Consider the following 119,062-nt stretch of genomic DNA (forward strand, 5'->3'; position numbering starts at 1 on the left):
ACGCTGATGCCGGCGGTAGACGGAGGTCTCTGGAAAGGACATTGCCTGGGTTCAAGCCCGGGAGTGGATCATTTCTAAGGGGGGCTTCCCTTTTTTTTATTCATCTTTTAAATGATAGATATTATCTTATTTTGCGTTAACACACTCCTGATTTTTTTTTCTCTCTTGTTGTTTTGACTACAGTGGTTAGTAAGAGAAAAGTATTATCTATGGATAGCTGGCTCATGTATTGGTGGGGATCTGTTATGGTTAGTTTAAAATGTATGATTGTCACCGAAGCCCCCTTGCAGCTCAGTGGTTAAACTCCTTGGTTTCAGTCCCGGAGTATTGACGCTGATGCCGGCGGTAGACGGAGGTCTCTGGAAAGGACATTGCCTGGGTTCAACCCCAGGAGTGGATCATTTCTAAGGGGGGCTTCCTTTTTTTTTTTTTTATCTCTTAAATAATAGATATTACCTCATTTTGCGTTAACACGCTCCTCATTTTTTTTTCTCTCTTGCATGCCTGTACAGTACCTTTTGGAAGACTGCTTGCTGTAGCTGAACTGGACATATATCTAGCCAAGATCAGATGACCTAGTCGAAGATCGGCATATATCATTGTTTTCTCCCTCACGAAGACGTTCTTAACTTGCTTTCATCTACGCTAACCCGAGATAATAAACCTGTGTTCTACAGTACTACTGTCATGGAATACGCCAGGAACTTTCCAAGTACGGCGATGATCAAGAACCTATGTTGATTGTAATATTTCTATGTAGCAAGCAACTTAGCTTCCACAATTTTCATCTGTATATTATCTCAGCTATCCACCATATACCTAGACGTACATGTAGGTCTGTTAGCAAAGAAGTATTTCAGGCGTTGGTGGTCTGGTCTTCGTATTCAAGTTCTGCGAGAAGGTTGAAGTAGATGTCAGCAAGGCCTGATCTGTGACTTGGGCTGCAAAGTGAGGGTCAGTCTGTTATTTATAGCACGTGAACCTGCCTTTGGCACGGATACTCCTGCGGTAAAGAGACATAAGAGTCTCGACAGAGGCCGGATGGGGGTGCCGAGATCTTGTAAGTGACGGTGAACACTAGATACTAGGCTGATGATGCTGGTAAACTTCTGTGTACCGATTCAACCTTTCAGTAGTTGCTGAAGTATTTGGCTATTTGGCGTAGGCAGCGAAAACCGTTCGGCTAGGAACTCGAACAAGCCATGGCATTCGTAGTGCCAGTCCATACATCGATTGGTTCCGGGTATTGGATGCTCCCAGTCAGCAGGCAATCCCAAGTCTCCCAATTCTTTGGGTTCTCGATACAGATGTTCCGATCACCTAACCAGGCGCCTGGACGTTGGGACCATGAGCGAAGTCAACCAGAGGGTTTGAAGTTGCGCAGGGTTTATCCAACCAGAGAACCCTTGTCTCGAAGCTGTACTTTCTCTGCGTGGCGAACACCCCAGACTCAGGCGTTGCTTATGTTGGCCCTCAGACTCTTCGCGGAAATTCGGAACGGCCTTGCGACCAGGTAAACTGATGGGGTCTACTAAACCAGTCAGTTGTTCTGCACTTTTCAGTTGTTCTGCACTTTTCATCAGGGAATAACTTACTCGAATGAAGTTGAACATTTCGGACAATGAATTTGTCGAGCCTTCTGGAGCTTTCAGAAGTGTCCCAAGTGCGATGGTGGTATTCTTGATTCCGTGGTCTTCGTCAAGAATATATGTTGATAACGATATCATGAAGTACCGACCCGGTTATACAGTGAACCGGCATGGTAACGACATCGGAGTTTGAATGTCATTCCGAGACCGCGGTAATGTGGAGGAGTCATTCCGGCTCCCATTGATGTTGATAAGTCGGCCAGAGTGAGGAGGTTATTGAGAGTCCAGCGAATATCGGTCTCGCTCGGTGGGCCATGTCCGAAGCCGCCGCCATAATGAGGATTGAAAGGCTTGGTCGTTGCTGCGCGATGGAACTGCAAAGGAATCAGATTAAATGTCAACGATCAGTTCGTGGAAGGCTGAAATTCGGTGGATGGAGCGACTTGAAAGTGACAAAGTCAAGCATAAAGCAGGGCAAACCTAGAGAACTGAGGATTTCAGAGGTGGTAGGTGTAGTAGTGAAGTAAATGAATAGAAGTTCAAGTAGGAAATGAGCAGGTAAGAGGAGTCTGGAAGGAGCGAGCGTAGTATAAGCTGGAATCACAAATAGTACATCCCACTTCTGCCATGGAACTATTCAAAGAGGATACGACAAAGAGCGTTCAAAGGAGATCTAATGATACATATACTAAAAGTTAATGGAAAGAGTTTAGAAGCATATTGAAAATCACAGTTAAGAAAACACCCAAAAAGAAATCTGATAGACATTGATACATAAGAACTACATGTGCCTACACAGGGAAGCCTTGTAAGACAACAGACTATCTCTTACACTGTTGACATAGATGGAACGCGAGAATATAGGCCGGATAAGCATTGAAATATAATTGGAATTGGGACTAGAGAAACCAAAATTGGGACTAGAGAAACCAAACAATCTACCATAAATCATAACAGAAGCAACAGTAGGCACATGTTCGTGGAGGTGTGGCCATGTTTATCCAATTGTACCAGACAATAGCAACAATGGCAAGGATGGGGCCCACAGTTGAGCCTCATCTAAGCCCACTAAATGAAGACCAACTGCCCATTGTCATTCCCAATGCGCTCGGACAGGTTGATATCCGCTGGGCATCCGTTTCCATCCACGTCGTTCAAGGTAGCCCGCAGAATAGGGACGTTGTCATCTCCCTCGAGATCGAAGCTGATATCCTCGGCGGTGGACTGGAAGTCACCACCATCCCAGTGGAATCGGCCTAACAAAATCAGTCAGAGAGCCATTGCTATAGGACCGAAGTAGACTGAACACATACCATTGTCGTTCCCGATGTGATCATTGAGGTCGATGGTGGACTCCTGCTCGTCACCATCCTCAGTGCGAAGGGTAGCCTTGAGGATGTGTCCATCCTCAAGCTCAATGTTGGAAGCAGATGCGTGGAAGCTCATATTTTGGATTTGGGAGAGAAAGATACAAAGTAGAGTGTATAGACTATCTATCATAAACTTCCTGGATGGCAAAAGGAGACGGGAGAGGGGACCCTTCTTATATACCCCATCGGGCCAGGCTAATATACCCCGAATCGCGATTTGGCCTAGTACAAGGAATGATGCAGCAAGCCCCGGTTCTTGTCCGACACTTGTCGCCGACTAATTCGTCGCACTGCATCTCGATAGTGTCATGGCGGTTGGAAGAGGTGGGGCATTCATTGGGACGACGGGTGTTCGTAAAGCGGGGAGCCTGTACTCCCAATAAACGGGAATGTTGTTCAAGACAAAGAAAGCTAGCGAGTCGGTCTGTATTCCATACACGGTGTGCAATTGTGGAGAGGACGGAATGGGAGTATCCACACTCGTACACGTCAGTTGGTGGAGTAGACCCCATGTAAACATCTCGGACTGTCATCTTGGCTGGATCTCCGGAACAAAAGAATATCAAGCACATCATCTCAATGTCCAGTTATCGTGGCGCATGGCGACATACCTTCCACAGGCTCCAGCCACAGGATTGACAACATCTTGTGATGTTGCATTGTATATGCATGCCAATGCAAGATTCCGTGACAGCCCTAGGGCAGAGCCACAGGACGTGGGCCGAACATGACCAATGGGTATTGGACTAACTGAGGAGAAACGTTGTTGCCTAATGGAGACAATGCAGTAGACTGGGGCTGATACCTTGCCAAGTCAATTCTGGCATGCAGCCTCATGTTGTCAGTCCTTGGCAAAATATTTGAGAGCGTTTTGTTCACAACCAGTGGCGTTGAGGGGAAGTGTGGCTGGATAAGGCTAGCCTTGTGACTTGGAGGGTTTTCTGGAGGGGCCGAGGTGGATCGGAGGATCAGACACTTCGTTTCATGAAATGTCTCTCATTCTTGAAAAGCCCAATTGAGAGAAACAAAAAAAAAAAAAAAAAAACTACACATAGTTCAACAGTTTACTCCATATAATTGAAACCGTCAGGTCGGTTTTATTCTTTTAAGACGGACACCGGGAGCAGGTATTTATACCCAGCGGCTTTATGTACTAGGGAAACTGTGAGACTCGAGAAGTCACCACCTCTAACAATGAAGTCTTGTAAAAATGTTCAAATATGTATGCAATTGTTCTTAAGAACCTCCAATCCCAATATTAAACGCCCTTAACACCAATTGCAAACTCCCATGCCTTACAAGATCGACAGATGCACAGAATCGACAACCCATCCCATACCAGGTGTATCAACAGAAACACATTAAAATCATAATAAGTCACAGATTAAACACCATTACGGTAGATTTGAGATCCACCAGAACGGATTTGGATGGTGTCACGTCGCTGCAAGACCACTAAGGCACGATTCAGTGCCTGCTCGGTATAGTTCTTGCCATCAACAAAGTCCCGGCGCAGGGTTGCCAAGCTTGTACTCCAACCAATGGGAAGGCGACGCTTCAGCTCGTCTTCAATCTTGCTGCTCTGCTCCATGAGTTCCTTGCTGCCTTGGCCCTCACCCTGGGTGATGGCGTCCATGGTAGATGCCAAGAACAGACGGATGGCCTCATCCACGTGGGCTTCTGTGGCGATAGGAGAAAGGGAGAGTTTGGCGAGAGACTCGGAGATACGGACAATAGCCTCGAGCTGACGGACAGTAATGGGGATCGATGATCGAGCATTGGATTCCATTTCGGCACGGTGGACTTGCTTTCGGATGGAGACGAAATGGGACGAGAGCTTTTCGGCAGCTTCAGGTGACAAACGCGGCGCACAACGACTAGATAGGATGTTAGTATGGGCATAGTTTGAATCAGTAATGAGTGCCAACATACCTGCGACAGTAGCTGATGTAGCGCTTCATCTGCTCAACGGGAATCTCGGCTTCCACCTGCTCCTCCACACCGCGACCACCCATGTGCACTCCCATAACGTGGCGAGCAATCATCTCATCACGGCCGCGCTCGTGTTCGTCGCGGACCACAAAGATCATATCGAAACGGGACAGAATGGTGGTTTGGAAATCTATGTTCTCGCCGGGGGTCTTAAGATCATCGTATCGGCCGAAGACAGGGTTGGCTGCAGCCAGTACAGACGTTCTGGAGTTGAGGATTGTGGTGATACCGGCCTTGGCAATAGAGATAGTCTGCTGTTCCATAGCTTCGTGAATGGCAACTCGGTCCTCATCACGCATCTTATCAAACTCATCAATACACACAACACCACCATCAGCAAGCACCATGGCACCACCCTCGAGGTAGAACTCGCGAGTGGTATTGTCTCGCTGAACAGAGGCTGTCAAACCGGCGGCAGAGGAACCCTTTCCAGAGGTGTAGATGGCAATGGGAGCAGCCTTCTCGACGAACTTCAAAAGCTGAGACTTGGCAGTACCGGGATCACCGAGCATAAGTACGTTAATATCACCACGAAGCTTCATCCCGTCGGGAAGAATCTTCTTTGATCCACCCATGAGCAGACAGACGATGGCTTTCTTTATATCCGCGTTGCCATAAATAGATGGGGCAATGCTTCGAGCGAGTGCATCGTACAAGTCAGGTCTGCGGCTGAGCTCCAAGAATTCTTGTTCCTCCTCCTCCGAGAAGACTGAGGCGCCCTTTGCTGTCTGGTCGACGTCGGAGGTGAGACCCACTGCGCGAAGATAGGGGTTACGGATAGCCACAGCAGCCTCCTTCTTGACACCCTTTGCTTGGTAGATAGAGAAGATGCCCATGACTGTGCAACGGGAACCAGGAACAACGCGGTTGGCAAGGTAGCGATCGGCGGAAACAAGGACGTGTCGCGGCATCTCACCCACTGGCACCTGGTCGGGGGCTTCTTGAAGCTTGAGGACTTGCTGGTCCACAAATTGACATTTCTCGTGGTGAACGACGTAAGGATCCAAGGGACATTGCTCGTTGGGCTGGTCATTTTCGTTCCTAGGTCTACCGCATCGACGTGGCAGCGAGAGGCCAGAGAAGCCACCGTCGACCTGCAGGTTCTCGCTATGGTCGCAACTCTTGCAGCGGATATGAACGATTGTTGATTTGGAAGATATTGTTGAAGCTCCAATGACAATTCCGGGAATGCGAACGAGATGGGAGACATTGGTCGCATTGAGATCACGGATTGAGATGTGCGATGCCGAGGAGTGTAGGAGCAGTTGGTGGGAGGGTAGTATGATATCTCTCTGCCCGGGGAAAACAATTCGTGCAGTACATTGCTTCAAGGCCAGCTCGAACTACTTCGAGTTAGCGAGCGCTAGTATTAGGCGGATGAGAAACTTACAAGTGGGATGATATCGCCAGGCTCGGTGGTGAGTTTGTGGGCCAACTCTTCGTTATAAGAAATGAGATGGGCAATGTCAATATCACAGTAGTATTGTTTCACAAGAGCATTTTGCCGTAATTGATCACTGTTGGATTATAAATTAGCATCCATTGTACCTTGACGGCTTTTAGGTGCGTACCGGTAGACGAATGCATTATCCAGCTGAAATTCTAGCACAAAATCCCGCAGGCGGTTTTGAATGGTGGTGCGATCTTCATCAGCACCATTTGTGCTAGGAGCAAGAACGCTCAAAGTATAGGGGGTGCGTCGATCCATGGTGTAGAGAGCCGCAAATGTGGCAGGTTTGGGGGGTTGATGATTTCGCGGAAGGGAGGCTTCAAGAACTTTTGGTTAGTGTGGCACTAACGCGACGCGTCGAGGGTTCACGCGTTAAGTGGTTTCTGAGTCAGCTATGGCCTTAGGCAACGTTCCGCTGAGTCAGCACGGGGAAGCCCCCGGCCTTAGCGCACTGGCCGATTGGGGAGCCATGACAAGCTTGATGGAAACAAAGCCACATCACAGGCATACGGCACCCTGGTCCCAAGCGAGTCCGGACCAAAGTTGTGAATCGCAGAAGCTGACTTGATCAGCATTGGTCCCTGTACCTGAGCCCGCCGGTGCTCTACTGTCAGGAGTTTATCCACTGTCATGATCAGATAACACGGAACACATCAACGATCGACCCTTCCCCGGTGGCTGTCCGATCCAGCTCGTGACAGCCATGTCGTCAACCAGCCCACGAAAGTCAATTGATAGTTTGGCGTCTGGGGTCTCGTCACCTTCAGTCTCTTATTCAACAAGTCAGCTGGAATCTCCGCGCGCGGCCCCTCAGCGATTCCCCCTGAGGAGGGGATCAACCGCGAGCTCGATCGTGAGCATTGGAGGTGTCCTAGACTCTTCCCATTACCATGGCTCAATCGCAGAGTCTGGGCAGAATGGTTTGTGATCTCAAGAGCTCCCAATTGCTCGATGATTGACCCGTTAACGTCCATCTAGCCATTTCGACCCTTCTCCAGCCCCCAATCATCCGCACTGGTATGACGACCGGTAGTGCCACAGCGTCCGCCAGCTTCAAGCCTCCTTCGTCTCGCGATATTCCTCCGGTGACCCTGACAAATATCAAGCATGTGGATGCAAAGGTCTTCCAGCCATATTTGTCGCAGGTGGGCACATTGTACGATGTGTTTCAACAACCAAAAGAAGGCACAGGGGAGGATCCGCAACCGGTACAGGCTGCCAAATCTCCCAAGCCAGATTCCGATCGCGATTCGTTAATGCCATGGTCGCCTGACCGAAGATCTTCGGTCATATCGACCAGTTCAAGATCAGGTTCGCCATATGATACTCGCGGCCGACGCCACTCCACTGCCCGTGGTCGCGCCCCCGCAGTGACTCCTCTTTCCACCATCCCTCCGGTTTACTTTGAAGAGGACTTTCACCTAGAGAATCCCCGTACGTTCGATGTGATATCGGAGAAATCAGATGTCGTCCGGCCGCCGAGGCCACCGACCAAAGACGACAAACATACCAATGGATTAGTTGCAGAGCCAGTACAAACTGGAAGAAAGGCACTAGCAACGAATGCTATTCTGCAAGAGAAGCTCTCATGGTACATGGATACTGTGGAGATCCATCTTATTTCGTCTATCTCAACTGCATCAAAATCCTTCTTCACTGCGCTAGGATCTCTCCGAGAGTTGCACGCGGAAGCCGCCGACTCGGTTAATCGGATCCAAGTACTAAGAAGAGACCTACAGAAGATCGATAAAGAAATGGCTCTGGGCGGTCTTAAGATTGTTAATTTGAGACGGCGAAGAGAAAATGTACGAATGTTGGCAGCTGCCGTGGCTCAACTTCGCGATGTTGTAGAATCTGTCTCTCGTTGTGAAAGCCTAGTAGAGCAGGGCGATATTGAGGAGGCTGCCGATGGACTCGAGGAAGTCGAGAAATTGATGGCCGGTGAAAAGCTCCCCGACCGTGCCGCTTCGGAGGACGAGGAGGGTGCCCCCAGACGCATTATCGACCTGCGAGGCATCAAGGCCCTTGAGGGAGCATCCGATGATCTGGCACAGCTCCGCCAACGCATTGGCATGGGCTATGAGACCCGGTTCTTGAATGAGCTTTTGGGGGATTTACGAGAGCATGTTCAAAATGTACCGTCGAATGTTACCCTGCAGCGCTGGGGAAACTCATTCCAACGGCAGCGCGGTGGTAACCGGTCTGGAGTATCGGTATCGCCTGCCTACATGGATTTCAATAACGAATTGCGGTCCCAATTGAACACCCAGCTCAACGGACTCGCACGTGCTCGCTATACCATGTCAGCGGCAACTTCTTTCAAAACTGCTGTTTTACGAGAAATGAAGGGCCTTATTCGCAAACACCTTCCCAGTTCTAGTGATGATGATAATGAATCTATGGTGTCGCTATCAACACATGGCGGCCATCAGCTAAGCCAGCAGGAAAAGTCATCAATCCTTGCTCGCAATTTGCGCGCACTTGACTCAGATGATGCTTATGCGATGTTGATAAACGTCTACACTGGAATTAGCGAATCGCTGCGGCGACTTAGTGTCCAAGTCAAAGTTCTTCTGGATATTGCTAGTGGCCTGGGTAATTCGCCAGCTTCCGGTGTCAAGTCACCACCACGGAGCCCCAACCCGCAAAGTATGGATCAAGCTATGAAATCTCCACAGACCGGGCCAACAGCCTCCGACATGGCTCAGGATGAGATCCTGCAGGTTTTGGATATGTCGAGTCTACTTGGCCAAGCAGTTGACATCGCCCAATCCCAGATAACGAAAGTGCTAAAAGTACGATCTGAACAGACCGCCCAGCTTTCCAAGGAGGAGTTCCTCAAATACTTCACTCTCAACCGCCTGTTCGCCGATGAATGTGAGGCTATCTCGGGACGCAGTGGTGCTGCTCTGAAGACGATTGTCGGAAACCAAATCCGCGATTTCATCACCCGTTTCGGTGATGGCCAGCGCCATCAGATTGTCAACGTAATGGATTCCGACCGATGGGATGCACGCGATTTCGGAGATGCCGAGAACACTATTCTTACTCGGATTCTTGATGCAAGCACGAAAGATATCGAACCCTGGGTTGAGGTTTCTAAGATCTGGACTCAACCTGCTGAAAGCGAGGGAGACAAACCCGTTGATACTGCTGCTGCAAATGGCACAGACAAGTCCAAGGTTCGCAGTGCCGTTATCGACGAGCAGAAATACCTCCTACCTGACTCTGCTGTTGCCATGATGCGCAGCATTGAGGAGTTTGAGTTCCTGATGTCAAATATCCCCAGTGTGATCCAGGATATTGCGCCGCACCTACTAGACATCCTGAAACTTTTCAACTCGCGGTCATCGCAGTTGATTCTTGGGGCCGGCGCTACACGTAGCGCAGGCCTGAAGAACATCACAACTAAGCATCTCGCGCTGTCATCACAAGCATTGAGCTTTGTCATTGCGTTAGTGCCCTATGTACGGGAATTTGTCCGTCGTCATGGACAGGCAAATCCCTTAATGGCCGAGTTCGACAAAGTCAAACGACTATGCCAGGAGCATCAGAGCGGTATTCATGAGAAGCTAGTGGATATCATGAGCTCGCGCTCTTCGATCCACGTGAATGCTATGAAGAAGATCGACTGGAATACCACGGGAGCAACTCCTGCTGTGAATCCTTACATGGAAACTTTAGCCAAGGAGACAGGCACTCTCCATCGCGTCTTGAGCAAGCATCTCCCGGACATGACAGTGAGTATGATCATGGTACCTGTATTCAACAGTTACCGAGATCAATGGACGAAGGCCTTCCAGGAGGCCGATGTGCAGACAGAAGCTGGAAAGAAAAGGTTAGTTAGAACTAATCTAATCCCACTCAGCTCATACTAACCACATACATAGGATGGAAACCGACGTCGAGCATTTCCGAACTAAACTGAGCAAAATCGAAGGTGCCAGCGAGGTTGGCGACAAGCTCCTAGAAGTTGTGCGAGCGAAGCAGATTACCATTACCAGCGAACCCGAGAAGTCCGAAACGAATGAGAAGCAGCAAGATCAGGAAGATGGTTCCGATTCCACCAAATCCTGAGTTGCATTGTCACCTTTTTACCTTATACATATAATTTTGTTCCTGCATGTTCCTTTCTTGCGCGCTCATTCTTGAGCTGTACACCTGTCATTGCCGCTGCTACATAACTGTCTACTTGCATTTATAGAGCTAGCCCGGCGTTTGTGGAGATATAAATAGCAGATGTGATTTTCTAATATTTCGGTTTACGCGTTACTGAACCTGACGTCCATTACCTGTTCATGAACTTCTCTACCTCATTCTTTCTACCCCAAATCTCAAATTGACATGGAAATATCGTGTCTCATTCATAATATGTGCAGCCCATCAAAGACCAAGATACTCATACAGGATAATCGCCATCCATAATGGCAAACTTCATAGCAATTCATTATTTCCCAGTGTCCATCTCAGTGGAAGCCATTACTTCCCAGCAGTGTTCTTCTCATCAGTGGAAACAGGCTTCGCAGCACCACCATGAGGATGCTCTGATCCAACAGTGGGAACACCAGGGTAGACATCGCGGGAAGAGCCAGTCTCTTCGGGCATGGCAGCGGCCTTGTGTGAGCGACTCAAGTCTGCAGGCTTTGGGATGTTAGATTGAAGTGGATTGGATTGGGATTTCAACGGGACATACCTCATTGCCGATGCCGTGGGCCTTGTTGGGACCGTTCTCGATTGGGTTATCGCTCTGGGGGATACCGTTATCGTAGTCTGCGCCGCGAACCATTTTGATTTTGATTGGAGATGTGGTTTTGTAGAATTGGAGTGTTTGTAGATAGAATTGGTTTGTGGAATGAAGTGTAGAAGTGAAGTGTTTGTGAAGAGAATGAAAGGTGATGGTTTAATGTTCTACTTATAGTTGTTGGTTGCCGTGATGACATTCTGAAATCATAGTGGGGATTATGACTTCATGGCCGTTGGATATCAAAATCTTGGCAGAATTACCTTGAATTTCTACATTCATTTCCAAGGGAAGGTAATTAGTGGGGATATGATGTTAGAGATAATCTCACTTGGAAATATTTCAAATTGTATGTTTATTTTGTAGAATACATAGAATTTAATGGAAGCGTTGTGGGCTTGGTCGAATATGTATCCACCGTTTTCCACTTTGTATACATTTTTTTTCACATAGAATGCACTAAACAGTTGTAACGTATTAAAATAGCTAATTTGAGATATACAAAGAAATATACTCACTACCTATGCCATGGCTATAACAGCACAATGAGCATTACAAGTTGTTTTAGTACATTAAGCCATAATACCGAGGGACTGCTATTCTAGAATAGATCCATCTTCTAGGCCTTCATACAATTTGATGACGTCGATTCCTCTGCTATCCACTGATTATCCGCAATATTCGCGGAGAGACAATGCTGTAGACAAGATTGAATCTCAACATCAGGAACATGATATGAAATGGTCATGTATTCTTGTGATCCGTCTGCTCACAAATCCCAACCCTAGCCCGGACCCAAGTCTGAAAACACCCACAAACAGACATAAGAAACAAGGACCAACTTGGGAAACATAACAAAAGAAATCGGATGTGACCGGTCAACTCTCACTAAATGTGAACATGTGAAGACCAACTTGTCTCTTAGCGGTATCTTCGTTTTCGCGCAGCCGATCCCGCACTCAGACACATTTCAAAATTCTCGTCGAGATGACCACCACCCAAGGGAAAGCCCTCTTCAGAGGCAGCATAGAAGCCCATGTGGCCTGCAGGGCCACCCCAAGGCAAGTTGGGTGCGGCGCCTGGGATGGAGATGGAGGCACGATGCAAAGCCCGAGAGTTATTCACTCTCCGAGTACGACCCAAAACCTGGGGAGAGACCACTCCAGATCGACGGGTCGTGCAATGTCGGCACTGTGGGCCAGACCTGAGCGAGGATGGCAAACTGTCGCTGCGAGGGAGGAGGCTGGTTGGCTCTTGGGGAGTAACTGGGTATGGGAGAGGTGGATTTCCAAGCTGAGGGCTGTTGTCACCGCGGTGATAGGGATGACTGTGGAGGGCGCGGTTGCGTCCTGCCAGACAGCCGCCGCACATTGAGGTTGGCCGGTTAGGGTACTGTTGGAGATCACTAGGTGATGCCAACTCCGAAGAACGAATGATTGATGAGATGCCAGCTTCCTGAGAGGTGGGCTTTGCTGCAGCTGAAGGAGGGGATGAGGTACTTGGCAGATGCGAAGTAGATGTTGCCGGAGGCAGAGAAGGCAATGGACCATTTTTGATCTTGCAGTGGAGATTGTATGGTTGGTGGTGTACTGGTGGTGTCACATCATCATGGGCTGTGTCTTCGGGAATGGACATCAAAGCATCATCCCCGGTTTTGTTGCGGATGGCCTTGCACACTTTGCGAATGATGAGTGGCCGGGGTACGATATTTGATGGGATATGCCAGCTGTTGAGGGTGGCATTTCGCCTTGTGTATGTATGGCGCATGAGGACTTCTGCAGTGGACTTCCGGGCACTAGCCCTTGTGTCCGATAATCGTGGCCAATCTGACGAGGGAGCATGTTGAATTAGTGGATCAGCAGCTTGCTGGAATTGTGTGCATGAGCAGATACCGTTCTCAAAAAAAACTGAGCTATCTCGGAGAGCTGATGTGATGAGGCAGCATAATGGTGGATCAGGTTGATGTGTGAAATACAAATCTGGAAGTTGGGGAGGCAAGTCTTCAATCACTGAGGAACTGGCCATCCCAGCATTGAAGGCGGCGAAAGCAGAACGTACCTGCCGAGACTGTGTTTCTTCACTTAATTCGGCAGGTAAGACTGGGCTCATTGACCTAACTGCGGAAAGCTCGTACGTATTCCTATGAACCTCAAATACAGAAATCATGTCCTCAGACTTCTCATCATCATTATTAAACACAGACCGGTCCGGGTTCGTGATTCTTAGAATAGAATACCCATCCCCTTGCCAGCTTCCACTGGGATCGTCTGGATTGTTAGGGTGGGTGGGAGTCTCATCCTGACCGACTCCATTGACCAGTGGGCCTTTGGCCACACATGAATCCAGCTTAGGAGACTGATGTTGTGGACTATCTGCCCATGTGGACGTAAGAGTCAGATCTAACAGAGAGCTATCATCTGTGCTGATCAAGGATCTCCTCCCTGGGCTCGATACCTGGAGATCACTGTGATCCCGAAAAAAGCGACTCGGATATCGATCATTGAGTGCCCCACGAACGATGCGATTGAGCTCACAGTCTGGGACAATTCGACAGCGCTTCCACTCAATCTTGTTGATCAATCTGATCCTCACGTTGCCGAGAGGAGTGAATACCCAACTTCTCAACCAACGCTTTACCTTGGCCCGCTTGCGTGTCTTTCTCCTTTCAAACATGCCTAATGTGGTGGGTGATCGAAGCTCAGAGCTCGCAGTTAGAAGAGAGGAATGTCGGCGAGCGGGATGCTGCAGAGGCTCTCTTTCTTGAGGTTTCATCTCGCTCAGCCCTGCTTATATATATCTGGTCTGGTATACTGGTACTTCAGAGATCGACATCAATGAGCCTTTCATTTGATGCATTTCGAACAAGTAACACAACATTGTCATGAGGACTCCATCTCATTTACAATGAGGTTGCGAACAAACATGTATTTGAGATTTTTGACATTCTTTGTTCATGATGTTGTCAACAACGATGAGCTCTTTGTTCGTCAAGGATCTCTACTCTGATGACTCAACAGCGGTGTATTACATACCCATGGAGGTAGCAGGGTATGGTAAAAGAAACATGGTCTTACCATGCTGGAATTCATTGCAGAATCTATATCTTGAATGACCTGTTTAGTGCTGGATAGAGTCGAAATTTCCCAGATAGACGCATCTTGGTCAGGCATTTCAAAATCTCGGAGATATTCTTCTTCAGGGAGATGACTAGGTAGTGACAAGGAACACAGTGTTGTACAAAATAAGCAGTTTGTATGTGGAATGTAGTACGGTATAGGTATATTTCAACACCAATGAGGGAGTTGGACCAAAATGATCATCCCCCTTCAACATGGTCCTAGCATTCTTCTCACCAATAAATATTGTTGTATGCAGCCATCTGAAGCCATCTGAAGCCATCTGAAGCCATCTGAAGCCACGTGAAGCCATTTGTGCCTGTCTTGGTGGTTGTTTGTGCCGATCAAAAGCTCTGGCGGGGCTTCCGATGGTCAGTGGAGGATATGACATCATTGAACTCCAGCTTTCCCCAGATCGGATGAAATGCAATTGAATAGGCCATGACCTTTGTATGTGTAAACTGAGATGGTAAATAACTCCAACATTAACCGGAGAAACCGGAGAAGCATAAAGACAGTAAGGGGAGAGAATATCGGAAGAGAGAGGACAGAGCAGGGTAGAGCAGAGCAGGGAAATCCCACTTTGGTACTGTTACTCCTGGTTCCACTGTTACTACAGTTACATAGGAAGTACCAGGTACATCATACCATAGACAATTCTTAATTTAAATATGAAATCTCTTCAAAATATTTAAAGGTAATTTTCTAAATCTCGGGTGAAATTTCCCTAGCAGAGACTTTTTTAGCCTAAGCGCGCAGTAGCTTCTAAAGGTCACACCCGTAGACCAGTCCGGAGAAAAACTCTTGACACACCGGGACAAGGAACGGGAATCCTTTGCTATTTGACCTCTTCAATCTTCAACCTTCAATTGATCGACATCCCCTCCCCTCCAACTTCCCCCCAACTCCTCCCCCCAGCCACTCCAGAAGCTCTCAAGTCCAGGGTCCACTTCTCCCCGCACAGACCGAGTCCGACAGCTCTTCCAAGGTTGTTGCGCTTCCCCCCCCCCTCTCTCCTCGCTTTTCATTTCTCTTTCGCTTTTCTACCTTTGGGCATAATGGAAGAAAACGGCGAACCTATCAAGCGTGATGTGCGCAACCACATGCTATTCGAGGTGGCCACTGAGGTGGCCAACCGAGTAGGAGGAATCTACTCGGTCCTCAAGTCCAAAGCTCCTGTGACCACCGCAGAATATGGTGAGCGGTACACCCTGATCGGTCCACTTAACAGGGCTTCAGCGGCGGTGGAGGTTGAAGAGCTTACGCCGACCAACCCGGCTATGCGGGAGACAATCCAGTCTATGAAGGAGCGCGGCATTGACATGGTCTACGGTCGCTGGCTCATTGAGGGTGCCCCTCGTGTTCTACTCATTGACACGGGCACTGGCTATAAGTGGTTGGATGAGTGGAAGGGCGATCTTTGGACTACTTCGGCCATCCCCTCCCCCGCTGGTGATAATGAGACCAATGAGGCCATCGTTTTTGGATACTTGGTCGCTTGGTTCCTAGGAGAGGTACGTTGCCAATTGTTCTCCATGTTGGATAAAGTAAAAGCACATGACTGACCCATGTTCCGTATAGTACATTGCTCACGATCGTCGCCGCGCGGTCATCGCCCATTTCCATGAATGGTTGGCGGGTGTGGCTCTGCCACTGACCAAGAAGCGACACATGGACCTCACAACGGTCTTCACTACCCACGCGACATTATTGGGTCGTTACCTCTGTGCTGGCTCGGTTGACTTCTATAATAACCTCCAGTACTTTGACGTGGATGCGGAGGCCGGGAAGCGAGGAATCTACCACCGCTACTGTATTGAGCGGGCTGCTACTCATGCCTGTGATGTCTTTACCACTGTATCGCACATCACTGCATTTGAGAGTGAGCACTTGCTGAAGCGCAAACCTGATGGCGTGCTGCCTAACGGTCTGAATGTCAAGAAGTTCTCTGCCATGCACGAGTTCCAGAACTTGCACTCCCAGGCCAAGGAGAAGATCAACGATTTCGTTCGTGGACATTTCTACGGCCACAACGATTTTGACCTGGATAATACTCTATACCTCTTCACTGCCGGTCGTTACGAATACCGCAATAAGGGTGTCGATATGTTCATTGAGTCGCTGGCCCGCCTCAATCATCGCCTGAAGACCGCTGGGTCAGCTATGACTGTGGTCGCTTTCATTATTATGCCAGCGCAGACCTCTTCATTGACAGTGGAAGCGCTCAAGGGACAGGCTGTTGTCAAGTCTCTGCGTGACACCATCGAGAACATCGAGAAGGGGATCGGCAAGCGCATGTATGAGCGTTGCCTTTCCTGGAAGGAAGGTGACAACATGCCCGATGACAAGGATCTCATCACCAGTCAAGATCGCGTTATGCTTCGCCGTCGTTTGTTCGGCATGAAGCGCCATGGTCTACCCCCGATTGTCACGCACAACATGCACAATGACAGCGAGGACCCCATCTTGAACCAGCTGCGTCGTGTGCAGCTGTTCAATCACTCGTCCGACCGGGTGAAGGTTGTCTTCCACCCCGAATTCCTCAACTCTGCCAACCCTGTATTGCCCCTTGACTATGATGACTTTGTTCGCGGAACCCATCTAGGTGTCTTCCCCTCTTACTATGAGCCATGGGGATATACTCCGGCCGAATGTACAGTGATGGGCGTGCCTAGCATCACCACCAACTTGTCTGGATTCGGTTGTTATATGGAGGAATTGATTGAGAACTCCTCCGATTACGGAATTTACATCGTGGACCGTCGCGCCAAGGGCGTTGACGACTCGGTCAACCAATTGACCGACTATATGTTCAACTTCACGGAGAAGAGTCGTCGCCAGCGCATTAACCAGCGTAACCGTACGGAGCGTCTGAGTGATCTGCTCGACTGGAAAAGAATGGGCTTGGAATATGTTAAGGCTCGCCAGCTGGCATTGAGAAGAGGTATGTTACAATTCCTGGCTTTGTTTGTGTGGTCATAACTAATTATTTGATACAGCTTACCCATCCTCCTTTGAGGGCCAGGAGGATTACTTCGATATCATTGGAGGAACTGAACAGAAGCTTTCCCGCCCGCTTTCTGTTCCTGGATCTCCTCGGGATCGCTCGGGAATGATGACTCCCGGTGACTTTGCTTCTCTGCAGGAAGGTCACGAGGGATTGAGCACCGAGGATTATATTGCCTGGAAGTTGCCGTAAGTTTCATTTTATCATTCTATTTTTTTTCAAATACTAATACATTCCATAGTGAAGAGGAAGAACCCGAAGAGCACTTCCCTCTTACACTGCGAACTCGCAAGACAGGCGAACGTGCTGCATCCCCACTGGACAGTGTAACAGTCAGTCGCCGAGCCAGTGAAGACTCTCGGGCAGAATGATTGGAATTCTTTTTGCATACCCCGTTGGAGTGGGCATATATGTGTACTTGTTTTTTAATGCTATATTTTCTCAATGCATTTGAAGCCTTTTAATTACAACATATGACATTTAAAGAAGATATGCTGTTAGATCCCTTACGGAGGGATGACCTCCGAGTCTACCCACACTGACGTTTAGAGTTCAAACGGTGAGCCATTTTGTGATGATTCAGCCATTAGGTACGAAGTATAAATACACAACCATTTCTACCCCTCCTACCCCTCTTCTTCCTTTTCACAACTTCAATACATACAACACACAACATACAACTTACGTCTACCTTCGGTACGACTCTCCTATGGAGCCGCGCACGTCCAGTACCCTGCGGGGTTGCAGGACTATGTCCTCGCTAGGATGAAGAGAAGGATCAAGGTATTTGTTCGTATAACAGTCGATGCCCACGCATGACAGGTGTTCGGTCCAGTCAGTTGATGGGGAGAAACTATAAACCTATCCAATCTAGGATTCAAGTGTTTCTTCTTCCCACAACTGGCTGGCTGATCTGAGATTATACTGTCAAAACTTGATCTAGACAATACTAGCGAAAGGACATGCGTGACTTTGATTGTTCCCCTGTTTGTGTTTTTGTGTCTGGCTCTGCTCATGCTATGCTATTGACTATTCAATTGAATACATAGATTGAATGGAGACTGTATGGACAGAGCAGAGCTGGATACTTTCTCTCTTGGCATACTGACCCAATGAAGTATTTCAATAGCTTGACCTTTCTGCCATCATGTCTACCGACAAGATTACTTTCCTGACAAACTGGTATGCTGACATTATCCCAGAACCCGGATTATCGAGCTCTCAATGCTCGATCTCTTGTAGTTCGACTTGGCTAAGTTATTTCTTTTTAAAGGCACGCCACCCCGTACCACGCCCCCCTCTACCTCGCTCAGGCCAGAGGTTACTTCAAGGATGAAGGTCTCAAGGTCGCCTTGCTCGAGCCTAACGACCCCTCCGACGTGACTGAGATCGTCGGAAGCGGCAAGGTCGACATGGGCTTCAAGGCCATGATCCACACCCTCGCAGTGCGTATATCTCTCCTAGATATATCAAGTATATCAATACTAATACCATATCCAGGCCAAGGCCCGCAACTTCCCCGTGACCTCCATCGGCTCCCTTCTCGACGAGCCCTTCACCGGAGTCGTCTACCTGAAATCCAGCGGAATCACCGAGGACTTCCGCTCGCTGAAAGGCAAGCGAATCGGCTATGTCGGCGAGTTCGGCAAGGTGTGCATTTCATCTCCCTGTCAATCCTATCCCGGCAATCCCTAACCAATCCTAGATCCAAATCGATGAACTCACCAAGTACTACGGCATGACCGCCGACGACTACACCGCCGTTCGCTGCGGAATGAACATTACCAAAGCAATCATCCAAGGCACCATCGATGCCGGCATCGGTCTCGAGAACGTGCAGATGGTCGAACTCGAAGAATGGCTAGCCGGTCAAAACCGACCTCGCACCGACGTGCAAATGCTCCGAATTGACCAGCTCGCCGAGCTCGGCTGTTGCTGCTTCTGCTCGATCCTGTACATCGCGAACGACGCCTTCATCGCCGCGAACCCAGAGAAGGTAGCTGCCTTCATGCGTGCCGTGAAACGCGCCACAGACGATGTACTTGCTGACCCGGCTGCCGCGTACGCCGAGTACATTGACGTCAAGCCCATTATGGGAACTGATGTTAACCGCAAGATCTTCGAACGGTCGTTCGCTTACTTCTCTCGCGACTTGAAGAATGTCAAGCGTGACTGGACCAAGGTTACCAACTACGGAAAGAGATTGGGTATCTTGGACGAGGCCTTCGTCCCCAACTATACCAATGAGTTCCTTTCTTGGGGCCTTGATGCGGATTCTACTGATCCCATTGGTGATCAGAAGCGTATGGCCGCTTTGCAACAGGAGGTTGCTGCTGAGGGTGGTTACAAGCGCCTTGAGGTTAAGGCTTCGGCTTAGGTTGGCATTTTACTGCTTGACTGCACTACTTGGTGAAGATTATTGCCCTAGGCTTCACTCTTTAGCCTCGGTCGTTTGAGATAAATTGAAAAAATCTGCCGTCTTGGTACAAAACTTATCTTGTAAATCATGTAATGAAATCAGCAGAACAGTAGCCAGTCAGTATACATTAAAAAGTCGTCAAAGCGACATTTCTAGTAAATTGGCTCATTGATAGAAAATCCATTGATAGGATGATGGATATTGTAAGAATTCGCTTCCAAGGTCATTAACATCAAAGTCATTATGCATCATGTCTCATAAGGCATCGTGTTTAGTCAAGGCACAGGTGAGGTTTCACCTTCATTCCCTGGACGATCAAGCATAGCTCGTAGCCGACCCTCCGCGGACTGCAAAGCAGGGCTAGATTCCGACCCAGCGATACTCGTAGTCCACTTCAGCCACCCAAGGAGGGACTGGATGATTTCCGGAGTCGAATACCCGAGGGACAAATCATCACCCAGAGTAGGTTGGCAGGGAATGGATTCAGCAGACCCATCATTTGCAGTCGCATCTAGATGAACCTCCGACACCACGGCGGACGTGACCATCTGGAATGACAACCGTTCCGCACTGCCAGGAGCATTCTTTGCAAGTAGATCATGACCGCTGTGTTTCGGTCTCGATACGAATTCGCGCGTGAAAGGAGTTGATATAGTCGGAATAGCCACACCTTCCTCAGCGTCTATGTCTGGCGATAGTGGAGGAAAAGGCAATATCTGAGTTGCTTGGTCGTCACCATTCTGTTCCAGAGACGCAGTCTGTCGAATATTTTCCAGATACCGATGAAACGAGAACGGATGCATATCACGAGCTGGATCAACAGGACTAGCCTCCTCATCAACAACCACATTACTATCATCCCGTCGTTCACCTATGACCTGCTCGACAGACGCTAACGCACTCGGCGCACAAATCTCGCCTAACGGCGCAATATGACTTCCATATTCATTGGAAAGACTCAGCTTACTCCGCCCGCAGATCTCAGCAATGGAGTCCAGAGTCCCACGGATATCAGGCTCGATAGCCTGCAGTATACTCTCAATACTGAAGTCCTTATCAGACGGCAATGCAACATCAGACTGCGATCGAGGAGCTCCGCTCCTACTGGAAAACGACAGAAACCGACGCGCAGACATAGAAGACGGTCGTGGAGTTCTCTGCTCATCGCCCGAATAAGCCCTGACAAGCACGGGACGTGTAGCGAGTGACGAGCGCCGCGGAGGGTTATCAACTCGGGGACGGGACTGCGGTCTTGGGGAACCGTTTAGCTGGCGTAGAGCCGTGGCGCGATATGCGGTAGCCGGGTCTTCGGACTCGTATCGCTGTTGGCTGGGTGCGACGTGGGATGTGGATCGGGGCCATCCTCGTGGGAGGGACGATGATGGCCGTGGACTGGTCAACGTATCCGATTCCATTGTACTGGTTGTGGTAGTGTGCAGCTTTGGTGGTATGCAGGAGACAGCGCAGAGAATGACCCCGCTCTGGAGGGCACAGGGCTCTGACACTAGGTTCGGCTCACGAGGGATGTATCCACGTATGCGTAATGCATATTCTCTGGCATGTGTTGGGTGTTTTGGCTGTAAATCATTCGAATTGGTAGTGGAGAGATGGGGGATGTGCTGTTGCGCGGGCACTGAAGGTGTCAATAATGTCCGTGGTCTTGGTACGTTGCACTATTGCAATTATGAGCAGTTAGTTATGGCATAATATGCCCTCCAGACCTTGTAGGAAGGCGGAATCAAAAGCAAGAAAAAAAAAAAAAAAGGAATGGTTCTGCGAGTACACCTTAACGATGCGTCAAGCAAAAGGCCATCCTGAATCTCCCAACCTTGGAAGCTTGGCGTTCTTATTTAGCACCGAGGCACCACCTTTCCCCGTTCCATTATCCACCACGTTGCACCATGAATCGCTTCGAAGTATGAGTCCATGCCAGTCGCATTGGTACCTGATCTAACCACCTATAGTTCGGCGACTCCGACGGGTCTTCCTCCGACTTCGATGAAGACCCATCCGGTCTCCCCTTCCCAGAACCGCTATCCCGCACCTCATTCCTCGCCCCTGACTTCGATCCAGCCACCTTCCTATCGTCATTGACGAACCGACACCAGAGCCTTGAGGACCTCCGACAGGAATTGCGAGGACTAGAGCAATTCCTGAACAAGGAGCTGTTGGATCTTGTCAATGAGAACTACCAGGACTTTCTCTCGTTAGGCAGCGCACTCCGCGGGGGCGAGGAGAAAGTCGAAGGTGTGAAAGTTGGTGTTCTTTCATTCCAGCGCGATGTCAAAGCTATCCGGGACAAGGTCGAGGCGCGACGACAGGAAGTGGAGGAGCTGTTGAACGAGAAGCGACGACTACGTGCGAACGCGGACGTTGGCAAAGATCTGTTGGACTATGCGGATCGGGTGGAGGAATTGGAACACCATTTGATGATTCACGACAAGTCATCTGAAAATCCTTCGGACGAATCCGATTCCGAGTCTGATCTATACAGCAGCGAGAGTGGTGATATGGATGATGATGAGCTGGCGGATGGCACACCTGCGATTTCGTTGAAGAGGATGGAATGTCATGTGCAGAAGTTCATCTTTTTGGGCTCGATAGCTGACCGGGTCGGCGAGAAGCATCCCTTCCTCCTTGCGCAGCAACCACGAGTCGCAAAGATTAAGTCCACGGTACTCCTGGATCTTAAAACTGCCTTGGGACAGGCCACCGCGGCAGGTGGTAAACACGGCAAACGTGACGCTAGGACAATGGCAATTCTGCGCCTCTACGAGCTTATGGGCGAGGATGTCAGTGCTGTCGCCGCGCTGAAGAACCTAAAGCTGTAAAAAACATGCTTCGTCCTGAAAATTGGCAATGTGCACTGGTTTGCATACATAGCGTCGGCGTTCGGTTTTATAAAGTTCTAATTCAACAATGATACCATGATACACCATGTCCTTTCCTAATAAAACAATAAATTTGTACACGCCAAAGGATATAAGAAAATTGAGTATGTTACATGCCAGTCAAGGCGGAGGTTGGGGGGGAGTTGTCGGAGCGGAACTCGCCGTTGAGTGAGAAGCCGGGTCCGTTCGTCGAGCTCAGTACCTAATTTTGTTGTCAGAGGTCAATTTCCTCAAAAAGAACCAACCAAAGTACTCACCACCTCGTAAACCTCCTTGTTAACACGGTCGGTCAACGCGGAAGCATCCTTCTTAATTTGATCAAGGGTCACGCGCATGTTGTCGCGCAATTGCTCCGGAGAGAAGGCCAACTGCCCGACAGGTAGACGGATAACGGCATCACGCTCACGGTACACAGTACCACCACGGAGCATTTCCACACGCGAAGCCACGTCTTCCACAACGGTACCAGTCTTCGCACTGGGCATCAAACCGCGAGGACCGAGGATACGACCTAGCGCGGCCTTGTTCAGGGCCGGCAAACTGTCCGGGTGGGCGAGACAGCGATCGAACTCAATAGTGCCTGCCTTGACAGCGTCAAACACTTCTTGTTCACCGACAAGAACGGCACCTGCAGCAAGCGCTTCCTTGGCTGCTCTCGAACCGGGAGGACAGATGACACAGATGCGGGATTCGGTCTGGACGGCGTGGGGGAATCGGAGCATGTTACGGATAACAGGGCCGTCGCGCTTTGTCCGCAGTCGGATGTGCAGCTCGTATTTTTGAACAGTGGGTTCGCGACCGACTTCGATGGCCCGGATATATCTGTAGAAAGGGTGTCAATTGATGATCCGGCCATTGACTGATGCCGCCGTTGTCAGATGCTCAGTACATACCGCATAGCATCACACAGAGAATACTGCGGCATATCCTTCAAATTGATTTGCCGGTACTCCTGGGGTCCTTTGCGGCTCTTGGTAGGCTGGTCTTTCCCCTTCTTTGGTTTGTTCTTCAGACCTCGGACCTGCTGGAAAGTCGAGAGAACGGAGGCAATTGAGGTATCTCGCAGCGGACTCCGACATGCTGAGAGGATTCCTCGTGCCGCTGTGGGCAATACCGAGCCGTAGGACGACATATTGGCAGTCGTTGATTTGAGCTGATCGACTAGATGAAGCCATGGAGCAATTGTTTTCTGCCGGAAAGCTGTTGGCCTCGGAGAAACGTAGGTCCGACCGGGGACTAGAGATAATGACTCTGCCCCTCCAGAAACTCACTTTGCTTTCCACACCACGCAATGTCTGCACACGAATTGAAAGTTGCCACTCGCGGCAACCACGCGGCTCTTTTGCCCGTGGTCCTCATCGTCACCTCTATCAATGAGGCCCGCCCTACCCCCGTGGTCACCATCACCTACGAGGACACTGCTCTTCTCCAGGATGGCGACAAGGCCATTGTGCAGCTCATCAGTGGCTCCGACTCCGTCTTTGGTCCTGCCAATGTTATCCAGGAACTTATGAAGCACTTCCCATTCCTGGCTGGCAAGGATTCCAAGGTGGTGAGTTACTACTACTTCTACCCCGCGATCGAGTCATTCGTTTCAAACCGAAATGTCCCTAACACATTTCCTCAAACTAGGAAGCCGAGTGGATCTCTCAGTTGGATTCCCTTACCCCCCTTGATTTCAAGGCCCTCGACCCCGTGCTCCAGCGTATTGACACCCACTTGTTGATGCGCTCGTTCATTGTCGGATACTCCCTGTCTACCCCCGACATTGCCATTTGGGGTGCTATCCGGGGCAACCGCGTCGCCGTTGCTGCCGTGAAGAAGGGATCCTTGGTTAACCTTACCCGCTGGTATCGGTTCTTGGAGGAGCTCTGCCCATGGACCGCCGCCGCTGTGGAGTCTATGAACGCAGTTGCTAAGGAGAAGAAGGTGGCCAAGTCCAAGGAGGGTGCTAGTTACGACATTGCCCTCAAGAACACCGAGAACGGTGTTGTCACCCGATTCCCTCCTGAGCCTTCTGGATACCTCCACATTGGTCACGCCAAGGCCGCCCTTCTCAACGACTACTTTGCGCACGAGAAGTACAACGGTACTATGCTCCTTCGATTCGATGATACCAACCCTTCGAATGAAAAGCAAGAGTTCGAGGATGCCATCGTGGAGGACCTTGCCCTCATGGGCATCAAGCCTAACAAGATGACCTACACCAGTGACTACTTCGACCAGCTGTACGACTACTGCATCCAGATCATCAAGCAGGGCGACGCCTACGCCGATGATACCGATAAGGAAACAATGGCCGCCCAGAGATGGGATGGCTTGCCCAGCAAGCGTCGCGATCTCTCCCCCGAGGAGAGCTTGGCGCACCTGGAGGAGATGAAGAAGGGCACCCCCGAGGGTCTCCGTTGGTGCATCCGTGCTAAGATCTCCTTCGACTGCCCCAACAAGGCCATGCGTGATCCAGTCATCTACCGCTGCAACCCAGCAACCCACCACCGCACCGGCGACAAGTGGAAGATCTACCCGACCTACGATTTTGCCTGCCCTATTGTTGATTCCATGGAGGGTGTCACCCACGCTCTGCGTACCATTGAGTACCGCGACCGTAACCCCCAGTACCAGTGGATGCTAGATACTATGAAGCTGCGCAACGTGCAGGTGTGGGATTTCGCCCGCATGAACTTCGTTCGCACTCTCCTCTCTAAGCGCAAGCTGACCAAGCTGGTCGAGACTGGTCTCGTCTGGGGCTGGGATGATCCCCGCTTCCCCACCATCCGCGGTATCCGTCGCCGCGGTATGACCATTCCTGCTCTCCGTGAGTTCATCCTCAAGCAGGGCCCCTCTAAGGCTGTTACCAACTTCGACTGGGGTCTTATCTGGGCTACCAACAAGAAGTACATTGACCCCATTGCCCCCCGTCACACTACCATCTTCAACAAGAACGTTGTCAAGACCACCGTCACCGGCGGTCCGGCCACTCCTTACTCCGAGGAGAAGCCTAGACACATCAAGAACGCCGCTGTCGGTATGAAGAAGGTTGTCTACAGTAGCTCTATCATCCTCGAGCAGGAGGATGTCAAGCTCTTCAAGCCTGACGAGGAGATCACCCTTATGAACTGGGGCAATGCCATCGTCCGCAAGGTCAGCACCAACGCTGAGACCGGTATCATCACCAACCTTGAGCTCGAGCTGCACATGGCCGGCGATGTCAAGAAGACCGAGAAGAAGGTCACTTGGCTCGCGACAGAGGGACAGGACCTCGTCCCCGTCGAACTGGTCGATTTCGATCACCTTCTGACCAAGGATTCCCTTGGTGAGGATGATGTTCTCGAGGACTGCCTCAACATGCACACCGAGTTCCGTGAGGAGGGTCTGGCTGACTGCAACGTTGCTGATCTCAAGGAGAGTGATATCATTCAGTTCGATCGCAAGGGATACTACCGTGTTGATCGTGCTTACTCTCCTGGTAAGCCTGCGGTCTTCTTCAACATTCCTTCCGGCAAGTCTAAATAGATACTGGTCAATTATGATGTGAGGCATGTTTTATGAGTACAGTGAGATATGAAAGAAGAATGAAAAGTTGTTTATATGCTTCTACTTTGCGTCTAGTAAAATGACAATCATGGCATTATCTACTAGTACCATGACGTGGACCACCATCGTTACTCTGGGAAGCTTTGTTGCTGCTGTGCTGGCTCATGTAGGGCTAAACAGGGTCACGTGTGGCCGAAGCCAACTGCGACGATCCCCCTAGGTAAGTTGTTCATTACCATGCGTCTAATACTTTCCATTTCCCAGACTATCTCTGGTTCAACAAACATTTAATCCATCCCGACAATTTGTGAAACTGGCGTCGAATGGATGTTAATTCCGCCGCCCGGCTGTCAGCGGAATGGACGCGCATGACGTCGAAGACCTCCATTCAATTGACATCCGGACAGCCGATCTCCACACGCAGAAAGGGGCCTAGCTGATTCGTTCATGTATCAGTGGCTCTCACTCTCGCTTCGGGTTCCTGGATTTCGGCGGGCATCATGGTATTATAACTGAACAAGCCTTCGGATATTGAACGCCCAATAATGGGATACACTGGTTGATGACGGTCTTCGCGTGGTTTATCTATAATACTTTGCAAAGCAAGATTGTACGGCAATATGACACACGGCCAGACGCCCTTTCCCAGTCGTGAGGTTTGCTCTGGCTCCTGCCAAGGGAACATCTATCGTATCCATGGGTGAACGTCCTATTGGCTCGTCAATTCGGGTACCTGCCTGGACCATGAGCTTCTTACGACCTTAGCGTCGACCGAAGTGTTATTGCTCTCGTCGAGATTGGTTGAACCAATGTTGTATGCATCAGAACCAGAGGGAGTTCTTCGGGTGGTCCGCGGCTCGTCCCTCTCGAGACCTGGTTCCTCAGCTTCATCTTCCTCCAAGTACCGAGTATGAAGACCAAAACACTAAGCATACATGTTAAATGTCTCTCCCGGGAGCTTCCTAGCTCGACGTCAGCATGGTTTACTTTAGAAGGGAAATTTTCGTTACGCTAGCAGCTTCTTTCTTCTCTGCTCCAGATAAAACCGCAATCATCTTCGATTCTTCGCCTACAGGTTCCGAGGCACAAATACAACATTGGAAATACTTATTTCCTTTGGTGTCATTGGTTCTTCGTTTCTATATCCCTTCGATTCCTGCATTCGTTTTATTATCATCAATAATTAATAATATTGTCCCTTTGACAGGTATGTGTGTCTTTCTGTTCCATCATTGTCAAAGAGCTTTTATCTGACTTCGACAGCCAAACATGACCGGCGAGCCAAAAGCCGAGCGTGCCGACGCTCGGCGCCGCAGCTCACGTATCTCGCGAGCATCCCTGAGCGGGGACTGGAACAGTCTGGACGAGTATGGCAAACTCGTCAAGTATGTGTCAACATTCCGCGATCCTAATGCAATGGATGAAGATCGGGGCGAACTCACCGAGAAACGAGTCTGGTACGCCCCATGGATGAAGCGAAAGGTCCGCGTCAAAAGCGTTGAGGCAGAGACCGGCAAATTCCCCGATGAGTGGACTATGACGGATGTCCGAGAGGGACTTTCTAGCGATGAAGTTCCACTCCGTCGTCGTCGCTCTGGGTGGAATGAGTTGGTATCCGAGAAGGAGAATCCCATTGCTAAGATCCTTTCTTACTTCCAGGGCCCAATTCTCTACGGTAAGCACATATAACCCCCATTCCTGATTATCGCGCTAACGCGAGCATAGTAATGGAGTTGGCTGTTTTGCTTGCTGCTGGTCTAGAGGACTGGGTTGACTTCGGCGTCATCATTGGTATCCTGTGTCTGAACGCGGCAGTGGGCTGGTATCAAGAGAAACAAGCTGCCGATGTCGTTGCGAGTCTCAAGGGTGATATTGCTCTGCGGGCGCAGGTTATTCGTGACAGTACTCAGCAAGAATGTCTTGCTAGAGAGTTGGTTCCAGGCGATGTAGTAAGTCGCTTTTTTGTAGGGCCCAATATTTGTATCAGACTCTGACGGATTATCTAGGTCATTGTGGGTGAAGGCCAAGTCGTGCCTGCCGACTGCAGGGTTATCTGTGACGTCAAGGATGAGCATGGCTGGGAAGAGTTCAACCAACTTCAAGAGCAGGGTATGCTCGGTGGAGGGTCCTCTTCTGAAGAAGAGGATGATCCGACCAAGAAGACCGATAAAGAAAAGGCCGAAGACGATGGCAAAGCTAAGGAGGCCGACGAACATCAGGCAAAGAAGGCTCGCAGACGTGGTTATCCTATTCTGGCTTGTGACCACTCTGCCATCACGGGCGAGTCGCTAGCCGTGGATCGTTATATGGGAGATATGATCTTCTATACGACTGGGTGCAAGCGCGGCAAGGCCTATGCAGTCGTTCAAACGGGTGCGAGGACTTCTTTCGTTGGTCGTACTGCTACTATGGTCCAAGCTGCTAAAGGGGCTGGTCACTTCGAACTTGTCATGGACAATATCGGAACCTCTCTCTTGATTCTTGTTATGGCCTGGATCCTCGCAGCGTGGATTGGTGGATTCTTCCGTCATATTCCTATTGCTTCGCCCACTCAACAGACTCTGCTTCACTATACCCTGTCTTTGTTGATCATTGGCGTACCCGTCGGTCTCCCCGTTGTCACTACTACTACCATGGCTGTTGGTGCCGCCTATCTGGCGAAAAAGAAAGCCATTGTGCAAAAGCTGACCGCCATTGAATCTCTAGCCGTGAGTCTGCGCCCACTTGGACTGTGCCATCAAAGACTAACAATAAAGTAGGGTGTTGACATTCTATGTTCCGATAAGACCGGTACTCTAACGGCAAACAAACTGAGTATTCGTGATCCGTATGTAGCTGAAGGTGTCGACGTTGACTGGATGTTCGCCGTCGCTGCTCTTGCATCCTCGCATAATATCGAATCTCTCGATCCGATTGACAAGGTCACAATCTTGACGCTTAGACAGTACCCAAGAGCACGAGAGATTTTACGACGGGGTTGGTCAACTGAAAAATTCACCCCCTTTGACCCTGTTTCAAAACGCATTGTCACCATCGCCACCTGTGACGGCATTCGGTATACCTGTACTAAAGGCGCTCCGAAAGCCGTCCTTCAATTAACAAGCTGTTCTAAGGAGACCGCCGACCTATATAAGGCCAAAGCCCAAGAATTTGCGCATCGAGGCTTCCGCTCTCTCGGCGTTGCTGTTCAAAAAGAAGGCGAAGATTGGGCCTTGCTTGGAATGCTGCCTATGTTTGATCCACCCCGAGAAGACACCGCTCAAACCATTAGCGAAGCGCAGAACCTCGGTATCAGCGTCAAGATGCTCACCGGTGATGCCATTGCCATTGCGAAAGAAACCTGCAAGATGTTGGCTTTAGGCACCAAGGTGTATAACTCAGACAAGCTCATTCATGGCGGTTTAAGCGGTGCAATGGCTAGTGATCTTGTTGAAAAGGCCGACGGCTTTGCCGAGGTGTTCCCAGAACACAAATACCAAGTCGTGCAAATGCTACAAGAACGAGGCCACTTGACTGCTATGACCGGTGATGGTGTAAATGACGCACCATCTCTGAAAAAGGCCGATTGTGGTATTGCCGTTGAAGGCGCCTCAGAAGCTGCTCAGTCTGCATCGGACATCGTTTTCCTTGAGCCCGGGCTGTCGACCATCATTGACTCTATTAAGGTCGCACGTCAAATCTTCCATCGCATGAAGTCATATATCCAGTACCGCATTGCACTCTGCTTGCACCTTGAGATCTACCTCGTGACTTCGATGATCATCCTCAATGAAAGCATCCGTGTCGAGCTTATCGTCTTCCTGGCATTGTTCGCCGATCTCGCGACCGTTGCAGTGGCGTATGACAATGCATCTTTCGAGTTGCGACCTGTCGAATGGCAACTCCCCAAAATTTGGTTCATTTCCTGCCTTCTTGGTATACTACTAGCCCTGGGTACGTGGGTTATCCGAGGCACTATGTTCCTGAAATCCGGGGGTGTTATCCAGAATTGGGGATCGATCCAAGAGGTTCTGTTTTTGGAAGTGGCGCTCACGGAGAATTGGCTAATTTTTGTCACTCGCGGCATCGACACATGGCCCTCTATTCACCTAGTGACTGCCATCCTCGGCGTTGATATTTTGGCTACTATCTTCTGTCTGTTTGGTTGGTTTACCAACGAGAACATGAAGACCAAGCCTGCAGACAAATTTGTGGAGACTAAGAATGGCTGGACTGATATCGTCACCGTTGTGCGAATCTGGGGTTATTCGCTTGGTGTGTCGATTGTCATCGCTCTAGTATACTTCATCTTGAACAAGATCAAGTGGTTTGATAACCTAGGTCGCGTCCAGCGCGACAAGGGGGAGGTCAAGATTGAGAATTTCCTTGCTCACTTGTCTCGTCTTACAGTGGAGTACGAGGAAGGCGGCGCGCCGAAGGGCCGGTTCTGCTTGGCTACAAGCAAGGAAGAGGAGGAGGCCGAGTAAAATGGTGGGATGTGAAATGGAAAGTGTGATGTGCGCAGTAAACTAACATTAGATCTCGAAGTTTGTGCTTCTGTCCTGTTCTTGGCCTAATTAAGTCTTGTTGATGGTGATGAGCGTTACTATGCGTGTTCTCGGGGAGCAACTAGCAAGAGCACGAGGGTATCTATGTTAATCTCTAATTTGTTGGATCTGCTTGCAATTATTCTAATAGCGCTCAATACCTCTAGTTTATGTGTTTCGAATCGAATCATTTATAATGGATGAAAGCCATCGGATACCATTAGAATTAGCTACACTCCTCGACCCAACCGCGTATCCTGATGAATTGAATTACAAAAGGATACTACTTGGAAAAGGCACGAAGCAATGTAAATGTTTTGATATTCCAAGATTCGAAAAGAGCGAATTAAAAAAAGGGTATCATATACAGGAAAAGACAGAATATTAGTTGGGGAAAGAAATCGAATCAAAGAAAAATGAAAGAAGGTTCAAAATAGACAATGAAAGTGTTCCATGTCTGGAACGAGGCCAAGTCCATCGTAATGGCTCTTTATATGCACCCAACAGTCCAATCATGTGCGTCAATGGTAGTCGAAACATACAAACTCCCAAATAGAATGAGACTCTTCAACGATGTCGGGTGTGGCCGAGAGCCTCACATGTCCAGGTACGGCACGCTCAGATACGATTGCGCCGAGCATGCCGGAGGCCGATCAGAGAATGGGCGACGTTGCCAGCAACTATGTTCGCCTTACGGATACCACCAAGCAAACCAAGCAGGTCGTTGCCGATGATTGTGCTAAGATGGTTTTTATTCGGGTCGTCCTCACTCGAGGTGGGAGCCGCAGTTGCCTCAGGTGTAGCTGTAGCGACGTGCCCGTTCTCGACGGTGATGGTGGTGATAAAGGCAGTACCAATGGTGGTCGGACCGGCGGGGTTGTGTTCCTTGATATCTTCATCCTCCTTGGGCGAAGCAGAAACAGATGAGAAGGAGGAAGATGAGTGTGAGGAAACGGGTGCATTGGAAGATAATGAAGTCTTCGTTGAGTCAGTGGACGTAGAAGTAGGTGCCGAGGTTGACACCGGATCGGGCGACGACGAACCGGAATCATTCGCAGGGCCCAGGCTGTTCCGCACGTCCTTGATAAACCCATTGTTGCCGTATGCCTGCGTGGCATCCCACATCATAACACCCCCGAGACTCTCAAACTTCTTCGTGTATTCAATCACCTTCGCCAACTCGGACGCCGGGATATATCCCGTGCTAGCTGCTGTCGTGAATGCTGGCACGCCGATCATGACCTTTACATTTTTGTTGACAGACACCGTTTTAGCCCAGTTGTCCCACTCTTCGAAGTTGTATTTGCTGCTTGAGATGTCCTTGTTGAAACTGTTGACACCGCAATAGTTGTTGTAAAATTGTACCCAGATCGCGTCAATGTATACAGGGCCGTTGAGGATATCTTTATCTGCCTGGTCGGGGTAAGGGCATTGTGGTGCTGCTGTCAAATAGAACGTCTGCTTGCTCTTGTCTGCCTTCATCAGTGCTCGCAGCTCGTTGGCGAAGATGGCCATGTTTTGGACATTGGCCTCAAAATCGAAGTCGAAGCCGTCTAAGGCGGCGTCACCGAAAGGACGAAGCGCTTTAGAACCCTCCTGCTTGGGCCCAAAGGTTTCCCACATTAATTTCGCACCGCTCTTGGCTTCTTGTTCAGACTTGAAGCCGCCCTCGCTGTAGGTCGCTCCACCAATTGAAAGAAGAATCGTCTTTCCCTTTGATTGGCATGTCTTGATATCCTTGCTGGGTATTGTCAGCCATCTACCTGGTCCCTAGCATATGGATTAAGAATTCTTACCCAATTGCAGGGCAGTTTTTCAACTGGGTGCCTGGGAAGACCTCGCAGTCTTTGCTGGTAACAGCGAAATCAATCTCTGGAGCGCCTCCTGGGCCATTTACCATCATATTGAACGCCATTGGTATCACCTACGCCACTTTGTTAGCCCATCATTTTGAAAGCTTTGTCGATCTGCTTCCTACATCAATGTCCTTATCTAAAGTCTCTTGTTAGTTCCAACGACAATATTGACAGTGTATAGTTCACTCACTGTCGCAGTAGTATGCAAGCGGCTGCTGTGCCTGATCTCCCTTTCCATTAAACGAATTCTGACCTTCATAGTATCTCATGTAAGTATTTATTAGCCCAAGCAATGCGCGAACACATACCCCAGTAAACAACAATGTTGCTAGTCGAGTTCAAGTCCAGCTTGGCCTCTACTCCTGCAAGCGAGGCCAGCCAAATAGACCAAGCAATAAGACCCTGATAGCGACCCATGGTGAAAAGCGCAGTATAGTATCTGCGCGGAGTATATAATCAGGTATAAAGAAATGAACTGATGGGGTTAGACGAGGGATAGGGACATCCACGGATAAATGACAATGACAAGTTAGAGCAATGGGGCTCATCATGAGCATTGCCATCATTAAATAGCATACCCTGAACTTTTTTCCTTGTTATTTTCCAAAACAATGTCCGGGTTCCCCATTCAGGTGGTTCTAGGCGCATGGTATGATCCACATGTCCACGCCATCAATCTCACAAGAGTTTAGTAGTCATTCCTTGATACCAAATAGATATAGTGTGTAGCTAATATTGCCGGGTAACTATTTTGATTGGGTTGTGGTGTAGTTCCGGCTCCCTAGTCTGCATTCCCGAATTTCCCGTGTTATTGTCAGGGGACTAGGGGTAGGTCCGAGAATGCACCGAAGAATGAACATGTGTGCTATACAATCAATTTCAAGGACATTAAAATTTGAGTATATTGTTATAGAATCTGTAGCCTATGTCAGGCTGTTACGGTCAGGAGCCATATCCCTTGTCATCGGGGCGGTGGCAGCATATCATTCAGTTGAACTATACTCTGTCGGACCATATAAGATGCGACGTTTACAACGGTATGACATCTTTGGCTTTGAATTTCGGTAGAAAATCAAAGTTTCTTTTCAAACATACGAAAGTCAAGAACTATTCAAACTCATTTTGAATGGCAAGTGATATTTACCGAGTATATAGAACATCGAATGACAGATAATTCTAAAGATATATATCTGAGCAATCCAATGTTAGAACCCGTTGATTAGTGCATGGAGACTTCATTGTTCAGCATGTCCAATATTATTCAACTGCCTATTTTGTGACAAGTTTTTTTTCCCATGCAGAATGCAAGTCACTATATATTTCCCGATCTGTACATGGGGTGCGGAATTACCTAATTGGGTTAGCGTCAAATGATACGTGAGGGCATTCCCAATTTATCCAGCAAGAACAATATAAACACCTGTAAATTTGAGAAAAGAAAAACAAAAACTAGTAAGCGTAAGAGTGAAAGTCTCATCTGTCGCTCAGGGATGAAAATTTGCTTTCAAGAGCGTACAGGCGCTTATAAGGAATGCCAAGTGACTCAACACAGGGTTGCTCACCAAGTCCCTAGATGGTGCCTATTAGCTCTTCAATTGAATTCCTCTTTGAAGATATTGTAGCGTATTCATGACGTTCCTTAGTAAAAGCCGCCCTTGTTGGTCCCTCCCAACTAGGTAGGGAAGCTGGTCGCAAAGGATCTGTTTCGCTGTCATTTGAAAGCGACAAAGCACATTTGGGATGACAGCTCTGAAGTTTGCTACACTGTTTGCTAGTCCAGACTAAAATATTTGTTTGCTATCTGCCCGTGACTTTGCTGTTTTACATGGGTATAAATATCCTGTCTCATCCAGATCATCCTTCTTCATTATATATATCAACGTATACCTTTGCTTTTGCCCATGCTAGTCGTTTCATGATGGCATTAGATTTTCGGCATCCATCGGCGCAGTGACAGCTATTCCATGCCCAGGAAACAGTTGAAGGGAAGTCTCATGTCCGAACTAGGATCTCCAACCTATAGAATATCTCAAACGTCCGGACACTCTGGCGGGCTTTAACTTTCATACGTTCCTTACTATATAATGGTGGGACACATATAAGACTCGAGGATCCTGAGGGGTGAAAGAGCGGGAGTTGATGTACTATCTCATATATCACTCCATCGACCAGCCTGAGGACTTCGCGCCGTGTCAAGTTGATGCTACACCATCCGTTCCGGGCATTCGATGATCTGCTTGGCTGCGACAGAATCCACTTCGCCTCCTTTGTTACTGCATATCAGCACTGCTCGCTCCTACACACCTATCCCATGATGTCTACGGGGAGGACCTGGGTGATGGCCTCAAGGACCTGTTTGAGGAGCCGGAGGAAATCATAGTACGAGGGTGTCCATTGTGTGTCGTCCCTTGGTGGGTTTCATCCGCTTGGGATGTTATGGCATTTCCCAACTACCTGTGAAAAAGCATGTGAGCGGCTTTTATAATTCTGTGACGCATCGACCTGTCCGCTATGTGACAGGAATTGGCTGGGCAGTGCTTCTCTTCAACAAATAAACAGCCAAATCTCTTGTGAGATATTTTCAGGCGTAATTGACACATGAGTTCAATTCTACCAATACACTTCGCTTCGGATTCAACTTATATTCTTAGTAGAGTAATGGACATATAGTTGAAGTTGGATGTAATGAATATCACAGGGAGCATTACCTCTTCTGAGGCCTAGAGTCTACAATATACAGAGTCGCAGTCACAGTTATCATCACTTCTAGGTGAAAATCGTAGTGTGTCTAGTTGACTGGATAGCGACCCGTGGATTGTTGTCTATATATGCATCGGTCGTGCTTGCCGTTGATGGAATATCTCGCACTTTCCACTTTTGTCTTTCTGCCTAAAATAGGTTAGCGGCTTTTTCTGTGAGTTGCTTGTCTTTCACTTTCTTCTCTTAATCTCTTTCCCCCCATCTTCCTCTCTCATATCTACCTCCCATTAATCCTTTTCCTTTCTACCTTTTGGTGTCCATCTTGGACAAGATGGACATCAATGTTAGGGGTACCTAGAGGAAGGATCTCCAAAATGACCCAGAATCATGAGTCGAGATCAACAATGCCATGGTCGAAGCCTTCGTGCCAAAGTGGAGGACGTGTTGGTGGCGCGTCACAAGGCACCCGCTTATCACACGTAAAACCCCCTTCTCATATTCAGGCCAAAAGCAAGCCAGATACTGACCCAGTAATAAAGAATATCTATGGAGTGAGGGAGTGCTTAGCACTACCTCATCGGCTGAACCAAACCGCTGCCAGCGGGATTCCACAGTATATGGGATGACACCCGACGAGAGGTCTTCAACTTTCAGGAAAGCGATCACAGGCCTAATGTTAGTTTTGTTGTACCCTACCTGATTGCCTTCTTCTAATGTTTAAACAGGGTCGGTTCACACTGTTAGCGACATAGCCCGAAGATAACCACTGGTTTCATCGCAGGGAATACATTTCCCTAAACCAATGACCTACAAGTGATACTCCGGTTTCTAGCGATGTTAAGAGTTTGGATGACTTTCCACACTCCCTGCATAATTGTGGGCATAATGTATGGCCGAACCACGATCTTCATTGGGCTACCAACACCTTTGAAATGTTCGGTTCGAATGCCAACGGCACTGGCATGACAAACCGCGGTCTGCGTCTATCTCAACTCATCTGAAGCGCATGCATTTGACTGTTGGTGCCTCCGGCATACATTCCAGCCTATCCCTGAAATTTGTGCTTTTGCGATGTGATCATTCATGACTCAGTCAGCCGGGCGATAGATCAAAATCAAAATCAGATGAGCCATCAAGAAACATGTAAATCACCGGAACGTTGTGAAGGGAAAAGTAACTTGAACTTCCTTCTCTCAACAACATCCACGGCAGCAATACCATCAATAAAATGATCAGCTGTCGCCAATCATCATCGCGATGTTTTCATTTTGCTTGGTGTCTTTCATATCCATCAAACCAATAGAAAATCAACTACATTGAATGGGGTAACTCTCCCCGTCACTATTGTCACTCTGCTATTTCTGCAGATAGCGCTCTAGACTTACCTTAAGAGAACCATGGCAATCTCAAACACTATCGCTAGCGCGAACGGCCGGCCCTAGGTAGCCCTTCAAGCCTTCTAGCGTAGTCTGCGCTACCTTTTCCCTTACCCTAGCCCGATTTCTCGCTTAGATCTCACTATCACGCTTGAGTTAAGGCATTTTTGCCTTTAGTTCGTCACGCTAACCTACAATTCCGGCCCTTAATATATCTTGTTAGTTACTCTGTTATAGAACTTTTACGTACCTAAGCGTATTTACATACACTCGTTCTAGATAATCGCCTATATACAGCAGGGAAGGAGAGTTTAAATGCGATTTGTCGTCTGGTAATAGGCGAAGGCTATCGACAGGACAGGGATATCGTTGTGATTCAAGGAAAGCTCAATTGTTCTGAGTTCCGAGGAAATACGTCCGTACAAGAGGCTACATATACATCATGAAATCCAAGTTGATTTTTAACCAGGTTTCTCCGTATAAATGGTGCTGGAATTATTTCCAAAGTTGCAGATTCGTGCCTAATCAGCCGTTGGTCATATCACATCAATCTCGATGGCTTTTGTCCCTGGATCAACTATCAAAAACCGGAGACAAATATTGCGTGAGCAGGGTCAAATGAGGCAGGCCCGCCTCGCCCTTTGATCGTGGAGGTTGCAGGCAAGGTGAACTATCTTTTGAAGTGAATGATTGATGTGTGTTTAACCATAATTCCCAGGATAATCCCACGGCCCCACTCTGTCACTTGAACCATGGAACGCCAGCGGTTGGATGCCGAGCGAGGCAGTGCAAAAGATCCAAAAACTAATCTGATAAATGATATCATAGTGAATAGCAAGACCTGTTCGATCAGACGGGGGCAACTATTGGCTTTCTAGGCACATCCAATAACGCTGCTATGATGGATTTGGTTATTGGGTGGTTTCTGAAGCCCAGGTCATGCGGGATGTGACACAGCCACGATCCTGATTACCGAAACTTGATGAAGTAGGCAAGACAGAAGTTGTACTATGATCAAATAAATAGGTCAATTCTTTGCTTTATCAAAGGCAAGCGGATAAACTCTATGGGCGACTACCTGCATAAACCCTGTACATCTACATCGACACAGCGTCAATGTCAGCTAAAGACGAAGACGAGTTCTGGTCTGATGCTCTCACTCCAGAACCCCGATTTGAAACAGACTTTCGCGTTCCCGATAACAAGTTTGCCTTCTCCCCAGGCCAGCTAAACAAACTGTTCAACCCGAAGTCCCTTGCCGCTTTTTACGCGCTAGGTGGGCTGCATGGTCTAGAATATGGACTCCAAACAGATCTCACCGCTGGGTTATCGGCAGATGAAAAGATCCTAGCTCGGTATACAACCTTAAAAGAAGCGAGACAGGTCGCGTCCACTCAGACGAATGGGACACTGTCACCCTCACCACAATATTCAATTCCACCAGCTGAGAGCGCTCAGAGTGCATCTCTATTTGCAGAACGATCCCGGGTCTTCGGTACGAATGTGCTCCCTCAAGCCCCAAAGAAGACGTTTCTTAAACTTCTTTGGGACGCGTACAACGACAAGCTCATTATCCTGCTTACCATTGCTGCGATTGTGTCGCTTTCCCTGGGTATATATGAAGCCGTGTCCGGCCAGTCGCAGGTGGACTGGATCGAGGGCGTGGCAGTCTGCGTTGCTATACTTATTGTGGTTGCTGTAACAGCGGGGAATGATTGGCAGAAACAGAGGCAGTTTGGGAACCTGAATAAGCGCGTGCGTATCCCACCATACCCAAGATCGCGACGTAAATCGAGTAACATTGTCTCTTAGAAACATGACCGCGAGATTAAAGCTATCCGCTCCGGGAAGAAGATGCGGATGCGCATCAGTGATCTCACTGTTGGTGATGTCGTATGTCTAGAACCGGGCGACGCGGCTCCTGCGGATGGAATTGTTATCACAAGCCAGGAGATCAAATGTGACGAGTCCCTTGCCACAGGCGAGTCCGATCATGTTGAGAAGTGCAGTGGGTTCAAAGCTTGGGATAGTCGTGCAGCTAGTGGGTCAGAGCATGATATAGACCCCTTTATCATATCCGGGAGCAACGTCCTCGAAGGTATAGGGACGTACCTGGTTACCAGCGTCGGTCCACATTCAACGTATGGCCGAATCATGGTCGCTCTAGGGACCGAGACAGATTCGACACCGCTGCAGGTGAAGCTTGCGCGGTTGGCGAGTTGGATTGGGTGGTTTGGGCTTGGGTATCGCCTTCCTCTCCTTGACCACATGAATGAAGTAGTAGTACTGACGTCTCTGATGATAAAGGTCCGCATTGTTGTTATTCTTGGTCCTGTTTGTCCGTTTTCTGGTACAGATGTCGGCGAGCGAAGAGACGCCGGCTGTTAAGGGACAGCACTTCATGGATATCTTGATTGTTACTGTCACTGTGATTGTAGTAGCAATTCCTGGTAGGTACCCTCTTATATTCTATATGTTTGTGGCTTCCGTTATTGATCAATAACTAGAGGGCCTGCCACTTGCTGTAACGCTCGCACTGGCTTTTGCGACTGGCCGGATGTTGAAAGAGAATAATCTTGTTCGACTATTAAGAGCCTGCGAGACAATGGGTAACGCGACAGTGATATGCTCCGATAAAACAGGGACTTTGACGCAAAACAAAATGTCTGTGGCCTCGGGATTCTTCTACCACTGTGAGCCTTTCGGTGAATACCATTTGAGCGCTACTGCATTACCTATCTCGATATCAGAAACACTGAAAAAATTCTCGTCATCGTTTGAAGAGTTACTGCTTCACAGTCTGGCACTCAATACAACCGCTTTTGAAGAACAGCAAAGTGGGACCAAGGAATTTATCGGAAACAAGACTGAGGTCGCCCTTCTCCGGTTCGCACATCAGGATCTCGGATTGAACTTGTCTGAAGTACGGACAAACAACCACATCAAACAGGTCTACCCATTCGACTCGACCCGCAAGACCATGGCCGTGGTATATACTAGATCAAAGCGATCAGGATATCGATTACTTGTCAAGGGCGCACCGGAGATTCTTCTCACTGCTTCCACCCACATGGTCTCACCAGGGCCAGAGGGGGAAGATTTAGCTGCATGCGTGATCTCCCCCGACGACCATCGCTTGATATCAGAGACGATAGACGCCTATTCCCGAGCTTCGCTTCGAACAATAGGACTAGCGTATAGAGATTTACCCACCTGGCCATCAGTGTCCCAGGACCGTCAACCCAGCTTCGATGAGATCTTTCGTGACTTGACCTGGATTGGAACATTTGGGATTCACGACCCGCTAAGACCCGAGGTCCCCGGAGCAATTCAGACATGTCGTGCAGCCGGAATTCAGGTCAAAATGGTTACAGGTTCGTTCTTTAATTTTTACAGAGTATAGACGTGCACGCATTGACAAGGACAGGCGACAACATACACACAGCCCTCGCAATCGCCGAAGCATGCGGTATTAAGACAAATGACGGCATCGCGATGGAGGGGACTGAATTGCGGAATCTAAGAGAGAATGAGCTGGACATTGTCATCCCCAAATTACAAGTACTTGCGCGGTCCTCGCCGGATGACAAGGAGCTTCTAGTAAAACATCTCAAGCGCATTGGGGAGATCGTCGCCGTGACTGGGGACGGGACGAATGACGGCCCGGCACTGAAAGCTGCGGACGTAGGGTTCTCGATGGGACTAAGTGGGACTGAGGTTGCTAGGGAGGCGAGCTCGATTATTCTTCTAGATGATAACTTCAGCTCTATTGTTACAGCGGTTGCGTGGGGAAGGGCTGTGAATGATGCTGTGGCCAAGTTTTTACAGGCAAGCCTCCACGTATAATTGGAGTATAAGGATAATGCTGACTAGACAGTTCCAAATCACGGTCAATATTACTGCCGTCGTTCTCACAGTTGTGACAGCGATCTACAACAGCAAGAACGAGAGCGTGTTCAAAGCAGTGCAGCTGCTTTGGCTGAATCTCATCATGGATACATTCGCCGCACTAGCTCTGTACGCCCTACTCATCTTCACATGCGATGGTATGAAACTAATCAAGGAAGGGCAACCGATCCCCCGACATCCGACATCCTCAATCGCCCCCCAACGCCCCGCAGTGCCCCCCTCTTCACTGTGATAATGTGGAAGATGATCCTCGGCCAGTCAATTTACAAACTCGCCATTTGTTTTACACTCTACTTCGCCGGCCATTCGCTCTTCCACTTCAATAAATCCGACGAAGTCGAGATGCTCGAGCTGAACACAATAATCTTCAACACATTTGTCTGGATGCAGATCTTCAACGAGTTCAACTGTCGGCGGCTGGACAACAAATTCAACATCTTCGAGGGTATACACAAGAACAAATGGTTCATCGTGATTAACTTCGTCATGGTTGGCGGCCAGATACTGATCATTTTTGTCAGCGGCAAGGCATTTGGTGTGACTAGGCTTTCTGGTTGGCAGTGGGGTGTCTCGCTTGGATTCGCGGTGTTTTGTGTTCCTTGGGCGGCGGTATTGAAGCTCACTCCGGATGTTTATGTGGAGGTTTTGTTGGACATGTTTGCTAAGGTGATTAAGTGTGTATTGTCATGGGTTACCAAGGCGTATGAAAGGGTTATACCGGGGATAACAAGGTGTTTTCGTGCAGGTACTGGGTGGTCGAAGATGGGACGAAGGAGGGTTGTAGATGAGGAGTCTGCAACTGATATCAACCGCTGAAGCCAGGCCTGTACAGTCTGAGACTCGGACGCTATTTCCGCTCCTTTTCCGACCAAATTCTTCCTCTTCTTCTTCTATCCCAATTCCGAAATATGAAGACCGAAGCCATGGTCGAAGGAAGAGGTTGTCTTCGCAGCAGTAGCTTGCTAAGTGAAGTTCTGGCCTCCGTGATTGGCGTGGAGCACTTGGATAGAGTAGATGGAGGTTGGAATGCTCGCCGTTGTAATAAGATTCGGTGCAGCTAGTGCTATAATTGGTCTTTCATATCATTGCCCTGGCTTTGTTACTATGATCCATCATTAGGTATCTTGGCTGCGAGTTTTTATTGTGGTCTTTTCTCAGGATCAATAATTGTGCGATCAAATATTAGCTTGTTATTCACGCTTGATCTTGCTTTCAGAGACAGTCAAAGAGAGACATGGGAGGGGTACCATCGTCGCGTACATTGTATAAACAACATAATTGGGGGCATAACATTGTGCACGTCAAGAATATCAGTATCACGAGCATACCATTCCTCATATTGGTATTCTCACCCCATATCAAGTAGTAAGCTACCTCTTAATCCCGATAACCCGCTGAATAGCCTCATCATTACCCATAGCCTCGTCAATAACACCAGCGACCTTAAGCACATCAACAACACCACCAATAATCTTACCATCAACACCGCGAGTAGCATTAGTGAACTTAACATCCTTGAGCCACTCCTTCGCATCCTCCTCAATATAATTGCACCCAAGCTCACCAGTCCCCAAAAGTCTTACAACGCGCTCCGTATCAGACTCAAAATCCCTGATTCCTTGATCAAACGCCTTGAAAAGACTTTCCAATCTCTGATCTTGCTCGGGATCAGGGAACACAGCTGTAGAAGCAACAATCATCCACGAAGGCCACGGCGTAAAGATCTCGCCGATCTTCTTAAGTGGCGGATTCGGTTTCTCAGATGTAGCATGGAAATACGGCTTCGTTGTGAATTCCTCCCACATGAAGAACTCAGCCGACGGGGTCGCCGGCTGCTCAGGCTTTGACTCGTCGAGACCGGATACACCGTCCCGTAAAGGGCCGAAAGGTCCTAGAGGGACTGTTGTCAAAGAGTCGGCTTTCCAGCCTTGTTGTTGCGCAAGAACGAAGGACATAATATGAGAGCCGCTGAGCAATGTTAGGAAGGTAACAAGGTACTGTGATCGCACGTTGATAACTTACCTTCCCAGCCGGCTGACGCCGACCCTTTTGTCTTTCAGATCTGATACACCGTTTATTTCACCCCGGTTGCGGCCTGTGACTATCGCCCAGCGGAGAGGATTGTCCACCCAGTGGCCGATGACTTTGTATCCTCCGGAGGTCTGGCTTGCTTGCTTTCCGGCTAAGCCGGCGACCCATCCTTCTGTCAGACCGATTGCGAGGTCGATTTCGTTGCTGCGGAGGGATGTGATCATGTGGCCCGTGCCGGATGGGAAGGGGGTTAGGGCGAGTTTGAATGGGAGGGAGGAAATGGCTGGGGAACGGAGGGCGAGATGGAGGGGGGTTAAGTAGTGCTCTAGCAGTTAAATGGTATTGTTAGCTATATTTGTCTCAACTGAAGGAAGGCAGGCTTGAGACGAGACATGTAGCTTGCGCAGGGCAGCTGGTTGTTATCGAAGCTGTAGGGGCTTACCTGGCACATAGCCAATGCGGATTGTAGGAATTTCAGCCATTGTATAAGTCCTAACTGCGTTGAATCAAAGAATAAACAGCTCTTGGGGTTTGGGAAGATGGCAGAATTCCAACGCGGGGCAAACCCCTCACCAGACACGCGTACGCGTAATCGGAGAACTGCGCAAATAATTTTGAACATAGTATTGACATTATCTCATTCAAATTACAGATCTATAATACTGTTGGCCAATGCTAGTTATCTACAAAAATATTGAATCTAATCCATCTCCCGGGCTTTTCAATTCATTCGAATATCCTTCTCGTGATGATCCCAGCTACCATTCTGCTCCTTGAACTCGCCTGCGGGTTGGGAGCTGGAACGGGAATGGTAAGTGGTGAGGGGAATAGGGTGAGGATGGGAAAATGAGTTGGAGTGTGAGTGTGAAAGCGGGTTAGAGAACGAGGAGGAGAGCGAGTTTGAGTGGGAGTGGGACGGAGTTTGAGAGGGGGCGTTTCGAGTGTAGAAATAGAACTGGAAGCCCAGGTAGAAGTCGCACACGCACTGGAATATGCCACAGAGTTTGAACGCCCATGGGATGGTCTCTGTGCTGTTGAAGAAGTAGCTCATCTTCATGGTATCACCGAGAATCCATGCCGCAATAACGGAGACTCGGAAGCCCTTGCACGAGCCGGATCGGTGGTTGGCAAGGATTTGAGGGATAGGGAGGGTAGCTTCAGTGGCGAGTCCGATGTAGCCAAGGAGGCTGATATAGTATTCCGATTGCGCGACCGGGGTCAGGTGGATGAAGGTCAAGATTCCGACGAAGTAAGCTATACACAACCAGTATCTTTGGTTGGTAATTAGCGTTGATCACTTGTTGTTGCAGGCGCCGGAACTTACGGCTTGTTCTCCCTCCACTGCCAGAACTCATAGGGTCTTGACGGCGAGCCATCAGAGTGACTACCGCTGAAGGGTGTGTGTTCAATTCCGTGTCTCCCACCCGCGGAAGGCCGATTATCGAGTGCAACCTTGAGGAGCGCAACCTGCACCACGATCATGACAATTGCTTGCGTCAACAAAGTGCCTGAATAATATTCGCCAAACCAATAGAAAATCCTAGTCATGTTAACATTGGAGTACCCTGAACTTTGACGCGCCGTCAGGATCTTACTTCAGGATCGACGAAATGAGCATGATCAAAGGAATGTCCAATGAGAAGCCTGCCGAGCTTCTTGTGCGATGAATGCTAACAATCTGGTCGGCATAGGACGTGACGGGAGAGCTGATAAGGCTGTATACAGTGTTAGCACTACGTAGTGCTAGGGACGAATGGGGGCCACGTACAAGAAGGGGGCGGCATAGTCAAAGGCGATTTGAAAAAGAGACATGATGAGAATATAATCAGTCGCTACAATCGACGGGAGGAATGTATAGTCCCGAACGATAAGGGAAAGGCAGAGAAAAGGAGGTCGAAGTTCAAAAGGTACACTTGCGGTTTTTCGCTGCTCCCGGCCCTGATTATGTCAGCTTATCTCCACCAGGAACGGGGGGCTTTTTGGGGCTTTTCATGGGGGAGCCACTTGGCGGAATCTCAACCAATGAGATTAACCAATTCATTAAATAACACGAGGTCGGTTGCCTATCTTGGAAAAAAATATACAACATAGATGGCTCACAATGATAACCTGATTTGACATCATAATGAATCGTCCATTTCAATTCAACTATTCAACCCTTCCACATCTCTCTTTGGTCACTCTCTCACAAACATCCAAAATGAAGCAAAGGAATCTAACCGCCCAAGAACTCGAGTTCAAAGACCGTGAACGTGAGGTTCGAAGGCTTGAATTGGATCTTGACTTCAAAAAGCATGAGCTTGAAGTTAAACGCGGCAAAGCCGAGCTTGAAAGGCAGAGGCTTAGGATTGATCAAGAGAAAGCTAAGCTCCAAGAGGATGAGTCGAAACTCAAGGACCAGCTAAAAAGACTGGAAGCGTGTGAAGCAGACTTCCATGACAATGGATCCGATATAATCAGGCTGGCAATATCCAAGAATTTCAGGCGTGGTATGATATGCACGAAAGAAAGTGAACTCTCTGGGGACGCAAATGCCCTTCAAAGGTATCGATATGAACAGTACGTCTATGAACAAGACCTCGATGAAAAGGATGATGATCGCTTAGCGGAGTTTCTCGACACGGAGACCCGACTCCGAGAGATTGCTCAACAAGTAATACGCCTGAAAGATCAATTTGAGAAAGATCCAATAAGAATCGCAGAAGAGCTCATTGAGGCGCAAAAGGAATATACCCGAACTGAGTTCAAGTGGTCGATGATCCGGAGTTGCTTCTCCGGATATTTGGAGCGAGCCTTTGAGTACTGGCGGGGTGACCCTAGGTGGTATATGCATCGTGTTCTTCGGGAAGACTGTGCCCGGAGAGGAGGGTGCTGCGGCCGTGGGTGTGGATGTTGCCTTGATCGCAAACTTGAGTTGACTCACGAACGTGGAGCTGGGCACTGCACTGTCGAATGTGGTTGTTGTCAAGAGGCTCGGGGATATGAGCTTTCCAATGAAGAAAAGAAGGCCTTCTCGATACGATACGCGGTCTCTGAAGACGGCAAGAAGGACGTTGAACTAAAGGATGCCCCCCCTAAGATCGTCAACGATGGAAACCAACACGAGGAATCAATGGAGGACAACGTAATGCGATATGAGTTCTCCGAAGGTGGAGTTGCCCAGTATAAACTCTACCGAGATTTACCTGATGTCACCGACGACGAAGCTGAATTTACCGACGATGAGTATGCTGAAGAGGATGAAGAGGATCCTTACTATCGTCGTATCTCTCTTGCTTCGATCTGGGGATTGGTGGATGGGAACTTCGAGGACCCATTTGACTTGATTGACCAAGAACCCTTTGTAGGTGAAACCGATTCGACGATGACGGAAAGAGATTGATTGCTATACAATGACCTAATTACAAGCTGAGTTTCTTTTTGGTATCGCGAATCTGTTTGCTAACTGGCTGAGAATAATGTTGTTTAAACTTGCTATTGAATGAACAACTTTATCTTACTACATCTTACCTTAAGTATAGGCTAGATTGTATACAATAAGTACATACATAGTAGCTCTCTCAATTACTCAAAGTGGATATATATCAAAGCGGGGACAACGCGTTAACGTTAACGCGTAGCTTTTTTTTTTCCCATAAACAAAGACCGAGTATCCGAAAGACTCGAATTCTGGCAATAAACCAGACCACTTAATTGAGCGACCTGGAAATCCGCAATCATGCAAGAAATCCCAAATTTTCCGCAAAATCTGCTAGACAAAGTCAACGCAGCCCGACACAATCCCTCAGGCGACTCCAACGCTAAATACGTCTTTCATGTCATCCACCAGAACGACGACGATGATATGGACGCGTTTGAAGAGATAGACTCCGAGGATGAGGAAATGGATTCCGAGGATGACGTCGAAAGGCAAAGCACCTTCGACACTCTTGAGGAGGCCAACAACGCTGCATTAGCTCTTTTTAGAAGCATGTATGTGGATTTCTTTGGTCAAGAAGAAGATATGTCAAACTGGTATGAGGAGGGAACTAGCGATGAGAAGCTGAACGAGGTGGTATGGGAAGTCAATGACAAAGGCGAGGTTTCGTTGAAAGCCCACGAAACTGAGGATGGGATGACATATGAAATTTATGTTTCTGCTGAGAAGGTCTGAGGCTTGTGAGAATGAAAGCAGAAGAGAGAGAAGGAGGGGACAAGCAAAAGTAAATTCTTGTTTTCATTGAAGTCTTGGTTGCATACAAAGCCTCTCCTTTGTATGGAAAATGTCACGTTGAGAATTAAAATAGTCAGGAAGCATGCAATACAACCTGGCAGGAGTACTACGGAAAGCTCCCGGTACCTACGGACTGTGAACTAGTAATTAGGTGTAAGTGGTTGCACCAGTTTCGGGGCGTATACTATGTAGTAAGTTGAAGATTGAGCCCTTACATTAATTACTATCCAGCCAAGTATGCTTGAACAATTTTGAACAACCGGTTTCTTTGAACATCGTTTTATACAGGTTAAGAATTCGGATTTTTGGAAGGTAACGATTAGTTGTTAAATACACAAGGATATGTCCTATACAGCATATATTCCTTCTGAGTATTCGACTTGCAGATCTATATGCTTTCTTTCAACGCAAAGTATTGGTACGTCTAAATACACCGTCAATAGTGCCACCAGGATACTCGAACTCACTCACCGTGCATCACAGTAGGTAAGTGTTAGGGAGAAAGCAAAAAGGACGATATTTTATGCTATAGTTAACGACGGACCCACCTGACGACGCCCGGTTAACAGTGCGTAGCCAGTGGGACAGTAACTAATTAGTGCCAGTCCTGTCAGGATCGACAGCACCTAGATATGCTATGTAACTGGGCTCTACTGACACACTGGAAGAGAAAGAACGCGCAAAGGATTCCTCTAAGTCGCCACCCCGCCCCACTTACCAAGGACTGCGATCAGCACAGGGCCATGATGAGGCAGTCCCCCTTGACCTTGTACATCTAAATATCGAATTTTGGGCCCTTATCCCTTGACCTGTGGGAATGCCGTGTGGGAATGCCCCCAAACCTACCTTAACGGCCTAGTCCATATTGGGCCTAGCCTACACAGACCATGACGTTGCGATACTTCCCAAACAGGAAGGTTTGATAGCAAGGTTGGTGTGCACTTTGACTTTTGTAGCTGCTATGTGACTAGTTATAAAGATTGCATTGGGCCCCAACTTGCTGCGTCCTGTCTATTCTCCTGCTTAGCCTCCTACTTGAAAAAATACACCGGAATCAGCAGGGGTGAATCGAATCATATTATCCCACGATATTCTCGTCTGGTACTGCTGCCATGGCAAACGTCTACCCGTGCCCAGTCTACGACCCGGAACTTGTTGCTATCAACGGTAACCCGCCGTCGTTCTCGATCCAGACGACTCAGGATGTTTATGCCCTGCGACAGACTACAGCTTCCGTTCTTGAGGAGATTCTGAAAAATTGGCAGGTCCAGCATGAGACTTACACCGTCTCGGGCATTCAGAGGGATGATCTTCAAGTGTCGGTGTTTCGTCCGTCATCACCTGCACACTGCCAATCGCCAACCTCTCAAAAAGCTCCAGCTATCCTATACATTCATCCAGGCGGGATGATAGCCGGGGACCGCTTCACCGGGATCGAATTGTTGCTCGAGCACGTGCAACAGGAACATGTCGTCTGCGTTACAGTAGAATACCGCCTCGCCCCTGAACATCCATACCCTGCAGCTCTGGAAGACTGCTATGCCACTCTTGAGTGGGTCCGAGGCTATTCAGGCCGTTTAGGAATCGATCAATCCCGGCTCCTGATAGCCGGTATATCAGCTGGCGGCGGGCTCGCAGCAGGTGTCGCCCTTTTATGCCGCGATCGTGGAGTCTTCCCACCCCTCTGTGGACAGATGCTGCTTTCCCCCATGTTAGACGACCGCAACACCACCATTTCCAGCTTCCAATACCGAGCCCACGGAGTCTGGTCGCGGGAGAGCAACTTGTTTGCGTGGAAGTGCCTCCTTAATGGCGGCGGCAGTGATCACCAAGGGGTAGCAGCAAATTATGATGATGTCTCCATAGTTTACGCGGCACCCGCGCGCGCGAGTGATCTTGCCCACTTACCCCCGGCGTATGTTGAGTGTGGGTCAACGGATGTCTTCCGCGATGAAGATACCACGTATGCGTGTCGTCTTTGGGAACATGGGAATGAGGCAGAGTTACATATTTGGCCTGGGGGTTGGCATGCGTTTCAGATCTATAGCCCAGGGTCCAGGTTGGCGATCATGGCGGCTCAGACGCGGTCGTCTTGGCTTCGCAGGCTGCTGTTGCGCTTGGTTAGCAATGGCCAAGATCATGCCAAAGTTGCCGAATGACTGCGGAGGGAGTCAACGGTCGTACTGGTCAGTCTCTATTGTGTATAGCTTTTTAGATGCTAGAACCATGCTCACAAGTAACATTCCTCGGTCTTACTTAGAGATTTACAATTTTATATTCCTGGCACCTCTTTGGCAACGAGAGGTAGGTACTAGCTACTAGTATCAGCAAATTGTACTCATTCCGGTTCTTAAGAATCTCGGGCTAGGTATGGTACGTAATTAAATAGGAATCGACCTATAGCTGATGGTGACACATTTATCAAACAAATGCCATGTCAAACAAAGACAGGAAACGCGACTGGTATCTTTCACTTCCCAGAGTTCTTACGCGCCACACGAAAACCAGAACAGCTCACAGTATGTTTTTGAGATAGTGGTATGGTGGCTGGAACCTCCAATGGCAAGCTCCAAGGATGAGTCAGGGGGAACCGGTATATCCAAGCCGTTGCGAAGGGCCTCGTGCTGTATAGCGTCAAGATCCACTTGGAAGCTGAGGGACAATCTTGCGGCATCAATCGGCAGTTCAAGAAACAGGAACATTGCCTCTTGATATTCCATGATACTATGCTGGTATCTGGCTCGCTTCACAACAGCAAGGATTTGGATTGTCTTTGACCACAGCACCCGTGACGCCTTCGGGGTGAGTGGATACGGGCTGCGCAGAAGAGTCCAGAGTAATAACTCTGCAGAGCGTAATGATTTGTTGTTGGGTAAACATCGCTCAAGCGAACACAGGAATAGCTCGGCGGCTTCAGACAAGTCTCCGAGCTCTAGGAGCATCAGATTTATGTATATAATGCATGCAAGCCTACAGTTATCCGTCCTGAGCCGGTCGCCAGCCATTTGTATAGGCTGGTTCGGGTTCAGGTTCGCTGCAATCGGGTAGGAACCTCCTAGGGCGTTGTTCCGGCGTAATTCTGGGCTCAGGACCTGGTGAAGAACGGTACCAGGCTGAAATCCCATGAGCCGTCGAGGGTACATCTCATACTGGAGCTTGGAATCAGCATCGGAGGAGGGTAAGAGCCGCAGTATGGAGGCTCTTCGACCGGTATAAGACTGAACGAAACAATGGCTGTTGCTGACCATTTCCTCGGTCGGTATTTCAAAGTCATAATTTGCTTGTGATGCCAACGGATTGCGAGGGCAATTGAAATAACCATCGCGTGCATTCAACAGCGCGAAACAATTCCACAAAATTTTGCTATACATGAGATCATGAGCTGTGAATGCTGCCGCACCGCCTCGGGCATCAATGATGTCGTACATTGCCCGCCAATGAAGCCGAAATGTATCCAAGTCACCCCACAAGCGTTCTGCAATGGCGAGTTGATAAATTGCTAATATCGTGCCGTTGTCGGGATGCACCCCTCGTGCCCTAGAATACTCCAATTGCCTGCTCACCTCCCCGAGGGCCTTGATGTTGAAAGCGAGGGATAGGTTTCCCGCCACTTCATTTTTATAGAGGTGCTCTCTGTGACGGGCGGAGTGGTACAGCATCCCTAGGAACGATGCAGGATGCAGGCTGTATAGTTGAAACAAATCTACACTAGGCTCATGTTTGGAAATACCCGACTCGGCGGAATCTAGGAGCAGGGATGGAATGACTCTTGTATCTGTGCATGAGTAGTCAGTATGGGTAGTATCCAATGTGATAGAAAGAGATCAATACAGTGGTCGACCAGCTGTAATACTTCGGGAGATGACTCGACCGGCAAGGTGTGGAACGGGTCTAGACTGCATGATAACGGGTCCATAAGAAAGATGGCTGGACACTGATGGGAGCCCAATTTCATGCGCTGGATCTCTTGGCAATCCTTCTTGCTTCTCGCATTGGTATTATCATCAGCTGGAGAAGAGTGGGCTAGTGTTGGACGGCTGAGGCGTGCTTGTTTCTTGGCCGCATAGTCACGCCACCTGCGTTCTCGCAAGCGCTCAGTTACTAAATGAGAGCGGGCATTCCTTTGTCTATGGCCGCCCGTCGAGTCCACAAAATGAAATACTCGTTTAAAGGACGCTGTGGTGACAGCGCTAGGTTGACCGGTCAACAGGGGTGACGGAAGTTCCATGGGAGGTTATTAGAGCGTTGTTGGGCAAAAGCCTTAATGTCTGTCGCAGTGAAAGCGCACCTTAATAGCTCTCTAGAGGCCATTAGGGTTGTGTGTATGAGAACAAGGAAGAACCATCCGATTCTTAATATTACGCTAACCCTTCTAGGAATAGCGCCATCAGACAATGACGTTGCGATACTTCCTAAAAGGGAAACTCAAAACCCTATAATGGACGACAGACACAGCTAGAGTTCGCCCAGCTTCCATTGACCTCTATAGTTATTAATAATAACAAAACAAGGTGAGATTCAATGTTCGAGGACAGTACTGACCGGAGACTCATGATACTATATAAGCATGTCTGCGACCCATTCCGTCAGACACTACAAGTCTTCAACTTTTTTCTCCAACTACGAGATGTCTTCCCTAAATTCTCCAAATATCATTCTCTACACGACCCAGACTCCGAATGGGAACAAAGCATCCATTCTCCTGGAAGAACTGGGCATCCCTTATCGTGTCTACAAACACGACTTCGCCGCCCGAACTCACAAGGAGCCGTGGTATCTGGATGTCAACCCGAATGGCAAAATCCCTGCCATTACGGACGTCTTCAGGGACGGCAAGGAGATTCATATCTGGGAGTCAGGCAACGTCTTGAAATATCTCGTCGAGCAATATGACCCTACCTTCAAGCTCTGGTACCCTCATGGAACCCGAGAGAACTATGAGCTCTTTAGTTGGGTTAGTTTTTGAGAGATTCTCCAGGATACGCCCACACAAACGAATGCTAACTCTGCTGCAGCTTTTCTTCCAGGTCAGCGGCGTCGGGCCCTTCCAGGGCCAGGCCACACATTTCCTGCGACATGCTCCTGAGCGCATCCCGTACGCTCTCGATCGATACCACAACGAAACTAGACGTCTGTACTCTGTCTTGGAAAAGCAGCTGTCGCAAAAGATGAAAGGGTATATTGTGGGTGACAAATTTACCATTGTTGATATCGCCTTTTGGAGCCTGGCTGCCACAACTCCATGGGCAGGTCTAGACTTGGATGAGTTTCCAGCAGTCAAGGAATGGTATGAAAGACTCTTGCAGAGGCCGAGCATTCGCAAGGGCATGAATGTGCCAGAGCCACATGGCGTAATTGCCTTGGCTGGGGATAAGGATGGGGAGTTGACCAAGAAATTTGAAGAGTTTCACCGCAAGTGGGTTCTCGACGGCATGGGAATTGATGCACAGGCCCTGGAGGTTCAGAGCAATCGCAAATAAACTAGGCTATTATCAAATGCTCGAAGAGCTATACTAGATAATAATACCACAAAGGACATAGGTTTTCATATTCGTTATTAGTACTTGTATGGCCGCAGCCGAGGGGGATTGTCGACCTACCTGACAACCGTATGAGAAAGCCTAGATATAAACAATAACAAATTGTGATGAGGTATTACAACCATATAGGTTATTATAAGGGCCAAGATACTTGATAAATGATCCTTAGATAGCACTTTTGTCTTAAGGGGGTCCTAACTTGATATTGATGTGCTTGCGTCGAGGAGACTGATCACTGCGGAAACTGGGGTTCGGAATTCCAAGTTTAGGGCTTGTCCTGGCCATCGGAGTTTGTGCCCAAAGTTGATCAGACATGTGCCTCCCAGAGGTCTGGTCAACTGTGCTCTCGGCATAAGCCTTACAATATCAGGCATTTAGACTTTAGCCGCTATCTCCCTTTGTACTTAATTTCGAGCTTGCAGTCTTTCCATTCCGGTGTATGGGCCGGGTTGAAGGTATCCGGAAGGGTGATATTCAGTGATCGGTATCTGAGATGGGTGCTGATATTCTGTTTGAAGGGTAGCCAAGCGGCTCTCTCTATCCTGGCTAAATCCTTTAAAAAAAGAACAGGGAAAATTGGGTTGAAGACCTCTAAAAAGTAGTATCTATAAATATCTAAAGGACCACTGAAAGAATTACTGAAAAGGCTACTTGAAAGACCACCAAAAATACCTCTAAGAAGACCTCTAAGAAGACTACATATGGATATATAAGTGAGCATAAGTTCTTATCATACTTGAATGCTATACTTAAAGGTCTATGAAAAGACAGCAGTGAGCTATCTTTTCCGGATCTGAGGTTCGAGCTGGGGGCAGGGGGGAGGCCGCCGACTTTGCATGGGGACCTCCAGGTCCTCCCGGCCCTCCAGCTGGTGCCGTTGTTGCAGGGTCGATGACGGTCGCTGTTGAAGTGGCTGTTTCTGAAAAAACCCACCATGCTCAAACGGGACATTGACTATTGGTTGAGTCCCACAGCTGGAAACGCGAATCTAGTTATTGCCATCAAAGTGGGCAGATCAGAACCTGAAGTCAGCATTGAGATATGGAGACAGGCCAGCGGAGGCCCTCACACACCCAGCACACTGCCATTTCGAAGGTGAACAACAGGGTGATCATTTCCGGGGATGCCGTGATTATGTCAAAATTCATTACAACGACTAGGCTATAGAGAGAACGAAGGAGTGTTAATTATAAATATATACAAAGCAGGGCATTTATACCAAAAGGGAATGTGGTGACTATTAGCAGGCAATCGCTCAGCCGGTAAGTAAACCACTGAGCTTCAAATAAGACATAGATAGGATTATCTAACAAAATTAGCTAAGGGCATATCTGTAATGGCACACTGGCGATTGGAGTATGTCCAGGCTTGATTTTAAGTATCCTCGGTCCTAGCATGAGAGGCCGCGCACTGCAAAAAGGTCTTCAATGTTGGTTCTTCCACTCAGGGCAAGCAAATCACAGTTTTCGAAATCATCTACGATATCGTCGATTACCTCTGCCTGGCCACTCATATGCAGGAAGTTGGCAATACAGGCGTGGATATTGAGAAGCTGAGGATCTGGAAGTTCCCAGCGTCCTTTATGAACTTTAAACATGACAAGTCTAGGTAAACTTTGTGTCGGGAAAGGTTTTGACTCAATATTGGTGGGAACTCATGCTTCAAAAAAGTGTCTGAATTGACCGAATTCCTTATGAAGCTGTGAGTCTAGCATTAGGACTTTCTTTCCCGAATTGATCTTTTCTGAGGTAAATGACATGACGCGAAGAACTGGGAAGTAGCGCCTTAGAGTTACCCAAAGCTTCGCATCTTTGTCCAGTGGTGCCGGAGTTGTGACTGGGAACTTTTGCTGATGGACTCCGTCTTTATGCTCTTGAGATCCTCGATTGAATCTTCAACGCCAGAGCCCGGGGATGGAGTGGTTTTACTAGGTGATTCGCCACCATGAAGTTTCATGGGAATCAATAAACCATTTCTGATGCTTTTGACCAGTTGTCGAAGCTTGTCATTGTTTACACGGTCTGAAATGTCGTCCGCCGTGTTATTTGCTCCATCGGGCGGAAGGAGCTTGAAAATATCACGGAGAAAGTCCTCGGTTTTGTCTGTGGGATGAAGTGGTAAATAATTTCTCAGCTTTCGATTCAGCTTCTAGCTTGATGTTAAGCATCGAGAATGTTAGAAGTCATAGAAGGACTCACCATCTTTGAGGGTGAGATTCTACTAAGTATGGCAGTTGCAGTAAAGGCAAGGTGGTCGGATCAACTATGACAGTTAAGAGAGGATTGATGATAGACAAGAATAATCGGCCTAATATGCGGCCTTGTGATGTCTTTTCGATGGTCTTTTCGAAGGTCTTTTCAGCGAGCTTTTCAGATATCATTATGTTTGCACGTCCGGACAGTTTCATAGGTTGACGGACGGAAGTAAAGTGTAGTGAAATGATTATCAGACAGCTACAAAAGATGAAAGAACGTTGGAAAATAGAGGGAACCCAAATAGGAAAGTACGTCTGATATTGACGCGTGCCAATGTTTAGATTGACCATTTCGCTAATAAGACAAGCGACCTTTCCAGAACACACATGCTAATATCAATTAAAGAATCCATCGTGGTTAATTCCAGCCCAAGTATTTACAAAACATACTTGAACAGCGGCGACTTGTCTCCCATATCGAACAACTGATCCTCAGTATAGTTAACCCTCGCATCATCCGCAAGCCTTTCCTTCTTTGCATTACCCAGCTTGTATGTCCATTCAAGGAACAAAGCAACAAAGAATCCAACCCCACCGAGCGCCAAACTAAGACCAAATCCAGTTGGGTACTTGGGACTCTCAGTCTCAATATACATGAAACTTCCCAGTATGCCACCAACATTGCCGACACAGTTCACGAGTGCAATTCCCATAGCCCGACGAGACGCTGGGGCAATATTGTTTGCGTTCCAAGACGCAGCTCCAGGCTGGATTGGGTATATACCTATGACAGACAAAACGACTGCAAAGTAGGCGACTCCTTTCTTTTCCTCGAGTGCTCCATTGAGGGACATTATAATCGAGTAAGCTACCACGACAATTATCATGGGGATGCAGACGAATGGCATTCGCCAGTAGAAGCGATCGGAGAAGCGTGCAAAGATGATAGCAGATATCGCACCAGCAACGTACGGAGGTGCTGAGGTGAGCTGGGCATTTGTCGAGCTGAAGCCCATGGCTTTGGTGATCGTCGGCATAGTGAACTTGGTACCTAGATGTAAAGCCAAATTAGCACAGTGTAACGTATAGGATATGAAGGACTGGTACCGTAAGACAAGGCCGACTGGCAAAACAAAAGGTAGCCTTGCACATAGATCCTCCAGTTTGTGAGGACTATCCTGAGGTCTCTCCACTTGAAGCTTGCCTCCCCGGTACTAGTTCCTCCTTGTTTGATGAACATTGAAAGCTCCAGGTAGCGAATTTCGTCGGGAGATAACCAGCGCTCGGATAAAGCTGGGGTGTCGATGAGAAGAAAGAAACAGGCAATACCGAGTGCCACACTAGCAAGGCCTTCCAGAATGAAAATCCATCGCCATCCCTCCAGCCCAGCGATACCGTCCATCTTGGCAATAGCGGCAGCTAGCAGACCGGAGAAAGCACCGGAGAGCGCACTGGCACAGTAAAAGTATGAGATGCGAAGCGCCAATGCCCTAGGCATGTACCAGTAGGAGCAAAGGTAAATAGCACCAGGGAAAAATCCGGCCCTATAAAGGAAATGTTAGGACAAAGGACAAAAGGTGGTTGATAGTATCACTGACTCAAAAACACCAAGTAGGACTCGAGTGGCCATAAGACCAGCAAAGTTTTTAACTAGACCTGTGAATGTCATGACAAGACCCCAGGTCAAGACGAGAAGCCCAATGTACACCGAAGGGCGCTTGAACTTTTTGAGTAATATGTTACTGGGAACTTCAAGTAGCACATATGGAATGAAGACTGTATAGCATTCAAGTCAGTTTTTCGCGTTCACAACCATGAAGGTGTATGCCGCATGAAACGAACTCACATATAGAAAGAACAGTATTATACTGCAACCCAGTCATGTTCAGATCTTGAACCATGCCTTCGATTTTAGCATTGCCGATATTCGCACGATCAATATGACACATCAGGTACAGCACTGCCAGCATTGGGATCAAACGCTTATCGACCTGGGTAAAGAGTTAGGGGGAAACTATATGTCCATGTGGGTATCAAGTATTCTCACTTTACGGAAGACCTTTTTCCGCTTTTCTTCCGGATAGTTGTTATAGAAATCTGCATCGTCGGGAGTCAATCCGACGACACGAAAGTCTCCAACCTGAGTGACCAGAGAAGGCTTGGGAATATCTTCGATATGAGAAGTTTGATTGACGATCTCGACATCATCTTTCCCGATAGAACCTCGGTTCATAGTTGTGGATTTTAAGTATGCGACCTTTGGCTAGTTCAAATAGATCAAACTTGAGAGATGTTCTTGTAGATTGAAAGAAGCGGGACATGCACAACGACTGAAAAAGAGGATTATATAGGCTATATACCTAACTATGCCATGTCATCTTAAGTAGAATAGAATGATTTGAGAGCTGTCTACCCCCACAGTCTTGGCGACTATGTTCCAATAGCCAAGAAATGCGGGGAAGCTTGGCCATTGAAGGGCCGTCTGTGCTTGGGATCTATTTGTCTATACATTTATCAGCTTGTTTTCCGACCCTCCAGGATCTAGCGTTGTGCCATCTCTTATCCGGAAGTTGTCCGGCACAGTTACAGAAGACGTATGCGGGGGATTTTGCATTTTCACACGAGTACCGAGCTGAGTTGCTCGGCAAAAGACCCGCTAGCTTGCATTAGGATTGAGACATGCAGCTCTAAGTGGACAAAGGCTAAAGGGATGACTATTGCGGATATGACTTCTCCTCGGACTGTGCTGTAAACAGCTACTCAGTTAGTTTAGCGTCGCCGAATGACTAGCTCAAGCTGTGTGTATGATCTTGGTGATCTGCAAGTTGGTATATGAACTCATTTTCCACCAATGGGATATTCTGAAATTCCACAAAAAGATAGCTTCGCTTTTGCTCTAGTTTAGCGGCTGAGCTGTATAACTGTTTTCCAGATATCCAACGGGGTCGGAGCAGGTACCGGAGAAAGACCCGGACGAAGGCGCGGAGAATGGCCCGGAAATGTCCCGGAGACGGCCCGGATAAAGGCCCATCTGGAGTAGTCAACTATACACCCCGCATATCCACCCGCGTGGTCGTCCGTGCTTTCTGCAGCAGATCGTGTTCTGACTGTATGCATATCAACAAGCTCACCTTGGCATAGACCACTGCCGAACACCACGGGGTACCCCGTTCATCCTGGTGCCGTCCTGGTAACGCAAAGTAAGCCAAAGGAGACCCCCACCTTGTGACCATACAGGCCTACAGAAGTCACGCTATAGAGCGGGCTCATCACCTACGGCGACGAAGCTACGACAGCTAAAGTAGCCGGTGGATATAACGTTTTTTCAGTGGCCACTCCGTGCTGACTCCTAATTTGGGACTTCCCTGCATGTGTTTACATCAGATGGATTTGTGGAACGAACAAGCCAAATGACGGCTGGCTTTTTCTTCCATGATCATTCTTTATCTTCAATAAGCTTGACCAAGTAGACAGTGGAATAATTTAGCAGCAAAAGGTAGTATTGATATAGCTATCGCTCGATGCTGTATTTCAAAAGATATAAATGCTGTCAAATATCATGCAAAAGCCTCAATGGATAGATACTGTCTTGACACGGATGATCATAAAAGGGTGTACCATAAGGGCCCGGCAATCTGAGAGGTTAAGAATCAGGAAGTCCATCGAGTTAGCATGCCCATGGTCAACGCGAGAACACGACTCCCATACAGGATACTCACGCTGGGAGCCGGCAGCATCCACCAGGTCACTAATAAGCCAAGACTCCATCGTCAGCTGGAATCCGTAGCCATGCACCCAGTTCGCTGTTTGGTTCTCTCCCCGAGACGAAAATTCCGGTTGATCTCTTCTCCAGCCACGGAAGCGTATTGTTGGGAAAATTGGCTGAATTGTGTGCTGCCCATTTCTGCTTTGTCTACTAGGAGATGACTCGGTTGAACGAGGCGCAGGCTGTTCTCAATTAATTAGTCTCGTATTCCATATAGCATAATGGTGGAAATACCTTTCTCTCAGATCTACTGAACGAAAATGGGCAACATGTCCGACTTCCATGTCTATTGGAAAGCTCTTTAAGGATTCACCCTTTTCTCCCATATGGTTGAAGCGAGATAGACGGCATACCGTAAACCATCCAGCTTAAAACAGTCATCCACAAACCAATCAGAATGACCAAAGGTCTTTTCCTTTTTCCCTTATGGTTGAGCAACCGTAGATACTTGTCGCAATGGTGAGCCGCACAGAATGTAGTAATCAGCGTATATCGGCAGGAAGTGTTTCAACCCTCCTTTTCTTCGCCATATTGTCTAATCAAGTCAAGAAAATCAGACACCGATAAGGAAGTTGGAACATCCCAGTTCTGCTTATATTGACGTTATAGCAGATGTGCGTGGTGGGATATCGGGAGAGCCAGATGGTGAAGTAGTGAGGCACAGGAGAGTATGTCGATTCAACGAAGTTAAAGAAGAATAGTCGGCTGCATAAGCGGCATTGTGATATCTTTTGAGCGTCTTTTGCCAGCCATTTCTTTCACGCTGTCTTTAAGCGGTCTTTCTTTCTTTCCAGTTGCTCTCTTTCTTCTGGAAGGCATCTTGTGAGGGGACAGTGTCTTTAAGTGAGAGTAATGTGATATCAAAGTCAAGTCGGATAGGAGAACAGGTGGTGTCGAAATGAGAACTGGTCAGGTGAAAGTGAAACTTTGACTTGTTTACGCGAAGAATGAGCTTTTCCAGTGATTGATAGTGTCCTTTCGAGTGGTGTTTTTAATGGTCTGTTCAGGGGTCTCTCTAATAATCTCCTCAGATATCACTATGTTCAGATGCCTCGTCAGTTGTATAGGTCGACAGCAAAAAACATGATCGTATGCCCTGTACCAACCTTCGTTATTGACTCAGCTGAGATAATATGGCGGGCGATCCTTTCCCGGTACCTCTGTTCTTTTACAAGAGAACTTCGCATAGGCAAGATAAATAAGTAAACTTGGGGTTCAACATGCGCCCGCACTGTGCTGCGGGAGGGTCTCACATTCCGCCCAAGATTATTGCCAAATCGACCTCAACTGCATCATGCAAACTACTTCTGCTTCGAAGGTCTTTCTGAAATAGCTCGAGAGTTGAAATTGTCTTAAGCCCCTCTCCTCAGAGTATAGACTGTGAACTCCTAAAGCACTATCACAATGGACCAGCAAGAAATCCAGTAGGTGACCTAGCTATGTCTTAAAGAGAGAGATACTGATTATTTGAGATGTCCTTATGTGGTCGGCAGAACTATCAAACTATACCTCAAAATGAAAAATACCGAGGTAACGACCGATGCCAGAATTCTCAAGTTATTCGAACCATTTACCCTTTCCTGTGTGATGGTCTCGAATAGCCTGCTCTACTTTGGAATTAGAAGGTGAGATGGTGTTAAAGCTTTTTGATCGACGCTTTGTGCCACAGCTCCGGAAAGATGAAAAGATTCGTCCCTAGACTTCGGATATTGAGAGGGATTATCATCAATTCGTCCTTGATAGTAGTGCATTTAAATTCATCACTGAGCTCAACAACGACGATGACATAACACAGCGAGGCGAAACATGGAATACATCCCAGGATGAAGCCTATCTCCATGATCATTTATCCGATCTGTATGAAACAGAGGTTCAGGTATATGACACCTTGAGGGATATGCAAGGAACTGATGTCCCTCAGCCCCTTGCCTGCGTCATAATGCCTGGCTTTAGCTTGACGGAACTAAATCCAGTCAGTCAGTATATCGGCGTTCCTGGGTTCCTTTTGCAGTATATTGAAGGGTTTCCTTTAACCGATATTGCCGATCACACACCAAGAGAGCGCTGGCAGAACATCTGCGAAGAAGCTATTCATGTACTTCATTGGATAGGTAACCGAGGGATCTTAACGAGGATGTCAAGACGAGGAGCTTTATCGTGAAGAAGGACCCGCGGGCGGAAAGCGGATACAAGGTGGTCATGATTGATTTTGCGCTCTGCAATTTTCGCAACGATTATGCAGACGACGATGACTGGAGTGAATCGAAGGCGATACAGGACGAAGAAGGGGCAGTTGGACCTGTCATGCAAGACTGCTTGGAGGGTGGATTCGTTTACCGTCGATCTAACCGATACAAAAAGCCGGCTCATTATTACGAATGAAACAATATCTAGTGTGAGAGAGTGTATCGTTCGGCTCCAGTTATATAATGTACCAGACACACACGCGTGAAAACACTACGGTTTAGTGACCAATGTTCAAAACATCATAGATGAAAAAGACCAAACGTTGAGCAAAGTGGGAGAAGACGAGAAATTCAGTCAATTTACTGTTAAGCACCGATATGGCCGGCGTTTATGAAGGGACTGTTTCCTTCCTAGCAAAAGTTTTACATAAAGAACCAACTTTGAAAAACCATAACATGCAGGCCTATCAACTTCCAATGGTGTGAATATTGCATACATGTACTTGGGAGAAATGAAATATATCGCTCAGAACTCGATCCGCCATGCCTTTCCAATGCCAACATTCGGCTTCTTCACCACAGCATAGGATGCCTTACCCCCTTCCTGCTCGTAGAACTCCAAGGAGGCCTTAGAGCCGGACTTGGCTCCATCTTCAATGACAGTCACGGTATCCTTAACCTTCCATTCGGTGGGAGGATCAACCACCACCACCCGCTCGACTGTCACACCCGCCATGGTCTTGAGGTACTCAGCAGTCTTGGGTCCTTTGGTTCCAATGTCCTCCGAGGACAAAACCGATTCGCGGTAGTTGAAGCGGCGGTGAATGTAGGCCCCACGCTCGTAGTCAAACGTTTCGCCATCATCCACGTACAGAGTGCCTTCCGCCTCGCTATTCTTGTCCAGTGTAATGACGAGTGTATATGGATCCCATCGCATAAGGCCGGTGCTACGACGAGGACGGTCCTTGCGGGGAATAATGTGACCACCCTGGATCAATACAGGTACCTTATCCTCTGGCGCAGGGACAGTGTGCTTCTTGCCCGCGCCCTGGTAGACAGTGAAATCGAAGTAGTCATAGTACTTCTCGTCGTCGGAGATGTACACCTCAGCATGTTGAGTGTTCTCATGCACGACAGGCTTCACGAGAATACCCGTTGAAGCAAGGTACAGCTGATCATCGATGGCAAAGCCTTGCTCATCCTCTGGGAACATGTAGTACTGAGGCCGCACGATTGGCGTTCCGTTGACCGAGGCTTCGTGGAAGGCAGTGTACCAAGCGGGCATAAGTTGGTATCTCAAACGGATTGCCTGAGCAATGTAGGACCGATGGGGCTCGCTGATCAGATAGGGCTCACGACGACGAGTATCAATGTGAGCATGCGCGCGGAAGAAGGGATACCAGATACCGGTCTGGTACCAGCGGGTCAAAAGGTCCTTATCAGGATTGTGGAAGAATCCTCCGACATCTGCGCCAGCAAAGGGGAAGCCCGCAATGCCGTTGGTCAGGACCATGGGGATAGAAGCCCCCAAGTGGTCCCAGGTGGCCTGGTTGTCTCCAGTCCACATAGCAGACACCCGCTGGGCTCCGGAGTAGTACGAGCGCGTCAAGATGAATGGTCGGCGCACCTCGCCCTTCTTGCGCTCCAGCATCGCCTTGTATGTCGCATTCAAAAGGGTGAGACCATTAAGGTTGTGAATATCACGGTGTTCCCAGTTTCCATGGTGCAAGTTATCCTTTGGCATGGTCATGTCAGGCCCGTTGAAAACAGAGGGTTCATTCATATCATTCCAGATAAATAGATTCTGAAGCGATCCCTTGAACTTGTCAAACTTGTGCAGAGTGGCCCACCAGGCGTGTGCAGCGGGGTTAAAGCAGTCGACCCAGTTCGAGGAACCTGGCCAGCACCATCCATCATAAATCTCGCCATCTTTGTTTAGCACAGCGAGGTTTTTGCTTCTAAGCTCCTCGGAAACGGAGTATTTATCCGTGTTCTTAATGTGAGGATCGATCAAAACCACAAGCTTTCGCTCAGTCTCATCAAGCGTCTGTTGCATACCCTTGGGATCAGGGAAAGTGAGGGGGTCCCAAGTGAAGTATTTCCTGTCATCGGTATATTCAAGATCAAGCCAGATCACATCGTACGGAATCTGGTACTTGTCGAACTTGGCGTTGACTTCTTTCACATCCTCGTCCGTAACGTAGTTCCAACGGCATTGGTGATATCCGATGGCAAACTGCTGTGGCAATTGTGTATATCCTGTGAGTTCACCATATGTTTTACTGATATCATTCGGCGAGGGCCCGAGGAAGACAAACAGGTCAATTTGACCCGATTCGGACATCCAATGAGTCTTGGTATCTGTCTTGGAGTGGGCGCCCAAGGCAAGGGGATTAGCGGAGGCAGTCGATTTAACAATATCAATCCAAGTTTCAGCTGCATTGAGCCAGAAAACACCGACGGTGGAGCTCTTGCGATGGGCTTGCATTAGCGGGATGGCTCCATACAAGGTCATCGGGCTTTCGAGTTCATACTCGAAGACATCCGAGTTGTACAGGCGGTAAGGGTTCTCATGGTTGCCAGGTCCTCCTCTAGTTTCCTTGAGCGAGAGTGAATCTGCGTGCTCTGGGATACCAAATACATGGCTATAACCGGGGAAGGTGATATCAAGAGCAATACTTTCGGGGCCACGTGGCTTCGAGTCAGTACTTCCTCCAAAAGTCTCCTCCCACCAGGTGCTCTCGTCCTCGCCTGTTTCGCCGTCTTTGTTGTCTACCTTCGGTCGCCAGTGCTCCATGTTCAAGAGCCCTTGGTGGTTCAATTGAACATGGGTCTCCCCGTCTCGCTGAAACTCGACCCCAAATGGCGCGTGGCGAACGATGGCTTGGAATTTGTCGTCCGGTCCGTATAGAATGTTCGTGAATCCAGTTTCACTCTGCGCATTCAACGTGGCCGACTTGCTGATTTCCAGACCACCCACGATAGTCCATTTTTCGGTCTCATCATATCGCTTCTTGTTCGCTTTGCTGTCATGTCGCATTTCAATGTCCCCCTTCATCCGTCTCTCTTCATCCACCACAATGCGGGCAGCTCCCGATTCCAAGAAAGACACTGTGAGAGGTAGCCGGACCTTCTCATTGGCAGTTGTTGTTTTGACAATGACTCCATTAAGGATGCCATCTTTGAAATGTACGGTGGCAGGGTCGAGCTCATAAGGGGAGCTCCATGAAGTGCCTTGGGAGGAGACGTTATCGGCATAGGCACGGTTTCGCTTGCAGAACCCGGACTGTTCGCAAGTCTTAAAATCCTGGTGTTTGACCGCCACTGTTTGTATCACGAGAATTAGCTTTCTGTGGTCTGGTAATTTGGCGAAAGGCTACCTTACAACTGGGGGCGACAATGCATCCGAGGAGGATAACCAAGGAGAGCAACATTGCCCAATGGGGCGCAGGTAGACTCCTGGTCATGGTGAAATAAATAGTATGATCAATCAGAGACCCTCAATCTCTGACAGAATGGCGTTGACTATGAATGATTGACCTGCATTTAGAGGTGAAGATGCCGTCAACAGAAGCTACAAGCTGGCCTGAGCTGGGGTAAGACACCTAAGGCAGTAAGGCATACATGGTAGCTTCAAAACAGCCAATCAGCTTGTTTGGCCGTTGAGCGAGTTGGTATCAGTGATATCAACTCGCTACTAGTTGTATATTGTACATTGCAAGTTCATAGATCAAGGATACTTCAAGCGTCATTTGGGTTGCTATAAGTTTCGATCAAGGCACACGCAACCTCTGCCCTAACCACGAGCTATTTAGACGGTGTCTGGAGGTCGAAAACGGCGAATTCCTGTAGCAGCCATCGATCATTCATAAGACTGCATGAGGTTAGTCCATCCTCGGGGTAGTATTGTAAAGTCTTCCGAAGAATTGCCAGAAGCGTTCTATTTTATTTAGATTTATATTATATATATATATATATATATGTTTCAGCTCCCAGAACAACATATATGTATAAATATGAACTGGTTAATACCTCTCCACAGTATAGTGAGTACAATCGCCTTCACTAGACGGAATAATGAATTATCTTGAAGGTAGAATATGGGAGCCAGTGGGAATCATGACTAGAATAAGTACATAGTGGACATTGAGGTACAACTGAGCTTGAGGGGCAACAGCTGGACATTTGGGATAGATGCGAGGCAATACCACATAGTAGTGAAATTGACATATATGTATTTGAATTGAACTGTTATTTTATAAATATTTTTCTGAAGCAAAAGAGTCTATACAAGAAGGTGCGCGCTAATGGCCTGATAAATCTGGCATCAACACCCCTCCTCTGCCCACCAATCATCGGCCCAAGTGGGAAGGCCCGAATTTTTTAAAAAGCCTCTATTTAATCTTCCCCTCTTCCCGCTCTCTTTTTCTACTTCATACCTGAATTATTCAAATACATTCAAGATGTCCGCCAACGAGGAACAGACGTATGTCCATCAATCTTCCTTCACTCTTTTCTTTCATTACCCCTTTTCAATTCAAGCTGACCAATTGCTCTAGTTTCATTGCCATCAAGCCCGATGGTGTCCAGGTACGGACATTGCACCATTCAACGAATCCATTGATTCGGCAGCATCTAGTGTCAACATTAAACTAACAATCTTAACTAGCGTGGACTCATTGGCCCCATCATCTCTCGCTTCGAGAACCGTGGCTTCAAGCTCGTTGCCATGAAGCTCACCTCCCCTAGCCAGGACCACCTCGAGAAGCACTACGCTGATCTCGCCACCAAGCCCTTCTTCAAGGGTCTCGTCGCCTGTTAGTTGCCTCGCTCGAATCCTCCCGCAAATTACAATACACTGATACAGCTCTAGACATGCTGAGCGGCCCCATCTGCGCCATGGTCTGGGAGGGTAAGGACGCCGTCAAGACCGGCCGTGTCCTCCTCGGTGCCACCAACCCCTTGGCCTCCGCCCCCGGTACCATCCGTGGTGACTACGCCATCGTAAGAAACCACCCCAATGCTCTAATGTCCCGTTTTTGCATACTGACAACTCAACTAGGATGTCGGCCGCAACGTCTGCCACGGTTCCGACTCCGTCGAGAACGCCAAGAAGGAGATTGCTCTCTGGTTCGGTGCCTCCGAGGTCCTCAAGTACACCTCCGCCCAGTCCGCTTGGGTTTACGAGTAAATTCCTCGTCTTTAAGTAGACTGGTCCGGCGGACTTCCTTTTCGGATACTTCTAGCATAGAATAAAGCAGCGGTGATGGGGAAGAAGTCCAATGGCTTGGAATAATACACAATATACAAATTCATATAATATATGAATACACTTCTCTCTGGTATCACAGTAATTCTCCACTAGCTCAGCCTCTGCGGAAGAGCCGTCTGGCTAGGTTTGCTGTCGGTGTGAAGACTGACCTTGCAAACCACGGTGTCGCCCAAACACTCGCTGCCAACCGGGCTGGAAATAAGACCTTCGTGATTGCATAGGCTGTAGCAAATTCTAGCACCAGTCGAACCCCTACCCGGTCCACCGTCTTCTCCCCGGTGCTTTCGTGCTCCACAACAGCATTCACGTCAGCCTCATCCACCCAACCTTTCTTTTTCAGCCAGCGGCCGAAACGCGCAGCTCCTTCTTCGAAGGCATTGGTCTCGCCTGTCTGCGATGAAAGATCCGGCATCCAGCCACCATAGTGAAATGCGCCAACCAATCCAAATAGTGGAAGAATAGCGGTGAGTTCGTGAAGTATTAGGAAGGATGTGATATGGGTGACAGGCGCTCCAAGTAAGGGTGTAGTATATGTGCGGAGAAACCGAGGAAGGCGGTCGTTGAAGCGGCGTAGGCGAGAGCGAGCGTCATTATAAATCGGCTCTGACGGCTTTGGTGGCTGTGGAGGAGCGGGAGTAGAGATAGTTCGTCTTGACACAGCCGATCTAGTGTTCCGAGCTGTTTGCAGACGGAGATAGCGGAGAAGGCTGGGCGGCCTCGTAGTCATGTTTTCGTGGAGGAATTGGGTAACTGGAGTTCGAAAAGAGAGATTATGTACGTTCAAAAGAGCACCGTCCTTCGACGGATAGTATACAGAAATGCAAAATAGTCAAGTTAAGCTCGTCGATCCCAATATAACGGAAATCGCATCGGCCCCCGGGGCCGCCCACGATGATCTCGCTGAGTCATCTCTAGCGCTGCCACTTTTTTCTCTCTAGCTCTTTGGAATCAAGATAAAGTCCCCTTGCATAGAAATAGTATTTAAGTCCTTAAATGTATTGTAGTGTATTTGCTGTAGACCCTTATTGCGCGATGGCCTCTCGGCAGCTGTAGACATCATCGTTCCCGACTGGATGGTGACATATGGTCCACTTTTGCCCGAATCCTCTCTTCTTCATCCAACCCCTCCCATTGCTGACCCATACACCAAGAGGACGCAATGGAGAAGAAGATCACCGAGAAGATCGCGGCTCTGCCGCCAGATGCCAACTACTTTTCTTTGGAGTTCTTCCCTCCAAAGACCCGGATGGTGGGGGTTACCCCGCGTGCTGAACGCATCGTGAACATTTGCTAATGAGGTGTACTATAGGGTTTTGCCAACCTGTCCGCGCGTCTGGAGCGGATGGCTCAAGCACTTCGTCCTCTATTCGTCACGGTTACTTGGGGTGCCGGTGGTAGCACTGCCGCACGATCGCTCGAGCTAGCGGAAGTATGCCAGCGCCAACTGCAGTTGACCACCGTCCTGCACCTGACATGTACGAACATGAGTCGCAAACTGGTGGATATGGCTCTTGATGAGGCTAAGGTGCTAGGAATTCGCAATATCCTGGCCCTGCGAGGAGACCCACCCCGCAGCGAGGAATATAACATGCACGGAGAGGATGATAGCAACAAGGACTTCACCTTTGCAGTTGATCTCGTACGGTACATTCGCCAGACTCATGGCGACTACTTCTGTGTTGGTGTTGCCGCATACCCAGAGGGCCATCCTGCCGATACCTTCCAAGATGTCCAGGATCCGGCTAGGGATATGCCCTACCTGGTCGAGAAGACACTGGCTGGAGCAGATTTCATCATGACCCAACTGACCTACGATATCGATGCCTACCAGAAGTTTGAGAACATGGTTCGCAACCATGAAAGTGGTGCTTTCAAGACAATCCCTATCATTCCAGGCTTGATGCCCATCCACAGCTATAAGATTCTGACTCGAGTGACTAAGCTCAGCCATGTTACGATCCCACCTCCCATTGCCAAGCGCATGGAAGAACTGAAGCACGACGACGATGCGGTCAAGCGCGCCGGTGTGGATATTGTCAGCGAGATTGTGGGTGGCATGAGGGATATTCCCTCCCCGGGCCCGCGAGGATTCCATTTCTACACCTTGAACTTGGAGAAGACAGTATCATTCATCCTAGAACAATGTGACTTGATTCCGTCGTTCTCAGATGCCGGAGACCTTGCTATCGAGGATGATCCTGCATCGATTCCGCTCGATTTCCCTGGACGTGCGTTGCGAAGACGCCGTGCATCATCTATCAACTCGCAACCCCACAACCGCGTCATTGTGGACAAGCTATCTACCCACGAGTCATCACATGCCTCCGACCATGAAGCCCGTGCAGACAGCGCAGGCATGCTGGTACCCCCGCCAAACCGTAGCACCACTCTTCTCATCTCCGAGGGTCTTGGTGCCCTTGGTAGAGAAGCAACGTGGGATGACTTCCCTAACGGACGATGGGGTGATGCTCGCTCCCCTGCCTTTGGTGAGATTGACGGCTATGGACCCTCGCTTCATATGACTGCGAACTCAGCACGTAGGCTATGGGGTCACCCAGTGGACGACAAGGACATGAGCACACTCTTCCGCCGTCACGTCTCTGGCGACCTACATATGGTTCCGTGGTCAGAGGGTGGTGCTGAGGAGGATGGTGCCGGTTTGAATGCAGAGACTGACCTGATTCGACCAGAGCTGTTGAAGCTCATTGATGGCCGCGGCTGGTGGACACTGGCCTCGCAGCCCGCAGTGAATGGTGTACGCAATGACCACCCCATCTTCGGCTGGGGTCCCCAGCGAGAAGGATTCGTCTTCCAGAAGCCATTTGTGGAATTCTTCTGCTCGAACAACGACTATACCAACATTCTGAAGCCAATATTTGCTAAGCACGGCCACGACAAGCTCACCTGGTTCGCAACAAACATCAAGGGCGACTTCGAATCCTCGCTCCCAACTCAGCCTGCCGATATGGAGCTCGACGACCTTGGCGACAACCCCGATAGTGTCAACGCTGTTACCTGGGGTGTATTCCGCGGCAAGGAGATCGTCACTCCAACGATCATCGAGGAAGTCAGTTTCCGTGCTTGGGGTGAAGAGGCTTTCCGAATCTGGGACGAATGGCGTCGCATCTACCCCCGTGGATCCCCCACGGAAACCTACCTGGACACAACCAAGAACGACGCTTGGCTTGTGTGTGTCGTCGGTCAGCAGTTCGGTGCCGGTACCAAGCGCGGTTCGAAGGAGGAAGAAGACGAGGTTAAGTGGATGTGGCGGGTCCTGGCGGGTGAGGATGTTTAAGACTGTATCTTTCTACAAATCAGGATAAAGATATACCCGGTTTAAAGAAAGGTTTCTACGGTTGACGGTTTAATGAGGGCAAGCCTGGACATATGAACTATGAATGGCACAAAATGTGGATTTCTGTATACTAGTCTTGACCCCATCCAATTGAGATGAATATTACGATTATGCGTGCGGTCCTACTTTTATATATCCCTTATGTTGATTGATAGATTTCATACGCCAATTGCTAAGCAAATGCTTCTATAAATATGTACCGTTTCTCATGCAAGCCTTTTCTAGAGGTGATCCTCATTTTCGCGGGCTCGATCACAACTTCTCGGCAAATCCGTGTTCCTCGAGTCCGCTCGCGTCGGTGTCCGGTGTAGCGATCTCAGATTGGGTCTGAGACTCGACGAACTTCTGCATAGCGTCCTCAAGTTTGCCATATACCTTGGGGTTACGGCGGGGCTGACTAGGCCCGTTGGCCGGGAGTTGATATCCACGAAGTCTGGGAAGATTGTTAGCTTTCAGACAAATAACATACTCGGAGTTGACATACCTAGGACCTGCTCCACTACTCTCCGGCATTGAAGAGGCATAGACACGAGCAAACGTCTCAACGTCCTGTTCAAAGGATCCACTTTGGATACTCTCCCGCACTCCTGCGAAGAAGGTATCCATGACGTGGAAATTATGGACTTGAAGGAGCGCCCAAGCGGTCATCTCCTTGGCAAGCAAGAGATGGTGGATATAAGCACGATGGTAATTCTTGCAAGTATAGCATTCACATCCCTCGGCCAGCGGAGATGTATCTGTAGCGTGATCTCCAATCCATAGATCCACCCCGAAAGGCCGACGCTCGGATTTGCCCTCTTGCAGGGCAGCTGGAGCAGGGAAGACAAAGTCCATCGCGATACCGCCGTCTGACGATACGCCAAGCAGAGGCGTGGTCAAAAGGTCTGCTCCAAGGGATACATCACGTAGAATAGTGTGGGGAGTCTCCGGTTCACTGAACAACAACCGAGGAAGGTTCGCCAAAGATTCTGGGACGAATCCCAAAGACGCAGACTGATATAGAGCCAGGCCGGAGATGTCCCACCGGAACTCGCTCTCCAAGTCATCCAGATAGAGTGATTGCTGCGCATTATCAAGAGGCAACACTGGTGCAAAGAATGCGCTCTTCGACTTGTTTTCCTCTGCCACAGCGTCCCCATAGAGCTCCTCCAATGCATCGCGAGTCCAAGCATGTGTTCTATCAACCATCTTTCCCCGCCTCTTAGATCCGGGCTGTTTATTAGCCAAATCCACCATTCCAATTGCAATATCCGGTCTCAGTTTTTGAATTGCTTTCACATACTCAGTCGCAGATAACTGAGTAAATCCGACAGACGTTAGCAGCGCGATGGAGTCTGAAGTGTTTGCGGGCGGGCATCGGATCGGAGGGAATCGCCGCGGCCCTAGGATCAAAGGCATATCCTCTGCTACACATATGAATTTCTTCATTGGCGATTCATGATTTGCGGCGGGTGTCTTGTATACGGGGGCGTCCTTGCTCGCGATGACTTAATATTTCATGCGCTGTCAGCTATGTCCAAGACAGACGAGAACCACTTATAGCCATGTGGTATCCGCTTACAGTCTTCCAATCCAGCATACAAGCTGTTAATTCCAGTGTGATCGCGCATCACATCGTGCGCAACATGTGGGACTGTGCCCCGCGAAGTGAGCGGGACATGGTGCGGCGTTACGAGGGCCTTGCGGCCTGGAATGGCCAATCTTCCTACTCGCGGCGCAAGGACTGGTGCAGTCGATGCTAAAACATTGAAGGTCATCGCTGGGGACGCGAACGTCGCTTGGTCCATGGCGTTAGTGGTTATTGAAAGTCCATGTTGGGGGCGGCCTGGATCTTGTTCTTATCGGCCAGGAGAAATTGAATTTCCCGATAAACATCGCCTTCACTCTCCTTTAGAAACATTTGTTAAGCTAGTTTGCATATATTCAGGGACCGACCATCTTGATTTACAATTCCAAACATATTATATAATTACACCCCGACACTCTAGTCAATTATGACAGGCACATCAGCGTCGCCGGCGCGACGCGGAGCTCTCATCGTTGTCGAAGGACTGGACCGCGCTGGCAAATCGAGTCAGTGTGAGATGCTACGGGATTCCCTCTCGCACCAAGGACATGTGGTTAAATACATTCGATTCCCAGGTACTTTGTGACCCATCCAGTATTAGTGTGATTAATCTAATAATGTTACCCAGACAGAACGACACCTATCGGGAAATTGATTGATAGCTATCTACGCGGCACATCGAACCAAGACGACCATTCCATTCACCTTCTTTTCTCGGCGAACCGGTGGGAGCTTGCAAAGAGCATCGAGGAAGATATCACGAACGGAACAACGGTTATCGTAGACCGCTACTCGTATTCTGGTGTTGTCTACTCCGCCGCGAAAGCGAACCCCACATTATCATTGGAGTGGGCATGGCAGCCAGAAATAGGACTACCGCGCCCGGATATCTGCCTATTCCTTAGTATTTCGCCCGAGGAAGCAGCAAAGCGCGGTGGGTTCGGTGCCGAGCGATATGAAAATGAGGCAATGCAGACGCGCGTGCGGGAGCTGTTCCGGACAATCCTCGAGAAGCAGCAGGATGTATCCATTATCGATGCTGGGAAATCCATCGATGAGGTCGCTCGGGAGATACAGGACGCTGTAGCTGGTTGCATTGCGCGTCTGGACGTGACGGGCGCATTGAGGAAATTGGAGCCTCTTGCAAATTAGCGCATACGAAATAAGATAGGGCTTAGTTCTGCTTCGTTCTCATTCAATGAGTTCTGCGTCATCCCAGTCGCTGTCTTCAATCACGATCTCCAGCTTTGGTGGAGGTCGAGTCGGGCGGTGCTTCTGTCGGCCCTCGAAATCAGAGTCGGATTCTATATCGACTTCCTCGAACCAATTCGGCCCGAGGTCGTCTTGGCTCGATTCTTCTGGGACTGATCTTGGTTCAATGGAAGATGACCGGGGTCCTGAAGATGTCTCCATGGCGGCAGACTCTTTGCGGACGCGCTTCTCTTTCTTTCTTAGAATTGCGCGCGCCTCTTTCTCTGCTCTGTTGCGGAGGCTTAGCTCACGCATCATTGCTACCCACTGTACAATGTTCCCACATGACGGACAGGTCCCTTGAGTGGGTACTAGGAGATCTGGTTTGTTGGTCGCGTCAAGGAATTTGGTAGATAGACATAATAAATGACTCGTGCCGCGGCAATTTGGATGTGGGCACACTATTATTTGTTCTTTGTCCGGGGAGATCGACTCTTTACAGACCGTGCACTGTAGATCCTCCGGATCTTCCAACATAAAGATTGACTTTTCGAGATAATCTTCAATCCTGGTGTAGTCAATTGATAGATTGTTAATGCTTCCGACGGGTGCGAGTTCATCGTATTTCTTGGCATCGGGTGCCGTTGCAAGGTTGTCTCCATCTAGAATAACCCGGATATTATCGGGCAAATGACCATCAACACGATCATTCCAGGCCCGCCATGCACGATAGACATCAGCACAAAAGAAACGGACTCGTAATGGCCAAGAGGAGAAATAAGTCGAACGAAGCAGGGAAAGCAGATCCTCCAAATGCGCGACTAGGGATCTCCTAGTTCCGGCCTTCGGTTTCGTTTTCGGCTTGCCCGTCTTCACACTGGCATTAGCCTTAGTTCGAGATTTGGGGTCCAAATCATCTTCGGATTCAAGATGCCGGGACCTTTCCGGGTGTTGCCAAGCCCATCTACTCGAGATGAGAAATTGCGAATGTATACAAATGGATTCACATGCGACTTACTCAAATTGTAACGCGCCGACTCTGCTCGTGAAACCTTCTACAACAAGGGTCATTTCCCAGGGGCGTAATTTATCTCTGGCGGTTCGCTTGGCCCCACCTTTGGCGACACCGTTGTGCTGTGGGAGCCGTCTGATCGGGTTTGGCGTCGAGCCGATATACAGTGAGGCGTGTCGAACGGTCGAACGGAGGAGATAACAACAGTAATAGGCCGGAATTGGTTTTGGACTTTCGGTTTCCATAATTTTTGATTTAAAGAGAATTTAAATGCTTTTTTTTCTTCACATTGATATGTTCAATTCAACGTTGTCGGCTTTATCAAGTTGAAATTAGCTCTGCCTATCGAATCCGTGCGGGTCCTAAACGGTAGATACATGTACACGGATCACATGATAGAGTATTTTTTACCCTCAAGGGGAAAAGGGATATTAAAAAATTGATAAATAAGAATAGATATATACTTAAGGGATATGTAAAGAATGACACAGGAAGTCTCTATAAATATGCCAGGGAAAAAAAAACAATAAACCCTACTCCGTATATAAACATTCGAACATATCAGAAAGACAAAAATAACCAATAAAATACATATTGAGATTAAACAAGTAAATAAGGTCTACACTCAGATAATATAGACTATCCGAGGCTCTAAATGTGTCACAAGATATCTCTTTCCACATATATGGCCGTAATATTGGGCTCCCAAATACAAAAATAAGGGACACCGTATGATGTCCCGTTTGCAGCATTGCAGTATAATTACCAAAATTTCAGGTGAAACTCAGGGCATAAGCGGTACCTGAGCTCAGATTAGCTCATTCTTACAGTAACTTCTGTACCGTACTGATCGGTACCATCGCGGCTGGATTCGATGTCTCCCCATGGTCACTCATTGGTTCCTTTTTTACTGGCTGCCCACACAAAAGGGACCTGGGAGTACTTCTGGAGTACCACCCCAGTCGATCTGTACTGCACATAATCTTCCTCCACTCTTAAGGTTTCTATCCCATCTATCCTTCTTTCCTCTCTGCGATTCGGGCCTCTATTTTCTTCTACTTTCGCCTGACTTATACTTTCGTTTTTCTTTTTCGATTCTATCTTATCCTTTGGTTCGTCCCTGATCCTTCACACTTCGGTCATATTGGCAGGGACGGCAGCCGCCTTTCCTGATATCTATCATCACGCCCTGCCTCTGTCGCATAACAGTCATTGATAATCGAATTCGCTCAGATAAACACACCCAATCCAAAATACCCCCTAATCGCCTGTCCCATTTCGAACAATGGGAGCTCCGGCCTCTGCCGGGGCGACCTCGACGGCCACGGAAGGCCAGCCGACTCGGTCCTCGAGCACCCATCCGTCGCACTCCCATAACGTGCCCCTGAGCGCTCGCAGGTCAACACCTCTTGATTTGTCTACTGTCGAACGACGCGGACAACCCAACAACCCCAGAGAGCCATCCAAGCGCATTCGTCCTCATGGCATCCCAGAAGCCCCGACTTTCCGTCCAACAGAGGAGGAATTCAAAGACCCGGTGGCTTACATTCAGAAGATCGCACCAGAGGGGAAAAAGTATGGAATTTGCCGAGTAATTCCACCAGAGGGCTGGCAACCGACTTTCGCAATCGATACAGAGGTAGGAACCCTCCTTCATCGCTTCCCGCGCATGATCACATCTGACAATTGATATAGCGATTTCACTTTAAAACCCGTCGACAAGAGCTTAATTCGGTTGAAGGAGGTAAGGATACGCATTCAGCATATCAGATTGCCCCATCTGGTAGGATCACACCGCAGTGCGGTTCTGACTTTTGTTCAAACATAGGAAACCGCGCGAACATGAACTACGTCGATGGACTTGCCATGTTTCACAAACAACACGGAACTAATTACAGCCGGCTACCTAGCGTTGACAAGCGGCCATTAGACCTCTACAAACTCAAAAAGGCAGTAGAGAGCCGTGGTGGATTTGAATCCGTGTGCAAGACGAAAAAATGGGCAGAAATCGGTCGTGATCTTGGATACAGCGGCAAGATAATGTCGTCTTTGTCCACTTCGCTCAAGAACTCCTACCAGCGCTACTTGCAGCCGTACGAGGAATACTTGGCCCGGGCCAAGCCCGGCGTCCAACAACAGCTTGAGCTTGAGCACGGTGGTCCATACACCCCTTCGCCTTTACAATCGCCCTTGACTCACAAGCCAATGATGGATGAAAATGGCACGCCTTCTAAAGTCCGCGATGACACTCCTAGCTTGCCTCGAATGGCCGCTTCACATACCCCAATGGCGTATACTCCAGTGGCACATACTCCAATGGCCCATACCCCAATGGAAAAGTCACCAGAGAAGCCAACACCCCCTATTGAACCCACTCCTCCCCCTGCTTCACGCTCAGCGGCTGCAGGATTTACTCCCGTCAACTCCGGCCTTAGCGGCTTTATCGCCGTCAATCATTCCCCTTTCACCCCCATGAACAACGGCCCGCCAATTAAGCGGGAGGGAGAAAACGGCTCATCGACACCAAAGGTCGTTTCCGAGCATGCTTTCGTTTCGACTCCTGCGCACAGTCAAGATGAGGAGTCTCTTAAGCGTGCTCTTAGCCGGGAGGATAGCTCTCAGTGCGAGAATGGCGATGACGATGATGGAAGTGGTCGACGCAGCAAGCGGCTTAAGAAAGGTACGTCATTTCTTGCTCTCTCAACCCTCCAAGCAAGCCTTATCTAATGTCCCTTCTAGATTCCCTCCCAACGGTTGCGGGCTCTCATATGTCCCTTCTTCGCCCAGCGCCGGTTAAATCGCGCAAGGATGGCTCCCAACCAGCTGGAGAGGTAGGCGGAGGTTCGTGTGACCGTTTTATTCATCGACTGATTGAGGAACAGAAATGCGAGACTTGTGGCAAATCGGATGATCAAGGGATGATTCTTGTATGCGACGGTTGCGAGCTGGGATACCACAAAGCGTGTCTAGATCCGTCTACTACCACGCCATCGGAGCACGACTGGCACTGCCCGAAGTGCTTAGTCGGCACAGGGGAATTCGGATTTGAAGACGGCGGTGTTTACTCACTTAGACAGTTCCAGGAGAAGGCTAACGAGTTCAAGAAGAAGTACTTTGCCTCCAAAATGCCCTTCGATCCCGTTCTCAACACGCATCGACGCGAAACCGAGGATGACGTGGAGGCTGAATTCTGGAAGCTTGTTGTTGATCTCCATGAGACCGTTGAAGTCGAGTACGGCGCGGATATCCATTCGACCACGCATGGGAGTGGATTCCCGACTATCGAGCGGAATCCCCTTGACCCATATTCTTCTGATCCTTGGAACCTGAACGTCCTTCCATTCTATGGAGACTCTCTCTTCCGTTACATCAAGTCTGATATCTCTGGCATGACCGTTCCCTGGGTCTATGTGGGCATGTGTTTCTCTACTTTCTGCTGGCATAATGAGGATCACTACGCTTACTCGGCCAATTACCAACACTTCGGTGCTACCAAGACCTGGTATGGAATTCCAGGTGCCGATGCAGAGGCATTTGAGGCAGCCATGCGGGATGCAGTTCCGGAACTTTTCGAAGGCCAGCCCGATCTTCTTTTCCAGCTTGTCACTTTAATGCCACCGGACAAGCTTCGCAAGGCTGGTGTCAACGTTTATGCAGTAGATCAGCGAGCTGGTCAATTCGTGCTCACCTTCCCACAAGCATACCATGCTGGCTTCAACCACGGCTTTAATTTCAACGAAGCAGTCAACTTCGCGCCTACGGACTGGGAGCCATATGGTGCCGCAGGTGTTGAGCGTCTTCAAAACTTCCGCAGACACCCGTGTTTCTCTCATGATGAGTTGCTTCTTACCGCTGCTGCACGTGATACCTCTATTGCCACTGCCAAGTGGCTTGCGCCAGCACTCGCAAGAACCTGCGCTCGTGAGCTGAGCGAGAGGGCTGCTTTCCTATACCGGCAAAAGGAAGTGTCTGCTCGTACGCCAGGCTTTGGTCCCGACTCCATGACAGACGATGCGCAGCCGAGATTCGTAGTTGAGAATGCAGACCTTCCTGAGGATGATTACCAATGCCAACATTGCAAGGCTTACGCTTACCTCACTCAGTTCCGTTGTCACAAATCAGGCAAAACTGTCTGTTTGTCGCATGTGGACACCTATGACTGCTGCGGCGAAACTTTTGCTCAGAAGTTGTGCGGCTCAGGACATACCCTCCGTTATCGCATGAGTGATGAAGAATTGCAAGGGCTTGTGCAGAAAGTCCAGGAACGGGCCAGAATCCCTGAGGCATGGTCTGAAAAACTCGACAAGACCCTGGAAGATGAACCGAAGCCCCAGCTTAAGGCCCTTCATAACTTGCTCAATGAAGGTGAGAAAATCCCATACCACTTGCCGGGCCTTCAAGATCTTGCGGCCTTCGTCCAGCGTTGCGATAAATGGGTTGAAGAAGCCAACAACTACATTACCCGGAAGCAGCAGAACCGGAGAAAAAACGAGAAGGCTTGGCGCAGAGGAAGCACCAAGGCGGCGCAGCTGGACGATCGCGATCGCGAAGTCCGCAGAATTGAACATATCTACGCCCTTCAGGCAGAGGCTGATAAACTTTCGTTCGACTGTCCACAGATGGCGGCGTTGGAAGAGAAAACCCGCGAAATCGAGAAATTCCAACAGGATATTAATACTGCTCTGATGCATCCGCACACCCGGCCTCTCCAGGAGATTGAAGAACTCATCGAACGCGGCAAAAACTTTAACGTGGAAGTCCCGGAACTGGAACACCTAGAGCAAGTTTCCCGCCAAATCAAATGGATTGAACAAGCTGTGCGCAAACGAGACCAGTATATGACCCTTACTGATTGCCGGGAACTCGTCGCTGGCGCGGAGAAGCTCGGCCTCTCCGATACTAATGAACACTTAGTTCATTTCAAGGAGCTTGCTCGCCATGGTGATGCATGGGAAATGAAAGCCAAGGAATTAATGTCCGTTGAAGCCGTTCACTATCAGCAATTAGAAGCTCTCTCTGCGCAGGCGTCTCGCTTCCCGGTCTCACCTGATACTCTCGCGGCCGTCGATGCTATATTGACCAAGCAGCGCGAGGCGCAGAAACGGATCCAGACTCTGTATGAAAAGAGCAAGGACCCGGAGATGAAGAATCGGCCCAAGTACAAGGACATCCGTGACCTCATGGAATCTCTTGAGCATTTGACAAGTCGACCCATTGGGGCAATTGACTTGGAACGTGAACAAAAGCGCCATGAAGACTGGATGAGGAAAGGGAAAAAGCTATTTGGCAAGGCGAACGCCCCTCTTCATATTCTGAGATCCCACATGGAATATGTCGAGAAACGCAACTCGTACTGTTTCGACCTAGAAGACAGTTATCGACCGCCTGTGGAGCCTTCGTCTCGAGACAATTCACCCGAAGGTTTGCTTGAGAATCCTGGTAATCCCAACAATATGTGGGGTCCAAAATCACGAAAGCGAGATGTGTTCTGTATTTGCAGACATTCTGAAGCAGGAATGATGATTGAATGTGAGGTCTGTCACGAATGGTAAGCCAACAAACCTTCAGCTTCATGTTTAGTTTACTGACTTGTGTAGGTACCATGGCAAATGCCTGAAGATTGCTCGGGGCAAAGTGAAGGAATTTGACAAGTACACCTGCCCAATCTGCGATTGGCGTCAAAAGATTCCACGCGATGCTGCCCGTCCCAAGCTTGAGGATCTGCAGGATTGGCACGCGGAGATCGCAACTTTGCCTTTCCAGCCCGAGGAAGAAGAAGTTCTTGAGAGTATCATTAATCAAGCGACAGCCTTCCGTGATTTCCTGCATGGCTTCACTAATGCTGCCTGCACAACGACTGAGGAGGTGCCTACTTTGATATTCTACCTCCGCAAAATCGAGGGTGCCGAGGTTCTTCTTACTTTTGAGACAAATTTCTTCCGACAAGAGATACACAAGTGGGCGCCCGTGGCACCAGAACCCCCTCCAATTCTGGAGCAATCTCTGTCAACCCGAAAGCCGCGACCGACCAAACAACAGAAAATAATGGCCCAACTTGGGGTGAATCGTCCAGAGGATCTCCCGGAACATCTTCGCCCCAAGCACATTGGCGTAACAAAACGGAAATCTGTTGATGCTCAATCGCAGTCTGCTCCCAGTCAAGCTGCATCGATGCCACCAGCACCACCAACATCTAGTAGCGTACAACCTCCTGTCACAGGTCCAACGCTGGCTCAGATGGCAGATCCGAACACCGCACCATATCCCTTCTCTGCGAACTATTCTTTGCCTGCTAGCGATTCCACACCCGCCTTTGCACCTACATCTTCCTCAGCTTTCCTCCCCCACGCAGCCGCTTCCCAGTCTCCCTCATTCCTGCCGCGCTCCCCTCCTCCCCAGCCTGACCTGGAACCCTCACTTTTCAGTCCTCCACGGTTTGGTCATGAACCTCAGTTTGCGAGCAGCAGCCCACGTCAGAACCTGGATGATGTGTTCGCGGACTTGACCAACCAAGAGATTGACCCTGAAGCTGAGAATCAGCCTATGGATAATACTCATGCTAACGAGGCCCTGGAGGCACTCGTGGTCAGCAATGGCAGTAGTCGTGCAGCTTCTGTTCAAGAGGAATCAGCTCAAAATGGTGAACCCGGTGAACCGCAAAGCGACGCCAAAGTCGACGGCACCAATGGGGACCTTGACGAGGAACTTTGACCAGGTTCTTGCTTTTTCTAAATGAATCTTTCTGATTTTATTGAAAACTCGACCACTTTTTCGGTCTTTGTTTAGTACGTTCTTGTGTTCCTGCGTCGCTTATAGTCTTTTGTTTACTCGCCTCTACTACTTTTTTTATCGTTTTGCTCGGATCAATTTTCAAAAAAGGGTGTACAAGAGAATGGACTGGCGAGTCCGGGGGTGTTTTCCAGCGATTCTACGCTTTTCTGCTTTTTTCATACCACAAGACTATGTCTGTCATGACTGCTTTTCTTTGCTGCTACACCATGTAATACTAGTTGAATTCAGCCATTCTTACTGTTTCTGACTGAGAACCTATATCCAGGGATGTTGTATGAGATCCGCATAAGCTCCCAGGGCACCCTGTCCACCTGTATGAATGAACAACACATTCACCTGCTCTAACGGTTTAGCGGAATCCGCGACTTCACCCTTGTTCACCCAATGCATCATGCCTCTCGCAACCTTGGCCGTATACACCGGATCCAGCATCATACCCTCCCTCCACGCCATAGTCATTAGAGCCAGGTTACTCCCGCTGTCAAGCACACCGTATGCAGTCCCAACGAACCGATCATCAAGTCGCACATCCTCAACCCCAATATCCCGTTCGGCATCGAGCCCGATGAACTCTCCCGCCCTTCGCGCAAAAGCAAGCACACGCGCTTCATGATACGCCCGCGGCTTAGTCGGCGAAGTCAGAATCCCAACAACCTTCCTCGACCCCTTACCCATGATCTTCTCCAGCAGCTTAAACCCAGCCACCAATCCACCAACCGTACTCCCACTTCCACACGCAACAAAAATATAATCAAACATCCCAGAACCCCCTAGCCCCAATTCCTCCTCCTGCGCCGCAATTTCAAACGCGGCCCGTGCATACCCTAGCCCACCAAGTGGATGCAAGCTCGCACCACTAGGAATCCAATACGGATTCTGTCCTGCCGCCCTCAATTCATCCAGAAGAGGGGTCGTATCAAGCGCTAGCGAGTCATCTTCTTCGCATACGCGAATCTCCGCACCCAGAAGGTGATTGATTTGCACATTTCCGCTGCGTTGGAAGGCTTCCTTGTCCTTGGCTGCGTCAAGTCCACCGCCTGTACCGCGGTGCAAAATGATTAGAGCCTTAAGCCCTAGTTTTCGCGCGAGAGCGGCTACTTGAACAGTATGATTGCTTTGGATTGCACCCTCTGTAACGAGGGTTGTTACTGCGCCTGGCAGCGGAACAGGGGCTGGGTTGTTCTCATGGCTATGATAGCGCGGTGTTTGGGATAGTATATCTGGTACTATGTATTCTAGTTTGCGATATTTGTTGCCTGCGCAGGCTAGTGGGGAGGAGTGGTCTTCCCGTTTGGCGTGGACGGTGATGAGGGGGTGGTGGGGGGAGACTGAGGAGAGTCTTGGTGCAATTGATGGTAAGGGGTGAATAGGAGATGGGCTGGGGTATAGTATCTTATAGCGTGGGATCTGAGCGAATGTTTCTGGTAGCTGGAATGGAATAGACATTGTTTCATGTATGGGCTTTGGTAATGTTCAATTCAGGATGTTGTGATGGTGCACTTATATAGGGGTATTTGCTTTGGCCTTCTTTACAAAGCACCAACACGACCTTGACCACCTCCTGGGCAGGCGGGAAGATCTCGGAGAGATGGATGTGATGCCCCCCAGTCCACCTGGGCACGGACCTCCAGACGGTCATCGCTGGGTGATGAGTCAGCAATTTAATGACGTCGACTATCTCCAGGGTTGCGGGCAGATCGGACTTGGCTGCGATCAATTGATTCAACAAACATGACTCTTCTCCAATTTTTACGACAAGCCCGGCAAATACACCTCAAATTCCTCTCGGGTGCCCTTCCTGACCCTCCAATCTATGTCATCGGCAATCCTTCCGCCGACCTTGACTCCATCGTTTCAGCAATCATCTACTCCTACTGCGCGAACAACCGGCTCCCAGTCAAAACCCCACGACCCCATATCCCACTCCTAAACCTGCCCAATTTCCCCGCTGGCACAGAGCTCTATCGACTAAGACCGGAATTTTCGGCTGCACTATGGTCGTCAACCAATTTCCCAGCCCTGAAAAGTGAAGAGCAATTCGAGAACACCCTACAATCTGCGGGGGATTTTCTTCGCGAACATGTTATGACCGTTGCAGACTTCGCGCAGTCTCTCGAAGACCAACATGTCTGGAAGCAGATACTCGCCGATGCGACCCTGGTAGATTGGAACGCGTTCCCGCGCCCTTCAAAGACCGACAAAGGCACTGGATTCCTAACCGGGTTACCGGGTGTCTCCTTCCGGACTGTTGGATGTGTCGATCACCACATCGACGAGAACGCCATGCCAAACACCGACGAATTACCAAAAGGCCAGCCGATGATTATCCAGCCGGGTCCTGGGTCATGTGTATCACTCATCATTCGAGAGTTGCAGCAACGAAAACTCTGGGACTCGAGCCCGGAGATGGCGCAGGTTGCGAAACTTGCTCTTTCCGCGGTCCTAATTGATACCTCTAATCTCACCGCCGAAGGCAAAGTGACCGATGTAGATCGGATGGCTGTAGAATTCCTGCAATCTCAAATCGAGGCGGAATCAAAAGCTGCGGCCAATTCAAAAGACCATTGGGACCTGGAGGCGTTCTATAAAAGCATTCTTTATGCTAAGCAGAATAGTCTCGATCTTCTTACGATGGGTGAAGTGTTGGATCGTGATTACAAAGACTGGACTGAGACCTCACAGTCCTCGGGGAAGACTGTGAGAATGGGCTTCTGCTCTGCTGTCAAGCCCATGCGGTGGATTGTACGGAAGGCGGGTGGTCCGGATAAATTCCTCGATGATCTGCGCTCGTTTGCAACCTCCGCCGAGAAAGACTTGGATGTGCTTGTTGTCATGACGGCGTTTACGGGCACTAAAAACAAATTTTGCCGCGAGCTGTTTGTCAGCGTGATGCGTGATAATGACTCGGCTGTTAAGGGTGTCAAGAGGTTTGTGGAGCACTGCTCTGACCATCTTGGGCTCATAGAGTGGTCCCCGCTCGATGGGGAGGATATCCCTGAGCTGGCAGGAGATTGTCTTTCCACGTTGAATGAGGAATCGTCCCTCTGGAGGAAACTGTGGGTGCAAACCAACGCGGCTGGGAGTAGGAAACATGTTGCGCCATTGCTACGGGCAGCGGTAGCTAAATTATAAATAAAAACTATAGAAGTGTCTTGAGATGCTAGATGTCTATTGGCCTGTTTCCACTTTAGTTTTCTATACATTGCTCTGTTTATTACACATAGCCTCCTAGGTTACTCTATGTTCACTCATATGGACTTGAACTTCTCAAACTCCTATTAAATCACACTAACACCGAAATCCAGATCTCCGGAATAGAACCTGAACAATATATGCAATGCTCCAAGCTAAAGTCATGCAAATGCCAGCCAGAAGGACAATATGACAAAAGAATGCAACCCGCAATAAGGCAAAGCAAAGAAAAAAAAATACAACACCTCCTGAGGTATGTTAGAAGGCTTTAAGATAAACGCCCATAATATGTAAAAGAATAATCAAACACAATCCCACTCGCAGAATACACACCAGCGCGCAGCACGGTCAGCCAACACAAGACCGCGCCACATACCACGCTCACCGATTTTAATAACCGTCTCCCAAACACTTCCCTCAGCGACGGCATCGGTGACAGATTCGGCGCTAGTATCGTTGCTAATCATGTGTTCTGCCTTTCGAGTGAGACGAAGGATCTTGCCGGACGGGGACTGGATAGCTAATTTGGCTGCCTTGTCCCGTCCAGAAGCAGATCTAGTGGATGAAATAGCCGATGTCGATGCTGAGAATTCATTGGAAGCGCCTGATACAATCGACCCGCCCGCTGTGCTGGACACCATGCTCAATGCACTGGATGGACGAGTGAAGACAGAAACCGGCGAGCCGCGACCATTGGAGGTCTCGTCTTTGGCGGATGCAGGGGCAGCAGGGTGTTGTCGGACAGAGAAGACAAAGGTATTGTTAACTGCCAGACGAGAGCACTGCGGCTGCATAATGTACAAGTCGTGTCGCTGGGCGTGGGGTGTAGGATGCCGCAGGACAAAGTCGTAAGATGGGTTCTCTCCGGTATGGAGAATTGGCAGAGCTAGGGCTAAGGGGTGAGGGATGTCTCGGCTTGAGTGCATCAACCCTTTCTTGCCTGCGTAGACCCTCAAGACACCCTGGCCTTCGTCGCCTGGCAGTACAGCCTTGATTGTGATGCGCTTCTGGCCTCTGATCCAATCCGGCTGGACCAAGGCGCGCTTGCGCACAATGTCTCCGCTTTCAAAGATGTCGCCATCTGCGTCACGGGCAAATCCTGGAGCTTCGACTTCCGCAGCAAATTCAACGTCTGGTGGGACTACCATGCGTAGTTGCATGACCTCCAGTCCGTCGATACGGATTAAACTTGTGTCGTAATCTGGTAGCTGGACGTTAAGCTTGAAGAATGGCGGGCACACGGTTGGCAGGGAGAGTAGAACGTCTGGTGAAATCGGTGGGCAGATGTGCTGTTCCTCTGGATAAAGAGGGACATGGGTGTAGCAGAGATCAAGCGGGCGCGTAAGGAAGTACCAGCTCTCTGCTACAGAAGAGTTGTTGGAAACAAATTTACTGCGCTGAGGGTTCGTGGGGTTTGCAAGTGCGCAATCCATAAATCGCCATTCGCCATCGACGAGAACAGAGTTCCACCAGTGATTGGGATGGGAGAGGCTTTCCAGGTCGAGGACATCACCGGGGCTCTTGAGGAATCCTCGTATGATTTCTGTATGCAGGCCAACGGCTGCACACATCTCATGAACCAAAAGTGCAATTTCCTCTGGGGTACCTCGTTTGGCCTGCAGAAGCCTCTTCATGTCAACTTCAATGCCGTCAACAGGTTCCTCCCACGCTATTTTCTCGCTGACCCAGGTAAAGATGGCTCGAAGACGCTGCACGTCGCTCTTGTAGGGTCGGCAGATATAGGCTTGGGCAAGGCTCATTGGATTTGTCATTGGAGGTAGACTGCTAATGAAGCGTGCACTCTTGTCAACAAGAGTAAGATTAGCGGCGTTGAAGTTCGTTGGCTCAGTGATCGGTTGCCCATCGATGCTTTCATCGCCCTCCGCGGTATCATATAGCTCTTCCACTGAGTAGATAACAGGGTGGTCCATCATCTGGCATCGCTCTGCCCTGTCGATTCTCTCATTTCGACTAGGAGACGATGCCCGGTTAACATCTCGGCGCACCTGAACCCAGTCAATTGTGCCAGTTCCGGGCCCCATATCACGACCACTATCGCGATTCGAGTGAGACATGAGAGCCGGTGACACGACGTCTATTCCTCTGTTGCTCTTAGTTGGAGAATTTGATCTGTCGCCGTGACCGACCGAAATGCTACTCCTTGCGCTGGCTGCACCAGTCTTGGCAGTTTCAAATATCTTTTTGAAAAACCCTTGCTTTTTGCTCTTTGGCGTAGTTAGACCACCAAAGACACCGCTATGATCCGTCGAGTCGAGACCAGTAGACGACCATGGAATAGCCGACGATGCACCCTGGCGAGACGAGTTATGACTGGAGTGATACGAAACACCGGTGAAAGGCGTCTCGGGGCGTACGTCACTGAATCCTCGAGAGCGGACAGTGTCCATAGCAGTGTTGGGCCTCTCATGCCCGCCGCGCCTGGCGAAGCTCCCTGCACTCGTAGCACTAAATCCACCAGCAGAGAAACCACTCATCACGCTTTGGCTGGTCTTGTCTGTGCTCGTTGTCATGGATGTGCCATTGCTTTGCACCCCACTAGACGAATTGGTAGCACTAGACTTATTGGTAAAGGACCGGTTGAGAATATCACCCCGGAGATCATGGCCGGAACGCCGTGCCTTGAGAGGAGCATATTGTCCTGGTATAGAATTATTTCGCGGGTGGTAGGTGGCATGTTTTGGAGGGGGTGGAGGCGCGTTGTCATCGTCCTGACCAGCTCTTTGGTCCTCAGACGGTCGATTCTGATTCTCCAACTGGCGTAGGCGACTCTCCATTCTTTGGACATAATTGTTGAGTTGAGGTGGGCCATCCATCTGCTCGTGACTATAAACGCTGTTGCGATGAACGAGCCCGCCATGTGGTTGCTCCTTGTCCCCATCAAAGCCCAGTGACGTCAAAGCCCGGCGTCTGTTACCTTGCGGGGTCCTTTCTTGCGAGGTGTCAAATTCTTCTGGGGTCCAGGGATTGTTGAATACTGGGGACGGAGAAGGCGACTGATCTTGGCGAGGGAGACCCATGTCTTCCAATGAAGACATAACATCTTCCATGGCATCACGGAGCGGAGAAGGTGTGTTGCCATGAATGTCTGACTGTGCTGAGGTCGCCGAAACAGCGGAGTGCATTGAGGCTGCAGATGGAGATGGGGTCCGATTGAATATTGTGTAACGGTCATTCATAACTAGTGGCGTGGGGGATCGTGATGATTCTGGGTGATGTGATGGCGGGTTTGGCGGGCTAGGAGAGTGCGCGCGATGTCTGGATGAGTGCGCTGGTGGTAGCGGCGAATGACTCCGCGTTTCAGAATGCATTGGCGGCTGGGGAGAGTGTGCACGATGGTGGGATGAGTGCATGGGTGGTAGCGGCGAATGACTTCGTGGCTGGGAATGCATTGGCGGTTGAGGAGAGCGTGATCTCGCACCGATTACAACTCGGTGTGGTGGCGGAGGGGGAGGAGGGGGGGAGTCTTCTCGCTCTTCATGCATGTGCACCGGAGATGGCTCACGAGATGGAATTCGATAAGATGACATACTCCTTTGTGAGACCAGCGCACCTGGATGTTCCTGCACTGGTAATGGCGATGGAGCTCGGTAGGAAGACATACTTCCATGTGGCATGGGCGCAGGTGGACGATCCTCCATGTACACTGGGGACGGCCCACGCGAAGGAGCCCGGTACATATTATCATGTGAGATCATTGTAGAATGCTCCTGCATTGGCAGCGGAGATGGCGCCCGGTAAGATGGAATACGCCCGTATGGGACCATTGCAGATGAATGATCTTGCATAGGTAATGGTGAGGGCGCCCGGTAGGAAGACATACTTCCATGTGGCATCGTCGGAGGTGGATGATCCTCCATATACATTGGAGATGGCTCACGCGATGATGCTTGATAAGATGAGATAGTCCCATGGGGCATGGTAGAGGGTGGATATTCCTGCATTTGTAATGGAGACGGCTCACGCGAAGAGCCCCGGTAAGAAGGAATACTTTCATGTGGCATGGTTGGTGGTGGGTAATCCTGCATTTGCAATGGAGATGGTTCACGAGATGAATTCCGATAAGATGAGGTACTGGCTTGTGGAACCATACCAGACGAATGCTCGCGTACAGGCAGGGGGGATGGATTTCCGGACAGAGGCCGAGTAGATGAGGTGCTGCCCTTCGACGTCATCGCATATGAATGCTCCTGCGATTGTAATGGAGATTGGTCGCGGGATGAAGGCCGAGAGGATACGCTTCCTCTTGGCAGCATGGATGGTGACCGGTCAGGCTCCGCGGAAGAACGAGGAGAGACACCGCGCGACGAGGGTCGTGATGAGGTTGATTGGGGTCGAGATAGCGATCCTTGATTCTTGACTGCTGTCGCATGCGTGCGTAATGGCTTCGAGCTTCGTGGAATGCTGCCATCCCGAGGTGGTGTTTGGGGAATTGCAGGTGCCGCTGGGCTAGACTGAGTTGCGCGCCGGGCAACAGAAGCTGGTGATACGGCTTCCTTATGCGCCTGGAAGGGTTTCCGCCAAACGGTCTTTTGTTTCTTGGGGGCTGATGTGGGATTGTTGATCGGAGAAGATCCCGCTAGTACCATTGGACTAGTAGTATCACGGCTCACGGGCACAAAGTCCTCACTCAGAAGCTCGACAAAATTTGAGGGGAATAGTCCAACCGCGCGTCTGTCACGGCGCAACCGTCCCATCCACCATTGTCCGTCGCCTGCATTCAAGCATTCGATCAAGTCCCCCTCCACAAACCCCAGATCTCGTGTAGTCTCTCCACCCCAAGAATATACTGCTCGGCACCAGCATGGAAACCGCGCTGGGAGCTGAGCCATAGTTGTCACTTGAACACGGTTTCGCCCAGCGCAACACACGGGATCGATTCAATACGTTCTTTTAACACCTGGCGCACTTCTGGCAAGTCCACGTCCAGGTGAAGCTAGGAAACTGATGTATCAATCGACGAGGTTGAGTTGTTGATTCGACCCCAACACAACACAGCTTGGTCAGATGGGTGACAAGGTCCGCACGGCCGCAGGGATAGCAACGAGCGCTCAATCAATCAGCATTGTTCAGAAAATAAGGAGGTTTCAATTGGGCGTTCAAAATAAAAAGATTGGCGAATAGAGATTTAATTGCATCAAATGGGACCAACAAAGGTGCAAAGGGGTGGGGGGGAAAGGTAGAGCGGGTTCAGATCGGTGAGGCCTAAGACGACACTTGGGGCGTAAACCGGGACTGGGGTTGTTTGTTTGTGACCCGATCGGGACTAGGGGCGGAGGGCTGCCTTATCGATAAGCTTAATGCACATTATGTAATCTCTCCTGTTCCCCAAGTATAAAAAAATCATGAAGTTATTCCTTTTAAAGATCAGCTATCTATTTATATAGGCATACAAATATCTCCAAGTCACAGCTATGTCGTGTTGTAATAGTGAAATCTCCGAAAATGCTTCCTCATTTTATCACAAATCTATGGAAAACATGGCTCCGCAGCCGATCCATGGTTCGATATCGAACAACCCTGGTACACACGAGAACAGAGGGTCTCTGGTGAACTAAGCAATATCTTTATTTTCACTCTCTTATTCGATGCTATATTCACTATTAGCATTGATGACTGCCTCACAGGGTTGAGATACTTGAGGATCGTTGAATATGGGCATCTCGGAGAACCTTGGCAAAGAGTTCATACCTTACTTAGGAGAAGATTTGTAACTCGATCGAGTTCGAGTCTGAAACCAGGGAGTCTAATTTTACTACCCTGTAGAGATGTTTCACCTAGTATCGAATTATATTAGAAAGAGATCTCGATGACTTGGATGTCCGAATCTCGCACAACTGGTGATATATATCAGCAATATTGTATTTATATATCTAAATATTTATTGTCTTTAAATTTTTCGTTGCGCCGTGGGACTAGACAAAACCTCGTATTAGCGATTTTTCGACTTGAAGTTATGTAGTTCAATCTACGTATTATATCCCAAAGAGCTTTTGCATAAACCCTCTCATCCATTCCTTGTTTCACAACTACTCCACAAAGCCTCTCGAACCTCTTATGTTGTAGAGACAACAAGAAAAGACAAACTAATTTTAGAAGCAATGTGAGCTATTAGATAATTTACGATATACCACTTGAGTAACTATGTATATAATTAGACAGCTAATGCTATTTCACACTAGGCTGCCGGATCGAGAAATTGCCACATTCTCGCTATGGCTACGGAATCTCCAGCCACACACAAACAGCTTACTTTTCCGGATGGATCGTCAACTCCCTTACATAATCTTGGACCCTCACCTACCTACTACATGAACCCCAGTAACCAGGCTTCTGAAGACATTGTTCGGGTTCGGTTAATTCTCCGAGAGCCTGTCAGCCGGGTCAACTCACCCCGAAACGGAAAGTTGTTTGAAGCAAAAATTATCCCAGCCACCTCAACATTCCCTAATCTTTACCAGACTATGCAAATTTGACAACCACAAGCCTACCTCTCTAATTTGTCAAAAATGCAAACATGTTTGCAGGCATCAAATGCTTCTCTATGCGGCCAGCCCTGGGAATATGGGGAGACGGATTCCATATGTAATCACAATGCGAGTCATTCAAATACTCTCCTGTTGACACAGAGCCAACCCTTACCACTGGGAGTTTGATAATCAAAAATTACCTATTTCCTCACAATCAAGGGTATTGGGCCAAACCCGAAGCTACGTCTAATATATTGATATAATCATCGATACCAATAGGTTCATTACAATGGTACCTTTGAAGGCCTTCGCCGCCTTGGCTGCCGCTGGGCTTGTGCATCTAGCATGGGCTAGGCAGGTTCACTTTGACCTGGACCTGACCTGGCAAAAAGGTGCGCCCGATGGCAACCTGCGCGAGATGATCTTCATGAACGATCAGTTCCCCGGCCCCGAACTGCGCATAGATCAGGGTGATGACGTCGAGGTGGGCTTTATCAAAGAGGATATTATGGAGAAAAGTCAAAGCTTACTAATTGCCCATAGTTCGTTGTACACAACCACATGCCTTTCAATACCACCATTCACTTCCACGGCATCGAGCAGCTGAATACTCCATGGTCTGACGGTGTGCCGGGTCTTACCCAAAAGCCTATTCAGCCGGGACATAGCTGGACATACCGTTGGACCGCAACCCAGTACGGTACTTACTGGTATCATGCTCATGCTCGGGGCGACATGTCAGATGGTCTCTATGGGGCCATTTGGATCAAGTAAGATATATGATTCTGATTTGGTTCAATACACGAAATGCTAACACATACAGTCCTGGTCCGGATGTACCTCAACCTTTCCATCTTATCTCAAATAATGCACAGGATATTGAAGCAATGAAAAATGCAGAGAAGAATCCTCACCTTGTCATACTCTCTGATTGGGACCATTTGACCTCATCGGAGTACCAAAAAGCAATGGAAGACAGCCGGCTGGGCCTCACGTAAGTTGCGATATTGTTCAGATTTATGTAAGAATGTGCTAACAACTTCCAGCTGTTCTGACAGTGTTCTCATTAACGGCCGCGGAGCAGTATACTGCCCAGGAGCCGAAAAGATCTCCAGCGTGGAACTTCCTTATTTGGAGACTTTGATTGACAATAAGCCTCTGACTGACAAGGGGTAAGATATAACTGAGCGCTGAATCAGGACTCCCGTAGCTAACTTCATCCTAGATGCCTTCCCAATATCTATGAGACACAGGGCGACTTCCCTCCAACCTATGAAAACAAGCTTCCAGCTGGACTAAATTCGGGTTGTACTCCTACCACTGGTTTGCACGAGACTATTGAAGTTGATCCCAATACCGGCTGGGTCAGTCTCAAGTTTATCAGTGCGGCGTCAATCAAGGCTCTTATGTTTTCTATTGATGAACACCCCATGTATATCTATGAGGTTGATGGTAGCTACATCGAGCCTCAGCTTGCTGAGAGTGTTAACATCTACAGTGGCGAGCGCTACGCTGCGATGATCAAGCTCGACAAGCCTTGGAAGGAATACAGTATTCGTGTTCCAGACACCCAGGCCGATCAGGTCATTTCTGGCTTTGCTACAATGAAATACAAGGGCTCTCAAGACACCACTCCCTCTCTGCCTTATGTGGACTACGGCGGAAGAAACACGTCCGCCTCCGTCCGTGCCCTGCAAAATAAGGCAATCAAGAATTACCCTGCTGTCACTATCCCTAAGGCCGCTGATCAGCTTGTCAACCTCACCCTTGGCCGTTTGGGCTCCTCTTACACATGGACTACTTCAGGCAGTGGCTTGTACGACATGATGGCCAACTGGGACAGTCCGATTCTTTATGACATCAACGCAAAGAACAACCTGGAGCCTCAAGTTACAATCCAAACCAAGAATGGAACCTGGGTCGATTTATTGCTTCAGTTGGGCGAAATGCCGAACAGCCCTGCTATCCAGGCCCCTCATGTAATGCACAAGCACTCCAATAAGGGTTTCATTCTTGGAGTTGGTCCTGGAATTTTCAATTGGTCCAGCACCGAAGAAGCTTATGCCGCGCGCCCTGACCTCTTCCAACTGGAAAACCCCCAAATGAGAGATACTTTCGTCACCATTGGCCCTAAGGGACCAACATGGATGATTGTGCGGTACCAGGTTGTCAACCCTGGACCCTTCCTCTTCCACTGCCATATCCATACTCACATGGCTAATGGAATGGCTGTTGCTCTCCTCGATGGCATAGATGCGTGGCCTCGAGTCCCTAAAGGTGAGGACCAGACCCCCCGCCCCCGACAGCCTCATCGGTAGGGTCAGCGGCAGACTTGATAGTCGACATGTTGCTCGGGCAACGGGAAGTCCCATTCACGACATCATACCCATGGTAATCTACGAGGGCAAGGATATATAGAGCTGTAGAGGCCATGTCTGGGGTTGTTTCCCGCCCGACAATATGAGCTTCAGTATGAGAATGTGGCTATCATTGATGGTTGATATGAGGCCTTTGGATTCTGGTTAATTAATGACTCGTGCGTTCTATATCATTTTGTACTAATATTTGCACCTGCTTTTTTATCTGTCCATACATAGAAACACCAGCCATAATGGCTAGGAGATCACACTGTTTTATCTCATTTCTTCACTCATTTCTTCATATTATTTCTCTCTTTTTGTCGTAAAATAGTCTGTTTGCAGCCATTTATCGTGCACATGTGGGAGCTTGGTCTGAATGAGCCGGGTCCACTCGACCCATCGTTCGTTTCAACAATCCGGGTCGCCATGGGGTGATCATCCCATGAGCCACGTGAGTGATATTTATTGATTGTTATTCCATCTTACCAATCGAGTGGTTGATATCACAAGTATTGAAGTGTTCCTTTGTACAAGAAAATACCATTCCACCTAAAAAGGAAAATAAGCTTTGCAATATCTTATTGATCGCCCAGACGTGACCGTAAAAATGCGAAGAGAGTCTCCTAGACTGCTACCATCCTGATGTCTCGGAAGTATGTTCTGTGAAGCTGGAGTCATGACGTATGGGAATCATTACGATGATGCCTTCAGATGGTCTACACCTTCATACTAAATTAAAAAAAGCACACGCAGGTTATTTTCATAATTCCTTTACTCCATTCTACATCTTGATAAATTTATGTTATGGATGACCTTTATGTATTATTTGAAAAGTTCTGGTCTAGGAAGCTGGGAAATGTCCAAGTAGGGCAAACCATGTCACGTGATGTATGAATACTGAGGACTGTAACCTTCCGAATGCAGCGACATCGTCTGTTTAATTGCAGGTTTATTGTAATTTTCCCTCCCAAAGGGGTCTATTGTGTATGACTCCACTAGACTCTGACCGGCTTTTCACGGATCGGTCGGTTATAATATCTATTCGAAAGCTTGATTTCTGGAGTAATTGCTAGTTTTGTCCGCAAACAGCACTTCGGCATCTATGAACTATAATCAGCTTGCCGGTGTCTTTAATAATTTCATCTCATAAACCAGGATCCAATTGAACTATCCAGGGAATGGAGCTTTCAGTTCGGTCCAGCCCATCCCCGACCAGACTCTTCCCAGGACGATATCATACTCTTGGAATAATTATGGAGTCCACTGTAGTAACGGTGCCATTAGTATAGTGTAGGGCGTAAATACCAGAAGTACGAAAACAAAGGACATATGCCGAACGCTAGTGCATATGCCGCCCGGATCGTACATTCCCCATTCTTTGGACCGGGAGTACCATACCATATAAACCTGATTCACAAGAAAAGATCTGAGACCCAAACTCCTGCACTTCCCATTTCGATACAGCCAAGACAATAGAAATGTAGTCTATGTCAATCTTTTACTGACCCACTATATTAAAAAAATCCTTCCGTCACATCCTCTATAAAGTATCATATCCGTCAATTTGCGCTGGTTCCTAAATTTTTCTTCCTTCCCTAGCTATTTTTGAAGCTTTTATTTGTCATCTGGCAGATTATGGAAGGCCCCAGTCAGGTGTATCTCTTCGGAGACCAGACTGCGGATTTCGACTCGGGTCTTCGCCGTCTGTTGCATGCAAAAAACGACTCGCTTGTTGGAGCATTTTTCCAAAAGACATACTATGCGTTGCGCAAGGAAATTACTTCACTTCCACCATCGGAGCGTCAGGTGTTCCCTAGATTTACTAGCATTGTTGATCTTCTCGCGAGGTTCAAAGAGTCCGGACCGAATCCTGCTTTGGAGAGCGCATTGACGACAATTTACCAATTGGGATGTTTCATCCAGTAAGAATATTCCTTTTGATATTAAACAATGTTTGGTATGAGATTTGCTGACAAAATCTGATAGCTACTACGGCGATTTGGGCCATGCCTACCCGTCGGGAGATAAGAGCTGCATCATTGGTCTTTGCACCGGTCAACTCGCGTCTGCGGCCGTGAGCTCCTCGAAAACTGTCGGAGAGCTTATCCCGGCTGCCATTGAAACTGTGGTTGTTGCCTTGAGGCTCGGCATGTGTGTTTTGAAAGTACAAGAGCTCATAGAATCAAGCAAATCGGCAACATCAAGCTGGTCTGTACTTATTCATGGCATGCGCGAACCTGAGGCTCAGGATTTGATTCAGCAGTACGCGAAGAAAAATGTAAGTCTCTTTCCCCAAATTGGTGCAAGTAAAATAGGGTGGTTGTTAATATCCTGAAGGCTTTGCCCCGCGTTTCCCAGCCCTATATTAGCGCAGTCAGTCCCAATGGATTGACAGTTAGCGGTCCCCCGACCTTCCTAGGGCGTTTCATTGAGGATAGTCTCTCGAAAGAGCACAAGCCTACAAGAGTACCAATCCACGGCCCTTATCATGCCTCGCACCTGTATGATGACAGGGATATTAACCGAATCATGGAATCTTGGCCTATTGAACAGTTGATGAACTACGTGCCTCAGATCCCTGTACTGTCAAGTGAAACAGGCAAGGAATTCCAGGCTGAAAGCCTTGAGGAGCTCTTGAGGTTCTCTCTTCAAGAGATTCTGCAACGACAGCTCTGCTGGGACAAAGTCATCGAATCTTGCCAGTCGACCTTGCAATTCGCCAAAACATGCACTCTGTTCCCTATTTCCAGCAACGCAGCACAGAGTCTATTCAACGCATTGAAAAAGACTGGAATCTCCAACGTCGAGGTGGATAGCACAATTGGCGATGTTCAAAAGGACTCCGCGGGAGATAACCGCACCGGCCGTGCCGAGCAGTCCAAGATTGCAATAATTGGTCTTTCCGGAAGATTCCCGGAGGCGCCTGACACCGAAGCATTCTGGGATCTTTTGAAAAAAGGATTGGACGTCCACCGCGAAGTCCCCCCAGAGCGATGGGATGTCAAGGCTCACGTCGACGCGGAAGGAAAGAGAAGAAATACCAGCCAAGTTGAATATGGATGCTGGTATAACGACGCCGGAATGTTTGATCCTCGGTTCTTTAATATGTCTCCCCGCGAAGCCCTTCAAGCAGACCCTGCTCAGCGTCTGGCACTTCTTACTGCTTACGAGGCTTTGGAGATGGCAGGCTTTATCCCTGATAGCACTCCCTCCACGCAGAAAAATCGCGTGGGTGTCTTCTATGGAATGACCAGTGATGACTACCGTGAGGTCAATAGTGGGCAGGATATTGATACCTACTTCATCCCTGGTGGTAACCGTGCTTTCACTCCCGGTCGCATCAATTACTATTTCAAGTTCAGCGGTCCAAGTGTCAGCGTGGATACAGCTTGCTCGTCAAGTCTTGCGGCAATTCATGTCGCCTGTAATTCCTTGTGGAGGAATGAAAGCGATTCTGCCGTGGCTGGCGGCGTCAATATCCTGACAAATCCTGACAACCATGCTGGTCTTGATCGTGGACATTTCCTGTCAAGGACTGGAAACTGCACCACATTTGATGATGGTGCTGATGGTTATTGTAGAGCAGATGGAATTGGCTCCGTTGTGTTGAAGAGACTCGAGGATGCTCAGGCAGACAACGATCCGATTTATGGTATCATTGGAGGAGCCTACACCAACCACTCAGCGGAGGCTGTGTCAATTACTCGGCCTCACGTAGGGGCTCAGTCTTTTATCTTTGACAAGCTTCTCAACGAGTCCAACAGCGATCCAAAAGAGGTCAGCTACATCGAGATGCATGGAACTGGCACCCAGGCAGGTGATGCAGTGGAGATGCAGTCCGTTCTCGATGTCTTCGCTCCTGACTACCGTCGTGGGCCAACTCAATCCCTTCACCTCGGTTCAGCAAAGTCAAACGTTGGCCACGGAGAGTCGGCCTCTGGTGTGACAGCTCTGATCAAAGTCTTGATGATGATGCAGAAAAACATGATTCCCCCTCACTGTGGCGTCAAGACCAAGATCAACCACAACTTCCCAACAGACTTCCCTCAGCGCAACGTGCACATTGCTTTTGAGCCTACTCCTTGGAACCGGCCAAATGGCGGCAAGCGAAAGGCTTTCGTCAACAATTTCTCTGCTGCCGGTGGCAACACTGCTCTAATGATTGAAGATGGCCCGCTCAATGAGGATATCGTAGTAGACCCCAGGTCTACCTATCCTGTAATTGTCTCTGCTCGGTCTCAGTCTGCGCTGAAGAACAACATCTCTGCACTCGTGCAGTACATCGACACAAACAAGAACTCGTTCAATGTCAACGAGGCTAGCTTCCTTGCCAATCTGTCTTACACAACTACGGCGAGGCGCATCCACCATCCCTTCAGAGTCGCTGTCATAGGATCGACTTTGGATGAAGTGAGGAGTGCATTGGCTCCTATCGTCAACCGAGACAGCATCAGCCCAGCTCCTGTCAACCCACCTGGAATCGGATTTGTCTTCACCGGACAAGGTGCTCAGTACACAGGCATGGGACGCCAATTGTTTGAAAGCTGCTCGCAATTCCGCGCCCACATCGAGCACTTGGATTGTATTGGTCAAAGCCAGGGCTTCCCATCCATTGTGTCATTAATCGATGGAAGTGTGCCAATTGAAGAGCATAGCCCAGTTGTTACCCAGCTCGGTACCACCTGTTTGCAGATGGCATTGACCAAGTACTGGATGTCTTTGGGTGTTACCCCTACCTTTGTTATGGGCCACAGCCTCGGCGAGTTTGCCGCCCTCAATGCTGCTGGTGTGTTGACAACTAGTGACACTATCTACCTCGCTGGACGACGCGCCCAACTTCTCACTGAGCAGATCAAAATCGGAACCCACGCTATGCTTGCTGTCAAGTCATCAGTAGCACAGGTCAAGCAATTCCTTGATGAGGCTACCGAGGTGGCTTGTATCAATGCGCCCAGCGAGACTGTTATCAGTGGCGCATGTGAGAAAATTGACGAGCTTGCCCAAATTCTTACCAATGAAGGGTTTAAAGCAACCAAGCTAAATGTACCTTTTGCTTTCCATTCAGCACAAGTGGAACCTATTCTTGAGGGGCTAGCAGAGATTGGAAAGGGTGTCACTTTCAATGCACCCTCTATTCCCTTCGTATCTGCCCTTCTTGGAGATGTCATCAATGAGACGAATAGCGAGCTGCTTGGCCCTAGCTACCTCGCCCGCCACTGCCGGGAGACCGTCAATTTCCTGGGTGCTCTGGAAGCTACCCGGCACTCTAACCTGATGAACGACAAGACCCTTTGGGTTGAGATTGGCTCTCATCCCGTCTGCTCCGGTATGGTCAAGGCGACTTTCGGTTCCCAGGCAACTACTGTTGCTTCTCTCCGTCGTCAGGAAGATACATGGAAGGTTTTGTCAAACGCTAGTTCGGTTCTTTATTTGGCCGGAGTTGAGGTCGGATGGAAGGAGTATCACCAGGACTTCACTGCTGGACACAAAGTCCTCCCACTTCCGTCATATAAGTGGGACCTCAAAAACTACTGGATTCCCTACACTAATAACTTCTGTCTTCTCAAAGGTGCACCGACAACGGCACCAGTGGCTGAAGCTGCGCCAGTCTCCGTGTTCTTGTCATCGGCAGCCCAGAGAGTTTTGGAGACGAGTGGTGATAATTCGTCGGCATTTATCGTCATTGAGAATGACATTGCTGATCCCGAGCTCAATCGGGTCATTGCAGGTCACAAAGTGAACGGTGCCTGTCTTACTCCATCGGTATGCATTCCCAATTTCTTACTTCAACGTCCTGTTTGCTGATTAGATTTTAGTCCTTGTACGCCGATATTGCACAAACACTGGGAGAATATCTAGTTCAAAACTACAAGCCCGAATGGAAAGATCGAGGCTTCGATATCTGCAACGTGGTTGTCCCTAAGCCACTTATTGCAAAGGGAGGCAAGCAACTATTCCGCGTCTCAGCCACCGCAAACTGGGCCGAAGAGAGTGCCAAGGTGCAAGTGTGGTCTGTGACTCCAGAGGGGAAGAAGATCCTTGACCACGCCAGTTGCAACATCAAGTTCTTTGATCCTATTCCCTACGAGCTCGAGTGGAAGCGCAGCTCTTACCTCATCAAGCGAAGTATTGAGCATCTCCAAGAGAGCACGATATCCGGCCAGGCCCACCGAATGAAGCGAGGAATGGTCTACAAGCTCTTTGCTTCTCTGGTTGATTATGACGAAAACTACAAATCCATTCGGGAAGTAATCCTCGACAGTGAGCAACACGAGGCTACTGCCCTGGTCAAGTTCGAGGCCCCGCCGGGCAACTTTCATCGCAATCCATTCTGGATTGACAGCATCGGTCACTTGTCCGGCTTCATTATGAATGCTAGTGATAACACCGACTCGAAGAACCAAGTGTTCGTCAATCATGGGTGGGATTCGATGCGATGCTTGAAGAAGTTCGATCCCAGTGTCACTTACCGCACCTATGTGAGGATGCAACTCTGGAAAGACTCTATCTGGGCAGGCGATGTCTATATGTTTGAGGGGGATGACATAGTTGCTGTGTATGGTGGCGTTAAGGTATGTTCAACAGTCGCTCCAGTCTTCTCGAATGCAACGCTAACATAATGCAATATAGTTCCAAGCTCTGGCACGGAAGATCCTCGACATGGCTCTTCCTCCCGGTGGAGGATCCCCGGCACCCGCGCCGGCCGCCAAGCGTGTTCCTGGTCCCATCAATGTCCAGAAGGCAAAGCCTAGCGCTCCCAAAAAGGCATCCCCTTCGCCGAAATCTACAAAGCCAAATCTGGCTGCTCGTGCTCTTGCAATCCTCGCCGAAGAGGTCGGACTTGCAGCTTCTGAACTCACTGATGATCTAAACTTCGCTGATTACGGAGTCGACTCTCTGCTATCACTGACTGTCACTGGGCGATACCGTGAGGAGATGGCAATCGATCTTGAATCATCTGTCTTCGTGGATAATCCAACGGTCAAAGACTTCAAAGGTCTCCTATCTTCAATGGGCTCTGCTGAAAGTACCGATATATCAAGCAGCGAAGGTGACATGTCCTCGTCCGCCTCAGAGAGTGACATCTCTTCTCCAAACACCAGTGGCCTACCAACCCCTGCAAATGAGAAGTCGATGACTCACGAATTGCGTCAGCAAAATGATAGTATGAGACAGATTACGGCAATTTTGGCCGAGGAAATCGGCGTTGAACCCGAGGAGCTTAGTGGCGATGCAAACCTTGGTGAGATGGGTCTAGACTCATTGATGTCGCTCACAGTTCTCGGTAAGATCCGTGAAGATATTGACCTTGATCTCCCTGGAGAGTTTTTCATTGAGAACCAAACACTCGATGACATCGAGACTACTCTGGATCTGAAGCCCAAGGCCGCTCCGGCGGAGCCAATCAGGCTCCCCGAAGAGATTCCCGTTCAAGTTGCCCCAGTGGTTGCTCCCAGCACTGCCCCCAAGCACCCGCCAGCGACTTCAATCCTCCTACAAGGAAACCCGAAAACAGCGACTCAGTGTTTGTTTTTGTTCCCTGATGGCTCTGGCTCTGCTACTTCCTATGCTGGAATCCCTGGAATTTCTCCCAACGTGTGTGTCTACGGTCTGAACTGCCCATACATGCGCACTCCTGAGAATCTCAAGTTCAGCTTGGACGAGATCACAGCCCCTTATATTGCGGAGATTCGGCGCCGCCAGCCCACTGGCCCATACAACTTCGGTGGCTGGTCCGCCGGTGGTATTTGTGCCTACGACGCCGCGCGCCAATTGATTTTCGAGGAAGGCGAGCGTGTCGAGCGCCTGCTCCTTCTGGACTCCCCTTTCCCCATTGGACTTGAGAAGCTACCTCGCCGTTTGTATAGCTTCTTCGATACGATCGGACTGTTTGGTGAGGGCAAGGCACCTCCGCCGAAATGGCTCCTCCCTCACTTCCTATCGTTCATCGACTCCCTGGATGCTTACAAGGCGGTTCCATTCCCCTATGACGACCCCAAGCTGACTGAAAGGATGCCCAAGACCTTCATGGTCTGGGCCAAGGATGGTGTCTGCTCTAAGCCAGATGATGCTCGCCCTGCGCCAGCTGAAGATGGTAGTCCAGACCCTCGTGAGATGTGCTGGTTGTTGAACAACCGCACCGACCTCGGTCCGAATGGTTGGGATACCCTCGTCGGGCCGAAGCATGTTGGCGGCATTACCGTTATAGAGGATGCCAATCATTTCACTATGACTCGCGGCGAGAAGGCTAGTGAGCTGGCTACATTCATTGCTAACTCTATGGCTTCGGCGTAAGCGCATTGCATTTTCGGACTGCGAGTTGTCTATTTCTGTGGATTTTGACATTCCGTCCATCACGATGTTCTTCCTTTTCTCACTGTCTATTTGCCTAGTATATACATTATCCATAATTTGGTCACCGTTGCTACTTTTAAAATATATCTTAGTTACCCAATATGAAATCCAGATTGACATTTCACATTTGGAGCAGTAGGCTTTCTTTTCAAAGCTAATTAAATGCCTAGAGGAAATCTTACACTGAACATCCTCCTCTCCCCGGCCTTCCGGGGAGAGGTGTTTCCTACAAATCGAATAAAAACACTAATACATCTGTCATTGGAGCTGTGGCAAAAAGAACTACCGCTAAAATCGAATGAAACAGTAGCACTTGCTTGGAGAGACCGTAAGACTCAAATAGCGTTGCATCCGAGACCCGGTTTACTCTCACGAAACAAAAATCGCTCATGGGTAAATGGGAAATTCCATTAGAGGAAACGCCAGGAAGATGCAATGTTGTAATGAGCGGATGAAAGGAACAAAGACCCAGCTAAAATGACTAAAATGCTTCGCAAAGCGCAAATGCCCGGTCGATGTATCGTATCTAGACGTCATAGATTGGCAGGGGTGAGAAAAAGGCGTGCCAAAAAGATGAGCAGAAAGCGTGGCAAGCACGGAGGATATTGATTTATGCTTGCTCTCAGAAAGGCATCTCCGAACTGTATCGCAGCGCACTGCCTCTTCCCCCAAGACCGCCATTGCCGTTACCATTATGACCAATCCCTGGGCTGGTCGGACGGCTGCCGGCCCACTTGGGGCTTCGTGGTTGAGTGCTAGTCGAGCGAGTAGATGGACGATTCTTTCGGATTTCACGAAGCTCCTCTTCCTTCCTGCGTAAGAATTCGTCGCGCGTAGCGAGAATTAATTCGAGCTCTTCAATGCGAGCTAGATGACGAGCGGACTCGTCCTTCATGTGTAATTGGCGAAGTTGGACGGCGTTGCTTTCGGCCTTGCGCTTTAGTTTCTCATTTTCGGTGGCTAAACGGCGACTTTCTGTGCCGGACTGCGCGGCCGCGGTAGATGCGGTCTGATATTGCTCTCGGGTGTACTCGGCTTGATTTTTCTCGAACTCAGCCTTGCGCTCAAGGTTCGCATTCTCTTTGGCGAGGCGGCGGATTTCCTCGCGGGCTTTCTCCAGTTCGGCAGAACTACCACCGCCATCTTTGAGTGCTTGCCTGGCTTCATCAAGCTCGCGCTTTAGCTCTGTCCGTTCTTCTTTCAAACTTGAGATGGTTTCTTTTTGTTTCTCGACGCGCTGTTCCAAAGACGGCTTATTCTCATTCATCCGATCGCGCTCTAGGCGAGTTGCATGGAGTTCCTTGGTCCGGCTCTCGTAACGGTGTTGTAGAATACCCAGCGCCTTCTCCATTTCTTGGCATCGAGAATATGCCTGAGAAAGCTCAGCGTGAAACTGAGCCGTTTCAGTGGCATGGATGTGTTTCATCTGCATTAGATTCTTCTCTAGTGATTGCAAATCGCGGTCCAATGTTTGACTAGGAGGCTTAGTCGACTCAGTCAACTGGCTGTTCTCTTGAGTACCGACCCGTGCGCGCTTTGACGAGTGTTCCTCGGGTTCATGGTCCTAGTCCGAAGCGTTAGTTGGATGTAGATACATTAAGATGTGATATACTTACTAGTGTGCGTTTCTGAGCCGGCTGGGTCGCCTCGTCAGATGAAGGAGAGCTCTCGCACTCTAACTCCTCCAGGGACACAAGATTCAAAGGCTCAATGGTAGGTAATGGCCAACCAGCAACACTACCCAAGAGGTACCCAAGAATTTCTTCTGCGTCCTCATGCACGCCAAGGGCATCATCCTGAAGATCACCGACCTCATCATGGAGACGAGCAATGTAATGCACAAGTAAACGCAATCGATCGGGCTCCGGTGACTCGGGCAAACAACGCTCAATATGTTCACCTGTGTTGGCGACAAGAAACCAGATGACTGGAAGCAAGTTCCCGTTCCGAGCATAAGTCGTTCGAATGTGCTGTACGGATGGACTTTTGGGTCTGAAATACGAATCCAACGCAAAAATAGCAGACGGCGGTTTGTAAAGTTCGCGGACGGTCTCATTGGAATGAATTCCAAAGCTCAGCGACCCCTTGGCTAGGGAAACTTCCATGATGCTGCCCATCTCTTCACGTGGTCTGGTGTATGTGAAGCCCTTCCCTTGGAGATAACGCTCAAGGACTGTCTGTTTCTTCTCGTCTTCGACAGCGAGAATCAGATGGAGCTCGTGCGTACCTACAATATCCATGAGATGACCTAGTAGAAGAAACTTTGCGCTTGAGTATTCTGCCCAGGCTGCCTCTTTCGCAAGGTCGGGGTCAGGGTCCTTCAAATGGTCGGTGATGTTTAAGTCTGGATGGGTCGAAACATTGCTCAACCGCGCAATGACTTCTCGCATTTGTGCATGCAAAACCTCTCGCTGTGCGTAGCACGTAAGCAATGTGAAACATATTCAAGAAAGATTCCCTACGCACCTCAGACTCAGAAATTTGAGTATTTGACTGAAAGCTGTCGAAAAATTGGCGTATGTTTGTGGCTGCATCTGATAGCACTCTTTCGTAGTCATCCTTCACACGAGAATCCATCGGAAGGGTGACGGCAAATTCAGATGGCCCAAGGTGGACTGAACCGGGCGTAACCTCATCCATGTCGGTGACGGTCAGGGCGCTGGGGTGGATAGTTTGGAGTGAATGTTGAGTCATATGGCCTCCGTGAGCTAGTTCTGAGGGCGGCAGTAAAGATTCAGAATGACCATGATGAACTGCAGTATGTGAATGGGAGAAGGAATCTGTGTCGGCCCGCACACTAAGCGGGGCAGTTGTTTCGGGGATAGACACAGGGACCGAAGCTTCGATATCCCCAACTGAGGATGGAGTTTCGACAGCGTTAGCCGTTTGCGATAGCTCAGAGTGATGTTCGTCGTTGAGTTGTGCCCAGGCGTTGCGTATCTTTTCCACAGGGGTAGACCCTGGCAATTGATCGTATCGGTCCAATGGGGCGTCGGAGAGAGAAGGGTCAGATAGCTTGGGCTGTTTGTCTTCCATGGTTTCGGCAGATAGTTCTTCTTCCAGGAGATTAGAAGATGAAAACACTGGTCGAGTGAAACCGTCAGCACCGAGCTGTTCTGGATATTGTGACAATTGTTGAAGAACTGTCTCTGGGATTGAGCTCAGGTAAGTCGATTGGACGAACTCAGAGTCTGTGAAAATGTGAGTGAAATGTAAGGCTTCATGTGGCACGTGAAACTACCTCTGACAACTGAGCCGCACGAGGCAAGAGGCCGAGAAATCAAATTGTTGTGAGATGGAGGATTATCAACAGGGAAGGAACCGAGCCACGATAAATCAGATGCAGCTTCTAAACCTGGCGGCTGAGCAGGTGTCTCAGCTATTTCGATGACCTTTGAACCCAGTCCAAGACCCGGCGTGATCGGATGTGATAATTCAATAACCCCGTTGGTTTCCGCAGAGTACTGTCGATGCGATGAGCATCTATTAACCAAATCGGCCTTTGAGTCACAAGTCGGATCACGCTGCTGCGTATCGAACACGATCTCGTCGTCCCACTCACCTGGTTGCAGGTCTTCAGGCGGAAAAGATGACTCGGGGATATATTCAAAAAACGCAGCAGTGGCCTGCGAAAGAGAGTTGGTGGATACAGCCTCCAGGGGCGGAGAACTTTCGGAGAGAGACCGGGGTGGCGAGGAGGTCCGGTAAAAGCAGCCCGAGGCTTCAATGTATTGAGATCGAAGGGAGTCTACTAACTCTGGAAGCCCCTCTTGTCGCACAAATAGCGACGAGGAAGCGCTTGAACAATTATCGTAATCAGTGTCGCTCTGCTCGGTCTCGTTGCTTTCCTTATCGAAGGGCGAGTGGTCCCCTAGGTCGATGATTGCTTCTGGGGATAAGGAAGAGACCTCGATGACAATAGGCGATTTGGTGATCCCCTCGCGTGTCAATTTTCGATTTCGTTCCCTTGATCGCCGAGCTTTCTCCCTGTTCCAGACCTGTACAGCAAGTTCACTCGCGTTCGCTTTGGGTTCCTATGGAAGCAACGGAAGCGCAACTGTTAGTACAAGCTCGGCAAGCATTTCTTCAATGCCTTTTATGTCCAATCGTACCACGGGAACTCACCCAAGTTGGATCGTAAGGACCCTCCCAATCAATCAGATACTCAGTGTCTGTTTCACGGAGGATACACTTGATAGGCCACTCCTGATCATCCGAATCACTACCGTCGCTGCTTTCACTGCTATCGCTAATAATCACAGTTGCAGCTGGAGGCCGGTCAGCATTTATTCTGTGGTGACTATCAAGTTTCCGCTGAGGCTGCTCTCGAAACATCATGTGCGGGCGAGTATCGGGGAGATGTTGGACAACATGACGGGGGTGAAATGAGGGTGTAGGTTCAATACTCAAGAGAAGCTCATATAAGCTGCATTGATCCGTGACACATACAATTTTCAATTCTGGGCAACATCTAACACTTCCCCAAAACACTGCGACGGTATATGAAAGAAGGTAAATGTACGGCGCGACGGACGGACGGATAGTGAACCCGCTTCACGTGATAACGCTTATCGGCGGTAGATCTATGGGAATAGTGACATACTGGCCAACGGGTATAGGCTTATGGATCTATATAATAATTCAAAGATGCAAAACTATTCTATTTCTAATTGATTTAAAGTCACTAAGAATGTTGTATGTACAGGTTGAGATGTGAACTTGTACAATAATCATGACTGATTATCTTGTTGCTTCTTCCACTCCTCGAAGCTGAAACCAAGCTCTGCTAGATTCTTGATCTCACTCCGCTCGTTATCTCGCTGGACAAAGGCGCGCCTTATATCTGGGAAATGGGCCCGCATCCATCTTTCTCGCTCACCCCATCGAGTGCCAAGTTTGCCTTGTCCATTGTTGGACAGTCCAGGTCGTGGGCTAGCCTTTTCCGCCCAATTGTAAAGAAAATTCAGATAGTCAGCATCCATGGGGAATGGAAGCAGGTGGAACTCCTTTCCATCTCCTTTGGCATCAATTTCGGAATTTTCCCATATTTTCATCTCATCCTTTGGTGGAAGTGTAAGCCGTCCGGACCATACACGGGAGAAGACAGCAGCATGGTTCTCAGCCATCGGGAACGGAATAACTCGCTGGGAAAGCACTGGGAAGACGAGGGTAGGGTGCTCAATATAAAATAACTGCTGGTAGACATTCATTGTACGCCACCCATGGGTCACAACGGGTGGATTGAGTGAAGACAGGAAAGGATATGAATAGAAATAGCCAGTGCAAAAAACAATGGCGTCGATGTGTTCCTCAATGCGACCATCCGCAAATTTTATACCTCTATCATAGGCTGGCGGAAGAAACTCGACTATCTCCGGGCATATGATTTTATCGCCATTAGGGGGTGCAGCCAAGTAGGATTCAGATCGTTGGGAGACCAACACTTTTCCCTGGCTTACTTCGTTTATCTGGGCACCAATGTCAAGCCCCGAGGCAGAACTTCCTACCACAACCACTTTCTTTCCTTGAAAAGGTTCTGGTGAGTTGTAAAACTTGGAATGAGAGATAACACCTGGGTGTGATGCATCCCAGGCTTGTATTCCTGGGATATCTGGTAAATAAGGGACCGTGAAATGACCGCTTGCAACCACCACAGCATCATAAATGTGGGTTGTGTCGATGCCAGTTCGGAGACTCTTCGCCGTTAGACTCCAGGTTTTTAGACTTTCATCTTCGAGTTTCACATCTAAGACTTGCGTCTCAAATTGAATAAAGCTTTTGATATCTTCGGCATATTCTTCAAGATATTGTTTCACTGTCCGGTGTTTGGGGAAGAGCTGGGCGTCCAATGGAAATGCCTTATCCGAATAGCGCATTAATTCCTTGGGGATATTGGTCTCCAATCGGTCGTATAGCGGAGACACAAATGTTGCCTCGCGCCCTTCGGTAGTATTGATCCACACTGGCTTCTCGGCTGGCTCATGAGGGGTTAAATGCGGGACAGTTGTTGACATTCCTTTTTTCACGGAACTTGGCGTATAATTCCAAACTCCTCCAACGGAGCTCCTTTGCTCGAAGACCTCAATTTGATCGAAACATTTCTCGGCTAGCAGGTATCTGAGTCAGTTAGCATGTTGTGTTCGGCGCGAGTATGTAACCCCACTTACTTGACTGCAGCAAGGCCAGAGGGCCCTGCGCCGATGACAGCTACTCGACGAATGGTATTTGTGATTGTCATGCTTTCAATGAGCACTCGAGAGATAACGCAATATATGTAGTTGAAATACGAGTTGGGTTACGAGATAGAAGTGGCCTCGGGGGATGCCAAGCGCTTTCACCATAGTGGAGCTATGTGCCCAGGTGCCTCATAGCTGATGTCTCATACAATATATCTTAGCTTAGAGACCTTAAAATGTGAAGCATTCACAATATAGAGATATTTTCAAGCTATTCATATTCGAATGCAGCTCTATACAATAAAATCCACAATTAGCAAGTTTATGGAAAATCCAATGAAGGGGGTAATATTTGTATCTGCAATACGTTAATTACACACCTATCCTCCACTTATTACAGTCATGTTACTGTTGCATTACCCGACAGAGCTTCAGCTTATCACGTCTTTGTTGTACCCGAACAATTTCTCTGCATTTCCTTTCAGCCCCCGGGTCTTCTTTACTCGCTTATTCTTCCCTTTCATCTTATCTCAGCTATTCTTCCAGTTTGATATGTTGACAGCTTGACATAACAACAGTCCGGCGTGGAAAATCGGCGCAATGAATGCGATCGACCAGTCTCCCAAACAGCCTCCAGCGTCAAATGCGCTGGCGCATTTAACCAGGGTTCCGATAGCTCACATTTCTCCCGACCTCGAGCAATTGGCCGAAAGTTCATTTCTTGCAACTGTGGCACTGGTGTGGCCATACTCATCTTCGACCAAGGCTATCAGCCTTCTGTTAGCAGAGCCGGATTTCCGCTTGAGGGGCGCTAAAGGACAAATCAAGGTCACCTTTCATGGACACCTCGCGGAGAAGGTCGCGGCATCGCATGTCGGAATTGGGGATAATGTGTGTCTGGCCTTGAAAGACACCAAGTTTGTCGGCAATGAAGGCGCCAGCCAAACCCCGGGAAGGTCTGTCGCGTGGGATGCGCACTTTGAGAATGGCGGGTCTCTCGAGGTATGTTGCTCCGAAACTTGATCTGTAGCTTGCAGAAACTGACTCCCGTCCATCTAGATCTACCGACCCTCCCAACCCCCGTTGATTATATCGGTTGAGCCGAAAGTGACAGCACCGCCTGAAACCGAACTTGCACCGCCTACAACTCCTACTGGGAAGTTGATCAATGCAGAACTCGACCTGCCTTCTAGTGCACGCCCATGGGGGTCGCCAGTATTCAGGTCTCCTCGAACTTCACTCGGAGGAACCATCCGTCCCGCTTTTGATCCTTTCGTGGAAGAAGATGGATTTGTGCCGGGGAAAGGAAGAAAAAAACTAAGGTACAGCTTGCGCAGGGAAGATTGGCGTGTTCTGAATGAACCAGAAAGCCCCCATGAACAAGAAGCGCCAGTGGATTGGGAACAGGCTTTGAATCAATCTATCGACCAAGAGCTCGACGCGGCAGAGTCGGCGAGTGAGACTTCAGACCATCCAATGACGGATGCTGCCGAAGCTCCAACACACACGGATGATGCGCCGCAAGAACCACTTCCGGCATTTGCAAAGCCTTCCCTTGAATTGACTAATGTTTCGTCTCATGAACCGGTTGATAATCAAGGAACTCCTTTGCATCTGCCAGTAGCCACACCGCAAATTCGACCGATCCCTTCTCCAGGGCTCCCGATCCCTTCCCCGCTTATATCTAATAATTCTGGCCCCGCCGGCTATTTCCTGCCATGGACGCCGCCCACGCAGCCTGAAGACGTTCGATCTGTTCCTGCGGAAACATGCACCATAGAAACCCCCGAAGAACCCTCCATTGAGATTCATGATACAGACGCCACCGATCCCATTCCAGGAGAGACAGTGGAAGACCTTGGTCCAGATATTGAACCCATCCAGCAGGAACATGTCTTGGATGCCGGTTTCATCTTCCGCGATGATGTGGCATCACATCTAGACTCAGAAGGTTTGCCGGAAGCGCGGGAAGTTGAAATAATCGACACTGGAGCTATTCATGGATCAGATGTCATTAAAGCTGAGGTGATCCTCAATCCTACCGGCGACGAAGCTCAAGTATCAACTGAAGCACAGCAGAGCCATGCTTCTGATGATGTTCACATATCCCGGGACCGTCCAGCATCCCTTTCAGTCTCGGAAGGTGAACCAGCTGCCGCTCAAGGTGATATCGGTACCGAAAATGCCACCGATGAAGCTCAAACAGAACATGAACGTATCATCGATGTTAGTTATCTATGGCGCGATGATTCAGCATCACCTTCGCGTTCAGGTGAGGAACCGGAAAATGAACCACTCGAATCTCCACAAGTTATCGATAGATTAGACGCTAAAGCTGATCTTGGCATGGAAACGGCCAACGACAATGTGGACTCTCTTCAACATTCTGGTGGACCTTATGATGAGGAACATTTCCACCCAAATCAATCAGCCTCCGCCTTTGATCAGGATGCGATCGCCGCCCTCGGGCAAATGATAGTCATGCGAGAGAAGGAAAAACAAAAGAAGAGAGATATGGAAGAGGAACAAGAAAATGAGGAAGATCCCGAGGGTTCATCTGTGGCGGCAGGTGCTTTCACTCGCTCCCCCGGTCAAGGATACAGTGAGGAGAAAGATGAAGTGTACTATGCGGAGTCCGTGGAAAATTACGATTCACACAATGAATGTGACGAGGAAGAGGAAGAGGAAGAGGAACTTGAAGAGGACGAAGATGACTTCAGCCTTGAATCCAGTGATGAGAGGGTCGAGCAGGAACAACAGCACCGGCCTTCGCAGACGGGAGACCATGAAGTAATCGTCCTGGACAGTGACAGTGATGATGAACCTGCCTCCAATCATCCAGTGGCCTCAGCTTCGCAATCAGCAGAACGAGATGATCCCTCATACCGCGTGGAATCCGGACTCCCGGTTGTCTCTCCAGGTACAGCCAATTCTGCATCGGGTGTGCAGGAATATCCAGAGCCATGGTATGTTGACGGAGAGAGTGGCTATCGCGGAGCTGTGGAAGAAGATTTCGATATCGATGAAAGCGAGGAGAGTGAAGAAATTGAACAACATGAATACAGTCGACAAGATGACCGCGTTCACGAGAGTGATATGGAGGATGACGAGTCGACCCCAGAGCACTATCCAACGGACCATCCGTCCGAAACTTCATCACCCAACCCTGATGAGGACCAAGATAATGAAATGGAAGACGCGGAGCTCATCGAAGGAGCTGACAACGACGAGTCTTACGCTGCGGCCAATGTGGACGCACAGGTGGAATTGGCAGTTGATCGTGCCGCCGACGAGGAGCAGCCAGGCAATGTTGATCCAAATTTGCCTGATACGCCTGAGTCTCATCCTCAAGGCCCTTCCTCGGAAATGGTGTCACCAAACCCTACCGAGGGTGAAGATGAAGAAATGGAAGATGTCGGGCTTATTGAAGAAGCGGGCAGCGACGAGTCTGATGATGCTGCGGCCGAGCCTGACGCACAGATAGAAGTGGCCGTTGATCGAGAGACGGAGGAGGAGGAGGAGGAGGAGGAGGAGGAGGAGGAGGGGCAATTGGGGAATGTTGATCCAAATTTGCTTGATATTCCTCAATCTCATCCTCAAGGCCGATCATTGGAAATGGAAAGTCATGCTGGGCAGTCTCTCGATGCGGATCGATACTCTGATTTGCATATTCCTTCGTCTACTGGAAATCTTATGGACGATTTTCCGTTGACGCATGAACCGACTGTCGAAGGACCTGAGCTCCTTGGAGGTCGAGCCTCGCCGTCGATTATGCCTCCAGTCGAGCGACAACTTCTGACCCCAGACCCCACGCAGGAAAATACATCCGCACGTGAATTGGTTTTCGATGTTGAATCTGAAATTGAACCTGGAATTTCATTCACGATCGAGGAAAGCGAAGCTCATACTGGTCTGGATAGAATGTCGCAGACTGCTAGCTCCCCAAAGTCAGACAGAAATGATGATGTCGGCACAGAACTCACAAAAGAGATCGAACAAGCGATGTACGTTGACGGACATTGTGATGCCGAGACTACTTCGCAACTCGCTGAAGCTGCGAAACCTCGAAGAACGCCCGAACCTACCCGCGCTGTGGAGGTTGTGATCAACACTGAATCCCCCAAAGGACCAGCAGCCCCCGTCGGACAATACCCAGTCCCTGACCGTAATGCATCTGGACTCCGCAGCAAGCTTTCTTACTTCGCCCCGCTTGCTACACTCATCGACCATTACGATAACTTAGTCGATACCATATCAATCGTGCACGAGGCTTCGCCAATAGCCCGAGCCAAATCTGGCTCGAAAGACTGGTTCGTGACCATTCAGCTTACCGATCCCTCAATGGCTGGCACGACTCTTCGTGCTCAGATTTTCCGGCGCCACAAGAGCTCAATGCCGTCCTTGGTTCAAGGTACCGCCGTACTCTTACGCAACTTCAAGGTTCGGAGCTTTGATCACACGGTCATGCTTGTCAGTGTGGAGTCCAGCGCATGGGCCGTATTCGACGGATCTGGTCCTGATGCCGAGGTAAATGGACCCCCTGTGGAATATGGGTCCCAGGAACGTGCCTACGCGTCTGGACTACGTCGATGGTATGAGGAAGTTGGTTTTGATAGGATCGCAGACCGTATGCTCCAGGAAGCTATCGCGAGAGACAGCCAAGAGCGCGATTTGACACCAAGCAGTCAAGTACCAAGTGAGTCAGGGAGCCCGGATTCCAGACGAGGATCCCAGCGTAAGCGCAAGAGTAATCGCAGAGTCACTATCCATGAGCTGCGGGATGGCACTCGTTATACCGAGGTCGGGTCTCCAAACAGTCGAAACAGCAGTGTTCACGAGCTACGGGATGGCACGTTGTATGCCAATATTTGAAATTGTTGTCTTGACACGGCATCACTGCCACGATACATATGTACAGTAAAACAAACAATCTACATGACCAAATCAAATTTCTTTCAAGTGTACTCAGATGACTACATGTAGCTGACTAGGTGTACAATGAAAGAGGATGTGACCAACCACCCCCCATGTATTCCGTGGGATCTGCCAGTGACTACCGAACTTTTGGAGTTCAGTCACCAACTGATCAGGACTCGCACGAGAACTGGCAATTTGATTTGTATTCGGACCTTCGAAGGCCTCAACAACTTGGTGTTGATGTCTTTCGAGGACCACCCTCTGCGCTGCCTCGGTGGGCTACGGTGAGACAGGGAGGATTGGGGAGAGGAAGAAGAGAAGCGGAAGAAAGGTGGGAGGAATCTTTTTATACACCCACGTACCTTCCTAAAATGGATGGCCCTTTGCTCTTGCCCTATTTTGCTCTCGGGGTTACCGTAGCATGTGACCACAACCCTGCATATTATATTCCAAGTCTGTCTTCCCATTGGCAGTACTGTGTATGCATAGTAGTATTATCATATCCGTATATCCACATCTTTATTCCACCATACACCTGTCTATCCTTCTTTTCCAGTCATCTCATCCATTGCTCATATATTATTGAATAATCCAAACATCCATGCTCTCTTTATCCTATAAAACTACCCTGACAGCGCAAATTTGCCCTCACTTTTGTATAACTTCACTCTCTCAGTCTCCGACACTTCATCGCTTTTAGGCTTCTCATTGTGACCATTTCTATATAGGGATATGAGTGGCATCGTCTCATTCTTCCATGTGGGAACCATAGCTTTCCGCGTCTTCCAAATGGTGCCTAATAATGTGACAAGGCCCAATAACCACACTAGTATCGGAAGAACGATCCACTGCCAATGGATGGAAACGTGTGTCATGCTGGTCATTGCGTGGCCCGTAGCAACAGTGCTAAGATTTGACCTTGACGGCGTGTCCCGAATTGCCTTTGTCATTGCTGCGGCGACATTATCCATAGCACAGTGCATCTTCTTGGCCATCCCACCAGTGCAATCAGTGATGTTTGCAAGTGTGAGAAGCTGTATCAAATCCTGATTCGCGTATGTGCTCGAATTAGAATCTGGCATGAAGCCCTGAGGATTGAGCTGCGCTTCGCCGGAAAAGAAGCTTTGAAAAAAGAGCTGTATCGCTTTGAGCGACCGCTTCCCTATAACAAACTCCTTGTTTTCCCCAACTCCCATCTCTGGTCCCCAGGGGGGATACAGGGAGTACTTATCGTCTTGGCGGCCCGGCGGAAAAGATCCGTTATTTGAGATGGCCAGGGTTTCTTCGTGATAGAGTCCCCGAGAGACCTTTGCGCGAAAGCTGCGCACAATTGGATCAATGCTGCATTCCATTGCCTGCCATTTAGGTATGAAATCGCTAGCTGAGAATATTATTTCACTTGTTGGCAGATTATCCGGGGCGATAAGTTGGATAGGAGTTGATATGCTCTCTGTGTAGATGAAAGGCCGCGCCGAGGGTCCTGGAGGGACTGGCCCTATAACGAATGGTGTGCCCCAGAGACGGCCTATGCGAGTATCCGCGCGGATATCGCTACTGGAAGGTTGAAAATAATAAGAGCAACTCCGCTGAGTGGTATTCTGTCTCCGGCCGTCTGTACCATTATAACATTCGGTTACCAGTCGATCTGTTATGTCTGTGCAACTCGCCCTCATTTCCATTGTAGTAATTGGATCCCAGGTACAGTTTCCTGAGCTGCAGGTGTACCTCGGGGTAGACCATGGCTTCGATGAGTCGCTGTTGAATAGAGAATTGTAGATATTGGCTTTCATTGCCGGATCAAGATAGTACCCCACTGAACACTTGGGTTAGTGGCATCCAGATTCAAGGAATCCTTCTCGTTATCTTACCAATGTTCATTGGAGGACCCAATGCGTCGTATATAGAGTTGCTCGACACGATTGCAGTCCCTGTGGGATCAACAACGAGTTTAGGGTAGTAGTGGATCAAATTTTGGACAAAAGGGTCGAAGGCAATGGCGAGGATGACGGCTCCACTGCCTAGGGCTGCAAAGTGTCTACATTTCATAAGTTCCTAGTCAATATGAGACCACGAAGACACATACCTTGCTCGTAGTCTCCAAACCAACCCTGCACAACCATATGGCCCCCGACTGGCCCCATCGAAGATACTCAGATCAACCAAAGGTCGGCTCTTTCGTGTGAACCACACCCACTTCAGCTGTCCTATTCCCTCGGTGATAGAGAATAAGACACATCCTTTCGAGACAGTGCTTAACCAGGAGATTAACGAGTTCAGTGACAACTTCCAGGTTGGTTGAGGACGATCATCGTAATGTATCAAGATCACAACGATCGCGACTAGAAGCGCCGATGATAATACCATGGCCAATATCTCCCAGATAAACAAGTCCGAGATAATGTTCCATATGGTTGGTTTTTGTGCATTTATAATATTATCTGCTGATACAAGAGGTTCGTTTGCTGGCTCGGGATGAGGCTGAACCGGGAGGATCCTAGGCGACTGTGTGGGCGATTGTGCGGGCGTGTTAGCCTCTGCATTTTGAGCCTCATTTGAATGTACACGAGACACAGGTGACTCTGGTCCTTGGTTCGGGTCCATTTCGAAAACACATATGTATCACGAAAGGTGTAAGTGTACGGAGTACAAGGAGCAGACTGCCATTAATATTACGGCCGTGATCTGCAAGGCGGCTTATTTCCCTCTTGGCCCCCTATTGACATGTAGCCTGCATGAGGCTATGTGGGGCTGTGCTGGCGAGAAATGGGCGATCATCGGGTGAAGTTGTCCCTTTGCGGATGTTATGAATAGCCAAGGCGAATTGTGAAATCCCACCCCCAAATGTACGGGCAATTGCGACAATATCCATGCTGTTATATCCTCAAGGAGATGTAAAGAAGCCATCCCCCCTTGGGTCAGGTAACTCTTGGAGTCAATCCCTAAAAGGAAAAGATTAACGTCAAATTTCATTATACTCCGTAGTCTCACGTGGAGACATCCCCAGCCCCCAGCTCTCCATAAAGCGTGAGTGCGGCAAACTCATCCAAAACCACGCATCATGATGATCAGGTAAGAACGATCGAATCACTGTGGAAGAAGGATACCTTATCAAAAAGGAATACCCAGTCATCGAATTCAAATATTATAGTAAGTGGGCTGTCTATGTTGAGGTGCTGAACTTTTTACTACAACATAATGCCGATGGGTTTTCCTTTCCGTTTTAGTGCTCACTCCTTGCCGCTTTTTGCTCACCGAGTAAAGCTGAGCACGCTCCTGAGTGTACTCCGTACAACATATGTAATCGTTAAACCCGCTCACTGAGCATCATATGATTAATTTTGAAGAATAGCCTAGGGTTTCAGGAAGTTCTCTGATCTATTAGTCATATTCAAAGACCTAGATGTATACTATAGTAGTGCACTTTGAGCTGGATTAGGTGAAGACCATAAAGAGGTGGTCCAAATCCTACTCACTTATGGTACTAATGCGAACGCCTAGAGTGGTAGTAGAGCACTTCAAACTATATTAAGTGGAGGATACAAAGAGGTGGTCCAAATCCTGCTCGATCACGGTACCGATATTAACGCCCAGATGGACCCTATGGCAATGCACCTCCAGGTGTAGATAGTAGCATAGAGTTGTGCTGAAAATTAAATTTTAGAGTGTAATAGATATACATGTCTCCTAGCGCCAGATTTGTCTAACTAATATTTCGGCTGCGCTTCTTTGTATATGATAATCCACGTAGTAGAAAATGCGTTATGATGATATTCCGCCTCCAAGCTGCCAATGATACGGTGTAACTTTTCATGAAAAGTACTGTATGGATCATGTTGATAGGATCTGGCAGGTAGAATAGATTGTCAATGTGAATACAATATGTTGAATTGTATGGAATTAAGAAGTGTGTAAGAAATACTAAGGTGGAAAAGGTGCAGCTATCTACATTTGCCAGAGTTGGCATGTGTCACGGCCTGTGATTCAGGGAGCCTCAAACAAATGTTTGGGAAATATCATTTTATCCGGAGCTATTCCATGGACCGGTGAGGCTATCATTAAGGTTTGGGAGACGATCGAAATGTGTAGGCGGTGGTACCAATTTCTGGAAGTACTGTACTGCGTAAATACATGCATTCTTAGTTCCTGGGCACTCATACTGCACTAATGACTTGTGGTTAAATTAAACGAAACGCTGCGAGCCTATACAAGCACCGGGTGTGTATCAAAACGACCCACCAAGACACAGAAGAGAAACACTAACCACACGAGGGGAATATGCCCGCGAAGAAATGCTGAGTTTTGGTTGGACTGGATAGCATTATTGCTGGTACGAAGCGAAAGGTGTGCCGCCAGAGAGAAGCACTCGAAGCTGAGGGGGAACAGTTGGGCGGAACCAAAGCGCACTGTTAGCAGATCGTGGAAGAGCCAGAACTTCGAATCTCATATGATATACTAAGAGTAAAACAGAACAATATGATAGTCTTGTCATCTTAAGGTCCAGCCCTGCCTATCGGTAGAGTTGTAGTCGTGGTAGCCTACGCGAACAGTTGAATCTTGGCGAGAGTCGAAGAAGACTTGGGAAAACTTTCGAGGAAGATTGGCCACATCACCATAGACTCCTGGGTTGGACACACTGACTGACTGGGTTTTGCCTTGCTGGAGGATCGTATACTTGGCGCCCTTTCCAGTACATACAGGTGCCACAGCATTTGGGAAACCCTGGTTTATTAACACCACACAGCAGAGATTCCTCGTCCAAACAGTTTAAACAAACTGGGAATTAACAAATCAAAATCTCAGTCTAAACTGAGCTAACAATCAGCAGGGACGATATCCTAACAGTCTTTTGAGTAGTCCTTCCAGTGGTATCTTTAGCAGTCTCCTCAGATACGTTTCATTCTATTCAGATAGGTCGACGGAAAGGAAAATTGGAAAAAGGCTTCGTATATTGGACTTTTCTAAGTGTAGCCTTTGATATGTTCATTTATGACTTAGATTGTTACTTGGCTCTCTCTCCTCTAATAAGAGGTCATAACTAGGGGTCACCTTTCCACCACTCACCACATAGGTTGCATTTATCATTCTATCAGTCTCTCGGTGTATTATCACGCACACACAATCATAAGGTGCTGAAAGCAAGGGTGCCCGTCCGCTCAGCTGTACTAGAAAAGCCCGCGTACAAGCAACGACATCCGCTCGTATGTATTCGAGGCAAGGCCCTTTAGCCTTTCCAACAGGCCCATCGGGCCCTTCAGCAAGTTATACCTATAACCCCCCATCACCACCCTTACAGTACCCAAGGAAGGCGTTCGTTGCCTTACCAAAACTGCCCAGCGGTTATTTCAGTAATCAGCCAGGCTAAACGTCACCATTCCGCCAAACATGTACAGTTAGATCACCCAGCTCAAGCCATCCCTACATAGTACACTTGAGCATGTCCGCATTCAGCACTATCATTCATCTATGTTGGCAGTACCAACTACGATCTGGTTGCCACCGGATGTTGTCATGCATGGTTTATCGTTGCGTGCATAGAATTCTAGGCTAGTCCTCCACATCATTTCTTTATAATATACGTAGACACTTCCGCATTAGCACTATCATCTACGTCAGTACTAGTAACTACGAGCTGATCTCCACCGGATGTTGTTATGTACCAAATTCTTAACTTTTAAATTTGGTTGGGTGCGTATAGTTTACCGCGAAGTGCGCGGAATTCTAGGCTGGTCCTCTACATCAACCTACATGATGTGCTTGGACATTCCCGCATTTAACCACCAGCCTCGGTGGCGCACCGTGTATAGAACATTGAATGACTATACCCGTGGTTAACCACTCAGTCTTCAGAATGCATTACCTGGCAGTGGCGATGTTTTGCTCCGGTGTGCGGGAAAGTAGGGCTAGAGGCATATATAAGGGGACCCGATCTGGTGATTCGATTTCTTGCATGAACCAACTATTAGGAAATTTTCTTTGGTGATCTATTGCACAACGCTCAAACATTAGCTGCTTCAGTTTCCCAGTTTCCGACACAATATGCCTATGCTTAATGTGACAGTGCCTTTGACGCCCGCCTACAACAGTGCCTACCAGCAAATTGTCATTATCAATCCGAGAAATATCAATCTGTCGATTGATATTCAACAAGGCAGTCATACGTACACAAGTCCTTTCCAACAGGTTGGTAACCTGACACACTTCGCCGACCCGCGGCTGGAAGCCGCGATTCGAATTTCCTACTCTTATGATGCTGTTGGCGAGGTGCTGGAACTTTACGGCAATGACTTTGAGTCAACTTCCGATTCTACCTGCTTGCTAAGCAGGGCTGCGAGTACCAACGACGTGTGCCAACAGCATACCTACCGAAGTGACATCCGCCCTTCCGGCAGTAACCTGAACTGGACTTTTTCAGACCAATACAGCCCGGGACTGCTGGATGCACTACAACTCAGTATTCGGGGTACCAATGACCGCATTCTTGCGGCAGCCAGAGGAGCCTTCCCCGTGGTCCGCGTCCATACCCCACCACCGGCCCTTAAAACAGCCGAGGATATGAGGAACTGGACCACAATGACCGCTACGGATGGCACAGATTTGGGACCTCATGATCCAACCAGAGAGTACCCTGATGGCACAAATATGGTGAATGTTCTTGAGTCGACCTGGGGCGGAGAGGTAACCTTCTCTGTCAACGAACATATAGCCAACGTGATTGGTTCAACCCCGGACCCAAAAATCCAAAACCTGCCGTGGAAGACGCTGTGGCAGGATTATTATGGTTCGCCGGATGAGTGCACCTCCCACGATTGGGCGTCTGGCTCTAAATACAAATGCAATGATAGCAACTTGGCGAACATAATCGGGGGGCATGTCATCACGGGAAAGGTGGCTAAATCTATGCCCAAGGGGAGCAACGCTGTCTATATTATTCCTATTTGCAAGGCTCATAATGCCGATGACAATGTCTATATGCGAACAAATGTCTATACGGGTGGAATTTGGCTCAAGAATTACCTAGGTAAATGATTTCATTTGGGTGACGGGGAAAGTGTGGGCAAAATTTACTCATGACCCCATGGTACGGGCCTTTGTTATGCTTCACAGCCGAAGAGATACTTTTCAAGCATGTTTTCTTGCTGAAACCCCTACCTTCTCTTAGGAGCATTGGCACCTAAAGCAATATTGGAAATCAGCTGTGCTACTACACTCTCTTAAATTAATCTGACATTCACCTTCCTCGGCAGCATAATATATGAACCGGCATTTTAGTGAGCGAAGCGAAGCAAATATTACTATTATTAGTGAAGGACCACTTACGTTTAGACTTCGGCAGAACGTATTTTAAGTCGGAGCATCCGGCGTAAAAATAGGTTAGGTTTAGGTTCCGCCTTCTGTAACCTAAGCTTCAGCAGAAACTTGGAACCTATACTGGGTCAAAGTTAGGCTTTCGCAGAGCCTACCTACAAAGCCCAAACCCAAAAATCGGTTAGGCTTTCGGCCCGATTCTTAGGCCAACAATAGGCTTTAGGCTTTAATTTTAGGCTCTCCCCTCTATTCAAATATATATCTTTAGACTTCTTTATTGATAAATGCCCAAATTAATATAATACCACTATAAGATAATAAAACTCGATTTTTATTAGTATTTAATAGATAAACCAGAACAGATATGAACTTTTGATAACTCAGTGGATTTATAAACGCTTAAGATAGGGTTTTTATATAATCATAGACTTTCGTAGGGGCCCAATAGGGGCCAATGATAGGCTAGGTAGGGGTTAGCATCAAGGTCCAATGGTTCGACCCCTAGCCTACAGTGGGCTTTGCGCCCGGGGTCTGGGCCCAAAGTTGGCCCAAAGTTAGGGTTTGCGGAAGCCTAGACAGGTCGCCACCTCCAGACTACCTTCATCTTACCTTCTCGCTATATTGCCGGCTTAGTGCCCCCTTCTAGCCATTCGCCCCTTCATAGACGCATTTTG

The 119,062-nt window shown here is 48.8% G+C and overlaps 39 protein-coding genes across 39 annotated transcripts; 20 read left to right on the forward strand and 19 right to left on the reverse strand.

Annotated features, from left to right (window-relative positions):
• Positions 1-2,657: 2,657 nt before the first annotated feature.
• PGRI_055320 (CVNH domain-containing protein) lies at positions 2,658-3,035 on the reverse strand (the record flags this gene model as incomplete). The annotated part of the gene is made up of 2 exons (XM_040793245.1): positions 2,658-2,845; positions 2,903-3,035. The coding sequence occupies 2 exons, from the start codon at positions 3,033-3,035 to the stop codon at positions 2,658-2,660; spliced, it is 321 nt and encodes a 106-aa protein (XP_040648100.1).
• Positions 3,036-4,343: 1,308 nt separating this feature from the next.
• Positions 4,344-6,659, reverse strand: PGRI_055330 (MCM DNA helicase complex subunit MCM5; the record flags this gene model as incomplete). Its single annotated transcript, XM_040793246.1, has 4 exons — positions 4,344-4,836; positions 4,892-6,294; positions 6,342-6,468; positions 6,523-6,659. 4 exons carry the CDS (start codon positions 6,657-6,659, stop codon positions 4,344-4,346), a joined length of 2,160 nt encoding a protein of 719 aa, XP_040648101.1.
• Positions 6,660-7,104: 445 nt separating this feature from the next.
• PGRI_055340 (vacuolar protein sorting-associated protein 54) lies at positions 7,105-10,478 on the forward strand (the record flags this gene model as incomplete). Its single annotated transcript, XM_040793247.1, has 3 exons — positions 7,105-7,321; positions 7,380-10,239; positions 10,292-10,478. 3 exons carry the CDS (start codon positions 7,105-7,107, stop codon positions 10,476-10,478), a joined length of 3,264 nt encoding a protein of 1,087 aa, XP_040648102.1.
• A 402-nt stretch (positions 10,479-10,880) lies between these two features.
• Positions 10,881-11,187, reverse strand: PGRI_055350 (uncharacterized protein; the record flags this gene model as incomplete). Its single annotated transcript, XM_040793248.1, has 2 exons — positions 10,881-11,042; positions 11,095-11,187. The coding sequence occupies 2 exons, from the start codon at positions 11,185-11,187 to the stop codon at positions 10,881-10,883; spliced, it is 255 nt and encodes an 84-aa protein (XP_040648103.1).
• An 876-nt stretch (positions 11,188-12,063) lies between these two features.
• On the reverse strand, positions 12,064-13,815 carry PGRI_055360 (uncharacterized protein; the record flags this gene model as incomplete). Its single annotated transcript, XM_040793249.1, has 1 exon — positions 12,064-13,815. The coding sequence occupies one exon, from the start codon at positions 13,813-13,815 to the stop codon at positions 12,064-12,066; it is 1,752 nt and encodes a 583-aa protein (XP_040648104.1).
• Positions 13,816-15,316: 1,501 nt separating this feature from the next.
• Positions 15,317-17,636, forward strand: PGRI_055370 (glycogen [starch] synthase; the record flags this gene model as incomplete). Its single annotated transcript, XM_040793250.1, has 4 exons — positions 15,317-15,772; positions 15,840-17,202; positions 17,258-17,453; positions 17,507-17,636. 4 exons carry the CDS (start codon positions 15,317-15,319, stop codon positions 17,634-17,636), a joined length of 2,145 nt encoding a protein of 714 aa, XP_040648105.1.
• A 776-nt stretch (positions 17,637-18,412) lies between these two features.
• PGRI_055380 (NMT1/THI5 family protein) lies at positions 18,413-19,642 on the forward strand (the record flags this gene model as incomplete). The annotated part of the gene is made up of 4 exons (XM_040793251.1): positions 18,413-18,447; positions 18,539-18,710; positions 18,766-18,915; positions 18,971-19,642. The coding sequence occupies 4 exons, from the start codon at positions 18,413-18,415 to the stop codon at positions 19,640-19,642; spliced, it is 1,029 nt and encodes a 342-aa protein (XP_040648106.1).
• A 317-nt stretch (positions 19,643-19,959) lies between these two features.
• PGRI_055390 (uncharacterized protein) lies at positions 19,960-21,099 on the reverse strand (the record flags this gene model as incomplete). The annotated part of the gene is made up of 1 exon (XM_040793252.1): positions 19,960-21,099. The coding sequence occupies one exon, from the start codon at positions 21,097-21,099 to the stop codon at positions 19,960-19,962; it is 1,140 nt and encodes a 379-aa protein (XP_040648107.1).
• Positions 21,100-21,585: 486 nt separating this feature from the next.
• Positions 21,586-22,515, forward strand: PGRI_055400 (COG2 family protein; the record flags this gene model as incomplete). The annotated part of the gene is made up of 2 exons (XM_040793253.1): positions 21,586-21,600; positions 21,649-22,515. 2 exons carry the CDS (start codon positions 21,586-21,588, stop codon positions 22,513-22,515), a joined length of 882 nt encoding a protein of 293 aa, XP_040648108.1.
• A 169-nt stretch (positions 22,516-22,684) lies between these two features.
• On the reverse strand, positions 22,685-23,707 carry PGRI_055410 (mitochondrial 54S ribosomal protein uL1m; the record flags this gene model as incomplete). Its single annotated transcript, XM_040793254.1, has 3 exons — positions 22,685-22,777; positions 22,833-23,397; positions 23,469-23,707. The coding sequence occupies 3 exons, from the start codon at positions 23,705-23,707 to the stop codon at positions 22,685-22,687; spliced, it is 897 nt and encodes a 298-aa protein (XP_040648109.1).
• Positions 23,708-23,866: 159 nt separating this feature from the next.
• PGRI_055420 (glutamate--tRNA ligase GUS1) lies at positions 23,867-26,088 on the forward strand (the record flags this gene model as incomplete). The annotated part of the gene is made up of 2 exons (XM_040793255.1): positions 23,867-24,127; positions 24,208-26,088. 2 exons carry the CDS (start codon positions 23,867-23,869, stop codon positions 26,086-26,088), a joined length of 2,142 nt encoding a protein of 713 aa, XP_040648110.1.
• A 1,290-nt stretch (positions 26,089-27,378) lies between these two features.
• On the forward strand, positions 27,379-30,575 carry PGRI_055430 (putative plasma membrane H(+)ATPase; the record flags this gene model as incomplete). Its single annotated transcript, XM_040793256.1, has 4 exons — positions 27,379-27,784; positions 27,835-28,058; positions 28,116-28,817; positions 28,869-30,575. 4 exons carry the CDS (start codon positions 27,379-27,381, stop codon positions 30,573-30,575), a joined length of 3,039 nt encoding a protein of 1,012 aa, XP_040648111.1.
• A 678-nt stretch (positions 30,576-31,253) lies between these two features.
• On the reverse strand, positions 31,254-32,908 carry PGRI_055440 (glycoside hydrolase family 18 protein; the record flags this gene model as incomplete). Its single annotated transcript, XM_040793257.1, has 5 exons — positions 31,254-32,376; positions 32,432-32,559; positions 32,614-32,627; positions 32,682-32,744; positions 32,800-32,908. 5 exons carry the CDS (start codon positions 32,906-32,908, stop codon positions 31,254-31,256), a joined length of 1,437 nt encoding a protein of 478 aa, XP_040648112.1.
• Positions 32,909-37,683: 4,775 nt separating this feature from the next.
• pmcC (putative calcium transporting ATPase (Pmc1)) lies at positions 37,684-41,292 on the forward strand (the record flags this gene model as incomplete). Its single annotated transcript, XM_040793258.1, has 7 exons — positions 37,684-38,322; positions 38,380-38,874; positions 38,924-39,017; positions 39,075-39,941; positions 39,995-40,407; positions 40,445-40,584; positions 40,635-41,292. The coding sequence occupies 7 exons, from the start codon at positions 37,684-37,686 to the stop codon at positions 41,290-41,292; spliced, it is 3,306 nt and encodes a 1,101-aa protein (XP_040648113.1).
• Positions 41,293-41,846: 554 nt separating this feature from the next.
• PGRI_055460 (uncharacterized protein) lies at positions 41,847-42,989 on the reverse strand (the record flags this gene model as incomplete). The annotated part of the gene is made up of 3 exons (XM_040793259.1): positions 41,847-42,444; positions 42,499-42,832; positions 42,950-42,989. 3 exons carry the CDS (start codon positions 42,987-42,989, stop codon positions 41,847-41,849), a joined length of 972 nt encoding a protein of 323 aa, XP_040648114.1.
• Positions 42,990-43,228: 239 nt separating this feature from the next.
• Positions 43,229-44,319, reverse strand: PGRI_055470 (PQ-loop repeat-containing protein; the record flags this gene model as incomplete). Its single annotated transcript, XM_040793260.1, has 4 exons — positions 43,229-43,778; positions 43,832-44,047; positions 44,103-44,222; positions 44,276-44,319. 4 exons carry the CDS (start codon positions 44,317-44,319, stop codon positions 43,229-43,231), a joined length of 930 nt encoding a protein of 309 aa, XP_040648115.1.
• Positions 44,320-44,707: 388 nt separating this feature from the next.
• PGRI_055480 (uncharacterized protein) lies at positions 44,708-45,889 on the forward strand (the record flags this gene model as incomplete). Its single annotated transcript, XM_040793261.1, has 1 exon — positions 44,708-45,889. The coding sequence occupies one exon, from the start codon at positions 44,708-44,710 to the stop codon at positions 45,887-45,889; it is 1,182 nt and encodes a 393-aa protein (XP_040648116.1).
• A 336-nt stretch (positions 45,890-46,225) lies between these two features.
• Positions 46,226-46,660, forward strand: PGRI_055490 (uncharacterized protein; the record flags this gene model as incomplete). Its single annotated transcript, XM_040793262.1, has 1 exon — positions 46,226-46,660. One exon carries the CDS (start codon positions 46,226-46,228, stop codon positions 46,658-46,660), a length of 435 nt encoding a protein of 144 aa, XP_040648117.1.
• A 1,172-nt stretch (positions 46,661-47,832) lies between these two features.
• Positions 47,833-48,879, forward strand: PGRI_055500 (Alpha/beta hydrolase fold-3; the record flags this gene model as incomplete). Its single annotated transcript, XM_040793263.1, has 1 exon — positions 47,833-48,879. The coding sequence occupies one exon, from the start codon at positions 47,833-47,835 to the stop codon at positions 48,877-48,879; it is 1,047 nt and encodes a 348-aa protein (XP_040648118.1).
• Positions 48,880-51,347: 2,468 nt separating this feature from the next.
• PGRI_055510 (glutathione S-transferase family protein) lies at positions 51,348-52,200 on the forward strand (the record flags this gene model as incomplete). Its single annotated transcript, XM_040793264.1, has 2 exons — positions 51,348-51,674; positions 51,736-52,200. 2 exons carry the CDS (start codon positions 51,348-51,350, stop codon positions 52,198-52,200), a joined length of 792 nt encoding a protein of 263 aa, XP_040648119.1.
• Positions 52,201-54,051: 1,851 nt separating this feature from the next.
• PGRI_055520 (uncharacterized protein) lies at positions 54,052-56,687 on the reverse strand (the record flags this gene model as incomplete). The annotated part of the gene is made up of 7 exons (XM_040793265.1): positions 54,052-54,408; positions 54,459-54,477; positions 54,905-55,505; positions 55,562-55,998; positions 56,053-56,230; positions 56,301-56,445; positions 56,502-56,687. The coding sequence occupies 7 exons, from the start codon at positions 56,685-56,687 to the stop codon at positions 54,052-54,054; spliced, it is 1,923 nt and encodes a 640-aa protein (XP_040648120.1).
• Positions 56,688-60,932: 4,245 nt separating this feature from the next.
• On the reverse strand, positions 60,933-63,840 carry PGRI_055530 (glucan 1,3-alpha-glucosidase ROT2; the record flags this gene model as incomplete). Its single annotated transcript, XM_040793266.1, has 2 exons — positions 60,933-63,730; positions 63,792-63,840. The coding sequence occupies 2 exons, from the start codon at positions 63,838-63,840 to the stop codon at positions 60,933-60,935; spliced, it is 2,847 nt and encodes a 948-aa protein (XP_040648121.1).
• A 1,029-nt stretch (positions 63,841-64,869) lies between these two features.
• PGRI_055540 (Nucleoside diphosphate kinase) lies at positions 64,870-65,597 on the forward strand (the record flags this gene model as incomplete). Its single annotated transcript, XM_040793267.1, has 5 exons — positions 64,870-64,892; positions 64,966-64,996; positions 65,076-65,223; positions 65,280-65,410; positions 65,469-65,597. 5 exons carry the CDS (start codon positions 64,870-64,872, stop codon positions 65,595-65,597), a joined length of 462 nt encoding a protein of 153 aa, XP_040648122.1.
• Positions 65,598-65,772: 175 nt separating this feature from the next.
• Positions 65,773-66,405, reverse strand: PGRI_055550 (uncharacterized protein; the record flags this gene model as incomplete). Its single annotated transcript, XM_040793268.1, has 1 exon — positions 65,773-66,405. The coding sequence occupies one exon, from the start codon at positions 66,403-66,405 to the stop codon at positions 65,773-65,775; it is 633 nt and encodes a 210-aa protein (XP_040648123.1).
• A 432-nt stretch (positions 66,406-66,837) lies between these two features.
• Positions 66,838-68,973, forward strand: PGRI_055560 (methylenetetrahydrofolate reductase (NAD(P)H) MET12; the record flags this gene model as incomplete). The annotated part of the gene is made up of 2 exons (XM_040793269.1): positions 66,838-66,927; positions 66,988-68,973. The coding sequence occupies 2 exons, from the start codon at positions 66,838-66,840 to the stop codon at positions 68,971-68,973; spliced, it is 2,076 nt and encodes a 691-aa protein (XP_040648124.1).
• Positions 68,974-69,285: 312 nt separating this feature from the next.
• Positions 69,286-70,820, reverse strand: PGRI_055570 (tRNA-ribosyltransferase family protein; the record flags this gene model as incomplete). The annotated part of the gene is made up of 3 exons (XM_040793270.1): positions 69,286-69,466; positions 69,518-70,520; positions 70,595-70,820. 3 exons carry the CDS (start codon positions 70,818-70,820, stop codon positions 69,286-69,288), a joined length of 1,410 nt encoding a protein of 469 aa, XP_040648125.1.
• Positions 70,821-71,027: 207 nt separating this feature from the next.
• PGRI_055580 (bifunctional thymidylate/uridylate kinase) lies at positions 71,028-71,752 on the forward strand (the record flags this gene model as incomplete). Its single annotated transcript, XM_040793271.1, has 2 exons — positions 71,028-71,175; positions 71,229-71,752. 2 exons carry the CDS (start codon positions 71,028-71,030, stop codon positions 71,750-71,752), a joined length of 672 nt encoding a protein of 223 aa, XP_040648126.1.
• A 39-nt stretch (positions 71,753-71,791) lies between these two features.
• On the reverse strand, positions 71,792-73,048 carry PGRI_055590 (structure-specific endonuclease subunit SLX1; the record flags this gene model as incomplete). Its single annotated transcript, XM_040793272.1, has 3 exons — positions 71,792-72,118; positions 72,296-72,755; positions 72,810-73,048. 3 exons carry the CDS (start codon positions 73,046-73,048, stop codon positions 71,792-71,794), a joined length of 1,026 nt encoding a protein of 341 aa, XP_040648127.1.
• Positions 73,049-74,088: 1,040 nt separating this feature from the next.
• PGRI_055600 (uncharacterized protein) lies at positions 74,089-79,514 on the forward strand (the record flags this gene model as incomplete). The annotated part of the gene is made up of 6 exons (XM_040793273.1): positions 74,089-74,442; positions 74,499-74,586; positions 74,632-75,483; positions 75,543-75,634; positions 75,686-78,351; positions 78,401-79,514. 6 exons carry the CDS (start codon positions 74,089-74,091, stop codon positions 79,512-79,514), a joined length of 5,166 nt encoding a protein of 1,721 aa, XP_040648128.1.
• Positions 79,515-79,850: 336 nt separating this feature from the next.
• Positions 79,851-81,041, reverse strand: PGRI_055610 (1-aminocyclopropane-1-carboxylate deaminase/D-cysteine desulfhydrase; the record flags this gene model as incomplete). Its single annotated transcript, XM_040793274.1, has 1 exon — positions 79,851-81,041. One exon carries the CDS (start codon positions 81,039-81,041, stop codon positions 79,851-79,853), a length of 1,191 nt encoding a protein of 396 aa, XP_040648129.1.
• Positions 81,042-81,326: 285 nt separating this feature from the next.
• Positions 81,327-82,727, forward strand: PGRI_055620 (putative exopolyphosphatase; the record flags this gene model as incomplete). Its single annotated transcript, XM_040793275.1, has 1 exon — positions 81,327-82,727. One exon carries the CDS (start codon positions 81,327-81,329, stop codon positions 82,725-82,727), a length of 1,401 nt encoding a protein of 466 aa, XP_040648130.1.
• A 362-nt stretch (positions 82,728-83,089) lies between these two features.
• On the reverse strand, positions 83,090-87,637 carry PGRI_055630 (putative SH3 domain protein (Cyk3); the record flags this gene model as incomplete). Its single annotated transcript, XM_040793276.1, has 1 exon — positions 83,090-87,637. One exon carries the CDS (start codon positions 87,635-87,637, stop codon positions 83,090-83,092), a length of 4,548 nt encoding a protein of 1,515 aa, XP_040648131.1.
• A 1,927-nt stretch (positions 87,638-89,564) lies between these two features.
• abr2 (laccase abr2) lies at positions 89,565-91,593 on the forward strand (the record flags this gene model as incomplete). The annotated part of the gene is made up of 5 exons (XM_040793277.1): positions 89,565-89,759; positions 89,819-90,045; positions 90,099-90,269; positions 90,322-90,447; positions 90,501-91,593. The coding sequence occupies 5 exons, from the start codon at positions 89,565-89,567 to the stop codon at positions 91,591-91,593; spliced, it is 1,812 nt and encodes a 603-aa protein (XP_040648132.1).
• Positions 91,594-93,270: 1,677 nt separating this feature from the next.
• On the forward strand, positions 93,271-99,930 carry pksP (polyketide synthase alb1; the record flags this gene model as incomplete). Its single annotated transcript, XM_040793278.1, has 5 exons — positions 93,271-93,557; positions 93,622-93,913; positions 93,973-97,398; positions 97,452-98,207; positions 98,266-99,930. The coding sequence occupies 5 exons, from the start codon at positions 93,271-93,273 to the stop codon at positions 99,928-99,930; spliced, it is 6,426 nt and encodes a 2,141-aa protein (XP_040648133.1).
• A 682-nt stretch (positions 99,931-100,612) lies between these two features.
• PGRI_055660 (uncharacterized protein) lies at positions 100,613-104,328 on the reverse strand (the record flags this gene model as incomplete). The annotated part of the gene is made up of 5 exons (XM_040793279.1): positions 100,613-101,554; positions 101,607-102,401; positions 102,457-103,181; positions 103,232-104,024; positions 104,116-104,328. The coding sequence occupies 5 exons, from the start codon at positions 104,326-104,328 to the stop codon at positions 100,613-100,615; spliced, it is 3,468 nt and encodes a 1,155-aa protein (XP_040648134.1).
• A 392-nt stretch (positions 104,329-104,720) lies between these two features.
• Positions 104,721-106,228, reverse strand: PGRI_055670 (putative flavin dependent monooxygenase; the record flags this gene model as incomplete). The annotated part of the gene is made up of 2 exons (XM_040793280.1): positions 104,721-106,107; positions 106,158-106,228. The coding sequence occupies 2 exons, from the start codon at positions 106,226-106,228 to the stop codon at positions 104,721-104,723; spliced, it is 1,458 nt and encodes a 485-aa protein (XP_040648135.1).
• A 538-nt stretch (positions 106,229-106,766) lies between these two features.
• PGRI_055680 (uncharacterized protein) lies at positions 106,767-111,038 on the forward strand (the record flags this gene model as incomplete). The annotated part of the gene is made up of 2 exons (XM_040793281.1): positions 106,767-107,168; positions 107,226-111,038. The coding sequence occupies 2 exons, from the start codon at positions 106,767-106,769 to the stop codon at positions 111,036-111,038; spliced, it is 4,215 nt and encodes a 1,404-aa protein (XP_040648136.1).
• Positions 111,039-111,706: 668 nt separating this feature from the next.
• On the reverse strand, positions 111,707-113,224 carry PGRI_055690 (uncharacterized protein; the record flags this gene model as incomplete). Its single annotated transcript, XM_040793282.1, has 4 exons — positions 111,707-112,637; positions 112,809-112,896; positions 112,952-113,107; positions 113,167-113,224. 4 exons carry the CDS (start codon positions 113,222-113,224, stop codon positions 111,707-111,709), a joined length of 1,233 nt encoding a protein of 410 aa, XP_040648137.1.
• A 3,895-nt stretch (positions 113,225-117,119) lies between these two features.
• On the forward strand, positions 117,120-118,109 carry PGRI_055700 (uncharacterized protein; the record flags this gene model as incomplete). Its single annotated transcript, XM_040793283.1, has 1 exon — positions 117,120-118,109. One exon carries the CDS (start codon positions 117,120-117,122, stop codon positions 118,107-118,109), a length of 990 nt encoding a protein of 329 aa, XP_040648138.1.
• Between the last annotated feature and the right edge of the window lie 953 nt (positions 118,110-119,062).

Source organism: Penicillium griseofulvum (genome assembly GCF_001561935.1).
Source record: "Penicillium griseofulvum strain PG3 chromosome Unknown contig_95, whole genome shotgun sequence".
Taxonomy (NCBI): domain Eukaryota; kingdom Fungi; phylum Ascomycota; class Eurotiomycetes; order Eurotiales; family Aspergillaceae; genus Penicillium; species Penicillium griseofulvum.